The sequence below is a fragment of the Sparus aurata genome, chromosome 3 (assembly GCF_900880675.1).
Source record: "Sparus aurata chromosome 3, fSpaAur1.1, whole genome shotgun sequence".
NCBI lineage: Eukaryota > Metazoa > Chordata > Actinopteri > Spariformes > Sparidae > Sparus > Sparus aurata.
This window is the reverse complement of record NC_044189.1, coordinates 24,488,128-24,610,023: the sequence shown is the minus strand read 5'-3', so window position 1 is coordinate 24,610,023 and position 121,896 is coordinate 24,488,128. Positions and strand designations below refer to the sequence as shown.

The 121,896-nt window shown below is 40.6% G+C and overlaps 7 protein-coding genes and 1 long non-coding RNA gene across 25 annotated transcripts; 3 read left to right on the top strand and 5 right to left on the bottom strand.

Annotated features, from left to right (window-relative positions):
* Positions 1-502: 502 nt before the first annotated feature.
* LOC115578481 (homeodomain-interacting protein kinase 1-like) lies at positions 503-7,397 on the bottom strand. 7 transcript variants are annotated; one of them, XM_030411458.1, is made up of 15 exons: positions 7,169-7,396; positions 6,980-7,077; positions 5,317-5,527; positions 4,871-5,062; positions 4,592-4,773; positions 4,355-4,478; positions 3,778-3,888; positions 3,560-3,640; positions 3,329-3,477; positions 2,968-3,198; positions 2,657-2,821; positions 2,360-2,454; positions 2,094-2,274; positions 1,791-1,962; positions 1,289-1,431 (listed from the first exon to the last, which is right to left on the bottom strand). In XM_030411458.1, exons 3-13 carry the CDS (start codon positions 5,509-5,511, stop codon positions 2,150-2,152), a joined length of 1,650 nt encoding a protein of 549 aa, XP_030267318.1. In that variant the 5' UTR covers positions 5,512-5,527; positions 6,980-7,077; positions 7,169-7,396; the 3' UTR covers positions 1,289-1,431; positions 1,791-1,962; positions 2,094-2,149. The 7 variants fall into 7 exon arrangements, with proteins under 7 accessions (XP_030267319.1, XP_030267324.1, XP_030267318.1 ...); XM_030411463.1 differs by lacking the exon at positions 2,360-2,454 and having other exon boundaries at positions 2,657-2,723; positions 7,169-7,397; XM_030411462.1 differs by lacking the exon at positions 4,871-5,062 and having other exon boundaries at positions 7,169-7,397.
* A 2,153-nt stretch (positions 7,398-9,550) lies between these two features.
* On the bottom strand, positions 9,551-16,742 carry LOC115578363 (homeodomain-interacting protein kinase 1-like). Of its 2 annotated transcripts, XM_030411286.1 has the most exons (15): positions 16,477-16,742; positions 16,288-16,385; positions 14,620-14,830; positions 14,174-14,365; positions 13,895-14,076; positions 13,658-13,781; positions 13,082-13,192; positions 12,864-12,944; positions 12,633-12,781; positions 12,277-12,507; positions 11,967-12,131; positions 11,670-11,764; positions 11,404-11,584; positions 11,101-11,272; positions 10,406-10,543 (listed from the first exon to the last, which is right to left on the bottom strand). In XM_030411286.1, exons 3-13 carry the CDS (start codon positions 14,812-14,814, stop codon positions 11,460-11,462), a joined length of 1,650 nt encoding a protein of 549 aa, XP_030267146.1. In that variant the 5' UTR covers positions 14,815-14,830; positions 16,288-16,385; positions 16,477-16,742; the 3' UTR covers positions 10,406-10,543; positions 11,101-11,272; positions 11,404-11,459. The 2 variants fall into 2 exon arrangements, with proteins under 2 accessions (XP_030267147.1, XP_030267146.1); XM_030411287.1 differs by lacking the exons at positions 11,101-11,272; positions 11,404-11,584; positions 11,670-11,764 and adding an exon at positions 9,551-10,280 and having other exon boundaries at positions 10,373-10,543.
* Positions 16,743-20,948: 4,206 nt separating this feature from the next.
* LOC115578364 (uncharacterized) lies at positions 20,949-28,160 on the top strand. The gene is made up of 5 exons (XR_003983428.1): positions 20,949-22,034; positions 25,792-25,924; positions 26,532-26,580; positions 26,661-26,783; positions 26,968-28,160. It is a non-coding gene; the product is annotated as an uncharacterized LOC115578364 (long non-coding RNA).
* Positions 24,011-31,586, bottom strand: LOC115578361 (homeodomain-interacting protein kinase 1-like). Of its 7 annotated transcripts, XM_030411278.1 has the most exons (15): positions 31,339-31,576; positions 31,150-31,247; positions 29,287-29,497; positions 28,840-29,031; positions 28,561-28,742; positions 28,324-28,447; positions 27,747-27,857; positions 27,529-27,609; positions 27,298-27,446; positions 26,942-27,172; positions 26,632-26,796; positions 26,335-26,429; positions 26,069-26,249; positions 25,766-25,937; positions 24,814-24,949 (listed from the first exon to the last, which is right to left on the bottom strand). In XM_030411278.1, the coding sequence occupies exons 3-13, from the start codon at positions 29,479-29,481 to the stop codon at positions 26,125-26,127; spliced, it is 1,650 nt and encodes a 549-aa protein (XP_030267138.1). In that variant the 5' UTR covers positions 29,482-29,497; positions 31,150-31,247; positions 31,339-31,576; the 3' UTR covers positions 24,814-24,949; positions 25,766-25,937; positions 26,069-26,124. The 7 variants fall into 7 exon arrangements, with proteins under 7 accessions (XP_030267140.1, XP_030267143.1, XP_030267138.1 ...); XM_030411282.1 differs by lacking the exon at positions 26,335-26,429 and having other exon boundaries at positions 26,632-26,698; positions 31,339-31,586; XM_030411281.1 differs by lacking the exon at positions 26,335-26,429 and having other exon boundaries at positions 31,339-31,582.
* Positions 31,587-35,414: 3,828 nt separating this feature from the next.
* On the bottom strand, positions 35,415-46,809 carry LOC115578402 (major histocompatibility complex class I-related gene protein-like). 5 transcript variants are annotated; one of them, XM_030411345.1, is made up of 8 exons: positions 46,705-46,809; positions 44,204-44,302; positions 39,397-39,684; positions 38,750-39,016; positions 37,570-37,872; positions 37,385-37,483; positions 37,167-37,184; positions 35,415-37,013 (listed from the first exon to the last, which is right to left on the bottom strand). In XM_030411345.1, exons 2-8 carry the CDS (start codon positions 44,250-44,252, stop codon positions 36,949-36,951), a joined length of 1,089 nt encoding a protein of 362 aa, XP_030267205.1. In that variant the 5' UTR covers positions 44,253-44,302; positions 46,705-46,809; the 3' UTR covers positions 35,415-36,948. The 5 variants fall into 5 exon arrangements, with proteins under 5 accessions (XP_030267205.1, XP_030267208.1, XP_030267206.1 ...); XM_030411348.1 differs by having other exon boundaries at positions 39,397-39,663; XM_030411346.1 differs by lacking the exon at positions 46,705-46,809 and adding an exon at positions 44,397-44,466.
* Positions 46,810-52,422: 5,613 nt separating this feature from the next.
* Positions 52,423-55,779, bottom strand: LOC115578572 (major histocompatibility complex class I-related gene protein-like). The gene is made up of 6 exons (XM_030411608.1): positions 55,754-55,779; positions 55,192-55,250; positions 54,317-54,595; positions 53,187-53,489; positions 53,002-53,100; positions 52,423-52,631 (listed from the first exon to the last, which is right to left on the bottom strand). Exons 1-6 carry the CDS (start codon positions 55,777-55,779, stop codon positions 52,567-52,569), a joined length of 831 nt encoding a protein of 276 aa, XP_030267468.1. The 3' UTR covers positions 52,423-52,566.
* A 1,038-nt stretch (positions 55,780-56,817) lies between these two features.
* LOC115578570 (major histocompatibility complex class I-related gene protein-like) lies at positions 56,818-61,999 on the top strand. The gene is made up of 4 exons (XM_030411607.1): positions 56,818-56,834; positions 58,095-58,361; positions 61,097-61,375; positions 61,671-61,999. Exons 2-4 carry the CDS (start codon positions 58,187-58,189, stop codon positions 61,997-61,999), a joined length of 783 nt encoding a protein of 260 aa, XP_030267467.1. The 5' UTR covers positions 56,818-56,834; positions 58,095-58,186.
* Positions 62,000-66,927: 4,928 nt separating this feature from the next.
* Positions 66,928-91,604, top strand: LOC115578569 (uncharacterized). The gene is made up of 3 exons (XM_030411606.1): positions 66,928-66,969; positions 67,056-67,232; positions 90,841-91,604. Exons 1-3 carry the CDS (start codon positions 66,928-66,930, stop codon positions 91,459-91,461), a joined length of 840 nt encoding a protein of 279 aa, XP_030267466.1. The 3' UTR covers positions 91,462-91,604.
* Positions 91,605-121,896: the final 30,292 nt, after the last annotated feature.

Sequence of the window (121,896 nt, the reverse complement as noted above, 5' to 3'; positions counted from 1 at the left end):
GGCTGACAAGGGCACATGGTTTGTCAATGTTTTTAGTTACTGCATTATAACATATAAATACACAACATTTTCTCAATTTCTCTAAAATAAATGACCGGACTACTTGCCAAGACAGGTATTATTGGTTAAGACAATTTAAACTTTAATGCTATCATTCAAATTGAGGACAGCAGGAGTCAACAACATGTCCCAGCGTGTCAGGATGCCCGGATATACAAATGAGTGTAGACGAAGCACTTACACCTCAAAAACAGCTTTTTGTGGAGTTGTGGTTACCACAACCTATCCATATTTGCCAGATGTAGCACCCTGACTTATTTTTTGTTGTTGTTTATGTTGTTTGTTTTCCAGCAATTATGTTAAACACAGCTTTATGTATCCTGTAGTTATCAATTAATTAAACTCTACTGTGAAAAAATATTAATTTTGGAAGGAAAAAAAGTCAGTGTGATGCAAAAAGGTTTTGGTGTATTTACACTGTAATTACAGAAAATGAATCATATTGAGCTGATGAAATACAATTTAAAAGGTTTACTGTAACAAAATCTTATCTGTCGATACATATATCTCTACATCTATCTATACATATATCCACACATCAATCTACACATCTATCTATCTATACATCAATCTATACATACATCTATACATCTATGTATATATTTACACATATCTAAACATCAATCCATGCACACATATACACATCAATTCATAACATCTATCGAGACATCTATCTATACATACATCTGAACATATATCTCTACATCTCTCTAGATATCTATTTATACATTTATGTAAACATCTATCTGTACATATATCTACACATCAATCCATACATATATATATATACACATCAATTCATACATCTATCTTAAAATCTATCTAGACATTTATCTATTAAACTGAACATATATCTCTACATGTCTCTAGATATCTATTTATATATTTATATAAACATCTATCTATCATCATCATCTATCATCTATCTATGTACATCTATCTACACATCCATTGATCCATCTGCATGACATCACAGAAGTCCACAGTGAGGAGAGGAGGGCAGCTGATGCTCTGCGCTGGGTGGACTTGGTGGAGGATCAAGCTGCTCCATCACCAGGTGTTGCTCCACATCCTCTGATTGGCAGGACTATGTGTGAGTCCTGCAGAGGAGGACAGAGATGTGACTGCTGTTTCAAGATCATGCAGTCAGGAGGCGGGGCTTACAATGTACTCCTGTGGCAGGTGATACATGTCACTCACATGCACGGTCACTGGAGTCTGTGTGTGCGGCAGCTGCACCACGGCTGTCTGCTGGTGTGTGCTGTGAGAGGACCGGGACTGTCTGCGGGGGACGTGGTTCCTCCACAGCTCTCTGACAGGTCCAGGCCTCCATCACAGCTGCCCGTGAGGTGGATGCCACCACTGACGCTGCTACACCAACAAACAAAAACACAGATCAATCTTCTAAAACTTTTAAAAACACTTTAAAATAAGATACCTCTTCTTACATCTGCAGTAAACTACATCTGAATACTAAAAATTTCAGTCAGTGAAGATCTTTCTCTTCGGATTAAAAATACTGCCCCGTTAAAGATCCTGTAGCAGGAACCATTGTATCTCAGTGTTATTGTTCACAGTGGGGAAGTTGTTTTGCGCCAATAAAATGCAATCTAATAAAATGTACAATTGGTCCTCTGTAATGGTGCTGAACTTTGTATTTATTTAAAGCTATATCAGGATCTAGTGAGTGAAAGTCAAACAGGTTTTGATACTATTTTTCATCATCTCACCTGACTGCAATCTCCTGATCTTCCAGCAGTGTGCGCTGGGCTGTCGCAGGCTGGTTGGATGTTAATGACATCATCATCTGTCAGAGGAGGGGCAGCAGGCTCACAGTCACAGTACTCACTCAAGGAAGCGAAACCTGAACTTCCCGAGGTCTTGACAATGTAAGTCCTGCCACTGAATATGTAAACACACACACAAAATTATTCCGTCACTGTCTTGAACCATGTATCTGCTATTATTTCTGGGGAGCTGAACTACTGACTGATCTGAGAAATGGGTGTCGAGACTAGAGAAAGACATCTCACCTGACTTTGCCCCCCTGACCTTCCAGCGTCAGCATGTTCATGCTCATGCTTCATGCTCAGCTGTCACAGGCCGAAGCATCAACAGAGGTAACACATGACCTGAAGGTCTTCTTCATCCAGGAGAAGACACGTCGGAAGCAATTCCTTTTCTTCTGAGGCTTCTTCTCTGCCCCCATGTTTTCTGAAAGTCGAAGGACATTGAAGACCTCAGCCATACTCCAAATTGCACGACAGTTCAGACGCAAGTTGACGTGTCTGTTACGTACCACATGAGCCTGAGTCCTCACATACGGAGGACTCTGTGCTACTTTCAGTGTTGATCACTGAGGACCATGACGTTTCATTCAGGCCAGACTGAAAACTGAAAACACCACAAAAATGTTAGTTAGACTGTCATTCCTGATATTGTCATCACATCTTGATCATATGCAACTAAGAACTTTTCATTTTTGTTGTTTCTGAGGCTCCTGTGGACTAAAACCTCTTGTAGTAAGTCTTGATTTGATGTGGAAGTGAGTGAAAAACAAGGCAACAGGTTCTGAAACTATTTTTCATCGTCTCACCTGACTGCACTCTCCTGATCTTCCATCAGCGTGCGCTGGGCTATCGCAGGCCGAACCAGGATCACACCTGAGAGCAGAAACGTGGGAGATGGAGTGCAGTCCTTATTCGAGAACACGGAAGTGAAGGCCGAACTTCCTGAGAACTTGACAATGTAAGTCCTGCCACTGAACATGAAAACACACACACACACAATTATCCTGTTACTGTCATGACATCATCAAGAATCATGTCTCTGCTATAATTTCTGGCGATCTGAACTGTTTTTTTAATCTGAAAAATGGGTGTCGTGACCAGAGGAAAGACATCTCACCTGACTTTGCTCCCCTGACCTTCCAGCAGCAGCGTGTTCTCAGCTGTCGCTGGCAGAACTTGGATCACACCTGCTGGTGGAACTTCTGGAGATGGCGTGCAGCCGTCTGGTTGGATGACGGTGCTTTCGTCATCCATCAGAGGAGTGGTAGCAGGCTCACCGAGCGCACTTGCCAGATTTTCCATTGGCTTCCATCGGACCAAAGAGGATGCGGCTGCCAAAGCCCCATTGCTACAAAAAGACACAGTCGCTGTTACACTCATATCCCGGAAACACGACAGGACACTGATCAAATGATGATGATGATCATCACCAACTAACAAAGCACCAACTATAGGACTCACATCATATAAACACTTACTTTGGGTAGACTTTGGTGAAAAACGGATGAATGAGGACTTCACGGGGAGTGATCCTCTCATCCTCATCCGTCTTCAGCATTGCCTTCAGGAGCTCGATGCACTGCTCTCGCTCTGTGGCCTCAGCTTCATTATTTTCCTCTAGACGAATCTAGTTGAGGAAACAACGGTGAAATCCACCATCGAGAAAAGACAATCGATCATAGTGACAATCAAAGTTACTTCACACTTACTTCTTTGAGATCGTCCAGAGACTGGAGATTGTGGTCCTTGTTGACACTGCTCAGGTGACATCTGAAATACTCAAAAGATGTCTGAAAGAAGGTTCAAAGTGTTTGTATCAATGCTCTTCAGAATCAATCGGAATGATAGACTGTTAAATGTAGGGAAATGTTAACAAGAAAAAAATCTGATAAAAGATTAAAGGTCAGAGAAGGTTTCACTGTGGTACCTTGAGCTCCCAGCTGTTTGACTCAGTCCAGTTAAAGTACTTCTTTGTCCTTAGACCAGTACTGAGAACAAGGTCTTCTGGCTGACCTAGTAGATTAATGATGCTCCGCAGCTGGAGATTAAACACAGCATTACATCAAAACATGTAAGAGGAAGTATTGTTGTCAGGAGGGCAAAGTAATGCATCGCCGTATCAGACAGGCCAGTTCTCGTCGGTCTGGTCGGTTGAAGCACGAGGACTAAGATTGGCCAATCAGAGGCAAAGTAGGGCAGATCATCCTTTGACAACATGCTAATGCTAACACCTCCCATCGTAGCTAAGGTACAAAGTTCTTTGAACCAGTAAACATAAGATTACTTCTTTCTGTCGCACTCAGAGTAAATTTAGAGCATTTTTTCATCTGTTTGAACAAAACACTAGGATGGTTTCTCATTTCCTATTTTCAAAATTTCCTTTCGATTCCCACCTTTAGATTACTCATTGTTGTACATGGAGCATCAATTACAGCAAAACCACAAGCACGGGTGATGACACACAAGTATGAGTAACTGACAAACTGGTGACAAATGTGACTTACCATGTCATATCCACAGCATCCACTGAACGGTTGTTTGCCGCAGATCATGATGAACATCAGACAGCCCAGGGACCACATGTCAATGGCCTCAGAAAATGGACAGCCCAGTATGATTTCTGGAGACCTGAATGTGGAGAACAAATATTACACAGGATGTTTACACTGTGATAGGGAAGGAGCGATAAATTGTAAACTACTAACTCAGTCCAGTGTAGTAATAAAAAGAATGAAGCCTACCTAAAAGCCAGCGGTTGCAGGAGCTTGCCCTGGGTGGCTTCTGATGTGGAAATGGCACCACCGAAGTCAATGAGCTTGACTCTGAAGGGTCGTGTTTGGTGATTCTCCATCATGATGTTGAAGAGGTGCACGTCACCATGGATCACCCCAATCCCCTTCAGTGCCTCAAATGCTGTCCCCATCTGTAAGTACAAGGTCAGTGAGAATGTACCAAAGCCTAAAAGTGACAGAGTGCTCAGTGCTTTGTTTTCTATCTGATGGTACTGATGGTTTCTGTACCTGCTGGATGATGCTGCTGATGTCACTCAGAAGCATAGGCGCAAAACTTGTCATTTCAAGGTAGTCGCCCAGGCTGATATCCAACATCTCCAACACGATTGCCTTTCCATGTTTGGTTTGAAAGTAATCGATGAACTCGACGATGTTGTGCTGGTCGAGTTTGAGGCGCTTGATCCGTCTCAGCATGGAAACCTGGAGACACGCGGCAAGTTTGATATGATTATTTTTTTTACAGTCAGTTAATGTGTCAACGTGTGAAGTCTTTATAATGTGGTGCTTAAAAGTTAGTGTAAACTTTAATCACTATATCTTTATTTAGTGACATTTGCAGATGGCTTAAAGTAGCTTAAATCAAAAGGAATTGCTTGTTTGCATGAGTCAGTTACTGCACCTCTGACTATACACTATCTTTTACAACCGTGAACATCAAAATCAACACCTCTCACCTCATTGACGGTGTCTTCGTCAAAGAATTTAGGAATCTTCACAGCCACAGTCTGCTTGATGTCCTTTTTCCAACATTTCAACACCTGTCCAAAGCAGCCCTCTCCCAGAACTTTCTGGACGTCATATACGCTGGGGAGCTGGACGGGGTTCATCTCGGAAGATGAGGTGGACTCGTTGGATACGCTGGATCCCATATTGTCTCTCAGAATACTGAAACAAAACAGGTGAAAACAAGACAAGGGAGATGTTACTTTCATTCCCTGTGGAGGATCATAACAACGCTTCAGACATTGAGTATATTTCTTTTTGCTTCCATCCTATGGTTTCTTCCATGTCAATGATTACATGACACAAAACATGTTTAACTGCCGTTTCAGGTCTTTACAAGGACAATCATGTATTTATGTCGTATTCCACATTTCAGTGATCAACTGATCATCTGAGGTCTGAGCAAAATCAGGGGAATTTCCACTAAATATTAATGATTTCTACAGGTATCCACAGATTAGTGATTTATATGAAAAACTAATAAAACCAGAATTCTCTGATGAGTGTAATGCAGTGATTAATGTCCTAATTGAAGCCTACAACACAACATAAACAATGTCTAAACTACACCAGGGTCTTCAGAGGCAGAAAGGGAACAATACTGAATATGTTCAAGCGAAATGGGAAAAAGAACTAAACACAAATATTACAAGAGGCTTTGACAATAAAATTAAAACTATTGGAGAGACAGAGATGAGTCTGATTAGGGTATTCACTGATGCATTTCAAGGTCAAATTAACAAACAACTTATCTCCAGGATTAATTCATTTTACAACTGGACAAAATATGATGCAGTGTCACAGATTTGAGTACCAGTTGACTCATTTTTTTATGAAAAACTCTCATGTAAAGTAAGTAGGCCTATCCTCCAAAGAACACAAGTAGGAATATCCTCCGAGAACACAACCATGTCTGAAACCATGGAGGAGACGGTGGTATGGAGGCAGGACGTGACTGTCATCTCTGCCCAAACTTTTCAATACCAACACGTAAAGTAACGTACAAGTTCTGAGCGCTGACAGGACACAGCAGTGAACAGGCCTTCATATATGAATATATATATATTAAATAAATAAAAGTGTGAACTTGAACTCTCTCCAACAAGTATCCGGTTACACCCTAATTTCAGTTTCAACAATTACATCAGCTATCTCAGCTGTACACAGAGAGACGGCCTGGTGTGTTTACACCTGCACGTTCTCATCTCCTAACGTTCCATCGTCTCCATGGTGCACGCGACAAAAATGTTTTTTTAAAAAAAGGCCCGGTCGCCATCTTTTCCCCTAAATGTTCGACCATAATTATCTAAACATTTAATCCCTCAAACAAAAATAACAGTATTTAAAAATCACTAAACAACCGTGAACACATTCCTCATCTGTCGCGGGACTTTCAGCACATTCTTAAACATTAAAAATCATTTTACACGGAGAAATCGTCCAGTATCACCAAAAACTGACCGTTTAAGAAAGGCTAGCTTAAATGCTATCAATATCCTATTTATAAATTCACCAATTTACCAAGAGTATATGCACATTGTCAACCGAAACCAACTTTTACACGTTTAAGAAGATGAATTAATACATTTGGTGTGATAATAAAAGATGTCCTACCTGCAGAGACTCAGGACAGCAGGTGCCTCGCCCCAGGGGGTCAACCGGAGGCCACTTCTCCAGAAGTTAAAGATGGTCTTCTTCTGGCAGTAGTTGTCCTAGAGCAAAGTAATCCAAAAGGTTTGTTTGCAAAGAATCTTACAGGTGATTAGGTATAATCCAAAAGCTTTGTCTGAGATGAAGCCTTACAGGTGATCAGGTTTAATCCAAAAAAGGTTCGTCAGAGATGAAGACTTCAGGTGAACAGGTATAATCCAAAAAAGGTATCTCTGCGCTGAAGTCTTCCAGGTGAACAGGTAAAATCCAAATGGTTTGGTTAAATAGAAGTTTTCCAGTCGATCGGGTTTCCCAGATTGCAACTTTCCAACAACAAATCCGCGGTTGGTCAACTTGTCAAAGTTTAATGCGCGAATGAGAAATAAATTAGGTCTGCAGCTTTTATAGCTTTGGTCAACGTTCTGTTTCCATGGCCTTCAGTGACGCGCGTGCGTGCGTACCTACGTGCGTGTGCGTGACCATGCAGGTTCTGTGCAACAAATGAATGTATTTAGTTTTCTTGTGTAAAATGTCGTCATTCTATAATATGTCATTTAAATGTGTCAGTGGTGTAACTTCATTCATGCCAATAAAGTTTATTTGAATTGATAGATATAAACTGTGGGACTGTTGTGTGTCCTGCAGGTGTTTGTACAAGAGCTCCAGTTATAATCTTCAGGTTGTGAGGGTCTAAAATAATGAACGTTATAGAGGCGGAGATCAATAAATAAATTATAAACCAGAGAGAAAGAGGGAGAGAGGCTTTTGGACACCCCTGCCTCCTATGTAAACCCGTTTCCACCAGTTAAAGAAAATAAAGATTAAAACCAGAAAATAATTCAAATGATGAGATTAAAAATCACATTTCATAGACATGACAAATTAAAGACCTTCCCACCCTCCAGAGAAGAGACTGTCTAAACATTGTACTGTTTGTGTTGTACTGAAGTTTATAATAATTGTGGTGTACAAGTTTGCATCCAAAAGTGGAGCTCAGCAGATAACTAGGCACATGTCCACTTGCCAAAAGGCCCCTTAGAAAAGCAGCAGGAAGGCACGTTTTTGGTTTTGTACCTTTAATTAGTATCATAAAAGTGAGTTATATGCACTCAAATCGTTTTCTGTCGTTTCTGTTCATTTCCTGTTACATTTTTTTTCTGTTATTAACAGACCAGTTGATCAAGTTGAAATATGACACATGGTGTAATACTAGTCTTTCCTGACTCAGATGTGAGAGTCACACATACATAAGATCTGACTTAAACTATTTTGAAATATCCAGACAGCAGGAATCACTTGTGCTCTGTTACTGGTCATATCTATACAATATCCTGATGTTGGACATGACTAATTAGTCTTCTGCAGATACGACCACTGTCCATTTCTGAATATGATGCATATTTACTTATTAAATTTTTTACACTGTGGTATTGCTACATTTACTTAAATACATAATACAGTATTAACAGTGTTAATACCAGTTTCTAACTGGCTACAATTCTCTAGGCAAGCTAACATTAGCCCATAATTTAAGACCTTTTCTGTAACATGTGTTTCATTAAATGTGTGTAAAAGATGTGCTGTTGGACTTGATGTAACAGTCTTACACTACTTGTTTCTTCATGTGATTTATGACTGCATTTTAAGGCAGTTGATAATTACTTACAGCTCTTTTTGACCCAGACCTTTAATAAATTTCATTATTGAACCAAACATCATGAATGTGTTTTGCCACCCATCACAGAAAAATGAGATCATTGGATCTCCAGACTGCCATCATGTACATGTTCTTTACAAATGTATGTACAATTTTGACCTCGAATGAACATACACAAATTAAAAAAGTAAAAACTATCTATCTTTCTATCTATCTATCTATCTCAATACATACACATAAGACTGTATTATATAATACATATTACCATATAAAAACACATACAACATACACAATATTTTCTCCATTTCTCTAAAATAAATGACTGGACTACCTGCCAAGACAGGTATTACTGGTTAAGACAATTTAAAAACTTTTCACTTTAATGCTTTCATTCAAATTGAGGACAGCAGGAGTCAACAACACGTCCCAGCGTGTCAGGATGCCCAGAAATACAAATGAGTGTAGACGAAGCACTAACACCTCAAAAACAGCTTTTTGTGGAGTTGTGGCTACCACACCCTATCCATATTTGCTAGAAATAGCACCCTGACTTATTGTTTGTTTGTGTTGTTGTTGTGTTTGTTTACCTTGTATAAGGAACATTTCCCACTGATGAACCACTGCAGTTACTGGCTTAAACACTGCTGTGGTTTCTGATCCTTAATGTGTACGGAGCTTTGGCTTTTGTCTCTGTCTCATGTATCAAGTTATTAATTATGTTAAACACAGCTTTATGTATCCTGTAGTTATCAATTAATTAAACTCTACTGTGAAAAAATATGAATTAGAAAAAAAAAAAAAAGTCAGTGTGATGCAACAAAGGTTTTGGTGTATTTAGAATGTAAATACAGAAAATGAATCATATTGAACTGATGAAATACAATTTAAAAAAGTTTACTGTAATAAAATCTTATCTGTCGATACATATATCTCTACATCTATCTATACATCTATGTAAGCATCAATCCATACATATATCTGTAAATATATCTATACATATATCTACACATCAATCTATACATACATCTATGTATATATATACACATATCTAAACATCAATCCATACACACATATACACATCAATTCATACATTATACACATCAATTCATACATCTATCTTAAAATCTATCTAGACATCTATACATACATCTGAACATATATCTCTACATCTCTCTAGATATCTATCTATACATTTATGTAAACATCTATCTGTACATATATCCATACATATATCTACACATCAATCTACACACATATCTATACATCAATCTATACATATATCTATGCATAGATCTAAACATCAATCCATACAAATATCTATACATCAATCCATACATATATATATAGTATATACACACATCAATTCATACATCTATCTTAAAATCTATCTAGACATGTCTCTATATATCTATTTATATATTTATATAAACATCTATCTGTACATCTATCTACACATCCATTGATCCATCTGCATGACATCACAGAAGTCCACAGTGAGGAGAGGAGGGCAGCTGATGCTCTGCGCTGGGTGGACTTGGTGGAGGATCAAGCTGCTCCATCACCAGGTGATGCTCCACATCCTCTGATTGGCTGGACTATGTGTGAGTCCTGCAGAGGAGGACAGAGATGTGACTGCTGTTTCAAGATCATGCAGTCAGGAGGCGGGGCTTACAATGTACTCCATGATACATGTCACTCACATGCACGGTCACTGGAGTCTGTGTGTGCGGCAGCTGCACCATGGCTGTCCGCTGGTGTGTTCTGTGAGAGGACCGGGACTGTCTGCGGGGGACGTGGTTCCTCCACAGCTCTCTGACAGGTCGAGGCCTCCATCACAGCTGCCCGTGAGGTGGATGCCACCACTGACGCTGCTACACCAACAGACAAAAACACAGATCAATCTTCTAAAACTTTTAAAACACTTTAAAATAAGATACCTCTTCTTACATCTGCAGTAAACTACATCTGAATACTAATATTGGATCAAAAGACATTAATTTGAGCATCACAACTTTTATAACGATGCACAATTCAGTCTCCAGAATATTGTTTAAGGCTAGAAAGGTGCTATAAACAAAGTAAAACAGTATGACATTGTGTTGTCCTTTAAGATCACCTTGTTTATTCAGTCATGAAAACAAAGAGAGACTGTTTATTAAGTTTGTAAGTATAAAAAAAATTTCAGTCAGTGAAGATCTTTCTCTTCGGATTAAAAATACTGCCCCGTTAAGATCCTGTAGCAGGAACCATTGTATCTCAGTGTTATTGTTCACAGTGGGGAAGTTGTTTTGTGCCAATAAAATGAAATCTAATAAAATGTAAAATTGGTCCTCTGTAATGGTGCTGAACTTTGTATCTATTTAAAGCTAGATCAGGATCTAGTGAGTGAAAGTCAAACAGGTTTTGATACTATTTTTCATCATCTCACCTGACTGCAATCTCCTGATCTTCCAGCAGTGTGCGCTGGGCTGTCGCAGGCTGGTTGGATGTTAATGACATCATCATCTGTCAGAGGAGGGGCAGCAGGCTCACAGTCACAGTACTCACTCAAGGAAGTGAAACCTGAACTTCCTGAGGTCTTGACAATGTAAGTCCTGCCACTGAATATGTAAACACACACACACAATGATTCTGTCACTGTCTTGAACCATGTAACTGCTATTATTTCTGGGGAGCTGAACTACTGACTGATCTGAGAAATCGGTGTCGTGACTTGAGAAAGACATCTCACCTGACTTTGCCCCCCTGACCTTCCAGCGGCAGCATGTTCATGCTCATGCTTCATGCTCAGCTGTCACAGGCCGAAGCATCAACAGAGGTAACACATGACCTGAAGGTCTTCTTCATCCAGGAGAAGACACGTCGGAAGCAATTCCTTTTCTTCTGAGGCTTCTTCTCTGCCCCCATGTTTTCTGAAAGTCAAAGGACACTGACGACCTCAGCCATACTCCAAATTGCACGACAGTTCAGACGCAAGTTGACGTGTCTGTTACGTACCACCTGAGCCCGAGTCCTCACATACCGAGGACTCTGTGCTACTTTCAGTGTTGATCACTGAGGACCATGATGTTTCATTCAGGCCAGACTGAAAACTGAAAACACCACAAAAATGTCAGTTAGACTGTCATTCCTGATATTGTCATCACATCCTGATCATATGCAACTAAGAACTTTTAATTTTTGTTCTTTCCGACGCTCCTGTGGACTAAAACCTCTTGTAGTAAGTCTTGATTTGATGTGGAAGTGAGTGAAAAACAAGGCAACAGTTTTTGAAACTATTTTTCATCATCTCACCTGACTGCACTCTCCTGATCTTCCATCAGCGTGTGCTGGGCTATCACAGGCCGAACCAGGATCACACCTGAGAGCAGAAACGTGGGAGATGGAGTGCAGTCCTTATTTGAGAACACGGAAGTGAAGGCCGAACTTCCTGAGAACTTGACAATGTAAGTCCTGCCACTGAACATGAAAACACACACACACACAATTATCCTGTTACTGTCATGACATCATCAAGAATCATGTCTCTGCTATTATTTTTGGCGATCTGAACTATTTTTTTAATCTGAAAAATGGGTGTCGTGACCAGAGGAAGACATCTCACCTGACTTTGCTCCCCTGACCTTCCAGCAGCAGCGTGTTCTCAGCTGTCGCTGGCAGAACTTGGATCACACCTGCTGGTGGAACTTCTGGAGATGGCGTGCAGCCGTCTGTTTGGATGACGGTGCTTACGTCATCCATCAGAGGAGTGGTAGCAGGCTCACCGAGTGCACTCGCCAGATTTTCCATTGGCTTCCATCGGACCAAAGAGGATGCAGCTGCCAAAGCCCCATTGCTACAAAAAGACACAGTCGCTGTTACACTCATATCCCAGAAACACGACAGGACACTGGTCAAATGATAAATCATCACTAACTAACAAAGCACTACTTATAGGACTCACATCACATACACACTTACTTTGGGTAGTCTTTGGTGAAAAACGGATGAATGAGGACTTCACGGGGAGTGATCCTCTCATCCTCATCCGTCTTCAGCATTGCCTTCAGGAGCTCGATGCACTGCTCTCGCTCTGCGGCCTCAGCTTCATTATTTTCCTCTAGACGAATCTAGTTGAGGAAACAACGGTCAAATCCACCATCGAGAAAAGACAATCGATCATTGTGACAATCAAAGTTACTTCACACTTACTTCTTTGAGATCGTCCAGAGACTGGAGATTGTGGTCCTTGTTGACACTGCTCAGGTGACATCTGAAATACTCAAAAGATGTCTGAAAGAAGGTTCAAAGTGTTTGTATCAATGTTCTTCAGAATCAATCGGAATGACAGACTGTTAAATGTAGGGAAATGTTAACAAGAAAAAAATCTGATAAAAGATTAAAGGTCAGAGAAGGTTTCACTGTGGTACCTTGAGCTCCCAGCTGTTTGACTCAGTCCAGTTGAAGTACTTCTTTGTCCTTAGACCAGTACTGAGAACAAGGTCTTCTGGCTGACCTAGTAGATTAATGATGCTCCGCAGCTGGAGATTAAACACAGCATTACATCAAAACATGTAAGAGGAAGTATTGTTGTCAGGAGGGCAAAGTAATGCATCGCCGTATCAGACAGGCCAGTTCTCGTCGGTCTGGTTAGTTGAAGCACGAGGACTAAGATTGGCCAATCAGAGGCAAAGTAGGGCAGGTCATCCTTTTACAACATGCTAATGCTAACACCTGCCATCGTAGCTAAGGTACAAAGTTCTTTGAACCAATAAACATAAGATTACTTCTCTTGTCACACTCAAAGTAAATTAAGAGCATTTTTTCATCTGTTTGAACAAAACACTAGGATGGTTTCTCATTTCCTATTTTCAAAATTTCCTTTCGATTCCCACCTTTAGATTACTCATTGTTGTACATGGAGCATCAATTACAGCAAAACCACAAGCACGGGTGATGACACACAAGTATGACTAACTGACAAACTGGTGACAAATGTGACTTACTACTTCATATCCACAGCATCCACTGAACAGCTGTTTGCCGCAGATCATGATGAACATCAGACAGCCCAGGGACCACATGTCAATGGCCTCAGAAAATGGACAGCCCAGTATGATTTCTGGAGACCTGAATGTGAAGAACAAATATTACACAGGATGTTTACACTGTCATAGGGAAGGAGCAATAAATTGTAAACTACTAACTCAGTCCAGTGTAGTAATAAAAAGAATGAAGCCCACCTAAAAGCCAGCGGTTGCAGGAGCTTGCCCTGGGTGGCTTCTGATGTGGAAATGGCACCACCGAAGTCAATAAGCTTGACTCTGAAGGGTCGTGTTTGGTGATTCTCCATCATGATGTTGAAGAGGTGCACGTCACCATGGATCACCCCAATCCCCTTCAACGCCTCAAATGCTGTCCCCATCTGTAAGTACAAGGTCAGTAAGAATGTACCAAAGCTTAAAAGTGACAGAGTGCTCAGTGCTTTGTTTTCTATCTGATGGTGCTGATGGTTTCTGTACCTGCTGGATGATGCTGCTGATGTCACTCAGAAGCATAGGCGCAAAACTTGTCATTTCAAGGTAGTCGCCCAGGCTGATATCCAACATCTCCAACACGATTGCCTTTCCATGTTTGGTTTGAAAGTAATCGATGAACTCGACGATGTTGTGCTGGTCGAGTTTGAGGCGCTTGAACCGTCTCAGCATGGAAACCTGGAGACACGCAGCAAGTTTGATATGATTATTTTTTTTACAGTCAGTTAATGTGTCAACGTGTGAAGTCTTTATAATGTGGTGCTTAAAAGTTAGTGTAAACTTTAATAACTATATCTTTATTTAGTGACATTTGCAGATGGCTTAAAGTAGCTTAAATCAAAAGGAATTGCTTGTTTGCATGAGTCAGTTACTGCACCTCTGACTATACACTATCTTTTACAACCGTGAACATCAAAATCAACACCTCTCACCTCATTGACGGTGTCTTCGTCAAAGAATTTAGGAATCTTCACAGCCACAGTCTGCTTGATGTCCTTTTTCCAACATTTCAACACCTGTCCAAAGCAGCCCTCTCCCAGAACTTTCTGGACGTCATATACGCTGGGGAGCTGGACGGGGTTCATCTCGGAAGATGAGGTGGACTCGTTGGATACGCTGGATCCCATATTGTCTCTCAGAATACTGAAACAAAACAGGTGAAAACAAGACAAGGGAGATGTTACTTTCATTCCCTGTGGAGGATCATAACAACGTTTCAGACATTGAGCATATTTATTTTTGCTACCATCCTGTGGTTTCTTCCATGTCAATGATTAGATGACACAAAACATGTTTAACTGCCGTTTCAGGTCTTTACAAGGACAATCATGTATTTATGTCATATTCCACATTTCAGTGATCAACTGATCATCTGAGGTCTGAGCAAAATCAGGGGAATTTCCACTAAATATTAATGATTTCTACAGGTATCCACAGATTAGTGATTTATATGAAAAACTAATAAAACCAGAATTCTCTGATGAGTGTAATGCAGTGATTAATGTCCTAATTGAAGCCTACAACACAACATAAACAATGTCTAAACTACACCAGGGTCTTCAGAGGCAGAAAGGGAACAATACGGAATATGTTCAAGCGAAATGGGAAAAAGAACTAAACACAAATATTACAAGAGGCTTTGACAATAAAATTAAAACTATTGGAGAGACAGAGATGAGTCTGATTAGGGTATTCACTGATGCATTTAAAGGTCAAATTAACAAACAACTTATCTCCAGGATTAATTCATTTTACAACTGGACAAAATATGATGCAGTGTCACAGATTTGAGTACCAGTTGACTCATTTTTTTATGAAAAACTCTAATGTAAAGTAAGTAGGCCTATCCTCCAAAGAACACAAGTAGGAATATCCTCCGAGAACAGAACCATGTCTGAAACCATGGAGGAGACGGTGGTATGGCGGCAGGACCTGACTGTCATCTCTGCCCAATATGGTCAATACCAACACGTAAAGTAACGTACAAGTTCTGAGCGCTGACTGGACACAGCAGTGAAAAGGCCTTCATATATGAATATATATATATTATATAAATAAAAGTGTGAACTTGAACTCTCTCTAACAACGTATCCGGTTACACCTTAAGTTCAGTTTCAACAATTACAGCAGCTATCTCAGCTGTACACAGAGAGACGGCCTGGTGTGTTTACACCTGCACGTTCTCATCTCCTAACGTTCCATCGTCTCCATGGTGCACGCGACAAAAATGTTGTTTTTTTTAAAAAAAGGCCCTGTCGCCATCTTTTCCCCTAAATGTTCGACCATAATTATCTAAACAGTTAATCCCTCAAACAAAAATAACAGTATTTAAAAATCACAAAACAACCGTGAACACATTCCTCATCTGTCGCGGGACTTTCAGCACATTCTTAAACATTAAAAATCATTTTACACAGAGAAATCGTCCAGTATCACCAAAAACTGACCGTTTACGAAAGGCTAGCTTAAATGCTATCAATATCCTATTTATAAATTCACCAATTTACCAAGAGTATATGCACATTGTCAACCGAAAACAACTTTTACACGTTTAAGAAGATGAATTAATACATTTGGTGTGATAATAAAAGATGTCCTACCTGCAGAGACTCAGGACAGCAGGTGTCTCGCCCCAGGGGGTCAACCGGAGGCCACTTCTCCAGAAGTTAAAGATGGTCTTCTTCTGGCGGTAGTTGTCCTAGAGCAAAGTAATCCAAAAGATTTGTTTGCAAAGAATCTTACAGGTGATAAGGTATAATCCAAAAGCTTTGTCTGAGATGAAGCCTTACAGGTGATCAGGTTTAATTCAAAAAAGGTTCGTCAGCGATGAAGACTTCAGGTGAACAGGTATAATCCAAAAAAGGTATCCCTGCGCTGAAGTCTTCCAGGTGAACAGGTAAAATCCAAAGGGTTTGGTTAAGTAGAAGTTTTCCAGTCGATCGGGTTTCCCAGATTGCAACTTTCCAACAACAAATCCGCGGTAGGTCAACTTGTCAAAGTTTAATGCGCGAATGAGAAATAAATGAGGTCTGCAGCTTTTATAGCTTTGGTCAACGTTCTGTTTCCATGGCCTTCAGTGACGCGCGTGCGTGCGTACCTACGTGCGTGTGTGTGACCATGCAGGTTCTGTGCAACAAATTAATGTATTTAGTTTTCTTGTGTAAAATGTCGTCATTCTATAATATGTCATTTAAATGTGTCAGTGGTGTAACTTCATGCATGCCATAAAGTTTATTTGAATTGATAGATGTAAACTGTGGGACTGTTGTGTGTCCTGCAGGTGTTTGTACAAGAGCTCCAGTTATAATCTTCAGGTTGTGAGGGTCTAAAATAATGGACGTTATAGAGGCGGAGATCAATAAATAAATTATAAACCAGAGAGAAAGAGGGAGAGAGGCTTTTGGATGCCCCTGCCTCCTATGTAAACCCGTCTCCACCAGTTAAAGAAAATAAAGATTAAAACCAGAAAATAATTCAAATGATGAGATTAAAAATCACATTTCATAGACATGACAAATTAAAGACCTCCAGAGAAGAGACTGTCTAAACATTGTACTGTTTGTGTTGTACTGAAGTTTATGATAATTGTGGTGCACAAGTTTGCATCCAAAAGTGGAGCCCAGCAGATAACTAGGCACATGTCCACTTGCCAAAAGGCCCCTTACAAAAGCAGCAGGAAGGCACGTTTTTGGTTTTGTACCTTTAATTCATGGGCGAGCGGTCATAATAAGCTATAAATGCAGTGCATGCCCAAGCCCTTCAATAAAAATAATTGAAAATATTAATCTGGCAGTGTGTTCAATTATACAATACCTTAGTTCTACTGTTTTGGTCTTAAATCCGTGCCTAATCTGTCCCGTTTTGCTTGCGAAAAGCTGGAAAGCTGACAGCTTGTTTCGCGCATGCGCACTGTGACACTGAGTAGTACAGTTACTGCTAAAGGCTGTGTTTACTGTAGATGAGCATTTTGAATGGCAAAAAAGCTGTCAATGAAGCAGCTTATCTGCCAACGCGCATGCGCAAAACTGACTTGTTTGAATTGTTCAGCGGGAAACTGTCAGTGGTTCATTTCATCGTGTAGCCTGGGTCAAAATGAGTGAAAATATTAATTCTGTTCAGTCCTTGCGTTCAGTGCCGTTTTCGCGGAGAACTTTTGAGGAAAAGAAAACTATAATTTCAAGTGGTAGGCCTACTCCTGAAGTAAATATAACAAAAACTGCAAATAATTTCGTCCGTCACTTTCAAGCCAGCACGTATGAGAAACATAAATGGCTAGCTGGCTGTCCACAGGTTAGCAAACTGTTCTGTTGGCCCTGTCTCCTTTTTTCAACGGAACACACAGTCTGGACCACGACAGGTTATGGTGATTTAAACAACCTTCACAATGCTATGAGCAAGCATGAGCGTGCATCTTCGCACATCCTTTGTATGGTAAAACTGCAGACATTTGGAAACACACGGATTGATCATCAGCTGAATGAGGGACTGCGACTGGCCACAGAGCAGCACAACGCGCGGGTAAAAAAGAACCGGGACGTGTTGAGGAGGCTTGTGGACATCGTTGTCTACCTTGGAGCACAGGAACAGGCATTTCGAGGGCACACAGAAGGGGATGGATCAGACAACCGCGGTAACTACATTGAACTTATCAATCTACTCCGAAAATATGATGAGAGGCTTGCCCATCATTTGGAGACATGTACTGTGTTCTCGGGCATGTCAAGCCACATTCAGAATGATTTGATTGAAGCTGTGGCTAGTGTGGTGTTAAATGAGATAAAATCTGAAATCAAAGATGCAAGCTTTGTAGCTATACTACTTGATGAGACAACTGATGTGTCCAACTTCGCCCAGCTTTCTACTGTCTGGAGATATGTCACTAAAGAGGGAGAAGTGGAAGAGAGATTTGTGGGCTTTTCTGATGTCAGCGCTGACAGAACAGCCACGGCCCTAGCAGAGCATGTTTTTGCCGCTGTTGATGAAATGCAATGCGGTGTCAAACTTGTCGGTCAAACATACCTAAATACCTAAAACACATGCCACCTAAATGGCCTGCAGGCCAAGGTTAGGGACCGTTACCCGTCCTGCTGTTTCGTGCATTGCATTGCCCACACTCTTGACTTGGTGCTGTCACATATGGAGGACCAAACCTGACATAAGTATAAATAAATACATAAATGCATAAATAAATACATAAATAAATAAATAAATAAATGCTGAAATAAATGTATAAATAAATAAATGCATAAATAAATACATGCATAAATAAATGAATAAATAAATAAATGCTGAAATAAATGTATAAATAAATAAATAAAAGTATAAATAAAAGAATAAATGCTTTTTATTTATTTATACATTTCTGTTCACCTACATTTATTTATTTCTGTATTTCTGTTCACCTACATTTATTTATTTCTGTATTTCTGTTCACCCACATATATTTATTTCTGTATTTCTGTGTCCATATGTAAATGAGGAGGTAGGAGGTCCTAACCTCAGTCAAGAGCATGATTGGTCAAATCGGACAGCCAGACAAAAGCAAACGATTCCTGATCTCAAGCCTCGCTCTCTGTAACATTGTGAAACAGCTCCAGTTAGCTTAATGGCCTCGACCAGTGTGACAGGTTAACTGGCGTTCATTTTAACTTGCGAGGGTCCCAGATGTGCTGGTGGTGTGGTTTGAGAATCCTGTCTGGAGAGCCATGTCCGCTAACCAGGAAAAACATTCTGCTCATCGCTCCAAGTCATGTATACGTGTATTCGTTTTGACGTGGCTTGAACACTTCTATCCACACGGAGAAGCCGGGGCTGCGACTTGCAAACCACTGCTAGACGAGCGCTACAGAGCACAAATCGTCCAAAAGTGCATGTTGTCGGTCTCATATCTTTGTCGTGAATCTCTGTACTCTTAAACAACTCATGTGTGGAACAGTATTAAGCATTTGTTCACGCCGAGCGGCTCGAGAGCGGCGTGGACACCGCTGTTAGCAGTTAGCTGCTAGTTAGCTTTTAGCTGCTCGCTGTAGCGCTAAGAGCGTAGCGTCCAGGTTAACTGTTGATACATGTTACCACCGAGAGTGAGATACATGTCTGGGCTTTCCTATGAACCATTGTCGCTACTGGTGTTTGTATCACAGGTTGATCTGGACGTCTCACGATTTGCCACAGCTGATTGACCACACGCTGAGCTCGGGCTGGATGTTAACGTACTCTGCAGACTGTTTGACCAGCAGGCTGTATGACAGTGTACAGTTTTCACACCGACTTAGCTTCAGCTTAATAACGATGTATGCGGCTCGGAACGATGGCTTTAAGCGACCATTTGAACAGTGCGGAATGAAAAATACCCGATGGTAACCGGTGTCACAAGGTAGCCTGGACGCTGCGCTACAGCGAGCAGCTAACATGAGAGCTAAAAGGGGTCTCCACGCCGCTCTCGAGCCGCTCGGCGTGAACAAATGCCTCAGCCTGTTCCACCCATGAGTTATTTGAGAGTACAGACATTCACGACAAAGATATGAGACCGACAACATGCACTTTGGGACGATTTGTGCTCTGTAGCGCTCGTCTAGATACACATATACATGACTTGGAGCGATGAGCAGAATGTTTTTCCTGGTTAGCGGACACCTCTCTCTCCAGACGGGATTCTCAAACCACACCACAAGCACACCTTGGACCCTCGCAAGTTAAAATGAACGCCAGTCAAATTCATAACTAAACCAGAGCTACATGAACAAATGTCAACAACCTCAGCTAACAGTTAGCTGAGCGGGCTTGCTGGTAGCCAGCAACATTCCTCTACAGTGTACAGGAATCAGCGCTGCTAGTAAGGCAGAAGTAGTAGACCCTCATCGAGCACACTCCTGTAACCAATCATGCTCTTGACTGAGGTTAGGACCTCCTACCTCCTCATTTACATATGGACACAGAAATACAGAAATAAATATATGTAGGTGAACAGAAATACAGAAATAAATAAATGTAGGTGAACAGAAATACAGAAATAAATAAATGTAGGTGAACAGAAATGTATAAATAAATAAAAAGCATTTATTCTTTTATTTATACTTTTATTTATTTATTTATACATTTATTTCAGCATTTATTTATTTATTCATTTATTTATGCATGTATTTATTTCAGCATTTATTTATTTATACATTTATTTCAGCATTTATTTATTTATTTATGTATTTATTTATGCATTTATGCATTTATTTATTTATTTATACTTATGTCAGGTTTGGTCCTCCATAGTCACAAGCGTGCGACACTATCAAAGACTGCAAGGTTTTCTTTTCAACTTTATTTGGCCTGGCGTCAGTTTTTGTTACCTCTACAAAGCGCACCAAGGCTCTTGATGACATTGTGCAGAGGCGATTCCCCCGAGCTGCCCCAACTAGGTGGAACTACACGTCTAGGTTAGTAAACACAGCAAAAGAAAACCACGAAGCACTAATTGAACTGTTCAATGAAATCAGGAACAATCCGTTGGACTGGGACGAGAGGTACATTCTTTCAGCAGGGGGCTTTCTGCAATATTTAAACGACCCCAAAGTCGTATTTCTCCTGCAGCTTTTTTCGGATGTTTTTTCGCACACAGATGTACTTTTCAACATCCTGCAAACCAAAGGCTTTGACATTGGCTATTGTGTGAGTCAAATGAAGACAACGGCAGAACAGTTGCAAAGACAGAGAGGGGATTTTGAACATGTTTTTGCTCTGGTCCCAGAACCTGAGAACTCAGCAAAGAGGTGCAGAGGGGCAGGCGACAGAAAAACGGAATATAAAGAACTTTATTTCAAAGTGCTGGACACAATTGATTCCCAAATGCAACATCGTCTTTCATCTTTGGAGAAGATGACATTTCTGGGTCTCCTGGACTTCCCCAGATTCCATCAGTATGAGCAGGCATTTCCAGAGAGCGCATTTGACTCTCTCAAATACACTTATGGACAGTTTGTTGATGATGTGCTTTTGCGCAGTGAGCTGAAAGTGTTGTATGTGTCTCCTGATCTGAAAAAACGAAACGTCTCGGAATTAACCAGTTTCATGCGCTCAAATGGCCTGTGTGATGCCATGCCCCAACTCTACAAACTGTGTGAATTGTTCCTCACTCTGCCATCCACCACTGCTTCGGTAGAAAGAACATTCTCTGGACTAAAACGGATCAAGACGTATCAGCGCAACGCAATGGGCCAGCAGAGATTGTCCGGCCTTGCCATGATGTCTATAGAACGGAGGATGCTTCAGAAAATCAAGTCGGATGAAAGCTTCTATGACAAAGTCATCGTGGAGTTTACCAAGAAGGCCCGTAGGATGGAATTCATCTATAAATAAGGTAGGACATTTATTGAGTGTGTTTGTACTGTAACTGGCATTGTCAAAATTCATTCATTAGCCTATATGATTTTGCTAGTTCATTGTTTTTTTTATTGGAAAATGTGTCACCGTCTTCATTAATTAGGCCTAAATAATTTGCTGTGCTGTCCGTGATACTGAAATCCTCACTCGCTGCCGCTGCGCTGAGACGCTTTTCCTCTCTTTTCTTCGCTCCGCTTGAGCGCGGCTGAACCTGGCTTGAGGCCACTTCATGGGCGAAAGCCAGTTCCGAATACTGTAAATTCCAACATGTTGTTGGTAACTTTGTAGGCATGTGATTGACCATGCTGGTTACATTGTGTGGGCGCATCAAGCGTCATGTCAGTGCTGAATATTTCTGCTTTCATTTAGCCTATACATACACTGTAAATTCCATCACATTGTTGTTGGTAACATGGGGCAAGTGTGAGTGTGAGAGTTTCAAAATCGAGTTGATATAGTAGTTAAAAACCATATTATATTTTTTATTAATAAATAAATACCCCCCTTTTGGGCGCGCATGGTATTGACACTTCAGCATGACCACAGTAAAAGGTCACTGCTCGCCACTGCTTTAATTAGTATCATAAAAGTGAGTTAATCGTTTTCTGTCGTTTCTGTTCATTTCCTATTAAATTTTTTTTCTGTTATTAACAGACCAGTTGATCAAGTTGAAATATGACACATGGTGTAATACTAGTCTTTCCTGACTCAGATGTGAGAGTCACACATACATAAGATCTGACTTAAACTATTTTGAAATATCCAGACAGCAGAAATCACTTGTGCTCTGTTACTGGTCATATCTATACAAAATCCTGACGTTGGACATGACTAATTAATCTTCTGCAGATACGACCACTGTCCATTTCTGAATATGATGCATATTTACTTATTACAGTTTTTACACTGTGGTATTGCTACATTTACTTAAATACATAATACAGTATTAACAGTGTTAATACCAGTTTCTAACTGGCTACAATTCTCTAGGCAAGCTAACATTAGCCCATAATTTAAGACCTTATCTGTAACATGTGTTTCATTAAATGTGTGTAAAAGATGTGCTGTTGGACTTGATGTAACAGTCTTACACTACTTGTTACTTCATTTGATTTATGACTGCATTTTAAGGCAGTTGATAATTACTTACAGCTCTTTTTGACCCAGACCTTTAATAAATTTCATTATTGAACCAAACATCATGAATGTGTTATGCCACCCATCACAGAAAAATGAGATCATTGGATCTCCGGACTGCCATCATGTTCATGTTCTTTACAAATGTATGTAAACTTTTGACCTCGAATGAACATACACAAATTAAAAAAGTAAAAACTATCTATCTATCTATCTATCTATCTATCTAAATACATACACATACACAGACTGTATTATATAATACATATTACCATATAAATACACATACAACATACACAATATTTTCTCCATTTCTCTAAAATAAATGACTGGACTACCTGCCAAGACAGGTATTACTGGTTAAGACAATTTAAAAACTTTTCACTTTAATGCTATCATTCAAATTGAGGACAGCAGGAGTCAACAACACGTCCCAGCGTGTCAGGATGCCTGGAAATACAAATGAGTGTAGACGAAGCAGTAACACCTCAAAAACAGCTTTTTGTGGAGTTGTAGCTACCACACCCTATCCATATTTGCTAGAAGTAGCACCCTGACTTATTGTTTGTTTGTGTTGTTGTTGTGTTTGTTTACCTTGTATAAGGAACATTTCCCACTGATGAACCACTGCAGTTACTGGCTTAAAGCCTGCTGTGGTTTCTGATACTTAATGTGTACGGAACTTTGGCTCTTGTCTCTGTCTCATGTATCAAGTTATTAATTACAGCAATTATGTTAAACACAGCTTTATGTATCCTGTAGTTATCAATTAATTAAACTCTACGGTGAAAAAATATGAATAAAAAAAAAAAAAAGTCAGTGTGATGCAACAAAGGTTTTGGTGTATTTAGAATGTAATTACATATATCTCTACATCTGTCTAAACATCTGTGTAAGCATCAATCCATACATATATCTATAAATATATCTATACATATATCTACACATACATCTATGTATATATATACACATATCTAAACCTCAATCCATACACACATATACACATCAATTCATACATCTATCTTAAAATCTATTTAGACATCTATCTATACATACATCTGAACATATATCTCTACATCTCTCTAGATATCTATCTATACATTTATGTAAACATCTATCTATACATATATCTACACATCAATCTACACATATATCTATACATCTATGTATATATACACATATCTATACATCAATCTATACATATATATATATATAAACATCAATTCATACATCTATCTTAAAATCTATCTAGACATTTATCTATTAATCTGAACATATATCTCTACATGTCTCTAGATATCTATTTATATAAACATCTATCTGTACATCTATATACACATCCATTGATCCATCTGCATGACATCACAGAAGTCCACAGTGAGGAGAGGAGGGCAGCTGATGCTCTGCGCTGGGTGGACTTGGTGGAGGATCAAGCTGCTCCATCACCAGGTGATGCTCCACATCCTCTGATTGGCTGGACTATGTGTGAGTCCTGCAGAGGAGGACAGAGATGTGACTGCTGTTTCAAGATCATGCAGTCAGGAGGCGGGGCTTACAATGTACTCCATGATACATGTCACTCACATGCACGGTCACTGGAGTCTGTGTGTGCGGCAGCTGCACCACGGCTGTCCGCTGGTGTGTGCTGTGAGAGGACCGGGACTGTCTGCGGGGGACGTAGTTCCTCCACAGCTCTCTGACAGGTCCAGGCCTCCATCACAGCTGCCCGTGAGGTGGATGCCACCACTGACGCTGCTACACCAACAAACAAAAACACAGATCAATCTTCTAAAACTTTAAAATAAGATTACTCTTCTTACATCTGCAGTAAACTACTTCTGAATACTAATATTGGATCAAAAGACAATAATTTGAGCATCACAACTTTTATAACGATGCACAATTCAGTCTCCAGAATATTGTTTAAGGCTAGAAAGGTGGTATAAACAAAGTAAAACAGTATGACATTGTGTTGTCCTTCAAGATCACCTTGTTTATTCAGTCATGAAAACAAAGAGAGACTGTTTATTAAGTTTGTAAGTATGAAAAAAATTTCAGTCAGTGAAGATCTTTCTCTTCGGATTAAAAATACTGCCCCGCTAAAGATCCTGTAGCAGGAAACATTGTACCTCAGTGTTATTGTTCACAGTGGGGAAGTTGTTTTGCACCAATAAAATGAAATCTAATAAAATGTACAATTGGTCCTCTGTAATTGTCATGAACTTTGTATTTATTTAAAAGCTAAGTTTTTAGTTTAGTTTAGTGTGTTTATTTCGGTCTTGTAAGAAAAAAGACAAATACAATAGACAAATATAAAAGTATAAATACAAAACAAAACATAACAAAACAAAAACAAAATAAATCAATAACAAAAACAAATCAAAACAAAAAACACAACAAGCAATACAATACACTTTGACCGAAAAGGTGTAGGCTGAAGCATCAGCTTATTTTGCCTACCCTTCTTAAATTAACATTTTCCGTTTGCTCATTTTAAAAAATCTTTAAGTCAAGATCTAGTGAGGTAAAGTCAAAGGTAACAGGTTTTGATATTATTTTTCATCATCTCACCTGACTGCAATCTCCTGATCTTCCAGCAGCGTGCGCGTGGCTGTCGCAGGCTGGTTGGATGTTAATGACATCATCATCTGTCAGAGGAGGGGCAGCAGGCTCACAGTCACAGTACTCACTCAAGGAAGCGAAACCTGAACTTCCTGAGGTCTTGACAATGTAAGTCCTGCCACTGAATATGTAAACACACACACAAAATGATTCTGTCACTGTCTTGAACCATGTATCTGCTATTATTTCTGGTGAGCTGAACTACTGACTGATCTGAGAAATGGGTGTCGTGACTAGAGAAAGACATCTCACCTGACTTTGCCCCCCTGACCTTCCAGCGGCAGCATGTTCATGCTCATGCTTCATGCTCAGCTGTCACAGGCCGAAGCATCAACAGAGGTAACACATGACCTGAAGGTCTTCTTCATCCAGGAGAAGACACGTCGGAAGCAATTCCTTTTCTTCTGAGGCTTCTTCTCTGCCCCCATGTTTTCTGAAAGTCAAATTACATTGAAGATCTCAGCCATACTCCAAATTGCACGACAGTTCAGACGCAAGTTGACGTGTCTGTTACGTACCACCTGAGCCCGAGTCCTCACATACCGAGGACTCTGTGCTACTTTCAGTGTTGATCACTGAGGACCATGACGTTTCATTCAGGCCAGACTGAAAACTGAAAACACCACAAAAATGTTAGTTAGACTGTCATTCCTGATATTGTCATCACATCTTGATCATATGCAACTAAGAACTTTTCATTTTTGTTGGTTCTGAGGCTCCTGTGGACCAAAACCTCTTGTAGTAAGTCTTGATTTGATGTGGAAGTGAGTGAAAAACAAGGCAACAGGTTCTGAAACTATTTGTCATCATCTCACCTGACTGCACTCTCCTGATCTTCCATCAGCGTGCGCTGGGCTATCGCAGGCCGAACCAGGATCACACCTGAGAGCAGAAACGTGGGAGATGGAGTGCAGTCCTTATTCGAGAACACGGAAGTGAAGGCCGAACTTCCTGAGAACTTGACAATGTAAGTCCTGCCACTGAACATAAAAACACACACACACACAATTATCCTGTTACTGTCATGACATCATCAAGAATCATGTCTCTGCTATTATTTCTGGCGATCTGAACTGTTTTTTTAATCTGAAAAATGGGTGTCGTGACCAGAGGAAGACATCTCACCTGACTTTGCTCCCCTGACCTTCCAGCAGCAGCGTGTTCTCAGCTGTCGCTGGCAGAACTTGGATCACACCTGCTGGTGGAACTTCTGGAGATGGCGTGCAGCCGTCTGGTCTGATGACGGTGCTTTCGTCATCCATCAGAGGAGTGGTAGCAGGCTCACCGAGTGCACTCGCCAGATTTTCCATTGGCTTCCATCGGACCAAAGAGGATGCGGCTGCCAAAGCCCCATTGCTACAAAACGACACAGTCGCTGTTACACTCATATCCCAGAAACACGACAGGACACTGTTCAAATGATAAATCATCACTAACTAACAAAGCACTACCTGTCGGACTCACATCATATAAACACTTACTTTGGGTAGACTTTGGTGAAAAACGGATGAATGAGGACTTCACGGGGAGTGATCCTCTCATCCTCATCCGTCTGCAGCATTGCCTTCAGGAGCTCGATGCACTGCTCTCGCTCTGCGGCCTCAGCTTCATTATTTTCCTCTAGACGAATCTAGTTGAGGAAACAACGGTCAAATCCACCATCGAGAAAAGACAATCGATCATTGTGACAATCAAAGTTACTTCACACTTACTTCTTTGAGATCGTCCAGAGACTGGAGATTGTGGTCCTTGTTGACACTGCTGAGGTGACATCTGAAATACTCAAAAGATGTCTGAAAGAAGGTTCAAAGTGTTTGTATCAATGTTCTTCAGAATCAATCGGAATGATAGACTGTTAAATGTAGGGAAATGTTAACAAGAAAAAAATCTGATAAAAGATTAAGGGTCAGAGAAGGTTTCACTGTGGTACCTTGAGCTCCCAGCTGTTTGACTCAGTCCAGTTAAAGTACTTCTTTGTCCTTAGACCAGTACTGAGAACAAGGTCTTCTGGCTGACCTAGTAGATTAATGATGCTCCGCAGCTGGAGATTAAACACAGCATTACATCAAAACATGTAAGAGGAAGTATTGTTGTCAGGAGGGCAAAGTAATGCATCGCCGTATCAGACAGGCCAGTTCTTCGTCTGTCTGGTCGGTTGAAGCACGAGGACTAAGATTGGCCAATCAGAGGCAAAGTAGGGCAGGTCATCCTTTGACAACATGCTAATGCTAACACCTCCCATCGTAGCTAAGGTACAAAGTTCTTTGAACCAGTAAACATAAGATTACTTCTCTTGTCACACTCAAAGTAAATTAAGAGCATTTTTTCATCTGTTTGAACAAAACACTAGGATGGTTTCTCATTTCCTATTTTCAAAATTTCCTTTCCATTCCCACCTTTAGATTACTCATTGTTGTACATGGAGCATCAATTACAGCAAAACCACAAGCACGAGTGAAGACACACAAGTATGAGTATCTGACAAACTGGTGACAAATGTGACTTACTACTTCATATCCACAGCATCCACTGAACGGTTGTTTGCCGCAGATCATGATGAACATCAGACAGCCCAGGGACCACATGTCAATGGCCTCAGAAAATGGACAGCCCAGTATGATTTCTGGAGACCTGAATGTGGAGAACAAATATTACACAGGATGTTTACACTGTCATAGGGAAGGAGCAATACATTGTAAACTACTAACTCAGTCCAGTGCAGTAATAAAAATAATGAAGCCTACCTAAAAGCCAGCGGTTGCAGGAGCTTGCCCTGGGTGGCTTCTGATGTGGAAATGGCACCACCGAAGTCAATGAGCTTGACTCTGAAGGGTCGTGTTTGGTGATTCTCCATCATGATGTTAAAGAGGTGCACGTCACCATGGATCACCCCAATCCCCTTCAGCGCCTCAAATGCTGTCCCCATCTGTAAGTACAAGGTCAGTGAGAATGTACAAAAGCTTAAAAGTGACAGAGTGCTCAGTGCTTTGCTTTCTATCTGATGGTGCTGATTGTTTCTGTACCTGCTGGATGATGCTGCTGATGTCACTCAGAAGCATAGGCGCAAAACTTGTCATTTCAAGGTAGTCGCCCAGGCTGATATCCAACATCTCCAACACGATTGCCTTTCCATGTTTGGTTTGAAAGTAATCGATGAACTCGACGATGTTGTGCTGGTCGAGTTTGAGGCGCTTGATCCGTCTCAGCATCGAAACCTGGAGACACGCAGCAAGTTTGATATGATTATTTTTTTTACAGTCAGTTAATGTGTCAACGTGTGAAGTCTTTATAATGTGGTGCTTAAAAGTTAGTGTAAACTTTAATCACTATATCTTTATTTAGTGACATTTGCAGATGGCTTAAAGTAGCTTAAATCAAAAGGAATTGCTTGTTTAGCATGAGTCAGTTACTGCACCTCTGACTAAACAATATCTTTTACAACCGTTAACATAAAAATCAACACCTCTCACCTCATTGACGGTGTCTTCGTCAAAGAATTTAGGAATCTTCACAGCCACAGTCTGCTTGATGTCCTTTTTCCAACATTTCAACACCTGTCCGAAGCAGCCCTCTCCCAGAACTTTCTGAACATCATATACGCTGGGGAGCTGGACGGGGTTCATCTCGGAAGATGAGGTGGACTCGTTGGATACGCTGGATCCCATATTGTCTCTCAGAATACTGAAACAAAACAGGTGAAAACAAGACAAGGGAGATGTTACTTTCATTCCCTGTGGAGGATCATAATAACGTTTCAGACATTGAGTATATTTCTTTTTGCTTCCATCCTATGGTTTCTTCCATGTCAATGATTAGATGACACAAAACATATTTAACTGCCGTTTCAGGTCTTTACAAGGACAATCATGTATTTATGTCATATTCCACATTTCAGTGATCAACTGATCATCTGAGGTCTGAGCAAAATCAGGGGAATTTCCACTAAATATTAATGATTTCTACAGGTATCCACAGATTAGTGATTTATATGAAAAACTAATAAAACCAGAATTCTCTGATGAGTGTAATGCAGTGATTAATGTCCTAATTGAAGCCTACAACACAACAAAAACAATGTCTAAACTACACCAGGGTCTTCAGAGGCAGAAAGGGAACAATACTGAATATGTTCAAGTGAAATGGGAAAAAGAACTAAACACAAATATTACAAGAGGCTTTGACAATAAAATTAAAACTATTGGAGAGACAGAGATGAGTCTGATTAGGGTATTCACTGATGCATTTAAAGGTCAAATTAACAAACAACTTATCTCCAGGATGTATTCATTTTACAACTGGAAAGGGGCCTTTCCACAGTGTATATTAAATCATAGAATATGATGCAGTGTCACAGATTTGAGTACCAGTTGACTCATTTTTTTTTAATAAAAAATCTCTCATGTAAAGTAAGTAGGCCTATCCTCCAAGAACACAACCATGTCTGAAACCATTTGCCCATTGTCCTACTTATAGCTACTGCATATCCGCCAATATATTGTTGTGCACAGAACACGCTAAACTGTGCGTACGTTGATTAAAAAGCAGGCAGTTTACAACAGGACTTCTCCACAGTAAGCACACAATAATCTGTTTTTCTCAGAGCGGAAAACTAAAGAAGCCAATATGTTGTTTATTAGTCACTAGTCATGCCTCATGGAGGAGACGGTGGTATGGAGGCAGGACTGTGATCTCTGCCAAAACTTTTCAATACCAACACGTCAAGTACAAGTTCTGAGCGCTGACTGAACACAGCAGTGAAAAGGCCTTCATTAATAAATATATATTCTATATAGATAAAAGTGTGAACTTGAACTCTCTCCAACAACATATCCGGTTACACCTTAAGTTCAGTTTCAACAATTACATCAGCTATCTCAGCTGTACACAGAGAGACGGCCTGGTGTGTTTACACCTGCACGTTCTCATCTCCTAACGTTCCATCGTCTCCATGGTGCACGAGACAAAAATGTTGTTTTTTCAAAAAAAGGCCCGGTCGCCATCTTTTCCCCCTAACGTTAAATGTTCGACCATAATTATCTAAACATTTAATCCGTCAAACAAAAATAAAAGTATTTAAAAATCACTAAACAACCGTGAACACATTCCTCATCTGTCGCGGGACTTTCAGCACATTCTTAAACTCTAAAAATCATTTTACACAGAGAAATCGTCGAGTGTCACCCAAAACTGACCGTTCATGAAAGGCTAGCTTAAATGCTATCAATATCCTTTTTATAAATTCACCAATTTACCAAAAGTTTAACCGAAACCAACTTTTACACGTTTAAGAAGATAAATTAATACATTTGGTGTGATAATAAAAGATGTCCTACCTGCAGAGACTCAGGACAGCAGGTGTCTCGCCCCAGGGGGTCAACCGGAGGCCACTTCTCCAGAAGTTAAAGATGGTCTTCTTCTGGCGGTAGTTGTCCTAGAGCAAAGTAATCCAAAAGGTTTGTTTGCAAATAATCTTACAGGTGATCAGGTATAATCCAAAAGCTTTGTCTGAGATGAAGCCTTACAGGTGATCAGGTTTAGTCCAAAAAAGGTTCGTCTGAGATGAAGACTTCAGGTGAACAGGAATAATCCATAAAGGTATCTCTGCGCTGAAGTCTTCCAGGTGAACAGGTAAATCCAAATGGTTTGGTTGAGTAGAAGTTTTCGAGTCGATCGGGTTTCCCAGATTGCAACTTTCCAACAACAAATCCGCGGTAGGTCAACTTGTCAAAGTTTAATGCGCGAATGAGAAATAAATGAGGTCTGCAGCTTTTATAGCTTTGGTCAACGTTCTGTTTCCATGGCCTTCAGTGACGCGCGTGCATGCGTGCGTACGTACGTGTGCGTGATCATGCAGGTTCTGTGCAACAAATTAATGTATTTAGTTTTCTTGTATAAAATGTCGTCATTCAATAATGTCACTTAAATGTGTCCATAGTGTAACTTCATTCATGCCAATAAAGTTTATTTGAATTGATAGATGTAAACTGTGGGACTGTTGTGTGTCCTGCAGGTGTTTGTACAAGAGCTCCAGTTATAATCTTCAGGTTGTGAGGGTCTAAAATAATGAACGTTATAGAGGCAGAGATCAATAAATAAATTATAAACCAGAGAGAAAGATGGAGAGAGGCTTTTTGACGCCCCTGCCACATCCTATGGAAGCCCGTTTCCACCAGTTAAAGAAATATGATGATATACTACTCTTTCCTGACATCAGATGTGAGAGTCACATATACATAAGATCTGACTTAAAATATTTTGAAATGTCCAGACAGCAGAAATCACTTGTGCTCTGTTACTAGTCGTATCTGTACAATATCCTGAAGTTGGACATGACTAATGAATCTTCTGCAGACACGACCACTGTCCATTTCTGAATATGATGCATGTTTAGCTTTAGTATCCAGGATGACATGAACTCCAGATTTTAGCAGTATTAAAATGGTCCCATATTTCATTTGACATCATTTTACACTGTGGTATTGCTACTTTTGCTTAAGTACAAAATCTGCTTACTTCTTTGACCTCTGCCCTTGACTTATTCCTTCATGGATTTGTGTTGATAGGAAGGAGTTGTGTGTGTATGTGTGTGAGTTTTCACAGACTGTCTCCTTTGTGTAGTTCTTACAACCTGTCCAATGTGTTCATCTTCTTACTCCTTGTTGGATATGTGGGAATTGTTCTGCATTTTACGTGTACCTACTTGTTGAAAGGGCTTCCTGGTGACAAAGTTGTTTTAGGAGCAGTTTAACAACAATACATCTGATTCAACTGATTCACATGAACATTACTGAGGTTAAAAACACATCTCACAGTAGACTGTTTCACTTCAGATGTCCGAGTGTTGTATTGATTGTGACACTAAACCAGTTGTGTTGCCATTGTGTGGTTTGGTTGTCATCTCCTCTCAGTCCTGCCCTGTTACATCAACATAAATAGGTTTCAGCAGTTTTTATGTAGGAAGGAAAAAAGCATTTCGATTCAATTCAAACCTTTATTCAAGCCTCAGATAACTGAGGTGTTCCTCAGTTTGATTGAGTTTAAATCATTTGAAAAATACAATACCATTCGCACACTGAGATGCAGTGTTTTGCGATTATTGTCTCGACTTGTTCAGAGGTAGTGAGAGCATTGATATGATCACAAGGGTTAATACTATACAGAACCAGTGAACTTTTGTGTGTTTGTCTGCAGACTAAATCATCTCTAATTTATCTAACGTTCACAGGTTATTTTAGCCTAGAAAAGATTCATTGGTTCCATATTTTACTAGTATTGGAGCAGTGAAATATATTTAAAGACTGAAGTTAAATGAAATATCAGTATATGTAAACGTTCTATTTTTGTAATATTATTCAGCTATTTAACTGCTTGGTGAACTGAAACACAGATGACCACTGCTCTCTGGCCGGTCCAAAGGATTTATGGAGTGCATTCTTTTTGTAAAAGATGGTCTAGCAGTGTGTCTTCTGAGAAGCAATGAAGCACCTTAGCCTTAAAAGAATTTGTACATTTCTGATCATGGCGTCCACAGGATACACTTCCGGGTTATCTCACCTTGTCAGAAATTGCGATGTCCGTCTTCCTCTATAGTCACATTTTCATTATTCTTAGTAAATGATGTTTGAATTTTTTTAAGGCTCAAACCTAGAATAAATATTACATGTATACTTTAATAGACTACATGAATATTTGAAGAATATTTATGATTGACCTCTACATTATTTATCAGCATGTGGTTGTTATAGGTTCTGTCCACTAGAGGGTGTTCACACATTACCAATGACTGTAGGCTGATAGCTTTCTTGTTAAAGCCAACATTCCATTAAAATCAGCTGGTTTAAATAGGTTTTTTAAATGCAGGTGAACCCGCTAAATAAAAATCGCACATTGATCCCATTCCCACTTCACATAGGACAGGCAGCCTGATTGTGACTTTTATCCGAAATGTTATTGTGTGTCACTGACGTCACGTCTAGGTCACGAATGCTCTGGAAACAATTGTTACAGAGGAGAAAACAACAATAGACTCAATGTTAAAGAACTGTCTGTATAAAGCAGACTCGTTCCACTCTCACGGTTTCACGAGCCTAGATGAAACAATTTTATCTGTCATCAAGTTAGCTGGGCGCTAAAACCGGAAGTTATCATTTGTGATTAAAAAATGGTTGTTGGTGATGTATTAAAGACCCCCACTGATGTGTGGAGCTCCCGCATAACTCCAACCCTGGTTTTACGCCATTATGAGGTGAAAATTCTCATTCTAATTCTGTTAAGTCAAAATGTATTAATGTTAAACATGTTGCGTATTGCCAATATTTGACACTGCCCTTCCTTCAGTCCTCAGTAACAAACCTGCCAAGTGTGAAATAGAATAACATATCAGAAATTATTACATATCTGTCAATGAACTCAATATTCAAATATTGTATATAATGACTGGGAAATAATTAATTTCTAAATGTTATTTTCATAATTAAGGGACAAACACATGTTAGGGAACAATATGAATCAACATTGATTACAATTATTTTAATTTGTACAATAAATTATATATTTCTGAAAGTCATGTTGAGACAACTTAAGCGCTTTATAAAAATCTATAGATTTGGGTTTTGGTTTCATCATCAGTATCATGAAATCACAGCCAGATCTTTCTTTTTTACATATATGTACAGCTGAGGTGTTTCAGCATGACAGAGTCTCATGACTGCTGTCCCATGTGCTGATCCGGTAGCTGTCCGAGGTACGCACCGTCAACATGGTGGGTCGTTTAACCTCTCACACAGACTGAGTATGTGTTCCAGATCAGATGACGACCTCACTCAGTCCCACATCAGCTGCTTGTGTTCGTGTTAAACTGCTTGACCTCATTCGACGTGACACCAGCGTTACACCCTGTTCAGCAACATCATTACATTCCTGAATTATTTATTCAATTAGGCCGTTAACAGATCAGAAGGACTCTTTCTAAAGAATTGTGTGTAATTAGCATGTAGATGTTAGTGAAGGATGAGCACTAAACAGTAAGGAATCACACAGAAACAGGTGATATTGATTATTTTGAGTATTATATAGTGACATTTAATAATTTGCTCTCAGGGTACATCTGTGTTTAAGTCATTTCAATTATTGTTGAATGTTGCTTGTACATTTCATCACAACCGTCAACTCAAATCACAACTGTGAATAAACATGTTTCGACATGTACCTCACTCTGAGTCTCTCAGTCTCACTTTGTTGCACTTTCTTTCTAAACGTATCTCATGACCTCCTCACAGGTGAAGGGTTACAGGTGTGAACATTTGCTGCGACATGCTGAAAGCTTTTGACAGTATTGGCCTCACATTGTTGCATTTTATTTTTCTACACATAAGTCAGTCAGCTTTTTAGCTGTCAGAAGGCTCCTCTAAGAGAGATACTGGCTCCCTGTTAATCTCTGACTTCAGTGTGCATGCTTAGCTAAGATAACCTTGTCAGGGAGCTCACTCTGCTCAGAGTTCACATTGATATCAATGTCCTCATTCAAATGCTCTGTGGGAATACTGAATGTTCAGGTAATATACTGAAGTGTCGTCACAAATGAGCACGTGGACCAAACTTTTTAAAATTTGAGGATTTTATTGAAAAGCCAAACATCAGCACAAAAAGAAAGAACAACACATTTGAGTTTGACATTCATTCATGTTCATCATTGTAAAGGAATTTACATGTTTAGTCTCATAAGTTCATAGTTGTTAATTTGTTGATATCTCTCACTCTGCTCACTCCTCATACGAGAGATAAACTGGCTCCATGATATACCGAACTCCATATTCTCCATCTATAGAGTAGAGCAGCAGTAACATCTTTTTGGAGGCTAACCCTGAAGCTAGAATCGCCCTGGTTACCTCCACAAGAAGTCTATGGCGACTTGGACAGCTGACGACTTGGACAGGAAACAGGATGAGAGAGAGGGGGAGTGACGACCAGGCCGAGAGTCGAACCCGGGTCCGCTGCAGCGAGGACAAAGCCTCTGTACAAGGGACGCCTGCTTTACCCACTGAGCTAAACAGTGCCCCAGATCTATGGGATTTTTAAATTGGATTTTAGAATGTTGCAGAAAATCATCTCTGTGACAAACATAAATGTATGATTCTTACATGTTTTGATCAACAAGATAATCTTCACAGATGAACACAACTTTTAATTTCAGCATAAATTAAATCTCTATTAGTAAAAGGCTAATGTTAGGCTATAAACAGACAACATCACAGTCACACGATGTTAACATCACCACCACTAAGTGTCTTACAGCACAATTACTATACACGTTTTCTATAAACTGAAAAACTGATTTCCAGGTTTCAGTACTGCAGACTACACCACTCTATTACAACATGACTAAGGAAAACATGTTTCCAGAGTATTTGCAGCAGGTTAAATACTCACAGACAGGGAAGTTTTCTGGCAGAACTGGCACAGAATTACACTGTTACTACATGTACTGTACAACCTGCTCTCCTCGATCGTGTTTTATTGAATACGCCAACGTAAGGCATCACGCCTCCTGAATCTCCTTCCTCACCTGGGATAATCAGATCAGATCAGAAGAGAAATCCTTCACTCAGCCAAACAAACAACAAACGGCAGAAACTGTGCAGTATGACCCAGCCTTATGTCTTATTTCTACACTGTAACTGCTCAGTCTAAACTACATTGCCCGGCCCAACTAGTTTAATTGCCAAATTCATTAGAGTCCCACAGCCTGCTGAGCAGTCCACCACCACTGGTTCGACCAGTCCAACCATAGTTAACGACCATGGTGGTATGAGGAACCTTTCATGGATTATGTCCAAGTTAAAGGTGCAATGTGTAAGAACTGTTGTTGGAAACATTTTCAAGAAGACACATCAAAAAACAAAAAAAAAAACAACAGGATGTAAAGAAATACCAGATTTGACGACATGATGTCTATCATTTGAATTGTTTTGCAGGGAAATCTACTGAAGTTAGCATGCTAACCAGCTAGCCCAAAATACACACCAACAACCCCCAGGTGGTCTGAGTTCACAATCTGGACCATCAACTGCACTGCTAACTGAGCTAACTAGCTAATGGCAGCTACAGTTAGCAGCAGTTAGCGGTTAGTCTGGTCACGCTGTCCCCTGATTGGTCTCTGGACTCAGCTGCTCAGAGAGCTCTGTGCTGTTGTCAGGAGCTGCAGGTCAGAAACACACATCCCATATTGAACTTTTATAAACAATAAATACAGTGTTGAAAAGGTTAATCTGTAAAATAATGTGAAATTTAATCTAAAACATGAAGTGTGAGTCAGATCAGCTGAAATAGAACCAACGTAAGTTTTACTTACAAGATGGAGGGCTGATGGCTGAAATCCAAACAAAAGACAAATGATTTCAGTCACAGTTGTAAATAGCAGATTACCTCTAATCACTTTATTCCTCTCCTCTACTTTCTCAAACTGAGTTTTTGTTTGTACTCAGTCTGTTTAGTGCTGACTGTCTTTCCTTTCTCTAATGCTTGTTTGAATTTTTCAAAAAAATCAAAGTTTTCATTTTTCTCTCTCACCTTTCTTCTTTTTGTAAACGATGAGTCCAGCAGCACTGATGACAGTGAGAGCGAGAACAACCACTGCAGCAGTGATGGGGACGATGGAAATGTGCTTCTCTGTTGAATACAATAATAGTTTATTATTACTGTTCAACATGAATTCCCATGCACTCCTCTTCAGCACCCTCTGATCTCACTCTTACCCCAGTTGGTCCTGATTCGATCTTTCTCCAGTTTGGTGATGATGTCGTCCTCCACACCAGAATGCTGAAACACACAGTCGTACCTCGTCCAGTCTTCAGGTGTGACTGATGAAAGGTTCAGGTCAACACTCATCTGAAAGGTTCCATTGTGGTTGGGGAGGATCTCTCCGTGGTCCACCTCCTCATGAAGCTCCTCTCCATCTTTCCTCCAGACGAGTGAGGCTCTGCGAGGGTAGAAACCTGTAGCGAGGCAGCTGACTGGAGAGGAGGGAGTCTTCTGGAGGAGAGACACTGAGGGAAGCTCTGGAGAGAAAAGAGAGGATATTAAAGAGGAGAGAGGAAAAAAACAAGGTAAAAGAAAGATGAAGAAATTAAATTGGGAATCAATAACAGAAGCAAATGTTAAACAAATGTATTGGATGCATTTTGTTCCTCAAGAAACATCTGCAAACCTTTTAATAAATTATAAATATGATGCATTATATACATATTTTTTACTTGCTAGCAGGTTTCATCTGCACTGCCTATTTTGTTGCAATACTATGTTTCTTGGCACATCACTGCTGCAAACTGTTGATCAGGGGAATAGTGTGATACAGGCAGCATGATGTGAATCCTGTCGCCCATGTGCTTGTGACAGTTTGTAATAGCGTCGGCTGACTAAATTGACTTTTTTAAAAGCAGTACAGTGGCGACGGTGGCCAATTAATGTGATCCATGTATCCAGACCACAGTGTAATAATGACAGGGTACATAACAACACATCTGCTACACAGCATGATCCACATACACATGATCTGTACACAGACAGAGGAGGGAAATACTCCACCACTAAAGACACACACTACAGTCAGAGAAGAAAAATGTCTGTCTGTTTTTATGATTCACAGTAAGGTCGTCAATTACAGTGTCAATTTTCAGTGGAACTATTTCTATTTTGAAACACTGAAACTGTAAAATCACTTTCCTTAAACTAACTGTGGCGTCACAGTCTGAGCTTTGCTGGTGAGTAATGTCATCTAAAGATGTCTGTGAGTGGTCAGGACTAACACAAATGTAACCTCTGCCAAAAAAAGTGATGTCAGACAGGTTGGATTAATAACACAATGACAGTTCAATCTGAGCAGCCTATATGAAGATCACTGTGTCTTATAAACTACATCAGGTCAGGTGATTCTACCTGTTCTCAGCAGAACGCTCTTCCCATGCTCCACATACTCCTTCAGCCACTTTGAATAAACCTGAGTAGCGAAAATCTCATCATCTCTATCCACTACCCATCTCAGTGGGATGTTGACAGCTTCAGGTCTTAGAGCGATCCATAGAAATGTATTCGGATCCAATGCCAGGAGGTCTTCTCCATCATAACCAAACTGACTGAAACCTTTGACCTCTCCAGTCTCATCATCCCACTCACAGCCCTCCACCTTTTGTAAAACATGGCCACCTGAGAGAGAGACAGAGACTGTACTTAACAGTGATTCACAGATGAAACATTGAGTGGAAATATCTTAAAAGCATTGCACATTGTGTGAAGCACTGCATTTTTTAGCTATGTGTTCATGAATCATTAGATTGTTATCAGTAGTTTGTGTTCAACAGCTTCAGCAACAAGTTTAACAATCAGCTGATTTATGTTGACGTGATGAATGACAGGTAGTGGCTGGACCACTGAAGACAAACTGATATGATGATTTGCTTTACATGAATCTCTATTTCAGGTTATGTGTAAAATGAGTTTGAACTGATTGGTATCTTGAGGCCCTGGATCATTTACAACTAAGATGCAGAACAATAAAACAGGTTATAACATATTACATACTGTACCTCCACTTTGGTTGAAGGGACGCATAAAACTGTTAGTCAAGGCTTTGAAGGTGTAAGGCAAAACCTGGAAACATAAGTGTTTGTACCGCTCCAGCCGCTCAGGATTCTCTGTGAAGAATGACTTAGCAACATCCTGTTTTAGATCCATCCTTTTGTTGCTGTCACAGGACCCCACCAGAAGTTCATCAACTTCTACTGTCACTAGAAGTTCTGGGAGGTTTGGGATTCCAGTTGAAGCAATTGTGAAATGCTTCAGGGAGTGTAGCACTGCAGGACAAACACAGGTGCCTATAAATAACACAAATCATAAACATGATACTAAGTGAAAATATAAATATGATATTAAATGTGTGTATTTGCTATGCAGGAGGAAAATGCAAAAGTCTTAAATGTAAATGTGCAGGACAAACACCCTCCATTCAGTATGAATATATATGATCAAGCCCAGCCAAGGTTGATCAAATTATGTAAGAAATGAAATAAGTATGAACTTTTTTTGTTGAGTTGTGTGTGTTCAGTTTGTTGAAACAAGTTGAAGAAGCCTCCGATCTGGAAAAAAATTGGTCGCTAAGATTCGGACAGGCCTCTCTGGGCTGCCCTCAGCCAGCTAACTAGCTGAAATTCAGTCGGTGTAACGTTACTGCCACAACAATGGCTCAACATTTAATTTTTTATTTTATGAAAGCACAAGTTGAGGAAGCAACCGCTCCACTGACGTCATCAACTGAGTCCACCAAGCCAAGTTCTTCAGCCTAAATCACTCACAAGATGGTTGGCCCGGACGTTTGTGTCATGACTCTAGATTCATGTTCTTTGTGTTGTGTTCTTGTGTCTGGTTTTGTCTTGTGGTTTCTTGTATTTGATTTCCATGTCTTTGTATCGTGTCTTGTTGTGTCTTATGTTTTGATTTTCCATGCCCCACTGTGTCCTTCAAGTGTCTCCTGTGTTCTTCCCTCTGTCTCCCTCTGTCTGACAGTGTTCTCATCCATGCCTTCCCCTCGTTATCTCACCTGTTGGTCCACCTCACCTGTTCCTTGTCATGTTGTTAGTGTCTGTGTATTTAGTCAGTGGTTGTGTCCAAATTCAGGGTCAGCATCCTTTGGAGTGTGTATTTGAAGTGCAATTACATCACTAAGCCGCGTGAAGCCTGTCCAAATTCAAAGTGTGCTCCAAATGCTCCCCACAAATGCCTCCTTCTTTTGCCTGTTCCCGGACACACCGCTACTATCCTTCGCGGCTACAAATTGCCCAAGATTCATTGCGCGCCCAAAGAGAATAAATAAATAAATAAATAAATAAATAAATAATGGCGACCTCAAATGGCACAGATCTCGCATTTAAAGGGATATTCCGGTGTAAATTTAATCCATGGTCTAACACACCGTGAAACTTTGTTAGACTCCCCCCCTCGAGAGATAAAGTTTGCAGACCGCTAGCTATTGTAGTTTTAGCATCCTCAGAAACGACCGAACGACAACAATACACTGCAGTAAATGGATCCAAATATAAAACCGCCATCAAAAAGCCGCCAAACTTCAGCAACATTAGAAATAGGGATAGTAGAAATAGTAATAGTCGAATACCGAGTGCAGTAGAGTTCCACAGCTCAATGATGATCATTACTGTGGGACTACTGCACTCGGTAATCGACTCACAGGGCTTCCCCACAACAAGGAAGGCTTCTCGGGTGGTGAGTTTCGTTTATCTATTCCGACAAATCCGGCAATGATATCAAATGTTTGATGCCTCGAAATATGTGCTGGGACCCTGTTTCTAATGTTGCTGAAGTTTGGAGCTGTTCTGAGCATTATTTGTGGCTTTTTGATGGCGGTTAAACTGTTAGCTAGCTAATAATGATAATATTGATAACATAACTGTGGGTTCAATAACAGGTTTACCTCTGCATGGTCCTCTCTGCCAGAGATAAACCAGAGCCGCTTCTCCTCTTCCTCCACAAGCAGGAGGATTAAAGAGGAAATCATGAATTCCTGAAGCTCAAACATATTTGACAGTCAAACTTTACTCTTCTTGTCACTTTCGCGGACCTGGGCTGCAAAAGTAGTGACGTACGGGTAGGGGCGGGAACATCTGGTGACGCAACCAGGAAATGCTCCAAAGGGTAGGCTGTCCCATTTAACAACAGGCTGACGCTGCCTGCAGGTCTCTCTGAAGGACCCTGCCTTTGCTGGCGGCCAAAGATGGGTCCTTGAAGGATGCTGCCCCTGAATTTGGACACAGCCACTGTCTTCCCTGCTCTCCTTGTCTGGTCATTGTATCTGCCTGCCTCTGTCTGCGCCCATGCTCCTGTTCATGCGCCTGCTCCTGTCTGTTCCCAGTTCCCCATGGTATGTGTTTTTGGACTTGAGTTTTTGCATTTTGCCTTCTGATTTGAACTTTGTACTTTTGGTTTGCACTTTGTTTAGCCATCTTTGCTTTTGTTCCTGTTGTCTAGTTTTTGGTCTAGCTCCCTTTTTGTTATTCGTTCGTTTTGGGTGCACCTCCTCCCCTTTAACCCCAGCATGACAGTTTGCACCCCTGAGCCAGAGCCTGATGCAGGTTTACTAGCCGGTGTATCTGCAATTGGTGAACCACCTTCACAGCCACATTTGGAGGTACTTCCCCACACTGTCAAGAATGGAAAGTCATCAATGTGGTCTGGACAATTTCCTTGGTTTGTATACAGTGTAAATAAGGAAGCATCTTTCTATAAAATGTGCAGACATTCCCCCAGTGGAGCTGACAGCCCATTTGCGAGATAGGAGTTTGTGAACTGGAAGCATGTTTCAAAGCTACAGGGCCAACCAAACCGCAGGCCGGGGAAATGTGTTTAATCAAATGAACCATGATGCCATGGACTATTCATTTATCGAGAGGAATCAGGACCATCTAAAAGTCATTTTGAATATTGTACTGTTTTGTGCCAAGCAGGACATCTCCCTACGTGGACACAGGGGAAATGTTCCCAATCAAGGAACATTTCTCGAACAGTTCAAGTTCATGTGTAAATATGATCCAAGGATCCCAAATCGTCTGGAGCAGCTGCCCAGAAACGTAACTTTGATGAGCCCAGATGTTCAAAATGAGCTACTGGAGTCAGCAGCCTCTTTGCTGTTGTGCAAGATCAAAGCCCTCGAACCAGGCACCTATCATGCCTTTATGGCAGACGAATATATAAGGATGAGTCAAAGCGTGAACTTGTGGCTGTAAGCGTGTGAGGGTTCATGAATACAGGTGTTTCAGAGAAGATATTACAGGTGATTGAACCACTGCAACTTGACCCATCTCTGTGCGTTGGCCTTAGTTTTGACAGCTCTTCTGTTATGTCAGGAAACAAGGGGGTTGTAAATGTGATTCTAAAACAGTCTTTTCCTCGAGCTGTGAATGTCCACTCTAACTCTCACAGACTGAATCTGGGACTATGTGCAGCATCAACAGTGTCTCGGGACATTAGCACATTATTTGATACAGTGAACAATGTACACAGTACACATGAGAGGCAGCAGCAGACATGCAGGGTTTGTGGAAGTGCAAAAATCCTGGAAATATAAAGGTTGAGGCGCAGTCCCTTCTCCAACAAATACAAACAAAAAAGTTTAGACTTTTTCTCTTCAGCATAAGGGGAATTCTTTCAGACGAACAATTTTGACACACAGAGTTTACAAAGCCCAACGTTATCAGTTTCTGAGTGCAAAGACCTAATTGAGGGACTAAAAGAGAGCCATGCTCGGTTTAAAGAGAATTCAGATTGTGATTTTGAAGTTATGAAGCTAACAGAAGAGCTGATGACGATATGAGGATCCAAGGACAGAGGAGGTCGTTCACTGTACATATTGTAAAGTCCATTGAGGTAAGGTGATTTTGATTTGGGGTTATATAAATAATATTCATTTTGATTTATTTCATTAATGAATCTTTCATCCCACTATTAATGCTGGTGTAGATTATGACTGACCGCAACTACTGCCCCCACCCCACCCATGGGCCTTTGGTGGTTGGGCCCAGGTGGCGGGTGCACTATTTTCTGCTTGGAAAGTGCCAATCCTATTTGTAGGCCATGAAAACAACAAAGCTTGGCCTGTTGTTTCACAAATTTTTTGATGCTTCGTATTTGCTCCTGAAGGGATTTCACCTGGAGTAATGTGTATTAGCCACACAGCCCTACTGTTATTAGGCTGCATTGTTTATTTGAAATTAGTTGCTCATTACATTTCAACTAGATTTCATTGTACAGTATGTGGTTGCTTTAACAGTAATAAAGGAGCGTGTTGTTCCTTCTTAATTCAAACATTGCTCTGCTAGCTGTTTTCATTCTTTGATTTCATTTCACTTCCCATTTGTCTAAACAGCTGAGCTGATCAATACTGAAGCTACAATGTAATGAATACCTGTGTGACTTCTGTCTGATGTATGCAGTCATGCAGAAACCTTTTTCTACTGTTTGGGTTTGTCTTCATCACTTTGGCCAATAAAGTGGTTAATGAACCACTGTCGGTACAAATATGTTACAGACAGAAAACAGACAGGTTTTTGTTGTGTACAGCCTTTATAGGTCATTTGGTTGTATCATCTTGTACAGGCAATGTCTTGTCATTATGCAGAATCTTGCAAAGTTATATTGTCGCAGTTTAAATTGCGGTTAGCGGTAAGTCTTTTTTTGTCCTGGGAAAGGATGGCCCACATAATTTTGCATTGGCACAGCCAAAATACAGTTTCTGCTTCTGCACTGAAAGTGAAACTAAACTTGGAGCAAAAGAGTCGAGTGAACTGTGAAGTTTAAATAGTTTAAAGGTTTAAAATGTGATCTTACCTGGTGATGAAACGTGACAGAAGAGAAGCAACAACAATAACGTTCTCATCTTGATTTGATGGAGGCGAGTGAGTGGAGGCTGGATCAGCTTTTTCTGTCCTGAGAATGAAAATAGACCAGACTGCCAACAAGTGATCCAGACCTCAAGAACATCAAGGTGATAATAATACAGTAAATTCGACAAAGTCCTAACCTTAAAACAGACCCGACACAGAGCCCGATGGTCAGCCTTTCCAGTAAACTCCCTCACTTCCTTCCTTTTTCTGATGATTAAAAAAAAAAAAAAAAAAAAAACCCCAGCTCAAAACAGTTTCGATTCAGAGATTTGGTTTGACTGAAAGAGTTTGTTTTGTCTGAGCCTGTCTTTGAGTTCAAGTGAAAGACACTTTATGGCAAGACTTGCATTCATGCTGGTGAATCAGTTATAAATCACCCTCATGAATGAACCATACATCAATAATTGTCTAATTTTACTCATTAACCATGATGATAAAGATACAAAAAAAATAAAAAATAAAAAATAGAAATTCATGGTAAAAAAAAAAAAGCATACTGTTTTGTATTTTAGAGACTTCTCAATTTTGCACAAAACATATTTAAGGGACGCTAATGTCAAGTCAAGCTCCTCCACAGTCACACTCTGGGCTTTTCTGTGTGAAGGTAGAATCGGCTGAATCGCTTTTCGGTAAATGATTCTAAAGGCCGAACTTATAATCTATGCATGAGATCTAATTATATTTTTGTTAATTCCCATGGGTCTCTTTAATATTTAATCTAAAAATCTGAGATTCTGACACTTTTTACAAAGAACGAAGAAGGCAGCAGTGATTTAAAATTTGCCATAACCATTTCACAAAGTTGATTAAGTCTCCTCATGATGCAAGAACTCTTAAAATAACACGATATCTAGGAGTCTAGGACATTGCTGTTACCAGTGACCTCACTTTATTACTTGGTCTATATCCATGACTGTTTCTGAGCGAGGATGAAGGTGCTGGCTAAGTGGTGTAAAAATAGTATCCACATTTTAATATAATATGTGACCTTCAGTAGAGATAAAGCACACACATTTCTAAAAGCCATGTTGAGACACCTTAAGTGGTTTATAAAAATGTTGTTCTCACTCTTCCATTCTTCCTCCGTCATTAAGTTATATTGCATGTTACATTTCTACACTATATACTGCAGCTGTATCAGCCAAACATCATTGAGGACAGATCCTTTGGTAAAAGTATACAAACCATGCACATGCCACAAATAAACACAGGAAACAAAAAGTAGACTGTCCCTCTTTCTCCCACTTCCCACATAATAAAAGTAATTTGAATTGTGCCAGAGTTGTTTCCTCTTAAAGACAGCTGAGGTGTTTGAACCGACAGACTCTCATAGCTGCTGTCCAGTGTGCTGATCCTGGAGTATGTGTTCCAGATCAGATGACGACCTCAGTCAGTCCCACATCAGCTGTTTATATTAGTGTTTAACTGCTTGGCCTAATTCGACTGGGCACCAGTGTTACACCCTGTTCAGCAACATCAGTACATTCCAGATTCATTCAATTATCCCGGTATCAACAGGCCAGAAGGACACTTTCTGCAATTATCGATACTTTTCTCATCTCATCATTATATCCAGATTACTGGTGACTGCTGATCAGATAATTCATTGTATTTATTTGTATTTTAGTTTATTTTCCTTAAATACTCTTGCAACATTGATATCAAGGTATTTCGTGAATTTCACTGTGATAGTTCATTTTGGTATCCACTCCTAGCATTAATATGCTTTTGAGGACATTTTTTATTATATCAAGATATATATTTTGTGTAGTGAAACAGCCTACAAATATCGCGGCATTATTTTAAGGTCATATCGCCCAGCCCTCCCATCCTTGAGAGACACGCAGAGGTCACAAACCAGTGTCATGCTGGCCCTGTCAGTTTACATGGAGTTTGACTTTCTAGATAATTCTAGAAAGATTTGATGATGTAATTTATTTTTATCCCGCTGAAAGAGCGAGGAAGTTGGAGGGGGAACGAGAGAGGGCAGCGGGGAGAAAGTGAAAGTAAAAGAAAGAGAGTGCACTGGAAATAAACAGACCACGTGTGTATTCTCTTCATGTTTGTGACACATTCTACATAGACAGATATTAAAACTGTGGTAAAATGGTGGTATGATGCCTGAAGTCCTCTGTCACTTATGTTTCCCTTATACTTACAACATACAGCCTCCAGTAACACAGCACAGTAATATAGGCTTTAGGACTACAGTATGTTCCTGACAATAGACTTGGACCTGTGCTTGTTCCAAAGTCACACACAAGTCAAAGTTATTTAGGAACATCTTTATTAATTTTCATATTATCAGAACCCTGCGCTGGGCAGACTCGTTGATCTGAAATATAAAGACAGGCAGCCTCCATCTTCAGGTCACTAGTTTACTGGTGAACTGTTTTGTGTTTCGTAAGCTGCTTTCAGAAAGTAATTTAAAGAGAGTTATCTTACCTGACAATGCAAAGTGGCACGAGAGAAGCAAGAGAATGAAGATCTGTTCTTATTAGAAGTAAGTTTCATGCACTTAAAAGGCTGAGTTGAGTCAGTGGAGTTGAGTCTTCTTGGAGTGATGAAGGGAAGAAATGTTTTCTCTTTAGATAACACGCCCCCTTCCTTCCCTCACGGTGCCTACTGCTCCCCTCAGTGGGGATGAGAGGTTTAGATAGGGGTAACAATTCTTCAAAAGGTTTCCCTGTGGTCTTCGGTCTTTGCTAAACTCAAAATAAATAGAACTTCTTGTACTCAAATAATGAAGTTTAAGATATGAGCTAGTGATAGACTGTAATTATGTTGATGTTTGAATGCTCTGCTATGTTCACCAGCTGATCTCTAGCTGTGTCTGTCTGCTGTGCAGATCAGGCAGTGTACACTTTTTTATTCTTCTCTTTTTTTATTCACTGAAGAAAGCTGTTATTTCTCTGTGAGCTTGTCTCTACAATGGACACATTTCACATGATTTAATCCATCATTACATCATTACAAGTATTGTGTAGTTTAGTTTCACATACTAAAGCTGAAACTAATACTGAGGAAACACTTAATACTAGTTGCATTACTTAGCTTAATAAAAGTCATGGCACATGTTACGGGTCCCAGGATTGGTACCGAAGTAACAAAAGAGATGTCTGTAAAATACAGATAAAGATCAGCAGCAATGAAGACACATGTTAATCGTTCGTCATCCAGGTTGCATCTGGGGCTTTATTTATCAGTAACATAGTCAAACATATTTTCCTTAGTGCTAGCTTCTGTTTCATTCCATGTTCTCAAGTGTGTATCTCAAGTGCATTTAAAGTCCATCAAACATTATCATTCAAGTCAAATCCAAAATACTTCACAATATGTAAACCTTTCCCACATTTTAGTGAGCATGTTACAATTTCAAGCATGTCAGGTAGCATGCAAATATTGTCTCACACATTTTAATGTGAATCAAGGCTACTATATTAATATAGTGCAAATTACAGTTGTCCTTAACTGTCTTTAAAGAAAACACTTATTTGAGTGAAACTCTGGACCTAGGCACTTACTTTACACATAACCATCACTCATGAGAAAATATAAATCATTTCAACTGCAAACCAACTAAACATCACATAGGGTTTCACATTTATAACTGCATACTGTAAATCATCATTTTAACCTTTTCCACAAATTAATACATTTCTATTACTCTTAACTGTTCGTTGAAATTATTACGTGTGCAGGAGCCCAAATAAAGTATTTGCATTGTAAACATCAAAACTAACAACCTGCCTGCGAGACCTTGCACAGGTGATAAAAACCCACAACACCGTGTGCAGCAGCGGTGTCTGCTTGCCGCAAAACAAAGGCAGAAACTCCAGTTCGTTAAGTTAGACAGAAGTATCCGAAACGATCTCAAAATATCGTCACAACACTTGCTTACATAACGTTAAGCTTATAGAAGTTGACATTTATGTTATTTTATCAATTACTAACCTGTAAAATACAGATAAAGATCAGCAGCAATGAAGACACATGTTAATCGTTCGTCATCCAGGTTGCATCTGAGGTACGTGCGGGAGGTCCCCCCCGAAACAACCTGGGGCACAATAGTTCCTGTCTCACATGTTCCACCTGTTTGCTGCTAACATTTCCCACACATATTTGTCACACATGAAAAATGAAATAATTAGAGGGTTCACCATATTATTTGGCAGAATATTACACCCAAGAAATTAAAGGATATTACTTTTCATCTTACCATCATCTTTCAACTTAGAGAAACACCACAAGTGGTCACTATATTTTTGGGGTGTACCACACACAGTTTCCCCAAATGCATTGGAATTGTTTTGACCAAATGAAGAAACCGGAGTGTCATTTTCCTAGTTTTGTGTTGACATCTTAAAAAGAAATGTCTCCCTTCAGACTGAGGGATGTTTTATATAACCAGAGTAGATAATCTCACCGGATGGGAGGAATTGTGCTGTAATGGGGCATTCAGAAGATATGGGGGCTTTTACAAGCAATTGGAATTGGATCTGCTCTGAATTAACTGCATATTTTTTTAAATTTGGGAAAAAACGGCGCACCCGGAAAAAAACCCACGCTGACACGGGGAGAATTAACAACTTCGCACAGACAGAAAGAGAGACGAAAAAAACCAATAACCTTCTGCTGTGAAGCCACAGTGTTAACCCCTGAGCCACCGTGCTGAGATGATGTGATCTTTCATAGCACAACTCCTCAGAAAATCATGCTAAAAAACACCTTACACAGAACTCCTCTTCACACATCCCTAATCCTCATTAGCACAGGTTACACTGCAACTTTTATCTGCTTACATGTCAAGTTCAGCACATCACTTCTAGACGTTTACCCTTCAAAATAAGAGTCCTGGATGTACCAGTGTAAACTGTGTAAAAACATCTAATAGGAACTTAAATGTCAAAAGCTCTGCCCTGCCTGTCACTGATGCAGACTCAACTAAATTAATGAAAACCATCCAGCATTACTAATATTTTCTTTTGACCCTCCTTTGAAAAACAAAAAACAAAACAAGACTGCAACACAGTAATTGCACCCTAGGTTTAAATTTAACATTTTACTGCGGTTCTTTGTTGTGTTCTGGTGCAGAATAAAAGAGCGGCTGCAGGCTAGAAGTTCACTCAGTTACCACTACTAAAAAACCCAATGACATAAATATCAGTGGTAGGAAATAAACAAATGAATGACAATTTAGTCTTCATACAGTAATACAGTATTTAAAACACGATAACAAGTAATGTCATATATGTGAAGAAGCAACATTTTAAAATCAGACAGCAGGTGAACAATGTCTCCACACAGCAATATATTACTATTAAGTACTGAACTTTCCTTTTAGCTCTACAGTTTTAGGGATTACATTTACCCTCATGTACAAGCAACATGTGTCCCTTCTTTATTGCGCCACAGTTTGGAGCCTTATGTCTAATATCTACACCAGCGGTCCTCAATAGGCGGCCCCCGGGCCGCATCCGGCCCGCCGGCCTCCTGTTTGTGGCCCCCGAACTGTTATTCCTTCACCATTTGTTTTGGTTGGGTCAGCACGTGTACACCGGGACTTGGCTCCATGCCAACGATACACAGACAGCTGGGTCACTGACTGCTGCGAGTGCAACTTTTAAGTTTCACTTTCGTTTTCGGAGCAGTTCGCGTATTCACATTTTGCCGGTGGTAGTGTTGTGTCGGTCGCGAACGTGTCGTTCAAAAGAACGAATCTTTTCAGTGAATGAAGTGAACGAAATCACTTCCTGAACTGATTCGTTCCTTTCTCAGTTCAGTTGAGCTCAGCAGCGAGCATGCTGGCGGGGAGTGGAACTGCCGCGACTCACACACAGAACTGTGAGGACGTAATTCATGTTTGCGCTGATTCATTCATGATTCGTGAACCTACTGCACACAGAGAACTGTCGCTGATGAGGTGAATCTCGTTCACGTACTGAAAGTGGCGCTGTGTCACTCACCTACTCACTCAGGGCAGAGGAGTTGATTCACGTCCAGTAACCTACTGCTACAATTAGCGTTGTGTTGCTAACATCTGTGTAGCTTCACGTTAAGTGGTTTTACTGCACAGTAAAAGTCACTAACGTTCGCGAACGTGATTCTCAGCAGGTAACGTAATTCAGGTCCTCAGCCGGTCGTTCGCGAACGACGTACTGGCGTCCCTCCCTCGTTCGCGAACGACCAGCTGAGGAGGTGATTCAGTCACTGAATCAGCGTGAACATGAATCACCTCCTCAGCAGGTCGTTCGCGAACGAGGGAGGGACGCCAGTACGTGAATCTCGTTCAGGTACTGTGCTGAAAGTGGCGCTGTGTCACTCACTCAGGGCAGAGGAGCTGATTCACGTTCAGTAACCGTACTGCTAAAATTAGCGCTGTGTTGCTAACATCCGTCTAGCACCATGTTAAGTGATTTTACTGCACAGTAAAAGTCACTAACGTTCGCGAACATGATTCTCAGCAGGTAACGTAATTCACGTTCTCAGCAGAATCAGCGTGAACATGAATCACCTCTTCAGCAGGTCGTTCGCGAACGAGGGAGGGACTCCAGTACGTGAATCACGTTCACGTACTGTGCTGAAAGTGGCGCTGTGTTGCTAACATCTGTGTAGCATCATGTTAAGTGATTTTACTGTGCACAGAGGACACTTTCACCGTGTAATAATTTTAGTGCATGTATACCACTCAAAGCAGCGCTGCGTCTCCAGCAAATGATTGTGTACTATAGTCCGTGAACGCACCGTCCCTCAGTACCGTAATTGAACGGGAACCTCAGGGCTGATTAATTAACTGAATGACGGATCGTTTGGCTGCTTATCAGTTCAGGGAGTTGGAGAGCACTGAACGATTCGGTGAACGAATTTTTTGAACGAATCATTTTAATGAACGGATTCTAGAGATTCAGTACAGTAAAAGGAACTGCCGTTCCCATCACTAGCCGGTGGTAAGAGATTGAAAATGGCGTGTTCCAAGTAAACTGCTACAACAAAGCGGACAGTAAAAAACGGCAACTCTGAGAAATTGGAACTTAAAATTTGCTTTCATTCTCCCTCCAACCAGGACAAGACCCATGGATCTGACAGTGCAGCGGTATACTAATACTTGGCCTTACATAGTTTAACATTTAAGCTAGTCTCATCATGTAATTTCACAAAGAGTGTAATGGACGGGGAATTTCTCCCGGCAAACACCCTTTCACTCACGGTGCCAAACTTTTTATCTTCCTTGTTAAAACTCAACACCATTTAATCACAGAACAAATGACGTGAATTAACCCACAACCATCTTACATATTATCTTATTCACAAACACATTCATGAACCATAATTACATTAACACCAACAGAATACCCAAGAGTCATTGCGCCACAGTCCACAAGGTGCATTACAATATGCCAGGAAAAGCTGTGATGAAGATTCCCAATTTGAAACGGCATTATGAGACGAAGCATAGGAATTTTGAAGAGACATTTCCTCAAAATTCAGAGATAAGCACAACACATAAAAATGCACTGAAATCGTCATATCAAGCTGCAAGCAGGATTTTTGTCACATCTATGTCACAATGAAATAAAATAATACATGACTGAAGTGATGGACACAATGTTTGAAGGCAAACAAAAAGAGGAAATATTCAACTATGTATTTTAATTTATGTTAAAATGGAAATTACATTTTATTTTAGTTTGTATTTTGTTGTTTAGAATGAAAAGGACATTTTGTTTTGAATATTACAGTATTATTGCATGTGGCCTGACCGACCTCAATACATGGACCTTTAAGTCATTGAAAAAAATCTTTGTGGCCCTTTAAGATTTGTATTTGAGTACCCCTGATCTACACTGTAACTGCTCAGTCTAAACTACATTGCCTGGCCCAACTAGTTTAATTGCCAAATTCATTTGAGTCAAACGGCCTGCAGAGCTGTCCACCCACCACTGGTTCGACCAGTCCAACCATAGTTAACAAACCTGGTGGTATGAGGAACCTTTAAAGGATTATGTCCAAGTTAAAGGTGCAATGTGTAAGAACTGTTGCTGGAAACATTTTCAAGAAGACACATCAAAAAACAAAAAAAAAACCAACAGGATGTAAAGAAATACCAGATTTGACGACATGATGTCTATCATTTGAATTGTTTTGAAGGGAAATCTACTGAAGTTAGCATGCTAACCAGCTAGCCCAAAATACACACCAACAACCCCCAGGTGGTCTGAGTTCACAATCTGGACCATCAACTGCACTGCTAACTGAGCTAACTAGCTAATGGCAGCTACAGTTGGCAGCAGTTAGCGGTTAGTCTGCTCACGCTGTCCCCTGATTGGTCTCTGGACTCAACTGCTCAGAGAGCTCTGTGCTGTTGTCAGGAGCTGCAGGTCAGAAACACACATCCCATATGAACTTTTATAAACAATAAATACAGTGTTGAAAAGGTTCATCTGTAAAATAATGTGAAATTTAATCTAAAACATGAAGTGTGAGTCAGATCAGCTGAAATACGACCAACGTAAGTTTTACTTACAAGATTGAGGGCTAATGGCTGAAATCCAAACAAAAGACAAATGATTTCAGTCACAGTTGTAAATAGAAGATTTCCTCTAATCACTTTATTCCTCTCCTCTACTTTCTCAAACTGAGTTTTTGTTTGTACTCAGTCTGTTTAGTGCTGACTTTCTTTCCTTTCTCTGATGCTTGTTTGAATTTTCCCAAAAAATCAAAGTTTTCATTTTCCTCTCTCACCTTTCTTCTTTTTGTAAACGATGAGTCCAGCAGCACCAATGAGAGCGAGAGTGAGAACAACCACTGCAGCAGTGATGGGGACGATGGAAATGTGCTTCTCTGTTGAATACAATAATAGTTTATTATTACTGTTCAACATGAATTCCCATGCACTCCCCTTCAGCACCATCTGATCTCACTCTTACCCCAGTTGGTCCTGATTCGATCTTTCTCCAGTTTGGTGATGATTTCCTCCTTCACACCAGAGAGCTGAAACACACAGTCGTACCTCGTCCAGTCTTCAGGTGTGACTGATGAAAGGTTCAGGTCAACACTCACCTGGAAGCTTCCGTCGTGGTTGGGGAGGATCTCTCCGTGGTCCACCTCCTCATGAAGCTCCTCTCCATCTTTCCTCCAGACGAGTGAGGCTCTGCGAGGGTAGAAACCTGTAGCGAGGCAGCTGACTGGAGAGGAGGGAGTCTTCTGGAGGAGAGACACTGAGGGAAGCTCTGGAGAGAAAAGAGAGGATATTAAAGAGGAGAGAGAGGAAAAGAAACAAGGTAAAAGAAAGATGAAGAAATTAAATTGGGAATCAATAACAGAAGCAAATGTTGAACAAATGTATTGGATGCATTTTGTTCCTCAAGAAACATCTGCAAACCTTTTTTATTTACTAGCAGGTTTCGTCTGCATTTCCTATTATGTTACAATACTATGTTTCTTGGCACATCACTGCTGCAAACTGTTGATCAGGGGAATAGTGTGATACAGGCAGCATGATGTGAATCCTGTCGCCCATGTGCTTGTGACAGTTTGTAATAGCGTCGGCTGACTAAATTGACTTTTTTAAAAGCAGTACAGTGGCGACGGTGGCCAAGTAATGTAATCCATGTATCCAGACCACAGTGTAATAATGACAGGGTACATAACAACACATCTGCTACACAGCATGATCTACATACACATGATCTGTACACAGACAGAGGACACATCAAAGACACTCACTACAGTCAGAGAAGAAAAATGTCTCTTTTTATGATTCACAGTAAAGTCGTCAATAACAGTGTCAATTTTCAGTGGAACTATTTCTATTTTGAAACACTGAAACTGTAAAATCACTTTCCTTAAACTAACTGTGGCGTCACAGTCTGAGCTTTGCTGGTGAGTAATGTCATCCAGAGATGTCTGTGAGTGGTCAGGACTAACACAAATGTAACCTCTGCCAAAAAAAGTGATGTCAGACAGGTTGGATTAATAACACAATGACAGTTCAGTCTGAGCAGCCTATATGAAGATCACTGTGTCTAATAAACTACATCAGGTCAGGTGATTCTACCTGTTCTCAGCAGAACGCTCTTCCCATGCTCCACATACTTCTTCAGCCACTTTGGATAATTCAGAGTAACAGCACTCTTATAGTAGTCTCTTAAATCTTTATCCGCGTCCCATCTCAGTGTGATGTTGACAGCTTCAGGTCTTAGAGCGACCCATATAAATGTATTTGGATCCAATGCCAGGAGGTCGTCTCCATCATAACCAAACTGACTGAAACCTTTGACCTGTCCAGTCTCATCATCCCACTCACAGCCATCCACCTTTTGTAAAACATGGACACCTGAGACAGAGACAGAGACTGAACTTAACAATGATTCACAGATGAAACATTCAGTGGAAAGATGATCTTTAAAATGTTGCACATTGTGTGATGCACTGCATTTTTTAGCTGTGTGCTCATGAATCATTAGATTGTTATCAGTAGTTTGTGTTCAACAGCTTCAGCAACAAGTTTAACAATCAGCTGATTTATGTTGACGTGATGAATGACAGGTAGTGGCTGGACCACTGAAGACAAACTGATATGATGGTTTGCTTTACATGAATCTCTATTTCAGGTTATGTGTAAAATGATGTCAGAGTTTGAACTGATTGGTATCTTGAGTCCCTGGGTCAATTTACAACTTAGATGCAGAACAGTAAAACAGGTTATAACATATTACATACTGTACCTGCACTTTGGTTGAAGAGACGCATCAAACTGCTAGTCAAGGCTTTGAAGGTGTAAGGCAAAACTTGGAAACATCTTTGTCTGTACCACTCCAACCGCTCAGGATACTTTATGAGGAATAATTTAGCAATGTCATTTAGATGCATCCTGTTGTTGCTGTCACAGGACCCCACCAGAAGTTCATCAACTTCTAGTGTTGTCACAACCTCTGCGAGGTTTGGGATTCCAGTAGATGCAGTTGTGAAATACTTCAAGGAGTGTAGCACTGCAGGACAAACAAAGGTGCTTATAATTAAGACTAATCGTGAATATGAAGCGAAGTGGAAATATGAATATGATATGAAGTGTGTGTCTATGCCACGAAGGAGCAAAAAGCAAAAGTCTTAAATATAATGTGCAGAACAAACAGCCTCCATTCAGTATGAATACACACTCATCATCACCACATTCAGAAATATGATGAAATCAGTATGACTCAGTTAAAACATTCTGATCAAGTTGAGGCAAATCGTGAAACTAAACTTAGAACAATAGAGTCGAGTGGACTGTGAAGTTTGAAGAGTTTAACGATTTAAATTGTGATCTTACCTGATGATGAAACGTGACAAAATAGAAGCAACAACAATAACGTTCTCATCTTGATTTGATGAAGACGAGTGAGTGAAGGACCGAGCTGGATCAGCTGTTTACTGTTGTTTATCCTGGCAGAGGGAGGAGAGAGTGTTTCTGTCCTGACTGGAAATGGGCGGGTGATTAGTTTTCTCTCACCTGTGAAGATCTCTGATCCAGTACATCATGCAGACCCGGTGTTATGGGTGTACAGGACCACCCATCCAGGAATTTGATCCTCCTAGGAGCATTATTATTACAAAACTTATTTTTTCCCCCAAAATTTTTTTTGTTATTTATTATTATCATTATTGTTGTTAGTGGACGTACTTTATCAAAAAAATTATTTTGTATTACACTATCTTACAATGTTAGTGTATGGATTATCATTTCCTTGTGGGATGAAAGTCTGAAAGAATTGGCTCTTTTTTTTATGATAATATGGACGAAGTACAACCTCTGCTGTTGATCTGTGAGATTAAAAAAATCAGGAAATGTTTCCACCAGAAGTAACTTAACATAACTCAAGAAACAACATGTAGATCCATTTTATTTTTACTCGATAGTCTCTGATCAGATCACATTGTAGATTAGAAAGCTATTCAGTGGGAGCCAGCTGTGAAATTCAAGACTTTTTCCGGCTGGTCGTTCTGTCTTTCCCAGATCAAAATGTTTTTGTTAATGTTTGGGTTATAGTGTTAGAGTCCCACTGCAGTTTTGACTATTTCCAAGCTTTAACACGTCAGTGCACTCTCTATATAACACGCTGCACATTTTGATAAACCCACATAATATTACATTGGTGGCAAAAACAATTGTAGCAGAAATATTTTCATGATTAATTCACTTTTACTCAACTATCATCGTTTTGCTCAGCTATTCAACAACAGCTGTGTTGTACACATTGTATTGCCCCTAAAAGACGAAATTGTCATTAATTGAATGAGCCATAGAAAAATAAACTCCTTCAGTGTGAGGTCTGTTTTAAGGTAAGGGCTTCATCAGTCCCGTGGTAATAGGCCGATTCATTTGACACATGCACAATGTGCTGAGTCAGAGCTCTTCACAGGTGAGAGAAAAACTTTTCACCCGCCCATCTCCAGTCAGGACGGAAACATTCTCTCCTGCCCCTGCCAGGATAAACAACAGTAAACAGCTGATCTAACCTGGTTCCTCATTCATCAAATCAAGATGAGAACGTTATTGTTGTTGCTTCTCTTCTGTCACGTTTCATCACCAGGTAAGATCACATTTCAAACCTTTAAACTCTTCAAACTTCATTGTACACTTTAGTTTCACTTTTGCTGTGTGTGTGTGTGTGTGTGTGTGTGTGTGTCTGTAAAAAGTGAAATAATATAAATGTGTGAATGATATGAAAGACAAGACAAGGTTTGGTGAAAAGCTGAAATGGTGGCTTTAACCCATCTGAACATTATAAAGAGTCATAAATAAACGGCCTACGCGCTTATTCGCATGGTTGGCAAGAGTTCATTACTATGAATGTGATTAAAAAGTTTAATACATCTAATTTTATATCAGAAACTGGGCTACATTAATATTTAAATAGAGTTTCTGGCTTTAAAACGTTCACAGTTTTTATATGTGTAGAGAAGTAGAGGAACTTGAAAGTGGATCAACTGGATTTAATGAAGCACAGAGGAACAGAGAGACAAGGCGGAGTTTATTAAAGGGAACAGATGAGCATTAACTGTAAACTGGCTGGAATTAGAAGTACACATATTATAGTGGTGGTAGTAGTAACAGTAGTAGTAATATAAATAGTATTAGTGGTAGAGGTACTGAAAGTGTCGGTAGTCTTGTAATAAGTTTTAGTATTATTAGTCAGAGTACCAGAAGGAATACTAATAAAGCACAAATCTGTGTCACTGAGCTAACTTTAATAGAAAATAATGCTGTTGCGTAGATTTACATCATGAGTGACAGGGGAAGGAGCTGAACACACTCATGTAGATTTTGTTTTTGTAGAGTGAAAAATTTGTGAATTACAGCAATTTAGAAAACTGGTGCTGTCTTCCAGATGTTTAAGCTCAAAATTAACATTGGGGCTAATGAGGTAGTTGGCTGGAGTGCTTGTTGCTTGAGGGCCTACAGAGCAATAAGTGCAAGTCTTATTGCTGGAGTATGTCCATCAGCTGAAAGAAGAGAATATTTCCTACACTGTGTAGGATTTTTTTAGGATGTAGGATGTACGGATCAAAAGGTAAAAAAAAAAAAACTTATGAAACTTAACTTATTACATAACATGACACATAGTTCCTAATTGAGCTGAATATTTTGATGTTTGAATGGAGTTGATATGTTGAAAAATGTGGAAGGCGTTAGCAGATGAAAAAACACGACAGAGAACAACACATGTTCGTGAATGCATGCTAACCTGCAACACAAGGCAAACACACACACTTCATATCATATTTATATTTACACTTAGCTTCATATTTCTGATTAATGTTATTCAAAAGCTCCTTTGTTTGTCCTACAGTGCTACACTCCCTGAAACAGTTCACAACTGCATCTACTGGAATCCCAAACCTCCCAGAGTTTGTGGCAACACTAGAAGTGGATGAACTTCTCATGGGGTCCTGTGACAGCTACAAAAGGGTCGATGTAAAACAGGACGTTGTTAAATCATTCTACAGAGAGTATCCTGAGCTGTTGGATTGGTACAATAAAAAGTGTTTCCATTGGTTGCAAGGTGCCTACAAATCCTGCACTAACAGTTTGATGCGCCTCTTCAACCAAAGTGGAGGTACAGTGTGTAACATGTTATAGCTGGTTTAACTTTTTACTGTTCTGCATCTTAGTTCTGGGTCATCTTAGTGACCCAGGGCCTCAAGATACCAATCAGTTCAAACTCTGACATCATTTTACACATAACCTGAAATAGAGAATCATGTAAAGCAAACCATCATATCAGTTTGCCTTCAGCGGCGCAGCCACTACCTGTCATTCATCACTTCAACATAAATCAGCTGGTAATCAGAGCCCAAGCACAAACCGTGTGAGGACCCTCTTGAAATGCAAGGAATTATTTCTGTCTTTCCTTCTTTAGCTCAAGTAAATAGCTTTTTTCGAAGGGTAAATGTTCACAAAAACTCATGAAGCTTTGCACACGCGTCATACGTGGTGAAAATGTACAGGGTTTTGCCAAAGGGTGGGACAAAAGGCCTGCTAGCACCCCCAGAGAGCAGCCGTGGTGGCAAGTTTCACATGCATCAATGACATTTGGTACACGTGTGCAGTGTTGGGGAGTAACGAATTACATGTAACGACGTTACGTAATTTAATTACAAAATGTACGTAATTGTAATCCGTTACATTACTGGGAGAAAATATGTAATTAAATTACAGTTGCTTTTGGAAATTTCAATGATTACAACTTAAGTTACATTTGAAAAATCGCCGCAAAAGCTCGGATTTATCAAATAGTTTTTCGCCCCCCTGATTCATGTTTTTTTTTTTTTTTTTCATATCAACATCCTCCTTCCAAAACTGACGCTTGTGATTGGCTCTCTCTGGTCATGTGCCATTCGACTCAACCGACAAACCGTACGGCGGCAGTCAGACTCAGCAGCAACAGTGTCGGCGGCACACAAGATGCTCCTGGGCTGGAAATACAAAAACACTTCCTACAGACAAAAGCCAGGCTTCCCTGTATTACAAGCTCTCTTTTAACCCGGCTAGATCACCATGGTAACTTATACTTGGCTCATAACCTGGTCCCGACCAGGTTCTGTTCAGAGTTTAATCATAAAATCGGCTATAAAAGCGCCGCTGTTTCACTATTCAACTCATTTACAGCTGGCGTCACCTTTACTTTGAAAGTCCAGTGGAGCTGGATCAGAACATTTGTACGGAGGGAGAGATCGCGCTGATCCGCTGCTGTGTACTTTCTCTCTGAGCGTCTCCGCCTACAGATGTTCAGCTGAGGGGATACGCTGCTCAGCTGTTGATCCAACTGGCGTCAGGAGGTCATTTATTAGGCTATAGCCTATTTACTTTTATATACAGTCAGTCACCACTGAAAGAAGTTGTGCGCTCGCAGCAGGACAGATACTTTAACTTAATGTGGCCATGAATACATTAATTGTTTCGCCTGTTATGTGTTGCCCAAACGCAAATCTTGAGTAGGTCTACTGTGTTTTCTCACATTTAAGAAGGTCTTTGTACAGAGACAACATGAGATTTACTTGTAGCTACAGCACCTAAAAAACCCACTGTAACCTATTTTCATACGCACACCCAGCCTCGCTTTCAATAAAACACACACTGGCATTTTATAATTGCGATCAGTGAAATATATGAAAACAATATAAAACACAGTTTAAAACAACAGTTGTTGTTGCTCTAAAGCTTCATATTTAAAAGCAGCTCAATGTAGAGCTGTCAGAAATGAAAATCAGCCTCCTCTTGTCATATTTGCAGGAACACTGTTGCTTCAGGCTGTGATCAGGCTTTTTTGTATCGCTCATACTCTCTCCATTAAAACAACCTGCTCCTCTTGGCTGACATCAGCCCGTTGTCGCTCTATTTAGTGAGGAAGTGAGCCTCTTCGCAGTACAGGCCTGAGGTCAGACTCATAATATATGGTTAAACCTTTGAACTGAAAGGTTTATCACACTATAGGTCTTAAAATGTGAAAATGGTTAGCAGTTGAGAGATTTCATTCAAAATGAAGAAAAGTAATCATAATGTAATCAAATGTAATTAGTTACATTACTTTGAGAAAGTAATTGAAATAGTTACACTACTATTACATTTTCAACAGGGTAACTTGTAATTGTAACCAACTACATTTTCAAAGTAATCTTCCCAACACTGCACGTGTGTATGGCATGCTGACCTACAAAAAAGTCAGTTGCAATGACCGAAACCCAACAGAAAGTCGGCCATTTTAAATGTAGTGCTCATTGCACATGTTTTACTTTTTATTATAATTACAAAATTACATTTTTTTAAAATGACATCATCCTCCGAGCCAGATGAGTGCTGCCACCTCAAACATGCTGAGAAAACACTGAACTCCATCACAGTATTGTGAAGATTGTGAGTTTTTAAAGAAGGGCATCGGTCAAATCCGTCCCAACATGTATACGTTGGATAAGAGTCCCGGCCTGAACACATTAACATGCCGAATTTATCTTACAATCATAGTGCCAACTAGTGTCAACAGTTGATCAGAGTCCCACCCAAAACATGCAAAGTAGGAGGTACAGTCATTGCACCACCCATTGTGCCACATAGTAAAGTAAATATTGATGATGTTTAAGATAATTACCAATAACCAAACACAAACTGATTTGAATCCTAAGGTAATAGCAGCCATTGTAACTTTCGATCTATAAAATAAAAATTAAGTTTTTATTGTTTAGCCTATACAGAGACGTGCACTGATAATAATAAACAGTGCATCACACAATGTGCAGTGTTTCTAAGATCATCTTTCCACTGAATGTTTCATCTGTAAATCATTGTTGATTGTAGGTGTCCATGTTTTACAAAGAGTGGATGGCCTTGAGTGGGATGATGAGACTGGACAGCTCAAAGGTATCTCTCGGTTTGGTTATGACGGAGAAGACTTCATGGCATTGGATCCGAAGACATTTACATGGATCCCTCTAAGACCCGAGGCTGTCACCACCACACTAAACTGGAATGCTGATGAAGATTTAAGAGAAAACTTTGTGATTACTTTTACTCAGATTTTTCCATGGTTGCTCAAGAAGTATGTGGACTACGGGAGAAGCTTTCTGCTGAGAACAGGTAGAATCACACAATACTCAAAATTAGTTTGGGATATGGGTGCAAATACGTGTGAATAATTTGATGTAGTTTATTTGTCACAAAAATCTTCATACAAACCACTGTTTATTTTCTGTAGCTGTAAGATTCGATGCTGTCCTGACCAATCAGTAGACACTGACATTGTTTGCTGTTCTGAAATTTCTTTCCATCGATGCTCAGACTGTGATAGCCAGTGTGCACTTAGCATGAGTTAAGTAAGTCTGCACTGTCTCAGTGTTTGAAAATAGAAATAGTTTCACTGAACTCTCTCCAGAGCTTCCCTCAGTGTCTCTCCTCCAGAAGACTCCCTCCTCTCCAGTCAGCTGCCTCGCTACAGGTTTCTACCCTCGCAGAGCCTCACTCGTCTGGAGGAAAGATGGAGAGGAGCTTCATGAGGAGGTGGACCACGGAGAGATCCTCCCCAACCACGATGGAACCTTCCAGATGAGTGTTGACCTGAACCTTTCATCAGTCACACCTGAAGACTGGACGAGGTACGACTGTGTGTTTCAGCTCTCTGGTGTGAAGGACGACATCGTCACCAAACTGGAGAAAGATCAGATCAGGACTAACTTGGGTAAGAGTGAGATCAGAAGGTGCTGAAGGAGAGTGTATGTTGAAAAAAAAAACAGTAATGATAAACTAAATAAATATTTTAATGTGTTTTAACCTGCTTCATCTGCAGCAGTCTTAATTTATTGTATCTAACAGTGAAGCCCAGTGACATGACCGTCCTCGTCACTGCTGCAGTGGTTGTTCTCGCTCTCACTCTAATCGGTGCTGCTGGATTCATCTTTTACAAAAAGAACAAAGGTGAGAGAGAACAAGGAATGACTTTGGTCTTTGAGTTGATTTTTTTTAATTCAGGTTGCAAAATTAAAACTTATAAGAGAAAGGAAATACAGTCAGCACTAAACAGACTGGGTACTCAGTTTGAGTGAGTAGAAGAGAGGAATAAAGTGAATAAAGGTAATCTGGCATTTACAACTCTGACTGTTTCACATTATTGTGCAGATTGACCTTTTCAACACTGTTTCCTATATCAATACAGATTGTTGTGTCCAATAAACTACATCAAATTATACACACGTTGTTTATAAAAGTTCAATACGGGATGTTTGTTTCTGTCCTGCAGCTCCTGACACCATCACAGAGCTCTCTGAGCAGCTGAATCCAGAGACCTGAATGATAAACACACTCAGTGACAAATAGTTTTTAAGGAGTTGTCAATAACTAGTTTATGCAAAAAAGGGATTCCCATCCAACCGTTTTCTTCGACCTGTATCAAATGATCAGAAAGGCTACATCATGCCTCTTCAAAGCCTGACCCATGTTTTCCACCCATTGTTAAAACTATTTGGAATGGGTAGAACCCACTGTTGGCACATTATTGATTGTTGATGAATTTTTGTTAATCTGATTTACCCAGGTGAGGAAAGAGATTCAGGAGGCGTGATAGCTTATGTTTAAGTATTTAATGAAGCTCAATAGAGGAGCACAGGTGCAACAGTACATGTGGTAACAGTGTTGTTCTGTGCCAATTTTGCCAAAAAAACCCAAACACTGTCTGTGATTATGTTACCTGCCACAGAATACTCTGTGGAAATGTGCTTACCTAAGTCATGTTGTTATTGACATGAGAATATGGAGTTTGATGTATCACAGAGCCAGTGCGTCTCTCTTATGAGATGTAGTGAAGGTTGGATGTTGGAGGAACAGAATGTGATCTGTTTGGGAGACAGCAGCTTATCTGCCCGGCTGCTTAACACAACCGTTTCTTCCACTACCAACAAGATCTGCTGTAGGAAGAGGAAAAGGAACCTCTGCACACACAGAAGCCTTTGACCCTGAGCATGACCTCAGGGTAACTGTACCTCCTCGGTGAGCAGAGTGGTGGATGTATATCTAAATATACCTAATTCATTTACATTGATGAACATAATTGAGTGTTAAAACTCAAATGTATTGTTCTTTCTTTTTGTGCTGTTGTTTGTCTTTTCAATAAAATCCTCAAAGTTTGGCTCTTTTTCTACGTCCACATGCTAATTTGTGACTGTAGTTGCAATAAATATATTATCTGAACATTCAGTATTCTCACAGAGGATTGGAATGAGAAGATTGATATCAATATCACTCTGAGCAGAGTTAGCCCCCTGACAAGGTTAGCTTAGATTAGCATGAACACTGATGTTTGAAATTAGACAGTGAGCTAGTAACTCTGTTAAAGGAGACTTCTGACAATTTAAGCAACACTACCCTTTTTACCCTTAAAGGAACAGCTTCAAAATCATTGTGATGGTACAGTGTCTTGTAACAGAGACTGAGATGAAGAAAAAAGGAATAAAGATGAAGAATGATGAACAAGACACATTACACATTATAAAATTTGTGTTGTGCATCGTATTCGACACCGGCTGCCATAAAGGGTCAAGCCTAACCCATAAAAGACGGCATCATCAAAGATAGGTTACATTACTGTGCTGCTGTTTAGGTTGTTGGCTGCGGTAGGTTGCAAATGTCAACAGGTTGTAGTTGTTTCTTAAAGGCATGTCAGCGCTGGATAAATGGACTTTACAGTGTGATTTTAATTACAGCTCCAACAACAGCTCTGAGCTCTCTGACAAACTGAATGAATTCAGATTCATTCAGATTCAGAATACTTTATTAATCCCCGGAGGGTAATTGTTTTTTGTTCCAATGCTCCGTGCAAAGTAGAAATAGAAATACAGCATGAATGGAAACAAGCGATAAAGATGAAAATGTAAATCAAAAAATAAAATATTAAAGGAGACATTAAAATAAAAAAATATCAAAGTAGACAATAAAATACAAATAAATAATGAAATAGTAAAGTATGCAATCCGAAATAATCCGAAAAATACAATATACAATTAAATGGTTTAAGCGTTATAAATGAAATGAGAATGAATGATTATATTGTTTGTTTTGTTTTATGAATAGCCAAATGAGTCCGATAATCAGAGGGAGGAGTTCTACAGTTTGATGGCCACAGGTAAGAATGACTTCCTGTGGCGCTCAGTGGTGCATTTAGGAGCAATCAGTCTCTGGCTGAAGGTGCTCCTCTGTTCAACCAGAGCGTTGTGGAGAGGGTGAGAGCTGTACTGCAGTATCGCCTGCACCTTCGAAACTTGAATTACTAATTACTTTATTATGATTTTATTATTATCATTATCAAAGAAACTTGATTTACACACACAGTCTGGATGACTTCAAATGAGACAGCAAAACTATAGATTCTGTGACATGACCTAGTCACATTTCCAGGTAAACAACACTGACATAAGCTAGAGGGCTCAACTGTTTCTAAAATCATTCCAGAATTTTGAAGAAAATCTTGGCCAAAGTTACTTTCCACAAACAAAGTGAAGTAGTTTTGTGTTAGAGCCCTGATAAATCTCAAGTGTTTGTCTATAACAATCACTAGACATTGAAAAAAGTCTCATGATATTATTGTGAGGAATTTAAGTCTTTAACGCATCATCAGGATTGCGTGGATGTGGTATTAGATGAGAGATAAGATAGATAAGATAATCCTTTAATGATCGCCAGAGTACAAATTCAGGTATATTGGCAGCGCAAACGCAACGTAGAAAAAGTCAGCACAAACAAAAATTGCAACAGGAAAGATGAAGATAAATACACAGAAAAATATCTGACGTCACATGTTTTTTTTCCCCATTAGAGCTCTGCCCACTTAAAAAATGCAGTACGTGATTCTGGAGAGACAAAGTTGATTGTTGAGTCTCATTCCCAGTTCATCAAATACCAGAGCTTTAAACTCTAAGCCTCTATTTCATACATGTCTTTTGCTGCCATCTAACGGGTGCAAAGTGATATTATATACAGTATTACAAACAGGGCCATGACTGTTGACGATATAGTGGGTCAGACATAACTTGTATTGCAGGCAAAGAAAAGATTTTAAAAAAAGTGATGACTATCAGCTAACGTAGAGGTATGTAAGGTATACAGCAGATCCATTATATTAATGTTACCTTGCAGCAAATTAACTGTGCTTTGTCTGTTTTCTCGGCAAAGCACAGACTGCCACTAATTTAAGCGTTATTTTAGATTTGCATATTTTAGTCTGAGTGATTCTATTGTATTTATATTGCAAAGCGCAGAATTGATGTTGGTGCAGTTCAGAGTTTTAATCCTCTGTCTCCTTGTGTTTTCAGTGCTGTGGTCTCCATTCACAGACGTGGTCGAGGTGGTGGGAAATCAATCAGTTTGATTGTGATATTGTTTTTGGTTGCCCCACATTGTTATTAGTGTGGTGTTTTATTTGAAATGTCTTGGTTTATATTTTTTCACAGGTAAATTACTCCAGGCACTCCATCAGTTATCTCTCCAGCCATGGTACAATGTCCGTCTGTCTTCCTACCCTAGAATTTTAGTGTGTGTTTAGAAGATTATTATTGACGAAACGTCTTTGGACACAACTGATGTTGTTACTGATATTGAAATGATGACTTTGATTTGGCTTGCATAGCAGATTTTAACTGAATGTGGTTATACTGCCATCTAGTAGTATGTCTTTGACACTGTAGGAAAACTACAAGATAAAATCCCCTGACAGAACTTATTTTAAGTGTCAATCAAAAGAAGTGTGAACAGTTTAATGTGATTAAAATTCACGTGTGTAGAGGGTGGGAAAATGGCTTTTGTTTTTCTTTTTTTCATATGTCTATCTACTTAATGAATTTGTACCTCTCAGATAAACTTACATTTTGGGTAAATGTTGCTATATTTTTCCAACAGTAGATGTCGCTGTAGGAAAAGCTTCAGTTTAAATAGTTATCAGCCCAGGTACCTCAAGGTTCAAAGCTGGCAACATGTATATGAAAGCTTGGTGTTTTATTGTCACATTGCAATAGTGAAGATAGTTTTGCGCACACTGTAGTTTCAATACAGTTGTTTCGGTTGCAGAGTATATATGAAGTAAGAAAAGATTGTTTTCTCCATTCCTGTATCTGAAAGACTGATCAAATACATTTTAAAGGCAGCTGCATCTGAAGGATGAAGCAGAGCTCAACATGAACATCATATGTATTTCCATTTTCTTTTGTAACTTTCCTTTTTGACGTCCGGGAAGCTGTATTAAAGTGATTTATTCTACTGATTCGAAAATGATGGATATGTTATAATGTCTTTATGCTGCAACATAGATATATACTGTCAAAGTCAACGTCAACCAGACAAGGAGTGGTTTGACTCACAGGGGAGGGTTGTCTTTTCTTTTGTCCGTCTCATTTACAGTCATTATTCAGAGTGGTGACTAACAGTTAAGTTGTTTCCTTTGCTGATATGTTATGATTAAATTCGTCATTGCATCAGGCTGCTGCACCAACGACTACGATGTGAGTAGAGATATTGACTGAACCACAGGTGGTTTACTTCAGCATTCTACTTTTAAAAACAATTGTTATTATTATTTTAGGGAAAGACCTGCCAGACTTATTGAAGATGAGGCATTCAGACTCAATGCTTTCAAGATTATTATGGAAATGATGGAACTGAGTCTAGAGCATCATACGATACTAGTGGATGAGGTACGTCTGATGGGAACTGCACTACTGTGTAAAAATGTATATGTACACATTGTGACTCTGTGTTGTGTGATGTGTTCTGACAACAGATTCTGCACAGCATCTTCTTTTTGGGACAGATCAGCACTCCACGTCATTCCCCAGAAGACATTATGAATCATGATCAAAGCCTGTTGGATGCACTGAGGCACTACTACCCCGGTCCTTTTAGTTGCTATTCCACTCAACTACCTAAGAGGAGTCCATTTTCATGTGTGCTGGATATGGTAAGATTATAGTTTATCAAAACATCATACAGTAATTACATGTTAAGATGTATAAAGTAACACAAAGAAATTATTTTTATTATAATTTACTATTATTGTTATTTATTAAGCTTAATTAGCTTCTTGTTGATTATACATAATAGTCAGTATTTTCATTTCTTAAAAAATGTATGCTATTTTTATCAATTTAAATCAGTATGAACTGACTCACTGACTGTCGACAGTCACCCAGAAGTGACGCTTCATACCTGGTCTTTCTTTGATGAAAGCGGACTGCAGCGGTGTCAATTTGCACAGCGCAGAACGAACCAGACAGGAGGTCAGACAGTGGACTGGAATAGTGCATCCGGTCAATTTTCAAAATAAAATGCCCTGTGCCAATTCGAGATCTGTACTAAAAGGTCATTTGTCACCTTTCTCATTTGAAAAACAAATGTAGAACTGATAACAGCACAAAGAGAGGACATTGACACCACAGCACAGCCCGGAGGCTGGCATCTCTAGCCCGCCTCAGTGGCCCGGCACAGTCAGGGACGGGGCAGCAAGTGAGAGTTACTTTTCAATGTAGACGAGTTAGATGTGGTACCAGTGAAGTCGGTGCATTTTAGGAATAGGCCTTCTGTGACAATACTGACTGCAGAGGTCACGGTAATGTCACATATTATCATTATAATAATAATAATAATAATAAAAAACCAGACCTAGGGTAAATAATGTCCGCCACGCTTTTTCGCGAACATTGCCGTCACGTTTGCTTTGTGTCTGGTGCAGGAAGAAACGGTAAAAATGGGCTTTTGTCACGGAAGTGTCCAAGCAGCAAGTTTGGTTGTTGAGGAACAGGAAGTTGTGGAAGGGACCTAGGCGGATGATTGACATGCAACGACGGTCGGTGTGTGTGAGAGTTGAGAGATTTGTGACATTTAGCGTGTTTGGAGTGTGTAGTTAGTGTGTTATGTAGTGTTTGGTGTAGTGTGTTTAGTGTGTAGTGGAGTCGGTTTTTTGTGTAATGAGTCAGAACAATGAGAAGATGCTGAATGTGGAGCAGGCAGTGCAGCTCTTCATTCAGCTGGAAGGAGCTCAGGGAGACCTGAGCATTGCCTGCATTTAAATGTAAATAGTTACATATAACTTTGTAATTTTTTTAAATGTATGCACAAATTTAGATAAACAACAATTTATATTTGCATTATAAGTAAAAAAAAAAAAAAATGGTTTGTTAAACATATTTGTGGTTTTCACAGTAAAAAAATCTAACTTTTTCTACTCAGATTTCATGTTTTTTTTTTTGTGATTTTAGGTCCATTGTGTTAATACAGTATGTCAAGATAAAAAAAATAACTGTACAGTCACACATGTGAGGTTGTGCTGAAAATAATGACACCAAGTAAATAGCTTTTAAGATGAAATATAATGGCAAAATCAAAATTATAGCTGCTGCGCAGCGATGGGTCAGGTCTGGGCTATTTTTTGGCAAAATTAGGCAATTCTGAGCAACAAACAAGAGAATAGGAAGACAAGACAGTTGACAACAATGCTCACTTTAGACAACTTGAGGCTTGAACTCACAACTTCTGGAACCAAAGACTGTCATCTATCGCTCTGAGCTAATTGGCAAGTGGCGTTATAACAGTGGCTTGACAAATTGATTAAGCCATTCACTGTTGTGCAGGCAGATTTGAAACCACTGTAAAAAATTCAGTTATCAAGACAAAAATCTGAAAATACACATATTGCAGCATGGAGATGTTGGTAATTTGTTTTTAAAAATGATTAATTTGCTCCATAAGTGAATAACTAATGTTTAAAAATGCTGCTTGCATTGACTGCAATTATTCACATGAGAGCAGAATTCAAAATGTTCTCAAAAATTCAGTTTTTTAGGTAAAATTCTGATATTTGTCAAACATCATCTACCATGACTCTAAAAAAATTTCAATTTTTTCATGAACATTGAAGATTTATTTATCTATCTATTTATTTGCAGGTAGGCTATATGTTTACAGTAGTGTTCACAGTCAAACATTTTCATGCACTGTAGGCAAAAATTGTGGGAGGTCTTCATACGTTTTACAGTTTAAAAAAAAAACAGAGTGATGGACTTCATAATTTTTAATAGGTTTAAATGTACAAAAGTTTCTTTAGTACTGGGGCTACAGTTTGATGAAAGTGTATAGTTCTAGCAGGTTGATTTGTTATGAATTTTCAAAGTTTTAACTTTAGACGCTTGCTGTAGCGCCACCATCAGGACTATTGGCTTGGGTTTACAGCTGAAGTAATCTGGCATGAGACTGGACCTTTATGCAAAACTCGGTTAGCTTTCACCCATGGTCCAGTCCAAGCTATTTGTTTTTATTTAATTTAGAGGCTTGCTGTGATGGCACCATCAGGACAATTGTCTTGTGTTTCATATTGAGGACATCTGACATTTTGATCTGTCATCATCCTCATCATCATCACCCTTGCTGGATCTCGAACACACAACCTTTGACACCAAGAAACAGCTCCTAACTCGCTGAGCTAATTGGCTGGAAGTGAGACCTGCTGTGTAGCTGCATTTGTCGACTCAGGGACTCACTGTCCAGGCAGCTGTTGTCAGGAAGATTTCAAAAATGGTCAAAATGTCAGAAATTCTGTTACCTAAACAAAAATCTGATAATACATAAATTGCATCTTGACAGCATGGAAATGTTGGTGATTTGTTTTTAACTCTAAGTGTTTTGCTTCATAAGAGAAAATCTGATGTTTAAAAATGCCAGTCTTACATTGACTCCAGTTGTCCCCATGAGAGCAGAATTCAAAATGTTCTCAAAAATTCAGTTTTTGAGATAAAATTCTGATATTTGCCAAACTTCATCAACCATGACTCCAAAATATTCTCAATTTTTTTCAGGAAGATTGAAAATGTATTTAGCAAGAATTTGATAGTATATGTTTACAGTACTGTTTAAGATCAAACATTTTGATGCACTGTAGGCTTAATTTTTGATAAATCAAAAATCCAAGAAACAAGTTTTGTGGAGGACGGTCTGAAGATGCTCTCTAGCAAGTTTGGTGACAATTGAGCAAAAATTGTGGGTGAAGATAGGTTTTATAAGTTTTACAGGTTTTGAAAAAAACTGAGTGATTGACTTCATAATTTGTAATGAGTTTAAGTGGACTAAAGTTTCAGCAGTATTGGGGCTACAGTTTGGTGAAAGTTTCAAAACTGTAGCATGTACTGTTGATTTTGTAGGTATTTTTAAATTTTTTAAATTTAAACACTTATTGTGCCCCCCCCCCCAGGAGGAATATTGACATGTCCTTGGAATTAAGTCAATCTGGCATGGGGCCGGACATTTCTGTAAAGTTTGGTGAGTTTTCGCCCTTGGGAAGTATGACTTCCTCGGAAGAAAGAAAGAAAGAAAGAAAGAAAGAAAGAAAGAATTCCTAGGAATACAATAGTGTCTTAGCAGCTTAGCTGCCCGGACCCTAAATAGTCAAAAACATACAATTATACCCTGGAATATCGGATTTCACAACAAACCTAAATATCCCTGACGTCCCACCTTCAAACACAGCCTCATTTGGCCATCCATGAAAAAGCTCCTTAACCTCCCACTTTTTTATAGGAATACATTTTTCTTACGGGCACTGCACTAGTTAATAATAATAATCCTGTCAGTTCAACAGTCATGGTTGATGATGAATGTCTCTGTACTCATTGCACAGTAAAATGTTTCCTGTCTGTGTTTTATCATAACTAGTGCATTGCCTGTTGGAAGGATGCGTTCCTATAGAAAAGTGGGAGGTTAAGTAGCTTTTTCATGGATGGCCGAATGAGACTGTGTTTGAAGGTCGGGATATTTAGGTTTGTTGTGAAATTCGATATTCCAGGGTATAATTGGCCGTTTTTGACTTTTTTTGATTTTACCATTATTTTTCACCTTAAAAACAGTTTATCGTGCCTTGTTTGGTGTCATTATTTTCAGCACAACCTCACATGTGTGACTGTACCTATGGAGCTAGAACAGTCTCAATATTATTCACAAATAAGAGAGGGATTTGAGAGGGATTTGTATCCCCAAAGCTGGATCCGTATCTGTGCCAGAGTAATTTGTATCCGTAAAGCTGGATCCGTATCTTTGCCTCTAACTTGCAACTTGTATATCATCATTTGTTCATTTTGTATCATCAACTTAGTATTTTTCAGTGGAAATATATTTGTGAATTTCCACCTTTTTGTGTGGATACTTTTGAGACTCTTCTACCGTGCTGTTTTCACACAAAATCCACAAATGCAGGGCGCAGGTGACTCGTAAAATGTCACTTGACTCGTGTCTCGTAAAACACAATTCACAAATAAACGCAGAGTGAGATATCTGTAAATCTAATCAGTATCTGAGACAAACGGATTTGTATCTGTAAATCTGAATCTGTATCTGTGCCATCAAACTTGTATAACATCATTTGCATATCAATGTAGTATTTTTCAGTGGAAATATATTTGTGAATCTCCATCTTTTGCTGTAGATCTTTTTGGGACTGTTTTTTTTCTCGTGTGTGTCTTCCAGTAGATGGCGCTAATGCAACATTGATAGACGCTGTTATACTAAACTGAAGAAGAAGAAGAAGACCAAACTAAATGCTGCCACTGGTTGCCTGCTTGATGAAGGGGCAGCAGCAGCATGGTTAGCTAACTAGCTTCTTCCATGCTGCTATATTCACACTTTATTAATTATGAAAGTTACTCAGAAACAGACCTGCGGTCAAGCCAGCCATAGTTCGTCTTAGCTTGGTCATATCAGCCGCACGTTGTTTTCTGGTGCGCGAATCTACTAACATTTACGGTAATGAAACCACTGTGAAGAGCTGCTGGTAGTAGCCCTTTTTACACAGCTACTCCGCATCATCTCCGGAGCGGTGATTCACACAGAGCGAAGCATCTCCGCCTTCACGTGTGTAATTCACACAGAAAGCCGGCGCTCCGGCTCCTAAAGAGGCGTGACGGTACACGTCATGTTGATGACGTCGGTGTTCCCCTTGTCTTCCTTTTCTTTCTCGTATTCGTAGATCCGTCTCTGTCCCGCCGAAATAATAAATGCGCAAAAATTAAAGAGCTCTGGACTGTTTAGTCGCGCCTCTGTGAAGTTCTGCTGGCGTTGCCCCTGACAACTGATAGCGTCTCCTACCGTCATGGCCGACCGACTCAGACCCCGCCCAAATAAACCCAAATCGACACGTGACTCCTCAATCTCAATCTAAACCCGCGGACAGTTTATAATCATATGGATGCTGTTATAATGTGTAGTGATTGAGATCCTGACCCACCAAACATCCTGGAAAGTGACGGAGTTAAGTTTTTCGCGCTAAATTACATAATTATACATAATCACCATCAGTAAACTGGACGCTGTCTGACTCTGTCACTCGCGGGGACGGAGCGGAGGCTGTTTTCTAGGGGAAAGTTCCCTGAAGTCTCGGTCCGGAGGCCTGACGGTCGCCGTGATTTATTTTCATCATAAACACTCGGTGAGTTAAAGTTTTTTGCCGGTGACAGACGCTGTTTTTTGAGCAGAAATGTGAGGAAGAGTCAGTAGGACAGGCGGAGGACAGACAGGAGGACAGACGCTTCTCCATGTAGCCTACAGCTGTGGTATCTTTTTTCCTCATATAAGTTTCCAAAGACAGTTATAGTTACTACATTACTGTTGTCCGGTCCTGTAACGTTGCCTTGTGGGACATTTCTCTGTATTTAGTTGAGTGAAGGACCTGTGTAGTTATCAGACTGCACGACCGACACGCCCTAGCTCCGCGCAGGCTCCAGATTATCCGTTCACACTGGGACGGCTCACCAATAATGCAGCCCTAATTCTAGCCTCTTTCTCACTGCCGTTTGCATGCGGGGATCCTGCGCCAATTCTCCGCACCCTTCTCTGTGTGAAAGTTTCGGATGCGGAGAGGGGGGAAATTCGCTCCGGTGCTGATCCGCCTCTGGAGGTAGTATCAGGTCCTTCACTCAACTAAATACAGAGAAATGCCCCACAAAGCAACGTTACAGGACCGAACAAAAGTAACTGTAACTGTCTTTGGCAACTTCTATGAGGAAAACAAATACCACAGCTGTACGTGGAGAAGCGTCCGTCCTCCCGCCTGTCCTACCGACTCTTCCTCACATTTCTGCTCAAAAAACAGCGTCTGTCACCGGCAAAAAACTTTAACTCACTTTAATTATTCCCGGTAATAAACTGAAGGTATCACAAAGGTATGCGTCCGGATTTCAAGGTAAAGGACGACGTGAGAAAAAAAAAAAAAGTTTCCATAAGTAGTTCAAGATTCATATACTGCTGGACTTAGTACTTCCTAGACTACCTGCATGCATAATATGAAGTAGCCTATATTAACAGTGTACTGGTTGAGTAATCCTGTGTCAAAATCCTTAACAGAGGACAAGATTAAGGATATTTCACCCAACTTTGATGTTTAATAAAAAGCTTATTTTCCATAAGTAGTCCAAAATTTGTACACAACTGAACTAAGTACCTTCTAGACTACTCGTATAACTAGTATGAAGTACTTTCAGTGCCGGCCCTGAGTAATTTGGTGCTCTAGGCAAAATCTTAGGAGGCACCTCCTTGTATCGTAGTCAATTTCACAATCAATTTTCATACACTCACACAGAAGCTGCATGTATATATTCAAGATTGTATTTCTTTTAAGTAAAAAATATCCCACCAAATAAAAACTGAAGAAAGAAACAAGTGATAAAAATACAATATAAATAAGGTATATTATTACATATTATCTCTCAGCCTCAGAGTTCCAGCTCTCCCTTATCTATTGTCAGCCGCTTTGCAAAATGACCTCCAACTCCTTCCATGTTGTCATGTTGGTATTGTGCTCCCGTCTATCCTCATGAACCTTCAGCAAGTGGCTTGCATTGTTCCAGTCCTTTAGTCCTTCCTTATTAAGTCTGTATTCTTTTGGAGGAAACATTTAGCAGCAGAAGCAGTGCAAGCTATCATTCCTGTTTGAGTTCTTCGGCCAGCTTCTTTTGATTTTTTTCAGCATTGACTAAGACTCTGTCACAAAAGTCATGTTGACACTCTCCCATCTTTGTTTTTGGGAAATGTGTAACTGCTTTTTATTTGAAATGGTCCTCTGTGAACTAACTCTCATCTCACTTAGTCAGTTAGAAGAGATGGCCAGTCAGCCTTTAGTCCTGATGCTGTGTCACTCTGCTGTGCTGGGGTAGAGGGACAAGAGCACCTGATGCTGTGTCACTGAGCTGGTGGTGGTGAACACAGGAGGCTCGTCCATAGAGGCAGAGGAGGTTGGTCCTCCTCTATTTTTGAGAGGCAAGAGGAAGATCCATTTTTTTTTTAAGAAAGAGTAACTGGTTGAAATAAATCATTATAAAATCTCAGTATCATTTATAAAATATTATATATATATTATATAATTAAAAAAGTTTCTTTGGAAGAAAATCCACTTAAAACGGTTGAACAGCGACAGCTGCAGACGGAGGAGACAGAGCAGTCTGTGAGAGGAGCAGGGAGCAGGAAGGTGGGGGCTAGAGGAGGACGGAGGGCTTCTGTCCTCTGTGGGAGGGATCTCCTTCCATTCACTCAACGTATTCAGGATTTTTTCATGCTGATCTATGATTGGCTAAGACACGTAAAATGACGCGCTAAGGGAGGACGTCCTCCCTTACCAATCAGCAACCAGAATACAAAATTGACAGCAGGTTGGTCCAATAACAGTTCCCAAATTCCATTCTCACGTTTATACAGCCGTAAACAAAAAATACTTCTATGTACCGTATTGACCCGAATATAGTACGAGTTTTTTTTTTTTTTTGGATTAAAATTATGTGAAAAAGTGGGGTCGTCTTATAATCGGGGTCTAACCGTTAACACATGCCGATAGTTGTCTGGGTCGTGTTGTGACCAGAAGTGTCACCCCGAATCCTCAGGACCTCGACCCTGTAAATACTGGAGGGAGAGAAGACTGAATGATCACACAAAGTCAGAATTAATTTCCACCTTTTTGCAAAAAGGGAGAACTCCACAGCTCAATACAGATCACGTGACCTGCTCCTGCAGCTGTTCCCCGAGAGTTCTCAATTCTCCGCTTTTTGCAGGCTCATTTTATTGAAATCATAGGGGCGTTTACATTTCATAAAGCATAGCCATAAATGGATATAATTACACTTTGCTTCACATCTTGTTACTTGGTTGGGGGTGTTTTCCTCCCCACTGTCGTAACATCCCTTGTGCTCAAGGACACATATTTGTGTCTACTCCTCTGGTTCACTTCTGCTTTTATATCTCTCCGCTTTCTACTAGACAGGGTTCATTCTCTGGTGACAGGGATCACTCTCGGGTGACAGGGTTTGAGCCTTCTGTCTGTACCGTAAACTGTCTGTCATCTGAATATCATAAAGCATAGTGAATATATAATAAAAAATCCACAATTCCCCCTTTTGAACTCATATAGAGTTCAACACTAATAAAATGCAAAACCAATACACACTTGATATTAAAACAGCATATCCCAAGGAGTATGGATACAGTAAGAATCAGCGAGTAAGCATAATAGCATAGTAAGCTAAAAGCGGTCGGACTAAAGGTTACAAAACATACACTCAATCACACTCAGATAAAAATAAGAGAATAAACATAAAAGCCCTGTTCTTCTTGGTGGTAGTTTGGCACACTACATGTAGGAGAGGAGCGCTGTTTCACCTCCTCCCATCCGGGGTTTCTTCGTTCTTCGGACTCCAGGGGTAGACTACCCTGGAGTCTTTGGTCACTGCAGGGGATTATTCTGCCCCTTTCTTGGCAGGACCTTCTACTGAGTCAGCCGACTCAGCGTTCTGCTCCTGGAGGTTTCTATGTATGTCGGCCACAGTACGTTGTGGCTCCTCTGCTGCTGCGCACTGGCTCCAGTGGAACCAGGTGTCCCCCTTTCCTTTAAGGCGGACGGCGTGTGTTGTTCTCTCGGTGATCTGGAACGGACCTGTCCACCTGGGCTCCGTCCACTTTCTTTTGATTACTCTCAGTAACACCCACCCCACCTCTGGGGATGTGTGTCCACTCTCCTCTGGGTGCTGGCTCTGGACCTGTTTGGAGAAATGAGACACCAAACTGTGCAGTTCGTTATAATACGCTCTTTTAGTCATTGTTTGTCCCTCCTCTTCTGTTAGAGGAAGTTTAGAGCTTGGTCCTGGGAAAGCTCTCCTTGTTTGTAGCTCGTGGGGAGTAAACCCTGTCGAGGTATTTACCGAGCTACGTATTGACATTAGGGCTAGTGGTAGGGCATCTACCCAATTGAGTTTGGTCTGTGCACAGATTTTTGCCAATTTGGTTTTGACTGATTGATTCATCCTTTCCACTTTTCCCTGGGACTGTGGATGATACACTGTCCCAAACCCATGTTTTAAGCCCAACATTGCCTCCACCTGCTGGAGGTCTTTATTTTTGAAATGCGTTCCATTGTCGGACCTGATTTTCTCAGGGAACCCGTGTCTAGGGATGTAATGGTTAATGAGACTTTTAACCACAGTCTGGCTGTCTTCCCTCCTTGCTGGCCATGACTCTGGCCACCCTGTGTATGCATCCACGCACATCAGTATGTATCGATACCCTCGGACGGTCTGGATCATGTCAGTATAGTCTATTATGATTTCTTTTCCTGGGTTAGTCTGTAAAGGGTATCGTCCTGGTTCTGGTTTTATTGTTGTTTTGACATTAAACTGCGTGCACTGTTCACACGTTTTAGTCAGGTATCGAGCCATGTCTTTCATGTATGGATGCCACCAGTGGTTCAGGTTCCTCATCATCTGAGCGACCCCTACGTGGCCTATCCCATGTGCTTCTTCCATAGCCGTCTGTCTAAGTCCGGGAGGTAAAATTGGTCTGCCGTCTGGACCACGCCATAGTCCATCTACTTCAGTCGCCCCTCGTGCTTTCCACAGAGTTTTCTCCTGTGGAGAGGCTTTGGCCTGTAAGTCAACTAGTCTTTTTAGGTCGATCGGGGGTCCGGTCTCTGTCTCGGAGCATACTAGTATGGCTCTTTCTACGTATCCTGCTGCTTGTTTCGCTGCCTGATCAGCGGCATTGTTTCCTCTCGATACTTTGTCTTTCCCTGTGCTGTGCCCTTTGCACTTAATGACTGCTACCTTCTTTGGTAACAATAATGCTTCTGCTAGTTCTTTCATTTCGGTCTCATGTTTGATTGGTTTGTCGCCAGTTGTTATGAATCCTGCTCTGAGCCACTGCCCTAATTCCACATGGACTGCTCCAGTGGCATAGGCTGAGTCTGTGTAGATGTTCACTTCCTTTTTTTGGGCTAATTTTAGAGCCTCAATTACAGCCACTACTTCTGCTCTTTGGGCGGATTGTGTTCCTTCCAGTCTCTCTGCTTTTAAGACAACTGTTTCTTTGCCCTGATCTTCTACTACTGCGTATGCAGCGCGGAGTCCATCTTGTTCATGTCGGAAACAACATCCGTCTGTGAAAAGATCTCTAGCTCCTTCTATCGGGCTGGCCTGTAGGTCTGTTCTAACCTTTTCATCTTTTGCTGCTCTTTCTACACATAGGTGTGGTTCTCCTGCACCTATCTGGTCTGCCATGTTTATCCCCTCGTGTGTGAAGGTGATGTTTGGTGCTTCTAAGATTTTACTTAGTCGTCTCTGTCTCAGTGTGGTCAGCGTAAAAGTTTCTGAGTTAACATACGCTACTACACTGTGTGTTGTCAGGATCTTAAGCTGGTGCCCCATGACGATGTGCGCAGTTTTTTTGATGATTTTTGCTATCCCTGCCGCATGTTGTGTGCAAGGAGGATGCCTTCTTTCCATGTTATCTAGCATTATGCTCACAAACATGAGAATCACTCTCTCTCCCCCTTTTCTCTGGAACAGGATGCCATTCATGCATCCATCTGTTCCAGAGATATCAAGAAAAAACGGTTGTTTGTAGTCGGGTGTTGCAAGTTCGGCGGCGGTAGCGAGGGATTGTTTTAGTTCGATAAAGGCTTTTTCCGCCAGTTGTGTCCATTCTACTTTAGCCGAAAGATTTCGCATGCCCTGATCCCTGACCAGCTGCCGGAGTGGTTGAGTCAATCCCGTGTAGTTCGCCACGAAGTTTCTACTGTAGCCTGTCAAGCCAAGAAACGATAATACATCTTCTACCTTCTCAGGTTTGGGGTGGTGAAGGATCGTTGACCGATGCGCTGAAGACAATCCCACCCCCTTTTGTGATACCATTCTTCCCAGGAATGAGACCTGTTTACGAGCAATTTGTAATTTTGATTTGCTGACTTTGAACCCTGTCTTGGCCAAGTGTTCGAGGATAGCTTTGGTGGCAGCTAGACAAAGGGCGGCGGAGGGCGCGGCAATCAGTAAGTCATCTACGTATTGGACCAGAGTGGTGTTCTCTGGTAGCGCGCAATCCTTTAACACTTGCTTTAGTACCTGATTAAAGATACCTGGAGAAAGGGCGAAACCCTGTGGGAGTCGGGTGTAGCGCAACTGCTGTCCTTGATATGTAAAAGAAAAAATGTCGCGGCATTCTTCAGCGAGTGGCAGACAGAAAAAACGCGTTGGCTAAGTCAATGCATGTAAACCATGTTTGTGATGGATCGAGGTTAGCCAGAGCCACATAGGGGTTAGGCACTGGCACCGTGGGCGTAAGGAGGATGTCATTAATGCATCTTAAGTCATGTGCCATTCGATATTTCCCTGTGCCTTTCTTCTCTACTGGTAAGATAGGGGTGTTCCAAGAGGAGTCTGATTGTTCTAATACACCGGCTTGTAACAGTCCTTCGATTGTGTCTGCAATGCCTGCCTCTGCCTGAGGTTTATGCGGATATTGTCTTATCCATAGCGGCGAATCAGTTTTCACTTTAAATGTTACTGGGGTGCAATTAGTGAGTCCCACGTCCGTGGGACCCTCAGCCCACAAATGGTCAGGCAGTGAGGAAAGAATTTCCTGTGCCAGGTAGTGATCTGTTTTTTCTCTACCGTGCGAGCGAGTGATTTGGTCGTGTTGTAACATAGCGATATCTGTACAATTTGTCAAGATTTTGTAGGTGCGGGTAGAGTCAGAGAATAAAACTTGCGGAATTTCAGTATGTCTCCAATCCGAGACACTTAATGCCCTTTTGACCATCCCACCTAATTCTTTAGCCTGATGCTGAGGATGTACAGCCAGCGAAACATGAGGGGCTGCCTCGTCCTCCATCATGTACCACTGCAACTGTTCAGGAGTCAGATCAACACCCGCAGCCACCCCTTCTGGTGCAACGTAAATGTTTTGACTATGTACATCCCAACACACCCCTTCAAGTTGATCCCTGAATTTCTCCTGATACCAATCAGTTTGTTGTCTATCATAAAACAGAGTCACATGCGGAGGGTCGGGGGGAGAGACAAACGGTTCGATTTGGGCTATCAAGGGCTTCCACTGCAGGTACGCAGAGAGAATGCCAGATGTTTCTGGGGTTTCTGGCTGTATCAAGCCCCAGTATATGTCCGCACATGCTTCTTCGACGGGAGCCATCAAATATTGACCTCCGGAGGTAGTGCCTGAGCAGTGTAAGGTGGTATGGTCTGGCAGTGTCACTGCGAGCCCGTCCGGGCTGCACAAAATAGAGGCTCCCAGTTTGATGAGGAGGTCCCTCCCCAACAAATTTGCAGGGACTGTGGGGGAGTGTACAGAACTGTGCATCAGTGTTTGCCCCCCAATTTGAGTCGTTAGTGGAATCGTAATTGGCAGAGTTTGTTTTTCCCCAGAGAAGCCCATGACCGTAATGCGCTGTTTTGAGAGTTTGTCAGGTGGTGCCTGAATAAGTGTGGAACAGGTAGCTCCCGTATCCACCAGGAAAGGTAGCACGTCGGTGCCGACCTTTATCGACAGCATCGGGTCTGCCGGGTTGCTGCTGTCGGAGCCTCTCCGTGGGGTGTGCTATTGTTGTTGGTACGCCTCTCCGTCCCATTGTTCCCATCCGAACACGGGAAGCTGGCGCGCAGCTGGAGCACTCTGTCCGTGAGGCTGTGGCGGTTTCTGCCCATCTAGTGGACCGCAGTGTGGACAATCTCTAACCCAGTGTCCTGTCTCCTCACAATAGTAGCAGCGGCCTCTCCCTTGTCGTCCCCTAGGTGGACCGCCCCTTCCACGCCCGCCTCCCCATGAGCCTCTGCCCCTACCATACCCCCGCGTGGGCCTCTGCTGTTGGTTTTGATAGGGAGGTGGCTGGACCCAGGGTGGTGTTGGGTAAAGATCTGGGGTTCCTACGGCGCCCTGTGTAGCTACCAGCACCTTTTTATCAGGCTTTTTCTTATCGTTGGCTTTTTGCCTGGCCTCTGCCAGCTGTATTTTCAGTAGTTGAGCCTGCAGGTCTTTTACTGTCTGACTCTCATCCTCTACTTTATCCTGAGCTTGCAACAAATGATGTATGAGGTGGCGGTCCCACACTGTGGAATCGCAACCTGCCATGTCGGGGTTATTTTCCATGGCTTTTCTCACCTCCTCTGGAACACCCTTTAAGACGGCCGCCCTGTACCACTCTCTCTGTATGCCTTCTTTTCTGGGGTAGCACCCGGTTTGTTTGATCCACATGTCCTTACTATGGTCTAAATACTCACGCGGGTTTTGTTTTGGGTCCCATTTTAGCTTCGGTACTGCGGCGGCACTAGGGAGAGGATATTTGACCCTCATGGCCTGGCCCACTTTTGTGCTAACAGTAGTAAAAGGGATATCATCTCTGTCTTTATTTGTGCCTGCATCCTCCTCGAGGTCCCGCACATCGGACCCTGTGAGGCATCTACTTATTACTGCCCTGAAATCTCCTAACGCGAGCTTTTGGCCAGCTGTCAATTTGTCTAGTTGACTCAACCATAAGGACCCTCCTTCTGCCACGGGGGGTAGTTTATCCACTAAGGCTTGGACATCCCCTATGGGGAATGGGCGGTACTGCGTAGCATTGCTTGAACCTGCCTGTATCAGTGGGAGTTGTATTCGGGTAGGTGGTCCAGGTAGATGCCCTGTCTGAGACCTAGTTTGCATGCGGGCCTTTTCGGTCAGTTCCTTCAAAACCCGGTGTGACTCTTCGAGCTCCCGTTCTAGCTGTTCTAACGCTTTTCCGTCGTTATCTTCGTCCCACATTCCCTGCGCGTGCATTCTTACTGAGGCTTCTCTGTCCTTATAGGGCCCTGATGACCAGGCCCCGACTACATCCATTTCGACCTCCCCTACTCTGAGTTGGCTTCTGTATTCTAGTTCACCCATGAGGCGATCTCTTTTTCTTCAGCCACCCGCAGCTGTATTTCTGTCATTTTGTCTACCAATCTGCCTTCTTCCTCCTGTACTTCAAAAACTCAGCCTTTAAGTTACCTCTATCTTGCATGCTTCTCTTTTTCTCATTCATCAATTTTGTTACTGCTACTTTTAGCTTAGATTTTTCTTCTGCCGCTGATCGGGGTTCGTGTATTCGATCTATCACCTTATTGAGAGCCAAAACCTGTTCCTCGACAGTCCTAAGTCCCGTAATCGGTCCCCACCCGTCATCATCTATTTCTCTGTCAAACTCGCCGTCCATTGTTTTTCCCAGTTATTTCAGTTAGTGGTGTACTACAAGTTTTGTTTCTCTCCGTACTACAAGGTGTTATTTCCTCAATTCAGAGTTTGGGTGACTTACTTCAACAGGCCACTGCGTATGTTAACACCGTTAGGTTTCAACAGTGCTGCTGCTTCAGTTCACTTTTGCTCTGACATTCACACTTATACACATGCATTCATTACCCTCTAATTATGGACTGCTCACAGTAGCGACCTGGTCTTGCTAGTCCCTGGCCGCTCACAGTTATTTCACTGGTCTTGCTTAGCCTGTTAGCTCACATTTATTTCACTGGTCTTGCTAACTTTTGTTCTGAGTAGCTCACAGTTATTTCGCTGGTCTTGCTACTCTGTGTGTGTTTTTCTAGTGTTCTGGAAAGGAATGCTTTGACTCACAGGACTTATCTTCTCTGTTCTTGCTGTTTCAGAGCATTTAGAGACAACTCACGTGGGATGTCGCTCGATCTCGCGGTCTCCAAAATGTTAAAACAGCTCACAGTTATTTTCTCTGGTCTTGTTATCTCAGGGGCTTGAGATAACTCACAGTCATTTGCTACAAAAGTGTTCGTGTTCTTATCTCAAGTTTTGGCCGACTGGAAGCTATGGCACGCTGTGTCCCTGGTATCCAGTCCTTGCTGTGAATCTAATCTTCACAACTGACACCAAAACTTTATATATCTGTAATTTGAGATCCCGTCCACTTACTGCAGCGACCGCCTAAATAGTGCAGTCGTGTTTCAGTTTTCAGTCACTCAACATTCACACCATGTGTTTTGCCTGGTCTTGCCTTTTTTTTTTTTTTTTTTTTTTCTTCTAGCTTTCCTTGATTTAGCATTCGGGGATCCTCAGCCCCCGGGACTCAAACCCAGCTTAACAGCCTCGCTGCTTTAACAGCCCCTCGTCAGAGTACTGTGGGAGTCGCCACTCTCAGGATTTACACACACTTCCTTATTCTTCAGTCTATTCTCTCACTCTATATATCTTAGTGTAATCATTCACCTCGTCCCCCGCTAAATTTGCAGACTTTAACTACTAGGATTAAGGACACAATAATTTAGTTTTATGCCAATGCAGAATAAAGATCTGCTTACCTTAAGTGTGCCGGCTTGTGTCCCTCGTCCGTTCGTATCGGTCTTTTGTTTCTCGAGTCGCGTGTCGAGGTCCGCTTTTGTCAACTGTTAGTTGATCCCGGACGAGCCCCCAAAATTGTTGTGACCAGAAGTGTCACCCCGAATCCTCAGGACCTTGACCCTGTAAATACCCTGTAAAGACTGAATGATTAATTCATTTTAATTAATTTCCACCTTTTTGCAAAAAGGGAGAACTCCACAGCTCAATACAGATCACGTGACCTGCTCCTGCAGCTGTTCCCCGAGAGGCTCATTTTATTGAAATCATAGGGGCGTTTACATTTCATAAAGCATAGCCATAAATGGATATAATTACACTTTGCTTCACATCTTGTTCCTTGGTTGGGGTAAATGGTCTGCATTTTTATAGCGCTTTTCCAGTCTAACGACAGCTCAAAGCGCTGTACAACACATGCCACATTCACCCATTCACACACACATTCATACACTGATGACAGAGGCTGCCATGCAAGGCGCCAACTGCTCATCAGGAGCAATTTGGGGTTCAGTATCTTGCTCAAGGACACTTCGACATGCAACTAGGGGGAGCCGGGATTCGAACTGGTGACCTACTCATCACTAGACGACCCGCTCTACCCACTGAGCCACAGCCGCCCCAGGTGTTTTCCTCCCCACTGTCGTAACATCCCTTGTGCTCAAGGACACATATTTGTGTCTACTCCTCTGGTTCACTTCTGCTTTCATATCTCTCCGCTTTCTACTAGACAGGGTTCATTCTCTGGTGACAGGGATCACTCTCGGGTGACAGGGTTTGAGCCTTCTGTCTGTACCGTAAACTGTCTGTCATCTGAATATCATAAAGCATAGCGAATATATAATAAAAAATCCACAGTCGCTACGCGACCGCAACGGCAGAGGGCGCCATCTTATAGTAGAGACGTCACTGACACTGTGGCTCGGGTTATCTGTCAATCACAGCGGAGAAGAAGTGACAGGAGATGAAAAATGGAGAGACGCGGTGATTTTACGGAGCAAAGTGGATCAAGTGTGGCAAGTTAACAGACATCTGAGGCGGAGCTATGATGCTAATTTTAAGATAATGAGATCAATGCAGCGGAGGTGCCAAACAACTGTCAGCCAGCCAAGAAATATGGAGTTACGGAGTGTAACGTCCAAAGATGGCGGGTCCAAAAAGATCGTCTGAAAACGCTAACAGTAAGAGAAAAGCTTATCGTGGTCCTATAAGCGGCCGCTTCCAAGAGATTGACAGGAAGGTGTGTGAGTTTGTTACTGAGAAACACATTTTGGATATCAGAGTCTTTTTCTGAAGATTAGTCTTGAAAAGAGGGGTCGTCTTATAATCAGGGTCCTCCTATATTCGGGTCAATATGGTATTTTACAGCTTTCACTGCCCGCCATGCTCGGACAAGAAATATGGAGTTTTCAGCGTTATTGGAATCGGTTTCAAAGGAAATATAAGCACATTTCTGATAGAAAAAAAACTGTTGGGAGAAATCAGTGCGAAGCAGTCAGAAAAATAATTCATAGTTTTCGTTTCGTTCGTCCTGCTGGAGGACATAACGTTAGCGGCACGACCGGGCGATTGTGATGAGTGATGTGTGTGATGTCCTGTGCTGTCCTGAAGTATGTACATTGATTGCTGTGGTAGCACAGTGAGTAGAGCAGGTGACTGGGGATCAAATTCCGGAAGGGGTATACAGTGGTATTTTTTTTGTCTTGTATATTAGCCATTTAATAAAATGTTTTTTAAAGAATTCTTATAAGTCATTGTTTTATTGCTTAGTTTTCATTAAATATAAGAAAGTAGGGATAAGTAGTTGACTTGTATAAAATAACATGACACCGTGGACTGGTTTTCCTCCTGTCCTCCTCAATTTTTTCAGTCACCAGCCGCCACTGGTGGTGAAATATGTTAAAAGTGCATCTGAAGAGAGAAGTATATGCAGAGATGGACAGAGTACTCGACCCCAGTACTTGAGTAAGAGAACAAATACTACTGGTCAAAATGTACTCCGTTACAAGTAAAAGTAGCTCAGTCGACATGTTACTCGAGTAAGAGTAAAAAAGTACTTGCTTTTAAATTTACTTAAGTATCCAAAAGTACATGCTTTTAAATTTACTTTAAGTAAAAGTAAGAGTTAGATTAAATTTCTTATTTTTCACATCAATGAATTACTATATTTTTTTCTAAAGGAATTTAATGACCTTTTAACTCTTGTTTCTGAGAATTAACTCTTTGAAACCACCTGCACTGATGTGCTTGCTTTTAGAACCACAATGTTATATAAAGCCTGCAGAAACAACTATAAAAACAAATCAAATGAATGGGATCACAGGAGGACAGCAGATGTTGCAGATGCAGATGTTTATTAACAATCATTAAAACTGTAACCAAATGAACCTGCACCGTCCAACTAACTCTCTATCATTTAGCTAAGTTGGGAACTGGAACCCCCTCAAAGACCAATGTTGTCCCCAGACCACTGGTTGAGAATCACTGCTTTACAAAAAACTACATCTGATGCAGCCATTGTCCCGGTTTTGTGTTGACAAACACAGTCGAGAGCGTGGCTACTTTGGTGGTATCCTTATGAGGAGGGATGACGTATTTCCGCTTTTACGTAGATCCCAGTGGAGAGCGTGCACTGTGATAGGTTTCCTTCTTTGACAAACACAGCTTGTGTCCAATGGTATTTTAGAAAAAAAAAAAAAAAAAAAGCAGACCTGAAAGTAACGAGTACTTTTCAGCCTTCCTAAAAATTAACTCGAGTAAAAGTAAAAATATTTGTCTTGGAAATGTATTCAAGTAAGAGTAATAAGTACCAAAGAAATCTAATACTCAAGTAAAGTACAAATCCTCCGGATATGTACTTAAGTACAGTACTCAGGTAAATTTACTCCGTTACTGTCCACCACTGAGTATATGCGACCACTGCATGTTACATTTTAATAAAAAAACAAAAAAAAATCAGATTGGTAAGTGCTATACATAGACTATTTCATTCATTCAACTTTATTGTCATTGAAAAGCAATATATTCCAACCAGAGTGCAAGTGCAGTGTATATATATCACATATGAATGATATTGCAAAGCTAAGGTGTTGAGTATTAACAGTAATACACTTTAACGGCACTTTAACACTGATGTAACTTTAACAAACATAAACTGTGACACAATAAACCAAAGGCTTACAACTACCCTATTACAAGGGGATGAAAACTAATAGCATTTTAACATACAAGCAGTAAAGACACCTGTAATAACACCTGAACAGGTCTAACGTTAACTTTCCAAACATCCCTGATTAATTTAAGTGGAGTAATATTAACATGCGTCGACTCAGCTATTTATTGATTATTATACGATGCTGCAATCCAAAGTAAGCTAGCAAGCTAACACTCTGCTCCAACAACGATCATTAAACTATCAATTTCATTCACTTCATCACATTGATGTTACTGCACCTCTATCTTCTTCACGTTTTTCTTCCTCGTCTTTTCTTCGTTTCTTTTACTGGGCGCTGCATACTTTCAATCTTTTGGACCTTGTGGTTCCGCTACAGCATCAGTAAATCTCTCTCTTGGTCTTGTGGTCTCGGTCTGGTCAGATTCATGCAGCTTGCCTCTCGACCCGCCCCCCTCACAGAGGACAGGTACAGTGCAACGAGCCAGACCAGAACCCAGAAAAAAGGCCTTTCCTCTCATTTAATAGTCCTTGCCACGACGATATATTGCTGTGGGCTTATGTAATATTTTGAAATAATAGTAGTAATGGCACCGATAAAAAAAAATGTATATTTTTAAAAATGTTATGATTATAATTGTTTTTCTCCCCCCGTTTTAGGCGCCCCCCGCGGATGACGGCGCCCCTAGCATTTGCCTATGCCCAGGGCCAGCTCTGAGTCAATACATAAAACCTCAAAGAGCAGCCCGACATGTTTTATCCAACTATGGTTTTTAATCTGAAATGGTAGCAAATTCAGCTACAAGAGCAGCCTGGGGCTGATTAACACTTAATATTCAAAGTGATATAGTACCAAGTGGGATACCGAATGTCATCTAGGCCAGTTAAAAGTAACAAAATAAAATAATCGTTTACTGCAAACACAGTCTGCTTTATTATTATTTTTTTAAATAAACTGCAACACCAAATGTACGAAAACAGACAGTATTAGATAAAATACATTTTTAAAAATCAGACAAATACTAGGTACAAGGTAACACAAATGGTTTATAAATAAAATATTAAGATGATTAGGTCTTGAAACTATGTAAAAATGTGCAAAATCTTTCATAAAATGTGTGTGTGTGTGTGTGTGTGTGTGTGTGTGTGTGTGGGGCCGGGGGGGGGGGGGGGGGGGCCTTCGGCCATCGTATCTTTTTGGGAATATGAATTTGTCCTCTATAGGCAGTGGCCCTCTTAATACCTGTTCAGTCCTTTCTGAGTCTGACGGGAAAGAGGGACACTCAGCTGGGTCAACTGGCGGAGCTGCTGATCCCTGCTCCAAACTGGACGCTGATGACGACGAATCAATCTCGATGACCAGATAGGTCCGATATAGGACCTATAGGAAAACTAAAATAATACTTTTTGACAAAATTATTAATCTCAGAATATTCTGCTGTACACTGAGCAATTATAAAGTCTGTTTTGTTGTTAACTTACCAGGTACAGCTGAGGTTGCAGAAGACACAAAAGGGACAGTGGGCACAGAGGATAGAGATGGACCTAAGATGAAAAACAAGCTAGCCATGTTATAGTCATATTACACATGAAAATGATGCAGCTTATTTTCTAAATAAAAAAGTACAGCTATGGCTTGTATTAAGAAAACAAACTGTGGAACAACTGAAAATTGTTTGAGAAGTTTTGAAATAATATGGATTTGTCTAAAATCATGTCCCTTGTCATATGATTATATCTTATATTAAAAAAAATATTCATCTCAGTATGTTCTGCAGTGCACTGAGCAATTAAAGGCTGTTTTGTTGTTAACTTACCAGGTACAGCTGAGGTTGCAGAGCGAGGACAGTGGGCACAGTGGAGCAGAGGATAGAGATGGACCTGAGATGAAAAACACATCCCTTGTCATATGATTATATCTTATATTAGTATATCTTAATGAGATAATTTGACTAGAAATTAAATATATATGGTAACAGTTTTTGATCACCTCATTCATAATATTTTAACAGTGCTCCTGGGGAAGTTTCATATAACGTATGAGCATATTAGGGAGATGATGTAAAAGGAATATGTTTATTTACTCACATAATTTACTGTGCTCTGCAGCAAACAATTGCAAACAACATACCTCAAACTAGTTAGTTAACTAAATTAATTAATGCAAAACCATATTGCAAGCAAAAACCACCGTGTTTGTAATTTCCGTTAGTTATTAAACATTTGCTATCAGACACTGTTATCAAAAATGTTGTTTTGATGCCAAAAAGTGACGCAGAATAATGTATATACACTGAAAATCAACTTATTCAAAGTATTAAACAAACACAAAAACATTAGCTTGAATAGTCAGACGTTTATAACTAATGTTGCCAGCAAATTTGCTATTATAGGCTAACGTATTTGGAACAAAATATCAACAAATGTTACATTACTAAGACATACCTTTATCTTGTCGTTTTTATCTTTCTTCCTTTTTCTTTTTTCTGCCCCTGAAGGGTAAGTCCTTTTTTGTGACATCTTTCACCTGCTCCGAGCTCCTGGATGCTGAGTGCGCACTGCACGGTTGGCTGCACTGCACACGTCACTAGCGGAGCTCTGACATTTCGAGCAGAGAGGCAGTAGGAAACTACACTCTTTGTTGTTGTTTTTTTGCTTGTTTGTTTGTTTTTTGTACAAGTATGTACATTTGATAATATATGAATCATCATTGCTCACACATGGAAAAAAATAATTATTTTTTTCTTTTTTAAGTTAATTGCTCTTGGGGGCCCTCTAGTGGTCTCGGGGCCCTAAGCAGCTGCTTAGTTCGCTTATGCCTTGGGCCGGCCCTGCCAGTAGGTAAGCCTGTCCGTGCCCCGCTCCTTCCCCACAGACTCTGTGTGAGACTCTCAGCAGCAGCAGACGCACATTGATAAAACAGAGGGCGGCCAGCCTGCTCCCCACACGGCGTCATGACATCATTGACTTGACTGTAAATTAGCAATACAAAAACCGGAGGACTTGAATGCAAACAAAAATAATATATATATATAAATATATATAGTAATAATAATATATATATATATTTTTTGCTGGTGCTCATGCCGCCCCTCCACGAAATCCGCCCTGGGCGGCTGCCCAAACTGCCCATATGAAAAACCGCCCTTGTCTACATGCCATGTTCCCCCACTGCTTCTGTTATCATCCCTTGCTCAGTCATTAACATTGTTGGGCAAGTTACTGAAAATTAGTATTTAATTACAGTTACTAGTTACTTCTTTTAAAATTAATTGAATTACTTTACCAATTACTGTATATCAAAAGTAATAAGTTACTAGGCAAAGTAACTTTTAAGTTCATGTCTGCTTTTTAAAAGTAAATATGAACAGTACTGAACAGTCAAACACAATAAACATCATCTTTAGACCTATTTATTGTAATCAACAGGGCAACAGGCCTTTAAATCAAGCAGTACTTATAACAACTGTACCAGTTACTCACAGCTACTCTTTGATGTGGATAGGTTCTTTACACCTGCACATAATTGAGAACTCAGCGCTACATTTCTTTCTTTAATTTTGACAAGTGAAAAGTAATGTCCTTACTTACAGGAGAGAAACCTCATGTCCACACTGTCGGCCATGATGTGGTTTAATGCTGATTGATTGATTCGATTGGTGTATCATTGCGTCACCATAAGGCCCTGTGACGTTAGATCAGAAGCAGCTAAAGGTGCAGTGCGTACATGGCTATGGTGGCTATGGTTGACAAAGCTAGCAGAAATCATTTATGAAATCATTTATTAACAGTATCATTGTAGTCCAAACAAATCAGACGTTGCACACCCTTAAACCACGCAGCAGCCATGTTGAAAATCTCAGGTCAGTCTGATCTTGATCTGCAGAGATATTTGAGGCACAGACACAGACAACCAGACATTTCTTGCTTTTATAGAGAGATACCTGAAGTTTTTGGATTTATATCACTGCTGCATTAAAGTGTATGTTGCATTTTTACTGCAGTAGATGTTTAAGTTTGAGCTCATTTTAACTACTTTACATACTGTTGAGTAGTTTCATCTAGAAATTCATCCTATTCTTTAAAATCATTAGCATTTATGGTTGAGGTGTCACTGTCCTCTGAAAACAATGTATCTCTAAAACATCGGCATTTATTGAACTCAGAAAAACAGCCTGTTTTCAGCTCTGTGTCAATGCATTTTCCTGCTAACCCAAAAGACACTTGGTAGCTGCTGGCCTTCTTTTGCACCAGGGGATTGTTTTTCATCAGCAGTTAACAAACAGGCTAATTTCCAGGCACAGCTCCAGCTCGGGAAACGCCACCAAAAATGGTGTCTGTCTCCCGAAAACGAGGACATTTGGTCACCCTGGCCTGCCTGTGCACAGTGTGTAAGGAGAATGAGAATACTGTTGCTGGAAGATCCTCATCTGTCTGCTGTTATCAGATAGAAATTAGTTTGTTACAACATGAAAAAATAGACATGTGACTTAAGAGCATGCAAAAAGTGTCAGTTGTGTGGGTTCTGCAGTTATTGCATATTGATTGACAGTCCAGCATTATTCCTCTCTTTAAATTGAATGAATTCAATAACATCCTGCTGGCTGTCCGTTGACTGTTACTTACATACATCATCTTATTTCACAAACATAAAGCAAGACTCAGTAAATGATTAATGGAAATAACAGCAGCTTGATAACATTTCTGATTACTACAGGTTGTACTTGTGACCGGACAACAGAATGAAAATGAAATAATAAACAGGCTGCAAGAGTTCATCGATGAGAGGCTGCGTGGAAATCAGCTGGCCTCCTCCACCATCTGTGTCTCTCAGAGGAACACTGCAGAAGAATCAGTCAGGTACTACGGAGTCTCCATGTCCACTTCTGGCCGTAATCCTGGACGAATCATTGTTGCTGCGTCCTGTCTCAGCAACTGGGACAGTTACGTAGCTGATGCAGTGATGACCTACTATCCATCAAGGACAAGGAAGACATACTTTGATGGAACCATCAGACTCCCAAAGCGGGTCAGGTGTCAGGCAATTAGCCTCAGAAGAGGAACACTAGTGGCTCCATGCAGGTCATGTGCAAATTTGTTTGGTTTGACAACAAATGCTGAACAGGTGTGGGCTTATGGCCACTGTGCTGAAGCTGAGAGTGTGAGCAACCTTCTCAAAATTGATGAAGAAGTGAGAGTGCAGGTAGAACAACCGTCTGAGACGTGCACACCTGCAAACAGGCAGAGAGCTAAAGCGAGTGTCCGCACAGAGCTTAGGCGTTGTCTGGGCGAGGTGGGATTTCAGTGGAATAATCATTTCTACAACCCACAAGTCTGATTCTAAGGAGCAGAGCGATTGCGTATTAACAACTTTTGGGGGGAATTTCAGAGCTGTCAATATATCTTATATGTATTCATCACATGTTGTTGATTCATGACATAAATTGGGAGATTGTCAAGTGTTTGAATGAAGCATGCAGAAGATGCAAAAGTAGATGTATTCATTTTTATTTATATCTATATATTCATGTTATTCACATTAAAATGATGATGATGGAAACTCAAGTTCATAATGTGATTTTATCACCTGCAACTAAAGAAGTCATCCACCCATTATATGGTATAAGAGCTGCAACTCTAAATAAAGACTATTGAAGCTGAGATGGAGCAGCTATAGAGAGGGACATCAGAGTAATTACGTGTTTGGGACCAAATGTAAAGTATTCGAAGAGTTGAATACAACCCATCATCTCATCTACAAGACATCAGAACCTGACTGTGTCAATCACACTTAAGGCCTTTGACACATTAGTCAGAATCATATTTAGAAAAGGAGGTGGAAGAAGGCCATTTGTTCTTTAGGCACTGAACTGACTTGTTGACTGAAAACATTGTTGATGTTTGGTTTCACACAGAATATGAGCCACAGTCTCCCTTGTGAAGGTCCTTTGTATGGCCTAACACTCAACACTCACCTCCGCCCCTCTTGAACATTGTCACTTGGTTGCCGTGGACAATACAGGTTACATTATTAGTTTTTGTGAGACAAATCTTTCTTTGGTTTGCTTCTGTACAGCCCCACATCACTGATTTTTCTTATACCAATACTTTTTTTAGTAAATCATTAATCTTGAATGTTGTATGTCCTCTTTTACTTCAAATTGTATGTGTCTACTCTGTCCTTTGTTGTGTCAGCCTTGAGCCTTTTCATGACATCAGGGGTGAGTTTGTTACGACTGCTTTAACTAGGAAGAAACTGCTTTTAGCAATGTACTTGGTGCTATTTGAGGTGTAGCTGAATCACACAGACTTTGTGATTTCCACAAGGGAACAAAAAATCCGTAGTTATGCAGCATTTAAGTTCAGAGGACCTGGGGTGCCTTCATACCTACAGAGGCTGAGTTCTCAGCAGTGGACTGGATTCTCTCTCTCTCTTCCTCATTTCCGGTCAAAACTCTAAGCTGCCCCATCCGAATAAAGGCTAAAAGCAAAAATATGAACTTTACCTGTCTTTCTACTTTTGATATCGGTTCACCTCAAACAGACGTTCAAACGTAAACTCTCCAAGCCTGACCTTTCCAAAGAACTGAAGTAAATCAGTACGACTTTGCTATTTGAGCAAAATCCTGTTAAACACTGAGGTAGATGGAAAGATCTCAGTATATAGTAAAGTGCATATAGCAGAGTAGAAATATACATACATAGAAATAAAAAACATAAAAAAAAATTGATGTATGTGTTACCAAGATGAGTGTTGACTCCTAGCTCTGGGGTTGGATGCCATTGTTCATGGTGGTGTTGGACTACCGCAGTTTAGTTAAGTAATTCAAGCAGAAAATAATGTCTATTGTTTGACACATTTATCAAAAGCAAACATAAAGTTGGGAACAAACGTGTTTCAGTGTTTTGCAGACACTGATCAAACAACAAACCAATTTCTTTACTTAAACAGCCAGTGTGTATGATTTAGTGGCATCTAGCAGTGGGGTTGCAGTTTGCCAGCAGCTGAACATTTAATATCCAAATTGTTCATATCCTGTATGTTACGCCATAAAGAAAGACACATTTTAACATACCTACATTATGCTTAACAGTTTCAAGGAAGGAATCACATTCATACAGTATCCCAAAAGTCAAAATGGAAAGTTCTGAACGAAGACAGAACGAAAATGTCAGAGATGTCAGATGTTTGTCACACAGGTTGTCCTGCTGGTTTCTTCTGATATTGAGCCCTGCTCACAACATCACTCACTGGCAGCTGCTTTAACATTTAATCCTGATGACAGTCTTTTATGGAAGCAAATTTGTACCATAATTCAAATTAAAATGCATTTACAGAAATGCTTTTTCATTTTAAGAATGTAGCTGCATTTTTTGACTCATAAATAAAATTAGTAATAAATCATCCAAATTGCATTTTCATTTTCTTCTTCAAGACTGCTCATTTTGTAACTTTATTCAAATGATAAAGAAAAGGACATTTAAGATTTAATATTCAAAAGATGGCCCAGCAAATAGGTACCAAAATTCAATTTGAAATGTCAAATTTGAAAATTAAAATGCATTAGCAGAAATGCTTTTTCATTTCAAAGTCAGAGCTGCATTTTTTGACTCATAAATAAAATTAGTAATAAATCATCCAAATTGCATTTTCATTTTCTTCTTCAAAACTGCTCATTTTGTTACACAAAGACAAAGAAAACTGCTTTTTCGTTTTGAAGCCCTCCCCCCGCAAAAAAAGGTCCAAAATTCAATTTGAATTCGCAATCCCAAGCGGCGCAGGAGAGTGACGTCAGCGGCCTCTCTTCTTCTTCAGCCCCCAGTCTGACCGACCGTGCTACGCATCTATGTTAGAGGCGGCGGTGTATGGAATTCGATTTGTGCCAAAAGAAACAAACAAAACTTCTTAAATGTCAAACAAAAACAGGAATTTGAGAGAACATAAAACTCATTTCAAAAATAAAACTAAGAACTTGCAATCAAATAATTTGTCAAATAGTGTAAAATATTGGTCTTTTACTCTTCTAATAATGCATTATTTTGTTTACGGTTCCCTCTGCTGGTCTCTCTCCACTCAGACTTTTGCGCTGACTCTCAGCTTTGCGCTCTCTCTGCAGCTCTTTCTCGTTTGCGCTCCCTGACTTTTTGTTTGCAGTTTTGGCACAAACCTCTCAGAAGGGCGGGCCTTTTCAGCAGAGCGTCCACATTGGCTAATTAGTTGTTGACTGACACAGCTCAGTACCTATGTGTAGATAGCTAGCGCGCTAAATGACCCCGGCTTTAAAACGGAGAGAAGAAGAAGATGACGACGACAATGACAATGAAGAACAATATATGTATGTCATAACTACTTACACTTCACTTGTTTTTCTTGTTGTGGGTTGTTACTGTTGGTCTTCATTGTCGTCCTCGTCATCTTCTTCTTCTCTCCGTTTTAAAGCCGGGGTCATTTAGCGCGCTAGCTACCTACCCATAGGTACTGAGCTGTGTCAGTCAACAACTAATTAGCCAATGGGGACGCTCTGCTGAAAAGTCCCGCCCACCCGACCCGAGAGGTTTGTGCCAAAACTGCAAACAAAAAGTCAGGGAGCGCAAACGAGAAAGAGCTGCAGAGAGAGCGCAAAGCTGAGAGTCAGCGCAAAAGTCTGAGTGGAGAGAGACCAGCAGAGGGAACCGTAAACAAAATAATGCATTATTAGAAGAGTAAAAGACCAATATTTTACACTATTTGACAAATTATTTGATTGCAAGTTCTTAGTTTTATTTTTGAAATGAGTTTTATGTTCTCTCAAATTCCTGTTTTTGTTTGACATTTAAGAAGTTTTGTTTGTTTCTTTTGGCACAAATCTAATTCCATAGAGGTGTGCTTATTCGACACTGGAGCAAGAGAAGGGACAAGAGGAGAGTGTGAAGGCTGTGTTGGTAGCATAGACTTGTGGTACATGTGTTCAGAAACAGCGGGGAAATCACCACCATGTCCAGTTCTGTACTGCGGTCAAGCCAGCCATGGTTCGCGTTTGCTTGGTTAAATCAGCCGCACATTTTTTTTCCAGTGCGAAATTCTCTAACATTTACGGTGATCGTAATGAAGCCGCTCTGAAGAGCTGCTGGCAGTGACGGTGGGTCAGACTGCAGACTCACAGTCAGACCCATGAAACACACACGGTACTTTACAGTCAGTATTCCCGGTAATAAACTGAAGGTATCAGCTGGACCGTACGTCGACGTCGCCCCCATATTGGATGTGGCAGCTCAGCCCCGTGAACTAACACAAGTCAATGGAGTGAACTTTATAAAGCTTCTTCTACAAAGTGCTATAAACTAATGTCTCTCTCTCTCCCACACCCATGCACCTGCCGCGGGTCACAAAATAACCGGCCGCGAAAAATCCCGCGAAATGATGTGCGGTCAATATGACCGCTTATGGCTGAAATAGGTAAAACAAATCACATTGTCTTTTCCTTTTGTGTAATTTATATAAAAAACTATTCTCAATTAAAATACAGACACTTTTAGAAAATGGTTAGAAGTCTGTAATGTTTGCATTTTCTTTACATCGCAGATTGATAACCTAATTGTGATAATGTTCAAAGTTATTATTATTATTATTATTATTGTTATTATTTCACATAAACACACACACAGCAAGTATAATGGTACTGTGCTAGGTATTCTTTTCGTGGTTCTTGGTGCTTGGAGCAATATTGTTGTGGCATTCATGCCAATAAAGCGAATTTGAAATGAATTGAATTAATAAACCTTTAGATTCTTGCCTATAGACTGATAAGTGTTGTGTTTACACATGAGCAATACATCCAGATTTCTTGAGATTTGTATTGTCAATGGGAATTTAAATTTAAATGTCAGGCAATGTTTTCTTCATGGAAATTATTTTTCGGGCAAACAATTATAAGAGAGAGAGGGAGCGCAGACGGGGGATCCGTTGTGTGACAGTGGAGCGGAGGATCAGCAGCTGGATTTTGCACGCACGGTCAGTATTATTATTAGGTGTTTGAGGTTTATTACGTTTGCGGACATTATTACATTCAATGTAATAATGTAACAGCCTTTGCGTGCGCACAGTTTGCGTGTGTAGGCCCGTGGTCATGATAATCCGTCTATGGCTATAAGAGATGGATACACAATCAATTTCATGTAATTTTTATTGAATCAAAAATACATAGGTAGCCTATTGTCTTCTCCTCTGCTTTTTTTCTTTTTTTTTTTTCAAAGACAAACTGAGCAGCACTGCTCAATCCACTCAATCCGCTCCAGCTCCACCCGCCCGGCGCTTCTCCGAGTGCCGACAGGACTGCCAGCTCTCCGGCGCCCCGGAGCGTGGCTTACCCGTGCACACCCCCTCCTGATCTGACTTTGTCCGTGTTACAATAAACACTCCATGCATCCAGCTACAGCCTCCTGTCCGCTTCTGGGTCTCACCTTTGCTAAAGACACCTAACATTAACAGATTAAAACAGAGTAAACGGCAGCTATCCGACATCAGATCCACGCTCCTGCCCAGTGGCGGTTCTAGATCAGTTTAAATAGGGGGGCCAGGTTGGGGGCTGGCTTTTTGGTTAGGGGGCACAAACAACCCGGAAATAAGAATAAATCCCTCATTCAGACAAAACAGTGTTTACAATTTCAGCTATTTTGATTGGGTAGTAAACTGCTGAGACACTTTATTTCTGCCTTTCCCTTCAAAACAAAATCATTGCAAGAAATCTGTCATTGTATTATTGATGCAGACTCCCTGTCAGGGGGGCCACAGGGGGGTCCAGACTCAGAGTCAGAGGGGCACGGGCCCCTGTTGGCCCCCCCCTAGAACCGCCCCTGCTCCTGCCTGCCCCAGCCAGCCCCCACACAGCGGCCTGTCGCCTGCGCATCCGCGCGGGAGGGGACAGGAGAGACCCCGGCGCTGTTGCAGAGGAGTCGTGGACTGCGATGACTCTGAGCAGCATGTGAATTACAATATAATCTATTTCTCGCCTTTCCCCCGATGATCTGAATAAGTCGCTAAATTTTTTCGCTAGTCGCTTTTTCGAAAAAACGTCGCTTAGAGGGACTGAAAAGTCGCTAAGTCTAGCGAGACAGTCGCCATGTTGGCAACACTGAAGAAGAGAGGCCGCTGACATCACTCTCCTGCGCCGCTTGGGATTGTGAATTCAAATTGAATTTTGGACCTTTTTTTGCGGGGGGAGGGCTTCAAAACGAAAAAGCAGTTTTCTTTGTCTTTGTGTAACAAAATGAGCAGTTTTAAAGAAGAAAATGAAAATGCAATCTGGATGATTTATTACTAATTTTATTTATGAGTCAAAAATGCAGCTCTGACTTTGAAATGAGAAAGCATTTAGGCTAATGCATTTTAATTTTCAAATTTGACATTTCAAATTGAATTTTGGTACCTATTTGCTGGGTCATCTTTTGAAAATTATATCTTAAATGTCCTTTTCCTTATCATTTGAATTAAGTTACATAATAAGCAGTCTTGAAGAAGAAAATGAAAATGCAATTTGGATGATTTATTACTAATTTTATTTATGAGTCAAAAAATGCAGCTACATTCTTAAAATGAAAAAGCATTTCTGTAAATGCATTTTAATTTGAATTATGGTACAAATTTGCTTCCATAGTCTTTAAGATATAAAAACTGAGAAAATATAAGGTATGCTTACTTCATGTATTCTGCAACTGAAAAAGTCACAATCTAAACTGAAACGTCTGTGTCTTCATTTGCAAAATGTGACAATTAACCCCCAGAAACAGCAAAATGACATGGAAACTGTATCAAACTATTCACACTTCTTCAACATACTGAACAAAATGACCAACACTGAAACTCGTTTTTACATCAGATTTTATCTTGTATTTTTTCTTCCAATTTTATTTTTTATATCTGACACCTTACCTAACAGATCTTGATAAGTCACATTGCCACATGGTCTTGAAATACTGCCATGTTCAGTATCATAGGTGGAAAAAATGTAAATCAGTCATTGCAATAGTTCCATGCAAATTCACACAAATACAAGAGACTTTGGGACTTTGGGAATCAAACGTGTGTGCAATACAAAATGATACATTTTGATGAGAGAGTCACACAAAAGGACAATCGCAAGTGTGCTAATTAGTCTATTATTAGGTTGTTTGTCACAACTTGTCTCCTTATCTTTTCTGTATAGGTCTCGTCACTGATACTCTTTATAAGCTCTCACGCCAGATGTCCTTATCTAATTTGAAAAATAAAGTTACAACTGATAACGGACAAAGAGAGGACACTGATGGTGCACAAAGAGACAGTGTTACAACCCCTCCCTTTACAAATAACGGCTTGGTCTCTTTGTCTCTCTCTCTCCTAGGCTCCACACCTATGCAGGATCTGGGTTCGTTCTGGTGTTTGCTGGCATACATCACACACACACACACACACACACACACACCTACACATACACACACACACACACACCTACACATACACACACACACACATACACACACACTATGGCGTTAGAAACGTTTCAAAAAGCATGTGCACCTATCAACTGAACGTGTCACTCGCGCCTGCTTTGACGCCTGTGCAGCAAGCTGCGCCTGACGTGTAATGTAGTTTCCTCATTGACTTATAATGGCCCCCGTTCACGCGCACGTTCACGCGTGATGACTGCTGCACGCCGGTAATCACACGACGCGTAGTGATTACGCGTAACATTCATGCGTCTTTTTGCGAACGCACGTGTTAACGCTCGCATGAAGATGATTGAACATTTTTGTCACGCGCGTACGCGGAAATGACGTGCGCAAACTGTCTGTCACTGTTTGACAAATGTTGTTAGGCGTTCACATGTACGTGCGCTCGCAGATTCTGATGCTTCGCAGCCGGAAGTTGATCTGCAACGTGCGCACCAGTCCGCGTACATGAACGCCTCGCGTAGTTGTTCTGTGTTCCATTTTCATCCAGTAGATGGTGCAATCGATCCAATGCGAGATACAGACATATAGGCTTTTGCATGACATGATTCATTTTAACCCCGGAGTGAGGGGACAGCCTTCCATTCTGACACACCCTTCCATTGCGAAACAGCCCCACTCCGAAACACCGCTGTTCCGACCCTCCTCTCAAAACACTGCATTTCCGAATTTGATTTTCAAGTTTACATTACTTCCTACATCAAACACTGCCGTCCGCTCACCGGCCGCACTCACACAACTCATTGCTTTTTATTGCTAATAGACCTATGTCACTATCTTCATTTATTATGTAGTATATTTTCGTTTGCAGCAAACACATTTAAACGTTTGTCTAATCTTTTTACACGCGTTATTCGTGGTGCTGGAATCCCCACTTCCAGCCGCACTCTCACAACTCTGAAATAAACTGTGGCCCACGGTTGCGATCTGCTGGGGAATGACCCCTCTGGTCGTCTGTTTTAACATAACTTGTCTTTGTGGAAGGTTAACAAGGTATGAGTGGATTGAGCACTGCTGCTCAGTTTGAAAAAAAAAAGCAGAGGAGAAGACAATTGGCTACCTATGTATTTTTGATTCAATAAACATGAAATTGATTGTGTATCCATCTCTTATAGCCATAGACGGATTATCATGACCACGGGCCTACACACACAAACTGTGCGCACGCAAAGGCGCTGTAAGGCAAGGGCGCAAAGGCTGTTACATAATTACATTGAATGTAATAATGTCCGCAAACGTAATAAACCTCAAACACCTACTAATAATACTGACCATGCGTGCAAAATCCAACTACTGACCCTCCGCTCCGCTGTCACACAACGGATCCCCCGTCCGCGCTCCCTCTCTCTTGCCCGAAAAATGATTTCCATGAAGAAAACATCACCTGACATTTAAATTTAAATTCCCCTTGACAGTACAAATCTCAAGAAGTCTGGATGTATTGCTCATTTGTAAACACAACACTTATCAGTCTATAGGCAAGAATCTAAAGGTTTATTAATTCAATTCATTTCAAATTCGCTTTATTGGCATGAATGCCACAACAACAATATTGCTCCAAGCACCAAGAACCACAAAAAGAATACCTAGCACAGTAAATAATAATAATAATAATAATAATAATAATAATAATAATAATAAGAAGAAGAATAATAATAACTTTGAACATTATCACAAGTTATCAATCTGCGATGTAAAGAAAATGCAAACATTACAGACTTCTAACCATTTTTCTAAAAGTGCCTGTATTTTACTTGAGAATAGTTTTTATATAAATTACACAAAAGGAAAAGAAAATATGATTTGTTTTACCTATTTCGGCCATAAGCGGTCATATTGACCGCACATCATTTCGCGGGATTTCATTCATTGTCTCTCTTGTCTCTGACTTGGCTCTCATCTACGCTGACGTATAATGACGTGTGTTTCGATAACCAAGAAAGTGCTTGGAGACCGTAAAGGGCATTTAAAACAATATTTATTCACAGAAATTATAGAATGGGGTCTGGGGGGAAGGGGTCCGTTATTGTGGTGACTTGGTAACACCGATTCTCCACGACCACCGCTGGTCTTCCGCTTGCACACTGTCCTCTGCCGGGCGCAGACTCGGGAGCTGTGGGGGAACGAGATGGCAGTCACTGCACTTTTAAACCCAATACATGCACACCACTTCATTTACGTCCTAAGATCGTTGCTCACACGATGGGGCAGAGTATCAGCTGTTCACCGTCACCTCAGGTCAACATCACTCTCGTCATTTTTTATTTATTTATTTTTTTTTATTTATTCCGAATATGCAAAATGGAACACGGCTTCCTGATTGCTATTTAACAAATTATTTACACAACATAATATGGAAATGAAGATTTTGAGGAAGCAAAATAATAATGATAAAAAGTAAAACAAATAACATATTCGAAAAGGAGTGAGAAGAAGCATAGCTTGTAAGCTCTCACCCCTTTGTCTAAATGACATTAATATATATATATATATATATATATATATATATATATATATATATATATATATATATATATATATATATATATATATATATATATATATATACATACACACACACACCACCCACATATACATGCTTGTATATATACATATACATACACACAAAAACACACAAACCTACACACACACACACACACATACATACACACACACACACACACACACACACACACACACACACACACACACACTCTGCCTCTCATCACCATGCCACATCAATTAATAAGTGATAATCACCAATAATCATTAATACCATTATCCATTGTACCCGCTAAATAACATGTGTTTGTACATTTTCTTGAACTGGTTGATATTTGGACTTTGCTTGAGTTCCTCACTTAGGTTGTTCCATAGCTTGACACCAGAAATAGATATACAGAAACTTTTCAAGGTTGTTCGTCTGTTTAATCTTTTAAAATCATGTTCCCCTCTTAATTGATAACCTCCCTCCCGATTTCTAAATAAATTTTGTATATTTTCTGGTAATTGTCTGTTTTTTGCCTTGTACATGATAATTGCTGTTTGGTAAGATACAATGTCAGTGAATTTCAGTAGTTTTGATTGTATAAAAAGTGGATTTGTATGTTCCAAGTAGCTGACCTTGTGAATAGTCCTTATTGCTCTTTTCTGCAGGATAGTAAGTGACCGTAATGAAGTTTTGTAAGTGTTTCCCCAAATCTCAGCGCAGTAATGTATATATGGCAAGACCAGTGAACAGTAAAGTGTGCGAAGAGAATTATGATCCAGTAATTGTTTTGCTTTGTGTATGACTGCAATGCTTCTTGAAACTTTGGACTGAACATGTTTGATGTGTGGTTTCCAACTCAGTCTGTCATCTACTGTAACCCCAAGGAATCTGTTTTCATGCACCCTTTCGATTTCAACCCCATCTAATTCTATTCGCACCTTTGTGTTCCATGTGCATTTTCCAAACAACATGAACTTAGTCTTACTTACATTTAATGATAATTTATTCCAGTCAAACCATGTTTTTAGTTTTTTCATTTCCTTGTTTATAACTGTTTCCACTTGTTTAATGTTTTCTCCTGAACCAAAAATATTTGTGTCATCCGCGAAATTGACCAATTTTAACCACCTAGATACTTTACACATATCATTGATATACAGGATGAACAATTTAGGGCCCAATACTGACCCCTGGGGGACCCCGCAAGCAATGTCCAAATATCTCGAGCAGTGATTACCCAACTTTACAAACTGTTGCCGTCCTTTCAAGTAACTCTTTATCCAGTCTAATACCAGTCCCCTTATCCCATATTTTTCCAGTTTATTAAAAAGTATGTTATGATTAACTGTATCAAACGCTTTTTTAAGATCGATGAATACTCCTATTGCATGTTTTTTGTTGTCTATTGCATCTGTGATTTCCTCTATTGATTCCATGATTGCCTGTGATGTTGATCTGTTAACCCTAAACCAATACTGACTCTCTGAAAACAATTTGTGTTTTTCCAGAAATGCATCCATTCTACTATTAAAAAGCTTTTCCAATATTTTTGAGAGTTGTGGCAGTATTGAGACAGGTCTATAGTTTGTAAAGTTGTGTTTGCTCCCAGTTTTATATAGCGGTATGACCTTAGCAATTTTCATCTGGTTTGGAAATGTACCAGTTTGAAAAGACAAATTGCAGATGTGTGTTAATGGCTTTGATACCCCTTCGATGACCTGTTTAATTAATGACATATCAATGCCATTGTAATCTGTAGATGTTTTATTTTTACACGTTTTTACTATGTTGATAATTTCATTTTCCTCTATTGCTTTCAGTAACATTGAGTGGGGATTCCTTATTATTAGTTTATCCATGTAGTCTCCATCCGGCCCTGGATTTGGGATGTTTTTTGCTAGCTCAGGACCAACATCTACAAAGAACTGATTAAAACTATTTGCCACCTCTTCCATATTATAATTTTCGTTATTATTTATAACAAAATATTTAGGTAAATTGTTTTGTTTAGCACCATCTCTAATAATATTGTTTAGCATGTCCCATATCCCTTTCATATTGTTTCTGTTATCTTCTAATTTGTTTTTATAGTATTCTTTTTTACTCAATCTTATAATATTAGTTAACTTATTCTTATATCTTTTATATTTATCTTCTGCTTCTTCTGTTCTCTGTGTTATGAAGTTCCTGTAGAGTAAATTTTTCTTTTTACATGCATTTCTTAAACCTTTAGTTAACCATGGATTGCTCTTGTGTGCTAGTTTTTTATTATATCTCTTAATGGGACAGTGCTTATCATATAATGAAGTGAATGTAGTCAATAATTTGTTGTATGCATTATTTACATCTGTTTCATTATATATTGCATCCCAGTCCTGTGCCATTAATTCGTTTTTTAGAGTAGCTATTGTCTCCTCTGTTCTAATTCGTCTATATTGTTTATGTTCCTCTATTTCAATTCTATAATTATTGTCATATACTGTGAATACTGGAAGGTGGTCAGTGATATCACTAATTAATAATCCACTTAATGCCTTGTTTTCTATTACATTGGTAAATATGTTATCTATCAGTGTTGCACTATGAGACGTTATTCTACTGGGTCTAGTGATAGTAGGGAAGAGACTTAAACTATGCATTGAGTTTAAAAAATCTTCAATACTTTTCTGATTGTTGGGGTTTAGTATATCGATATTATAATCCCCACAAATGAAGATATTTTTGTTACCCATTTTTATTACCATGCTTTCTATCCATTCCTTGAAATTGTCAATACTAGAACCCGGAGCTCTATATATACACAACTAATAATGATATTTTTTTTCTTTTCAATACAAATCTGTATTGTGAGACATTCAAGAAGGCTGTCAATCACCTGTGTCATAGCCTCTACAATCTTGAATTTCAAGTTCAGATCCACATATATTGCAACACCACCACCCCCTTTGCTCTGTCTGTTTTTATATATATAAATTCATAGCCCTCCATCTCAAAATTCATTCCCTTTTCAGTGGTAATCCAGGTTTCAGAAATAGCGATTATGTTAAATGGCTGTTGGAATGTGTGCAGATAATCCCTGATGCTGTTAAAGTTTGTATATAAACTTCGGCTATTGAAGTGGATTATAGATAGTTTATCCTTTGCCATAACATTATCATTATACTGATCATTATTGTAGTAATAGCATGTGTTGTTTATGGTAGAGAAGAAGTTATTGTCTGGATCGATATCCTGTTCGTTGTCCAATGTACTGCTTTCACTGTATTCAAATGTAGTTAGTTCCAGTTGTTCGTGTTCCTGTATCCACTGCATTACGTGTCCATTGTCACTTAATGTAGGTTGAGCTCTGTCACTGAGCATTATGTTTGTGTTTGTGCTGTTACCTCCATTCCGTCTCAAGACCACTCCAGTCTATTTTCACAATGGGGATACTCATTCCAGTTTTTCCAGTTCCTCTATGTTCCTCACCATCAGTACCTTGGCCTCTTCTGGTGATCCGTTAAGCTTGATGAATATTTTGCAGTTTCTCGTCCACGTGCTCTGGATTTTTTTCATTCTTCTCAGATAACGTGCTTTCTTTGCGATGTCAGCGTTGGTCTTCGTCAGATGTTCATTGATGTATACATCTGTGCCTTTGAGCATCTTGCCCTTTTTCAGGAGTGCAACCTTGTGCTTCCTGTTAATGAACCTCAGTATGACAACTGGTTTGTCATTGTTTCTTCTGGGTAGCGGATGGCAAGCTTCAACCTGGTTGAAGTCCAGAGTAATCCCTTTTGACTGCAGAAATGTAGCCACCTGTTGCTCGGTTGAGCTCGCATCCAGCTCACTTCCGGGTTCCCCCTCACTGCTTGCAGTCACCGCTCTCGCATAGGACCGTGGATTTATTTGTTCCAGTAATGACAACATCATTCATCCTGGTGTACTGTTCGAGGTCCGCGACCCGATTTTCCAGGTAGGCAAGCTGCTTGTCCTTCTCTGCATTTTGCAAACGGAGCACCTTCACCTCGTCCACCAGTTTCAAGATGTTTTTCTGCTGCGTCCTCACAGCAGAAACTTCCTCCGATAGGAAGTTGAGTGACTTTTTTATGTCATCGACTTCTTCCGTGGTCAGGGTCAGGTTTTTTTTCGGCCCCATTATGCTCCGTTTGATCGGTGCCAGCTGACGGCTTGATCAGCTGTTCACCAGCAGATCCGCTCCGTGCTGAATCTGTACGGAATCTGTATGTTAAAATCACAGTTCTGGAGAAAGTGTGAGGTTACGTCCTGTTTCTGCTGCTCACACGTCCTGCTGCTTCTCCTCTTCTCCTGTGGCTGCACTTTCAAAATAAAACATATTACTCACAAACAATACGCATAAATTACCTGCAGTTAAGTTTATTGACCACAATGATTCAGTATTTGGCGTTCAGTATTTATTAGCACCACTGCTGTCACACCGTCCTTGGGTGCCGGCCTCTTCCGCTGTCATGTGGGGAGGGGGGGGAGGACTTCAGTCACTGTACTTTTACACACAATCGCAATAACTTTCCACGACCAGGGATCACTACTCGCACAATGGAGGCAGAGTAGGGATGTAACGTATTGGCAATGTTGGAAAGATTACTTTGGAAATGTAGTTGGTTACAATTACAAGTTACCCTGTTGAAAATGTAATAGTAGTGTAACTATTTCAATTACTTTCTCAAAGTAATGTAACTAATTACATTTAATTACATTATGATTACTTTTCTTAATTTTGAATGAAATCTCTCAACTGCTAACCATTTTCACATTTTAAGACCTATAGTGTGATAAACCTTTCAGTTCAAAGGTTTAACCATATATTATGAGTCTGACATTAGGCCTGACCTGCGAAGGAGGCTCACTTTCTCACTAAATTCAGCGACAACGGGCTGATTTCATCCAAGAGGAGCAGGTTGTTTTAATGGAGAGAGTATGAGCAATACAAAAAAGCATGATCACAGCCTGAAACTACAGTGTTGCTGCAAATATGACAAGAGGAGGCTGATTTTAATTTCTGACAGCTCTACACTGAGCTGCTTTTAAATATGAAGCTTTAGAGCAACAACAACTGTTGTTTTAAACTGTGTTTTATATTATATTTCATATATCTCACTGATCGCAATTATAAAATGCCAGTGTGTGTTTTACTGAAAGTGAGGCTGGTGTGCGTATGAAAATAGGTTACAGTGGGTTTTTTAGGTGCTGTAGCTACAAGCAAATCTCATGTTGTCTCTGTACAAAGACATTTTTAAATGTGAGAAAACAGAGTAGACCTACTCAAGATTTGCGTTTGGGCAACAGGCGGAACAATTAATTTATTCATGGCCACATTAAGTTAAATGATCTGTCCTGCTGCGAGCGCACAACTTCTTTCAGTGGTGACTGACTGTATATAAAAGTAAACAGGCTACAGCCTAATAAATGACCTCCTGACGCGAGTCGGATCAACAGCTGAGCAGCGTATTCCCTCAGCTGAACATCTGTAGACGGAGACGCTCAGAGAGAAAGTAACCAGCAGCGGATCAGCGCGATCTCTCCCTCCGTACAAATGTTCTGATCCAGCTCCACTGGACTTTCAAAGTAAAGGTGACGCCAGCTGTATGAGTTAAATAGTGAAACAGCGGCGCTTTTCTAGCCGATTTTATGATTAAACTCTGAACATAACCTGGTCGGAACCAGGTTATGAGCTAAGCATACGTTACCATGGTGATCTAGCCGGGTTAAAAGAGAGCCACCTCTGTAATACAGGGAAGCCTGGCTTCTGTCTGTATGAAGTGTTTTTTGTATTTCCAGCCCAGGAACATCTTGTGCGCCGCCGACAATGTTGCTGCTGACTCTGACTGCCGCCGTACGGTTTGTCGGTTGAGTCGAATGGCACATGACCAGAGAGAGCCAATCACAAGCGTCAGTTTTGGCAGGAGGATGTTGATATGAAAAAAACTAAAAACAAACATGAATCCAGGGGGGCGAAAAACTATTTGATAAATCCGAGCTTTTGCGGCGATTTTTCAAATGTAACTTAAGTTGTAATCATTGAAATTTCCAAAAGCAACTGTAATTTAATTACATATTTTCTCCCAGTAATGTAACGGATTACAATTACATACATTTTGTAATTAAATTACGTAACGTCGTTACATGTAATTCATTACTCCCCAACACTGCGTATTGGTAATACCACGATATCGTGATAACAAAAGTGTCTCAATATTATTGTGAACATGTATGGTATGAAATGACGGCAAATACTGTAGATTTTGATCTCATTACATCCCTAGGGCAGAGTAAAAACTCACATTTCAAATAGTCCGACAGTCAATGCCCGTCTGCTGGCGACAGCTGTCGTTCTCTTTCTCCTGCTCCTTTCCCCGTGGATCTCACACTCCTCTTCCTGCAGGTGTAACTGGGTCGGTCTGCAGGACCCGACCACTCTGCTGTGTTCGGGTGTAGAATCAGACACTGGCAACTCTTGTCAAACCCTGGTTTAGCCCTGTATCAACAATACACCTGACATGAAAAAGGACAACTTTAGTGTAGGTCTATAAAATGGTGAAAACCAGACACAACGTTACAGGCAACACTATTTTTTTAAGCTCTCAAAACTCAGTTCTACAGGTGCTTTTCACCAGTGTGACATGTGTCTGAGTGGATCTGTTGTTAAACTATAATGTTAAAAGTTCACAATCATGATTTGGGTTCAAAGATCACATAGATACTGCTTACCTGATACAGAATTGATGTGCAGTCTGATAGCTAGTCTTCCCACAATGTCATGATCCCCCGGTGGGTTTAACTGGTGACTGTGTTATCTGGTGGCCTTCTCTCGTTGTAAGACATGTTACGAATGTGTTGTGGAGATTTATTCTAAGGACTGTATGGTAAACTGGACTGAATCACTTATGGCCGCTGGGTTAGAATTAGTTCCTCGTAGTCCTTTTAGTTTTAGTTCCTTTTAGTTTATCAATTGCTGATTAGGAATGGTTAATGGTGTGAGAGTGACAGATGAGTATGTGTGTGTGGAAGGTATATGAAAGTTGTGTGGTTCTGTAACAGAGAATAAAAGCAGTTATCAGAACAGCAGGTACATGGTTAACTATACAGTACCAGGAATGGTAAACAACCAATAGAAATAAGAATGAATCATTCAGCTTAATTCACAACAGCCAATATACAACAATAATACAAGCACATGTAGGAGAGTTCTTACTATTAGCAACTAATAAGCATTAACGAGCTAACTGATTAGCAGCACTAACAATATAAATTTTCCACCTGCTGCATCAACCCACTCTGCGGAGGCTCTTTTCGACAGCAGGGGGCGCAGTTCTGGTGCTTAATACCTTATAATCTTGTCTAAGGCACAGAATGAGTTTTATGAACCCTGTTAAAAGGTTGAGTCTTGAGTTTTTTTGCCCAAAATAAACGCTAGACTTTTAAAAATGAAACCCGTCTTAATCATCACCTGGCTTCTAGTCCTGTGTGGTGGTGACTGTGTGTAGCCCTCCCGTCAGCAGGGGTTGTAGCTGATTCTGTGGTCTGTCCAGGGACCATGGTCTCTGGCACGGACCAGTGGTCACTACCACTAGGGGCGCTAGAAACACTGGTCGCGACCAGCTCCTCAGTGGTCGCGACCAGCTGCTCTGTGGCACAGACCAGTGGTCACTACCACTAGGGGCGCTAAAGATACTGGTCCTGACCAGCTCCTCAGTGATCTGCCCTGTGGTTTCTGTGGTCTGTAAAGCAGCTTTGGTATTTTCTCTTCTTTCCGGTCATTTGGCAGCACTGTTAGCTGGATAAATGTCAGAGATCATAATCCTTTGTCTGTAAAATACACCATATCAGAATTATTATGATTAATATTGTTATTATCATTGATTATGAAGATATGTGGGGTCAGGACCAGCTGGTCTCTGGCACAGACCAGTGGTCACTACCACTAGGGGCGCTAAAGATACTGGTCCTGACCAGCTCCTCAGTGATCAGCTCTGTGGTTTTTTGTGGTCTGTGAAGGGCTTTTATTATTTTCTCTTCTTTCCGGTCGTTTTGGCAGCACTGTTAGCTGGATAAATGTCAGAGATCATTATCCTTTGTCTATAAAATACACCATATCAGAATTATTATGATTAATATTGTTATTATCATTGATTATGAAGATCTGTGTGGTCAGGACCAGCTGGTCTCTGGCACGGACCAGTGGTCACTACCACTAGGGGCGCTAAAAACACTGGTCACGACCAGTGGCACACTGGTCACGACCAGTGGCACAGTGGTCATGACCAGCTGCTCTGTGATCTATTCCGTTGTTTGGACCAGTTGAGTGATCTGTGGAGTGTTTGTTTGTTTGTATTTATTTTTAATACAACTTTTCCCTTTTCTCACTGTGTTAGCATATTAGCCTAAATGTGAGAAGCCATAATCGTTTGTCTATCCAATGTTAATCTTAATTGTCTATCACATTTAATTGTCTATCACATTTAATCTCAAATGTTAACCTCCTGGAACTCAAAAACATATACTTATGCTAATATATATATAGCTTCCCTCAAACCTTAAGTATGAATATGGCAGAATATGATAACCCTTTTGTGTATCTGTGGAAGGAACATTAGTATTCCTATTTAGGCTACATGCAGATAGATTTATAGATTTAATTATGTTGAATATTAGTTTCTAAATTGGCTAAAATCTTTGTCCTGTGTTTTATTATTATCATAATCATGATCAACTAATTAAAGGCAAAAGTACAAAATCATTCAAAGATCAGGAATTTTCAAGTAAAAAGCATCTGTATCTGTATCGGTATCAGTAGTATGAAGATTTGTGTGGTCAGGACCAGCTGGTCTGCGGCAGGGACCAGTGGTCACTACCACTAGGGGCGCTAAAAACACTGGTCACGACCAGTGGCACAGTGGTCATGACCAGCTTCTCTGTGATCTATTCCGTTGTTTGGACCAGTTGAGTGATCTGTGGAGTGTTTGTTTGTTTGTATTTATTTTTAACACAACTTTTCCCTTTTTCTCACTGTGTTAGCAGAATAGCCTAAATGTGAGAAGCCGTTTGTCTATCCAATGTTATTGATCACTATTAATAGATAGTATTTCATAATCATAATAACAATGATTAAATTGTTATTATTAGTCGTAGTTGTATGAGTAGTACTTTCATTGTAGCTGATTCCGTGGTCTGTCCAGGGACCATGGTCTCTTGCACAGACCAGTGGTCACTACCACTAGGGGCGCTAGAGACACTGGTCTGTCCTGTGGTCCTCGTCATCTGCTTGTTGTCTTACTGAGTGGTCTTTGGAGTAGTTATTGTACATTTAATACACCTTCTCCATTTTCTCATTGTGTTGGCAACACTGTGCTGAATAAATGTAAAAATAAATAAATACAAATAATTATCTTTTGTCTGTCAAATATTATTGATCTTTACAATTAATGGAAATCATTATAGAATAGAACAGAAATAGCTTTATTTTCCCTGAGGAAAATTTGCCTTGTGCACAGTGCTACAATTTGTTGCTTCACAGAAACAAGCATACCTCAACAACAGACAGACATAAAAACAATTATAAAATCAACATTAAAACATCTCAAAACATGGAAGACACTATACATTTTAACACTGACAATGTGGCAGCTTAATTTTAGTTCTGTTGTTCAACAGCTTGATAGAAGTTGGGATGAACAATAACTTCAGTCTGTTTGATTTGCACTTTGGCACTCGGAGTCTTCTTTATGATAGCAGAGAAACAATAATTAAATTATTATTATTAGTTGTAGTTGTATGAGTAGAACTATCGATTATGCAGGTCCATGTCTTCCTGACTGGTTTAAACTTTACCAATGTGTTGCATTTTAAAAGCTTGTCACATTACCCTTTGTATCAAATCTTGGTCTAGAAACTAACATCAAATAAATGTAGCTGATCACTCGATGATTGTTCCAAGGATTTTCTCTGCATGAAATCTGGAAAAAACCCTAATCTCACCAGGATGTCAATTGTAGCCTGCATAAAAGAAAACATTTTAGTAGGAAAAAAAATAACGTAAGCAAAGATTAAGACGGATTGTCGGAATGTGCCTGGGAATCCTAGCGAAAAGTGTAGTGACCAGAGGAGTACCGTTTGCAGACAGTGAGCGCTGATGGCGCAAAGACTCATGGGAGCGAATTCTCAAGTGTTGATGAGAAATTGTGGATTTAGAATGAACATAGGTATATGATCAATACGATCACATCTGGCTTTAAAATTGGAAATTGCTCCTGATTTGTCATGAACTGAATCACCAACCGTTTCCTTCATTTCATTGGTTTAAAGGTAGGGGTGGGTGATACTGCTAATTTTGGTATCATCCAAGTAATTACAGGGCCAGTATTGCCGATACTGATACTGATACTTTTCACTTGAAAATTCCTGATCATTGAATGATTTTGTACTTTTGCCTTTAATTAGTTGATCATGATTATGATAATAATAAAACACAGGACAAAGATTTTAGCCAATTTAGAAACTAATATTCAACATAATTAAATCTATAAATCTATCTGCATGTAGCCTAAATAGGAATACTAATGTTCCTTCCACAGATACACAAAAGGGTTATTATATTCTGCCATATTCATACTTAAAGTTTGAGGGAAGCTATATATATATATATTAGCATAAGTATATGTTTTTGAGTCCCAGTAAAACAATTAAGATTAACATTGGATAGACAAACGATTATGGCTTCTCACATTTAGGCTATTCTGCTAACACAGTGAGAAAAGGGAAAAGTTGTATTAAAAATAAATACAAACAAACAAACACTCTACAGATCCCTCAACTGGTCCAAACAACGGAATAGATCACAGAGCAGCTGGTCATGACCACTGTGCCACTGGTCATGACCAGTGTTTTTAGCGCCCCTAGTGGTAGTGACCACTGGTCCCTGCCACAGACCAGCTGGTCCTGACCACACAGATCTTCATAATCAATGATAATAACAATATTAATCATAATAACTCTGATATGGTGTATTTTATAGACAAAGGATAATGATCTCTGACATTTATCCAGCTAACAGTGCTGCCAAAACGACCGGAAAGAAGAGAAAATAATAAAAGCCCTTCACAGACCACAAAAAACCACAGGGCCGATCACTGAGGAGCTGGTCACGACCAGTATCTTTAGGGCCCCTAGTGGTAGTGACCACTGGTCCCTGCCACAGAGCAGCTGGTCCTGACCACACAGATCTTCATAATCAATGATAATAACAACATTAATCATAATAATTCTGATATAGTGTATTTTATAGACAAAAGATTAAGATCTCTGACATTTATTCAGCTAACAGTGCTGCCAAATGACCGGAAAGAGGAGAAAATACCAAAGCTGCTTCACAGACCACAGAAACCACAGGGCAGATCACTGAGGAGCTGGTCAGGACCAGTATCTTTAGCGCCCCTAGTGGTAGTGACCACTGGTCTGTGCCACAGAGCAACTGGTCGCGACCACTGAGGAGCTGGTCGCGACCAGTGTTTCTAGCGCCCCTAGTGGTAGTGACCACTGGTCCGTGCCAGAGACCAGGGCCGGGGTGGGTAATCGGGAGATTCGGGAGAATTCCCGGTGGGCCGCTTCACTTTCACTTCACTTCTGGGCCGGTCTGGAAATTTTTTTCATATATATTTTGTTGTTTTAATCTTCTCTTAAAAGCGCAGTGACACCGCAGCCTCTACCTGACAGCGCAGCCTCTGCATGGCAATAGATGGGTTGTACCATCTGAGGGCGACCCCTCCCCCCCCCCCCCCCCGTCTCAAATACAGTTGGTTGGGTCCATAAAGCCTTTGTTTTCCAAATAGTTTTACCGGCAATTAGCTACCGACAGCCGCCGTCGCTATAAGCGTTAGTGACTATGGAAGGTAGGAAGAGGCCAGGAGGGGCTGAAAAGGCCAGATTGAGGAAAAGGAAGGCGTTGGAGGAGGGTGCTGCCAAATGTGCCAAGCTAACAGATATTTTTTTGAGAGGACAGACACAAGAAGTGGCCGCTGGTAAAGAGAGATCAGAGAACGGATCTGTGTCACCAGTCGGACAGTTTTGGCTAATTTGATCAAACTTTCTGTTGAACCTAATATAAATGATGGTGTAATGTTTTGAGTTAATCTAATGGTGCAAGACTAAAGTCTTACTCCTCATCTTTGTAACATATACATGGTTTGTCTTGACAAGAGTTGTCATAAGGACGCTAACACCGGTGAATTAACGTTAGCTGTGTGCTACTGTTTGCCTAGTCGGACACCCCGGTCAAACTGATCCAGTAAAGGGCCGCTGTGGCTGCAGGTTTTCATTCCAACCAAGCAAGAACACACCTGATCCAAAAAGTCAACTGTGTGAAGACAATTCATTTGATTGAATAAGTCGAGTCAGCTGTGTTCTTACTCGGTTGGAGTGAAATCCCTGCATCCACAGCGGCCCATCATGGATCAGTTCGAGACACCACTGGCGAGCTGCTGGTCGTCAAATGCTCATTAATACAACACATTCAGGACCGTACTTCCTGCCCTTCACAATAAAATGACATGCTTTAAAAGCTCCTAAATATGCTGAAAAGTCTTCTTAAATAAAAATTGATTATTAAATAATTTCCCAGTCATTAAAGTAATTCTATCTAATTTCCATTTTTAATGTAAACCACCACCACCTGACCTGCTCAGGCTGAGCATTGCCCCAACCGTTCTTACTGCTTTCTCTCATCAAGGTCACTTTCTTTTACTAATTAATAAAAGTATAAATGCCCATGTACAAATATGATGATTCTTAGTAGTGTGTAAGTTAGTTCTACTTCAACTTCAGTGGCAGTCACCCAGTAGAAGCACCAGCCCTAATCAGAAGCAGCGTGAATATTATGCTAACATCAGCCAATGTAGTATGAACCTATTCGCAAGCACAATAGAAAATTAATTGAAATATTACACCATTTGTATCACCTGATATATGGCAAATCACATAATTAAAAGAATATATATTGTTCAAATATTGATTAAAAAAACTCCAGTAAACCCAGTGAAATGACTCTTGATGTTTTTTGTGTAGCCTCTGAGCAGCAGATAAGCCAGTCTACTGCTGAAAGGGATGATGAAGAGGCCATGACTGCACAATGGACAGGTAGAGAGGATAACAGAGTAAACCATATAAAGTTATTTCATCTGAGATTAGATAACACACAGCAGAAGTGATGATAGATTCTATATCTATCTATCTATCTATCTATCTTTCTTTCTTTCTTTCTTTCTTTCTTTCTTTCTTTCTTTCTTTCTTTCTATCTATCTATCTATCTATCTATCTATCTATCTATCTATCTATCTATATATATATATATATATATACATATACACACACACACACACACACACACACATATATATATATACACATATATATGATATCCAAATATTCAGAATGAAGTTAACATTAGGCTATAGATTCAAAGGTATGTTAGACTAAACAGAGTTCATTGCAGTCATGACATCACAGTGTCTATGCCCTTCTGCCTTTTAATTGCCATGCAATACAGATGAGTCAGATGCTGAGAGAGATGACAGTGAGATCATATCCAGGGAGACAGCAGAAGCCCAGCAGAAGATCCCAGAGGCTCAGGCAGATGCTAGTCTAGATGAAGAGAGTGATCATTTAGATTTTTTTGCTCATCCTCAAACACAGGATCTAGAGGTGTTTTTCAGTTACCATCCTCAGCAGCCCACAAAACACCCCCTACTGGCTAAGGTGTTTCACAGCAAACATGGTACCAACCGCAAGTGGTTGACATACAGTGAGAAAACACAATCACTCTATTGTTCTGTGTGTTTGGCATTTGCACCCTCTGCAAGTGATAGTCCTTTCATAAAGGGAGGTATGAAAACGTGGAAACATGTTCATCAGCGGATAGAGGAGCATGAGAAAAGAAAAATCCACAGAGATAGTGCTGATGCTTACTTTCTGTTGGCTCAAAGGGCAGATGTAAAAAGCCTTCTGGCTGGCAAACAAATGTCTTTACATCATGAGCAGGTGAAGAAGAAGCGTCAGGTGATGGAACGCATAGTAGATGTGATCAAAGTCATAGGCAAATGTGGACTTAGTTACAGAGGGGATAAAGCAGAGGCTGCTTATACACTTGAAAATACCGCTGTCAATCATGGCAACTTTCTGGAGTTGATGACACTTTTGAGCCGGTATGATCTGTGCCTTCAACAACACATGAGCAGTTGTATTGAGCAAAGCAGGAGGCATCATGACACTGGTGCAAAAGGAAGAGGTTCTCTTGTGACTCTGCTCTCAAAGGACATTGTTGGTAAAGTCATGGATGTTCTCAGCCAAGTGATAAAGGGCAAGATTGCAGATGAGGTTAGAGAGGCGGGAATGTTTTCAGTTCAAATTGATACAACCCAAGATGTCACATCAAAGGACCAGTGTGCTGTCATTGTCAGATATGTCACAAATGCCATTCATGAGCGGTTGGTTGCTGTAGTGGACTGTGAAAAATCCACTGGCAAGTACTTGACAGAGCTACTGAAACACACATTAGAAAAACTCAACATTGACATTGGCACATGTGTGGGCAACTCCACTGATGGTGCAGCAAATATGCAGGGACAGTATAAAGGGTTCTCTGCATTTCTCTCTGAGCAGTCTCCAACACAGATTCATGTCTGGTGTTACGCACATGTTCTCAATCTGGTACTGGCAGACACAACAGGCAGTGTTATAGAAAGTGCATCTCTTTTTTCATTGCTTAATGAAGTGGCAGTTTTCCTCAGAGAGTCATATAAGCGCATGCAGAGGTGGGAAGAGACAAGTGAGGACAAACGTCACAGGAGACTGTGCCCAATAGGGGAAACAAGGTGGTGGGCTAAGGATCAGGCTCTCACTAAAGTCTTTGGGTGTTTTGGTAATCCCCAGGATGCATTGTATGTTGACCTGCTGCTGACCCTAGCCTCTGTTGAGGGAGATGGGAGTATGAAGCCAACAGTGAGGGTCAAAGCAAAGGGATACATTGAAAATCTTCAGAAATATGAGATTATCCTCACTGCTCAAGCCTTCCTCCGCATTTTCCAACATACATCCCCCCTGTCCAAGTACCTACAGACACAGGGAATGGATATCGTGACAGCTCAGCATCTGGTTGAGGGGACAGAGGATAACCTCAAAAAACATGTCAGGGACTTTGAGGGAGTGAAAGGAGCAGCTGATGAGTTTGTGAAGTGGGCCAATGAAAAGCTCCAAGAGATGGACAACTGTGAGCTAGCTGTGCAGACTGCACTACCAGAGAAGCGTGTCCGAAAAAAGAAAAGAATGCCAGGAGAGCTTTCAGATGATGACACAGTAGCGTCACCTGATGCTGCCTTTGAGGTGAATGTCCATAATGTCATTCTGGACACTGTGGCAGGTGGCATCAATAGGAGGTTTTCAGCAAATGCAAAACTTGCTTCAGATTTTGCTTGTCTTGACCCTAAAAACTTTCCTGAAATAAGGGCAAATGGGCTCCCCAACTCAGCGCTTAAGGAAATCAGCAAATGTCTGCTTAGGTTCGATGACAGAGCTACTGTTAGCACATTACATACTGAACTTTCTAGCCTGGCATCCCAGTGGGAGAGACTGAAGAAGTCCCTGCATGAAAGTTACACTGTCAGGACAGGTTGTGAGATGGAGAATGGACAGGAGGATAGTGGTGGACGGTCACATATGGAACCAGAGATGGAACTTGAGAGCAGGACCTGTTCTTCCTGCAAAAACTGTGCCATTTGTGTACATCAAATCCTCTCACAGTATAACCTCCTCACAGATGCTTACCATGTGATTGGGCTGGCATATAAGTTTCTGTTGACACTTTCCATCACTCAGGTTGCCTGTGAGAGAAGCTTCTCAACCTTAAAGTTTGTCAAAAATAGGCTACGAAGCTCAATGACACAGGACCACATGGAGGCTTTCATGCTAATGTGCACAGAGAAGGAAATCCTTATGTCTATAGACAATGACAAAGTGATAGACAAAGTTGCAGAAACCAGTGCATTGCTTAGGCGGCTATTGATGCTGTAGATACTGTTGGTGTTATTTGCAGTTTGCAAGTATAAACCAAAACAACTGTGCAACATGCCTCTCTGTAAGGAAGAATGATTATACAACTTTTTATTTCAAATGTTTAAATTTTAAGCGGGCATATCGTTCTATGTGAAATGGGCAACTGTTATTTGTTAACTTGGTGAAAAAAAATTAAATTCTATACGTTTCAAACATGTTATGAATAAAACTACACGATAGTAAGAGCTGAACTGTTGCCTCATTTTATCAATTTCAACCATGAAAAAAGTGGGCCGGTCATGGGCCTGAAACTCCCGGGCTGAAAAGTGGCCCCACTCCGGCCCTGCCAGAGACCATGGTCCCTGGACAGACCACAGAATCAGCTACAACCCCCTCTCCCTCCCGTTAGCCCCACTAGCTGTTTCTGATGCTGCTGAGTGCTAGGCATGGATCTATTATATCAATACATCCATGGTGCTAGCACGTCTCCCTCTCTCAGCAGCAGCAGCACTCAGGATGGCAAAGAAAAAGAAATATAGCCTGAGTGAAGCGCTGGAGCCGCGGGCCGATTCCCGTCACTGACAACTAAAGCCTAGACTGTAGACTGTTGTGAAGGTGAGGTAACTCGATGCTAACTTTGGCTAGCGGTAGCGGTTAGCATCCGCGGCTAACACCGTCTTCCCAGCTGACCACAACGGCAACATAACACCGGAGGCTCCCAGTGTTGGTGACGGAGGCACCAGCGCTTCTCTCGGACTGTATTTCCTTACCTTTGTGGTCCTGGTAACTGCTGCTGTCAGGGGCAGGAGGCTAACGTTACACAGTTGAGCCCGACAGGAGGGGCCCTGTTTCAATGTTTTGTTTACAAACTGTAACAAGCAATACTCCAGACTCTACTTTTAAACTTACATAGGTCATTTGTGTTGTGTATTTATACGTAAATATTACCCCAGTCCAGAGTCCTGCACGGGTCTTATTTTGCAAACCCGCACCCGCCCGTACCCGTCGTACTTAAAACCGCATCCGAACTGTTTCCCGACAGTAGCACAAATTACATTCCGCACCCGAGCCGACCCGCTATAAATTGATACCGACGCCCGACCCGCGCCCGAAGCAAAATTAGACTGACGCAATTTTTAAAAATTAAAGTAAGCCAGCGTGGGGAATGGGAGTTCTGGGAGGGCACAAGCACGCATGAATGAGCTCATATGAAATATACCGTCTTGACCCGAATATAGGACGACCGTGATTATAAGACGACCCCTCTTTTCAAGATTAATCTTCAGAAAAAGACTCTGATAACCAAAATTCGTTTCTCAATAACAAATTCACATACCCTCCTGTCAGTCTCTTGGAAGCGGCCGCTTAGAGGACCACGATAAGCTTTTCTCTTACTGTTAGCGTTTTCAGACAGTCTTTTTGGACCCGCCATCTTCGGACGTTACACTCCATATTTCTTGGCTGGCTGACAGTTGTTTGGCGCCTCCGCTGCATTGATCACCATTATCTTAAAATTAGCATCATAGCTCCGCCTCAGATGTCTGTTAACTTGCCACACTTGATCCACTTTGCTCCGTAAAATCACCGCGTCTCTCCATTTTTCATCTCCTGTCACTTCTTCTCCGCTGTGATTGACAGATAACCGCAGCCTCAGTGTCAGTGACGTCTCTAATAAGCTGGCGCCCTCTGCTGTTGTGGTCGTGTAGCGACCCAGACAACTATCAGCATGTGTCAACGGTTAGACACTGATTATGAGACGACCCCACTTTTTCACATAATTTTCATCGAAAAAACCTTGTCCTATATTCGGGTCAATACAGTTCATGCTTATCATTTTAAAATGCAGGCATATTTTTGTAGATGTGTCCCTAATGATTTATTTAATTTTTTTTTTTGCACCTGACGCCATGAAAATGACAATCGCAAAACCCGACCCGCGCTCTCTAGGCGTCCGACCAGATCCGCACCCGTGTCCGACACAGGACATTATTTTTCACCTGTTTCATCCACATTGTGCGGGTCACCCTTTCTCATCCTCCGTCTTCTTCTTCTTCTTCTTCTTGTTTAAATAATAATAAAAAAATCATCTTCTTCTTCTTCTTCTTCTTCTTCTTTTGAATTTCCGGCAGGCAAAGTATGGCTCACTGCTGCCTCCCTTGGTTGATTAAAATGAAAAGGCCAACTCTACGTGAGGCGTTCAGGTACGCGGACTGATGTGCGCGCTGCAGATCAACTTCCGGCTGCGAAGCATCAGAATCTGCGAGCGCACGTACGTGTGAACACCTAACAACATTTGTCAAACAGTGACAGACAGACGTGCACACGCTACGTACGCAGCTTTTTGTTACGTGTTGTTGTGTGCATATCTTATTACTCAATTAGATTGCATCCTGAATTGAATCATCACACGAAGTGTCTCCTTTACTCGCTTTATTGTTCCCATGTTACAATGAACAACCGCCTCATGGCTTCCCTAACACTTCCTGTGCGCCCATGCGTCACTGCTCATGTGATCAACATAAACCAATACATGACATCCCTCCTTTTCTTGGAACTAATAATCAACCTCTTAAACAAAGTCTGCCAAATATGAAATATAACTGACTTTCAAAACTTCCCCTCTCAGCTCTTTTTCTTAGCTGGATACAACCCACCAACTGCATACATACAGTATGTGTTTTTCAACAATAAAGTTTTAGAACAACTTTTCACAATACACTCCCATTTAGTATACTGTATACACAAAATCACCATATCTTTCAGGTGCCCTTTTAACCCTTAGGGGTCTGATTCTTGTCATGTCTGATATATGACTGTCCTGGTGTGGTGTTTGAATGATATTGGTCTCTGTGTCCGCACCCAGCACACTGTTCTCCTCTCTTGAGGTCTCTTCTTGTGTACTATGCATTTCCTTATGCTCCGTTGTCTTGTATCTTTTCACATGTGTGGTGTTCCTTTTGTAACGTGCTCATGTTGGAGATTCAACCACAACTTGATTTCCTGTTTTGCTCACAATTTTATGTGGTGTTGGGTGGAATGGTGTGGAGAACTTATCCACTCTGTCCTGCTGAATGAGTACTGTATCTCCAATGTCCACTTTTGAATATTGAGCCTTTCTTCTTTCATCAGCATATAATTTTGCCTTTCCCTTTTCTTCTGCATCTTTATCACGCACCTCCAGTGCTGCTGTGTGTGATTCACAGATGTCTGGTAACTTTCCCCTTATTTTTCGGTTAAAGAGGAGTTCAGCAGGGTTCTTTCCTGTAGTAGCATGCGCTATGCTCCTGTAAACAGTCACATATTTTTTTAGTTTGCATTTCCAATCCAGCCCTTCAGCTTGAGCAATTTTGATTCTCTTCATCAGTGATGAGTTTTGGCGCTCGACTTCTCCGTTAGCCTCAGCCCATTTTGGTGTTGTTCTCACATGTTTGATTCCATTATTTTCACAATATTCTCTGAATAGGTCAGATCTGAACTGAGGTCCGTTATCTGACTTGCAGGTGACAGGTAACCCATGTCTGCTGAAGATTGACTCCAGACTGTCAATGATTTTCTCTGTGGTTGTCGATGTCAGCACATCATACTCATAATAGCGACTGTAGTAATCCACTACTACAAGTATGGAATGATTGCTTGGCAGTGGTCCTAACAGATTTATGGCCACATCCTGCCACGGACCGTCTGGTAGCGGAGTGGTTCTTAGTGGTTCAGGTGGATCAGGTCTGGCCACAATCTGACATCCATGACATGCCTTGCAGTATTTCTCAGCGGCTCTGTCCATGCCTGGCCACCAAAGTTTGGTTCTGAGATGTTGTTTGGTTCCGACAATTCCTAAATGTCCTTCATGTGCCAGGCTAAGTGCTCTGGCTTGCAAACTTTGTGGGAGCACAATGCGATTTCCACGGAGGACTAAGTATCCCATTACACATAGTTCATTTGCAATTGGTGCATATGGCTTACAGTTCTCAAAATGTCCACTTGTGATTGCTTTGCGCACCTCTATTCGTTCTGGGTCAGTAGCAGAGGCTTCCCCCACCTCTCTGGTTGTAAGTGCTTTGGGCGTGGCACTCACTGCAACAAATCTCACATACTCCTCTGACTCATGTCTGTGTATCTCTTTCTTAGCCGTGTCCCCCAGCAGTCGTGACAAGGGGTCAGCTATGTTCTGTTTTCCTGGTACGTGCACCACTCTGAAGTCATATGGCTGTAATATGAGGACCCAGCGCTCTATGCGTGCACATGGTTTCGAACACTGACTGTATATGATTTCCAATGACTTGTGGTCTGTGATTAAGTCAAACTTTCTGCCGTACACATAAGGATGAAGTCTTTCACAAGCCCACACCAGCGCCAATGCTTCTCGCTCTGTCTGAGAATATCGTCTCTCGCAGTCTGTCAAGCTGCGGCTTACATAGCAGACAGGTACCATCTCTCCTTGCTGGTCCTGCACTAGTACTGCCCCTAAGCCTACGGGACTGGCATCCGCTATTACTTTTGTTGGTGCTTCTTTATCAAAATAGGCTAGGGTACCAGCTCTGGCTAGCTCATCCTTTAAAGCTTGAAATGCTCTTTTCTGTTCCAGTCCAAAGTTAAATGGTGTGTCTTTTCGGGTCAGGCGTCGTAGTGGTTCTGATAGTGTTGCAAACTGTGATATGAATCTACTGCTGTAACCCACAAGTCCCAGGAAGCTTCTCACCTCAGTGGCGTTCTCTGGTTCTCTAGCCTGTATCACAGCTCTTACTCTCTCTTTTGTTGGTC

What these genes read in the sequence shown, in the direction of transcription:
- LOC115578402 (XM_030411345.1), bottom strand. Translation starts at nt 44,252, where the DNA reads ATGAGAACGTTATTGTTGTTGCTTCTCTTCTGTCACGTTTCATCACCA. An exon ending in TCCCTTCAACCAAAGTGGAG is followed by an intron (nt 39,017 to 39,396) that starts GTACAGTATGTA and finishes TCTCTCTCTCAG; the next exon opens with GTGGCCATGTTTTACAAAAG. An exon ending in TCGAATCAGGACCAACTGGG is followed by an intron (nt 37,484 to 37,569) that starts GTAAGAGTGAGA and finishes TGTATTCAACAG; the next exon opens with AGAAGCACATTTCCATCGTC.
- LOC115578572 (XM_030411608.1), bottom strand. Translation starts at nt 55,779, where the DNA reads ATGTACTGGATCAGAGATCTTCACAG. An exon ending in GAATCCCAAACCTCGCAGAG is followed by an intron (nt 54,596 to 55,191) that starts GTTGTGACAACA and finishes TCTCTGTCTCAG; the next exon opens with GTGTCCATGTTTTACAAAAG. An exon ending in CGTTTACAAAAAGAAGAAAG is followed by an intron (nt 52,632 to 53,001) that starts GTGAGAGAGGAA and finishes TCTGACCTGCAG; the next exon opens with CTCCTGACAACAGCACAGAG.
- LOC115578361 (XM_030411278.1), bottom strand. Translation starts at nt 29,481, where the DNA reads ATGGGATCCAGCGTATCCAACGAGTCCACCTCATCTTCCGAGATGAAC. An exon ending in GATGCTGTGGATATGAAGTA is followed by an intron (nt 27,858 to 28,323) that starts GTAAGTCACATT and finishes TTTAATCTCCAG; the next exon opens with CTGCGGAGCATCATTAATCT. An exon ending in GGTCAGGGGAGCAAAGTCAG is followed by an intron (nt 26,797 to 26,941) that starts GTGAGATGTCTT and finishes TTTTATGTTCAG; the next exon opens with TGGCAGGACTTACATTGTCA.
- LOC115578569 (XM_030411606.1), top strand. Translation starts at nt 66,928, where the DNA reads ATGGAACTGAGTCTAGAGCATCATACGATACTAGTGGATGAG. An exon ending in ATACGATACTAGTGGATGAG is followed by an intron (nt 66,970 to 67,055) that starts GTACGTCTGATG and finishes TTCTGACAACAG; the next exon opens with ATTCTGCACAGCATCTTCTT. An exon ending in TTTCATGTGTGCTGGATATG is followed by an intron (nt 67,233 to 90,840) that starts GTAAGATTATAG and finishes TGATTACTACAG; the next exon opens with GTTGTACTTGTGACCGGACA.
- LOC115578363 (XM_030411286.1), bottom strand. Translation starts at nt 14,814, where the DNA reads ATGGGATCCAGCGTATCCAACGAGTCCACCTCATCTTCCGAGATGAAC. An exon ending in TTCACCAAAGACTACCCAAA is followed by an intron (nt 12,508 to 12,632) that starts GTAAGTGTGTAT and finishes GTCTTTTTGTAG; the next exon opens with CAATGGGGCTTTGGCAGCTG. An exon ending in GATCAGGAGAGTGCAGTCAG is followed by an intron (nt 11,765 to 11,966) that starts GTGAGATGATGA and finishes TGGTGTTTTCAG; the next exon opens with TTTTCAGTCTGGCCTGAATG.
- LOC115578481 (XM_030411458.1), bottom strand. Translation starts at nt 5,511, where the DNA reads ATGGGATCCAGCGTATCCAACGAGTCCACCTCATCTTCCGAGATGAAC. An exon ending in TCAGCAGCATCATCCAGCAG is followed by an intron (nt 4,774 to 4,870) that starts GTACAGAAACCA and finishes TTGTACTTACAG; the next exon opens with ATGGGGACAGCATTTGAGGC. An exon ending in TGAGGACTCAGGCTCATGTG is followed by an intron (nt 2,275 to 2,359) that starts GTACGTAACAGA and finishes TTCGACTTTCAG; the next exon opens with AAAACATGGGGGCAGAGAAG.
- LOC115578570 (XM_030411607.1), top strand. Translation starts at nt 58,187, where the DNA reads ATGGGGTCCTGTGACAGCTACAAAAGGGTCGATGTAAAACAGGACGTT. An exon ending in CCTCTTCAACCAAAGTGGAG is followed by an intron (nt 58,362 to 61,096) that starts GTACAGTGTGTA and finishes TGTTGATTGTAG; the next exon opens with GTGTCCATGTTTTACAAAGA. An exon ending in AAGCTTTCTGCTGAGAACAG is followed by an intron (nt 61,376 to 61,670) that starts GTAGAATCACAC and finishes AACTCTCTCCAG; the next exon opens with AGCTTCCCTCAGTGTCTCTC.